The sequence below is a fragment of the Hemicordylus capensis genome, chromosome 8 (genome assembly GCF_027244095.1).
Source record: "Hemicordylus capensis ecotype Gifberg chromosome 8, rHemCap1.1.pri, whole genome shotgun sequence".
Classification (NCBI taxonomy): Eukaryota; Metazoa; Chordata; class Lepidosauria; order Squamata; family Cordylidae; genus Hemicordylus; species Hemicordylus capensis.
The window spans coordinates 27,123,762-27,235,659 of record NC_069664.1 but is presented as its reverse complement, the minus strand read 5'-3'; the positions used below and the strand labels follow the sequence as shown (position 1 = coordinate 27,235,659).

Sequence of the window (111,898 nt, the reverse complement as noted above, 5' to 3'; positions counted from 1 at the left end):
TCAAATTTTGGCAGCCACCCTATTCAAAGTTAAATGCAGTGAAATCAGTTATAATTACACATCCGCTAGCTGGTGCAGGTAAGGCTGGCATCCTCCAACTGCAATTCTGAGAGAACTTCAAGCAACAGACAGCTTCCATTCTGAAGGCACATGGCGCGAGACAGGTGATGCAGTAGACTTGATGAAGCTAAGGTCTGGGGATTCAACATAAATTTTTCACCATCCCTTTTGCAAGCAGTGAAAATGGGTCGGGGGGCATTTGGGTTAATTTGGGGAAGAGTGAAAGGCAGTTTTTGAAGGTCTGCAGACCACACACACACCCCAACAGCATGCCCCTAGGAATTATGCATCACAATGATGGAGCATCATATTCTAGGGGAAAATGGTGGCTGCCTCTGGGTAACCACTGTCTCTGCTGTCATGGAGCATCCCATCCTCATTGCCAAGATATAGAATATGTGTGAACAGCAGCACACACTGGACGTCTTCTAACAACCACCACTTATGGCTTAGAACCATTGGAAAAGCCACATTTACAAAACTTAGTTTAGTGAAATAACTATAAATCATCTGAGGACTGCCCCTGGTTACTGGTCCATCTGGGCTTAGGATTGTTCGGGACCCCCAAGGACTTCATATGTGTGAACTCAATCACTCATACAGATCACTGCTGCAACAGTCAACTGTTTTCTCAAGTTCCTCATAGAGCCCACATCTCACTCCAAAGCCTTCTACGCTTGGCCTAGACATAGCACACAACAGCGTGGGCCTTTTTTCTTATTCAGGGTTCCAGGCAAAGAATAAATCAGTGGATCTTCCTCTACCCAGTTCTCTACCAGCTTTGCATGTAGCTACCAGCTCCATTGCCAGCATACAAAAGCCATCCTAAACAGACTTAAGATGATCTACTCCACAAATAAACCGCAACACAAAGGAGCATTTCTATGGTAATTGTGTGGGTTCTGGTTCAGGAGCTTCAAATCCCGTTTTACAAGAAACAAACAAACAAAACAAAAAAACAAAAAAAACCTTCCTAGCCAAATCATCTCTTTACCAAAAAAGAAGTGGACATTTTGCAAATGGATTTCAACAAAATAACCAAATCAAGCATCTCAGTACCTCTTTATCATAATGAGAAAACAAAAAACCATGTCACCCTGTGAAAAATTGATGGAAAGCATGGATTCAAGAAAGTAAAAAACCTATCATCAACTCTGTTCCAATCCTGACAAATTCTACAAGAAACACCTGCAGACTTGAACAGCACAAAGAAATCATCACAAGACAATCCACTGAATAACAGTGAAGATTTGGGTTCTTGGAGGCCTCATATGTCTTCAGCCAAGTTTTGAAGGCAGAATCTCTCTTACACCTAAGGGAGGAAAAGACCCAAATCCAATAGACAAAGGTGTTTAAAGTGGTGTACATTCTGAAGTGCCATAGAAGTCACAGAACGGGGTAACGACCACAAAAACCAGCATCCTGATAACCTCATCAGCTTCCACATCAAAGAAAAAACAAACTCCTGTCTCTCATGGCTGCAAAATGAGATTTCAACAGTATATGGGGGTCTGGTAAGATTGCCAGTGGTCAGTGGATTCAAGGCCTTCATTCAAGGCCTCACATTGTCTGTTGGTCCTCCCCGAAATGAGCAGGACTATTATGCAAACTAAGGAAATATGCACAAAGATATGTCAAGTGCTCCATGCATTCAGGCTGCCAAACTCAGAATTTTGATATTATGTGCTTGGGTTGTGTGTTCCTGATGATGTAGGAGGCCATTCCCAACAGGTGGCCAGCTGAGCCTCCCCAGTCATTCTGGTGGTGTTCTGCTTCCTCTCTCAGTGCTACTGCCCCACATCTCTTCTCCTCCCCACACTCTGTTGCCTGTCTTGGCCTCTGCATTTTTGTTGACAATATATCTATGTACCTATGTTTGCCTATGTATACTATCAACAGAAACCTAGGAGGCAGGACAGACAACAGAAAGTGGGGAGAGAGATGTGGGGCAGCAGCGTTGAGAGAGGAAGTGAGTAGAAGCAGGGTTCTAGGAAGCACCACCACAGAATTCCCAGCACTTTCAACAAACTACAGTTCCCAGGATGCTTCGGGGGTGGGGGGGGCAGGGGGGCGGGACTCTTACAGTTAAACTGGCATAAATCCAATATAGATTTGTGATGTTTGCAATCCTCTAGGTTTAAGATCCAGGGTCTTAAATTTGAGAGGCATCTGATTATTAGATTTCTGAAAACCTCAGAGAAGAGCATGATGGAGAGGCCAACGGAAGGATTTGTTCGCCAAAAGAAACACATCCTTTTCTTTGCTGTACTGAAAAGTAATGTAGGATGCCCCCAAATATCACATTACTCACCTTGCAATTTACTTTCTTTCGATTAATGTGAAAGAAGTTCATCTTATTACCTTTGGGCCCCTGCATGAGGCATGACCAGAAGAACATTTTAATAATAACCAATGCTGAAAACTGATATAATTGCACAATGAGATTTGTAGCACTAATTTTAATACCGCTGTGCAGGAGGGAGGGGGAAGAAAGGAAGGGAAGTGAGATGCTAACGGCAAATCTGGTTATTGCCATGTTTAAAGCATTATTTATCCACATTTTTGTGCATGGGCCAAGCAGACACACACCTATAGATACAAGCTTGTGTAGGATAGGAGCACAAGTTCGGATCTACGGGTTTGTGGCAACCAGCATGAAGATCTTCTTTTAAAATAAAACCAAAAAATCAATTTCTGGAAGCGAAACACAGACCTGTAAGAAGTAGCAGAGTTCATTCTTCACACTTTCAAGCAGGAAGTCAAACCACTGAAATGTGGAGTCCATTTTGGTTCAGGTTCAAGAATGATTTTTAACTCTGCAATTCAGTTCCAGTTCCGGCATTAACTTTAAAAAGTGGTTCAGTAACCAGATATATGGAACCAATCTAGATATATTTCATACAAAATAATATAAAACTCTTACTTGCAAGGTAGCCCTATTACATGAATATGAGAGCTCTTGATTAAAAAATATGTTTAATTTTTTTATATATACACAGTAGGACAAAATATAGAAAACAAAAAAAAATTGACAATTGCAAGCTGAGTGCCTGATTACTGAACCATTTATTTTGACCAGTTACCATGTTTTCTGTTGGAGAGTTCAGCTCTGGTTTGCATTCAAGGCAACCAACAGATTGCAGGTTTGGATTCCATTTCAGTTTACTGGGGGGCGGACCCCTCTCTAAACCAATTTTGGGACTTAGGATTAGGTTGGGTTCAACTCCCCTCTTTCAAGGCACTTGAGGTGGGGTGGGAGAGAACCAGTTGTTTTTTGTTCTGATATCTATGCTTGGTAGTATAGATTTCTCCCACTCAAAAAAAGCATGTTGGCACAAACCAAAATGTATCATTAAATCAGTGCCCACAAAACACAGACAGAGGTCTACTCCAGTCCCAGGAATGTTGCCTTCACTTACACATGACCGGACATCACTGCATTACTTTTTCCTCCACGGCTTGCAAATGAAAGTGCAAACTGAAACAGCACTGCCTTGGAGGTCAAGAAGAGTGAAAGTTCAGTATGAAAGTTCAGTATGTGGAATTCTGTCTGCAGTGGCCCATTCCCACTTGCAAGTCATCACGTGATGATGCATCTGTGATGAGTGTGCACATGTGAGCCAGTTCTAAGATGCGGGCTATGCTGTCTCAGATGTGCTTTCACCTGCCCAGGGAGGAAATAACCCTGCTTCCAGATAAGCTACAGCCAGCACCAGAACCTCTCACAAGCACCCTCAGAAGTGAACCAGTCTCTAACTGTACTCCTGGCAACAGGGTTTATAGTAAGCGCCTCCACCCCCAGCTACACAAATGGGCTGCCACAGCCCCCTCCCATTCCTGCCTGACCACCACCATTCATGAGCATCTGTACACTTCAGAATTTTTCAAACCGGAAGAAAAAGGAAGAAAAATGGAAGGGAAAATGTTCTTGTTTTATGGATTCGTTTTTAGTTTTTACTTGATAAGCCACCCTGGGACTTTTTGTGAAGGTGTGAGATATAAATATTTAAATTAAAATAAAATAATATAAATGAGAGAGAGAGGCCAACGGAAAGGAATGTGGGTGGGGAGGGGATGACGACAGGGAAAGCAAGCAGGAAAGCAAGGTGCCTTGCAAAGAGTGGAAAATAAGGGAAGGCTCTAACATACTTTTTCTGTGGAGCTATGAACATTAAAAGGGGACAGGATTCATCTAATTATTTTTATCTTCTCTCTCCATTCCCACTGCACCTTTCTTCTCACCCACCCAGCCCTTGGCACTGCACAAAATGCCTTAACTCAGCCTGGCAGCTGAGATGCTTCCCTCCAGAGAGGGAGGGACCACAGCTCAGTGGCAGAGCGCATGGTTTGCCTGTGGTCTGTCCCAGATTCAGTTCCTGGCATCTCCTGGAGCACTTCCAGACAGCAGGCTTTACCATGGCTTTACTGGGAGTTCAGATTTGCCCCCCAAAATCAACACAAAAAGTAGATTAATTTTTTTTTACACCAGACATAAATTGGGCTACATTCTAATGCGCAATGACCAACCTGAATTGTGTCTGGTGTGCTCCCTGATAGCTTGCAGGGACTTTGGAGGGAACCTGACCAATATGCGAACACACACCCTCCATTCTGGAGGAGAAGAGAAATGAGCTGAAAAACCTCATATGGACATGCTCCTGCTCAGAGGATCAGGTGGCATGAGATGGGAATGACTTCAATAGACCCTAGGAAGGAGCTGGACCATAAAGAATGACAACTCTTAAAACAAAATTTTAATAGGGCATCCCCAAAAGGCAAAATCAGAGAAAGGGAAGCAAAGAGCGAGAAAGTCCCTGGTAAACAGGAATTGTTAGAATGTAGGAAATAGCAGCTTCAGTGCCTATGTGTGATTTTAATCAGGAAATAGGAGGAGTTGGATACCAATCCAAATTGGGCCTCTATGGCTGCTATAAATACTTTTTTAAAAGCATGGGGGAGCCATAACCCCTGCTAACTTGGCAAAGAAGCACCTTTTAAAGTGGTGATTCTCTTTACTTAGCAGGGGGAGAGGAACTGGCCCTATCCATCCCCAGCACAGCATCCCTCCAGTGACTGTGGCTGGTGTCTGTCTTATGTTTCTTTTTAGATTGTGAGCCCTTTGGGTACAGGGGTCCATCTTATTTATTTGTTATTTCTCTGTGTAAACCACCCTGAGCCATTTTTGGAAAGGCGGTAGAGAAATCGAATAAACAAACAAACAAATAAATAGCTCAGTGGTAGAGCACCTGCTTTACATTCAGAAGGACCCAGATTCAATCCCTGGCATCTCCAGGTAAGGCTGCAAAAGAACCTTGCCTGGAACTTTGAAGAGCTGCTGCCAGTCAGTGTAGACAATAATGAGCTAGGTCAGCCATGGTCTGTCTCAGCAAAAGGCAGCTTCCTGTGTTCCATGTCATGTCTAGTTTAGTCTTCTGTTACCGGACACAGCACAGTGTCAGCACTCAGATGTTACTTCATACATTGTATATGTTTTTAACTGGTGTTATGCTATTGTTAACCGGCCAGAGACAAAAGTTTGGGGCGGTGTACAAATTTGACAAACAAACAAACAAACAAACAAACAAAGTTGCGAAGTGCCAAATCCCACACTTAGTGCATTCTTGGCCTTATTTGCCTCCTAGGCAGGGAATTATCTGTAGCAGCCCCTTCTCCTGACATCATAGCTCCTGAGGTTTTTCAAAGGAGTTGTTTCTAAGAAACACCTCATGTGAAGTCTGACCATTATTTTGCTGTCAAACACAGTTATATACAAATACCAGAGGAAGTTTGGGATACAGTATCTACCAGTGATTCTGTGACATTTACACAAGGGAAAATACAGTATGTGGTGGCTACTAGGCCCACTCTAAGTGACGGAGCCAAGCATTTTATACAAAGACAGCAGGGGCATCATTTTAGAAGAAGTGAGGAAATAGATCGGCAGGGGAGGAGGGAGAGAGGGAGATACAGAAGAGAATGATTGGGAAGCCATATTATTGGAACAGATCACATGGTCCTTTTCACAGCAAATCATAAACCAAGTTAACCTTCCCTTTGTCTTTGTCACAGCTATACCGAGTCACAAACACTTAAAATAAATCTTAAAAAAAAGAAAACCAGCCTGCAATTTCTAAGATTCTTCTTTTTTCTTGAGTAGGGCTTCGACAGACTCTAGGATGAATGCAGCTATCAACCCCCCACCTCCACCCCACAAAGCTAACAATGCCCTTGAAGGGCACATTAAAACATCTGCACAAATCACTCAAACAGATGTGGAGAAGATAAAGTTTGCACACACTGCAGCCATAACAGGTACCCAGCGAAAATTGGGGTCATGGAACCAGTGCCCACTATCACTAAATGATACCTTATATAATTACAATTACCAGTGCAGTTTCTGCAGGAGAGTACCGAAACAATGATTGAAAATGTATGAAAGAGGAAACTAAATAAACTGATAACACTATACTTTGGAACATAGCCTCCATGAAAGAAGTAGCCTTTCATTGGAGTTTTTATAAACTATATTACTTGACTTTAGGTTTCCCCTGAGTGTTTACCATTGTACCATGAATGATCACCATTGCAAAACTAGAAAGCTAGCTTCTACAAATTTTGGGAGGTCAAGCTTAACCAGGAGTGTACAGAAAAGAAAACAGGGACTGAAGAGGAAATCTCTCTCTCTCTCTCTCCATATTGTATCCAAACATTCAACATCAGTTTTGGTCTATATGCAGTTTTCAAGCCGACCTTGTCAGTCTTTCCAGGAAAATTGTCAAACAACAGAGAATGCGTTATGAGTCTGAATACAAGCTGTCTGTAACAATTCTGTGTTTCAGCTGTAATAGTTCTCATCTAGATGAAGATACACAGGGCCTTTGGAAGCATCAACTGGAATATTATTTTCCCATACATTCATTCCTATATTTCATAAAGCCAACTTACTAAAAATGAAATACCGATAAAGTATAATAGTTTGGGGGGAAATTGAAACAACAGTACTTTACCAATGTGTCGACATATCAGGAAAATTCTTACCAAATGCAAACCACCATCTTGATAGGCCCAAACCTGTAGTGAATTTATTCAAGGGAGAGAAAACGTGTTTATTTATATCAAGTTCATTAAAAGGAATAATCCAGGTTTTTAAAATGATCTAACTGTAGGACAACATTGTTTGAACTAGTAGCAATAACAATTGCAAAGGTAAGACACATTTTAAACTTGAAGGCAGTGTCTTTACCCACACACACACACACCTCAGCTGGATTCACTTCCAGAATAAGGTGTTAAGTCTTAGAAAATACACAATGAGACTCATTATCTTGCAGGCTGGGGAGACATTGAAAAATTGTGCTAATCTGCATACCACCCAAATAGGCACAGGGAGGGGCATAGCTACAACAAATACGTTACACATTAGTTGGCTACTTAGCTACTGACATCAAACTCTCAGAAAACCAGGGATGGTGAAGATTAGGATGCAGATACAGTTGAGAAATAGGAATAGAAGAGAGATGTTACCTGTCTCCATATAGGCTCATCAAACCCCTACTGTAACTTTTTGACTCTCAAATTGATGGAAGAATAATTGTTCCGGCTGCTGAAATTGTTTTTTAAAAAAAGAAAAAAGGAAGAAATCCTCAGTTGAGGTGCTTTTGCAAATGCTATTCTCTCTGCGCCCCAGCAGGATTCTTGGCTGCCAGTCCAAGCTTCTTTCTCTTGCCAAGTTTTCAAAATGCCGGTTTTGCCTTTCATTTTATTGTTCCTTTCGCAACCACTTAAAACCACGCAGCTGCTGACAGGGAGGGGGGGAGAATTTTTAAAATTCAATTTTTAGATCGAAGACCACCCCCGGACTGAAATTGAGTGACACCTACAAAGATGTCAGGGAGGTGGGGGTACTCATACCCGAGACCCTGGAATTTTCATACAAAATGACCAGGCATGCCAATCAAGGAACAGGAGAAACTAAAATGTTCAAATTTGTTAGCCACCATAGTTACATAAAGGATGCTGCGGGGGAGGCGGCTTGCATATGCCCATTTTCACTTTCTCATTTCCCATTTTGTCTCCTTAAGCTTTGTTCTTTAAACCCAAATCTGGGGGGGGGGTGTCTCTGTTTCTGCTTCTAACACAGCTTATGAGCCTTAGACTTAGCCCACTGTGACTGGTACACCACCAGAATAAACTAGGGGCTTGTGGTATCAAAGTCTTTCTCAGAATCCCATTTCAAAATGGAAAGTCATTCAAATGCAATTGGTGATTGTAAGTGAAATAACACCCTGTTTTCTACAACAACAAAAGCAAAAATTTATATTAAAAAAAATTAAATTGAGCATCCAAACCGAAAAAGAAGGGGGAGGCGGATTATTTAGGATCAAGCAAGTAATTTGTTTTATTTGACCATACTTAGTAGTACAGTGAACAGCCATGGAAGGATTAAGGCAATGGACAATACTGGATGAGAAACCTACCTTTCCTACAAACTTTGACCACAAATGTATATTAGGCTACAGAAAATAAGTAGGTTGGTACTACCTATATGTATACTGTATATCATAATAAAAGAACAGATGTGATGCTCTTTTAACATATAGGTGTATATTTATAGCAAATCATACTGTTTATATGCAGATAGACTGATGCTGATGTGTGTGGGTGTGTAGACAGATAGATAGTATGAAAGCATCAAGCAACATTTATCTTACCTAATTTTAAGCCTACGTGAGTATATTGTCTTTAGGCATAAAATTATAACAAAGGAAAAAAGGAAATTTGTTGTAAAAAATAAATTGTTTGACTCCTCTACAGATTTGGGAAGCTGACCAATGAAAGTCCTATGTTTAACAGAAAATGGAGAATTCTGTTTTTGGTTTTTTTTTAAGGCAGGGAAGCTGAAAAAAACAGGATGACTTTACTGACACTATAAGCATTCCAATTTAAACTGATAAAAGTTAAAATAAGTGACATGGATTAGCCAGAAGGAAGAAAAGCAGACATTTAGCATAGAAGAATGAAATGTGAAATTTGAAAATAAGATGGCAGGATCTGCGATTCCCTTCCTCAAAATAAATTGATCTGCTGCTAAACTGCAGCCTTTGTGCTAACCCTAACCCGTTCACAACTTTTCACTTTTGTGGGCTCAGGGGGGAGAAACACATACACACTTCTTTATTTTGGAGCCGTATTACTCCAAATAGTTAGATGGTTAGATCTGAGAGCGGAAAGAGCATACATACATATATTTATATAGCAAAAAGGCTGGGGAGGATTAATCCAGTGAACACATGCGATAGACAAAAGAGTTAGAAAACTGGGAGTATCCACATTTCATCTGAACTTCTACTGTATAAAGAACACGATTCTTGCGCTTACAATGTCGCATGAAACCTGGAAAGGTGACAAAAGGGCCTTCAAGCCTTCACAATCCTACTTACAAGAGAAGGGACTCTGTGGAGAACCCATCAGAAGAGGGTTTTCGGCAGACAACAAAATTAATAATAATAAAAAGAAAGTGACAGATTCCCTGACCTGATCCGAACATCCACTTACCATGAATGTCTTAAAGCATTCTGAACAGAACCCCCCAGAGCTAAAATAGTTTCATCAACTTTCTTTTTTAAACAAAAGAAGCAAAGAAAACATGGTTGACATTTCCCCCTTAATTATTTTTGTTTAAAAAATTAAAATAAGGTACGTTTTTCACAAAAGAGATTCCAAGTATAAAATATCTATAGGGTTGCAAAGCAAGTATTACGACATAAATATATATCGATATATTTCTATCTAGAGCCCTCACCCACCTTTCTAAACTCGGCTCCAGTTCCCCTTAAAACTGCTGCCTGCTCCAACGTGGAGCCCTGCTTAACTACAGAATGACAAGTAACATCTGTTTGTATAGAAGCCAACATCGTCCTCGGCAAAAAAATTTTTTGGCTTGGTTTCTTTATATTTTTCCCCTTCGCGCGCTCTCTATGGAGAGCTTTTCCTTTTTACTTTTTAAATGCAGAGTAAGTTTTTGAAAGTCTCTTCAGTGAAGCAGTAACTGTTTCCCTTGAGTCATTTCAAGATATAGCATTTCTAGAGTACTGCATTTCCTACACCCAATTCAGATTTATCCCCTACAGTATTAATACAGTAATATGGAACATTTTTTTTCTTCACACACACACACACACAAACCACCACGCAACATACCTTCATCACTATCAGGCCACTCCCTCCTAGAGAGGTTTATTCTTCAGTTGTCAAGTTTAAAAAAATGTGGGAAGGGGGAGAGGAGAAAAAAATGGGAGGGGTTTGGGAGAGACAATCTTGCCCCCAAACGATTCTCTTTTGTTGTACAAGTTCTGTTCTAAAAATAATAATTTTAAAAATCAGACAAGCCCAAATACATGCCCAATTGCTTAACTGACGACAGGCTGTTGCTGATTCTATAGCACTCCGAGAAAGAGAGAAAGAAAAGGGGGGGAAATATTCCAAATGCCAAGATGGAAACAACTGGAAACAACCCAACTCTGTAGTGGTTTCTTTGAATGAAAAAGTACTGAATGCGCGCCCCCCATTTTCCCAGGGAAAAAATCTCTCCAACAACTAATTTAATCCAGTAATTGAACAAAAGAACATGGGAGTAGGTGGAAAATGAAGCTGTTGCAAAACTAAAGGAATGTTTTATTAAATGGGTGGTTTAAGGGAGACTCACATACACACAGACACATACACACCTCCCCAAGAACATTTTTAAAAAGATGTCAGACAAGTTGCTAAGGAGACTTGTACAAACTCTCAACACCAGCACATTTCTTTGCCCTTTCCCCCCTATATTCCATCTTGTATTCTGATCACGCTCCACTGCGACACCGCAGCACCAATCCATTGCATTAATCTTGGCCTTTAACGTGCTGACTGGCAAAGCAAACTGTGAGTATATATCATCTTTCAAACTTAACAAGTTAAGAGAGAGACATGTACAAAAAGGGAGAAGTATGGGGGGGAAGGTGGAAGAAGGGGAGGAGACTGCTTAATTTTGAATATTAGAAAATTTAAGAAGCCAACTTAATAAGGGAATAACAAGGAAGTGTTACACCGGCATATGCTGAAATCTTCCCTAAGCTTCTCTCTGTCTCCCTCTCTGTCTCCCTCCTTATAACAAGATCCCACATTCCCTGGCAGATGTTTAAAGCAATAGAATCGCTGCCAGTTCTAACAATGTAGAACCCAGCCTATACCTCTAGCATTTCTGTACCGTGAAATGCATCTCCTCCTCCAAGTACAGTAAGGGTGAATGTTATAGTTTGTGTGTGTGTGTACACACACACACACACACACACACATACACACACACTACAAGAACCGAACGGCTTTTCCTTTTCTAGCGTTAAGAGGCATAAGTTGCTCTGTACAACAGAGGGAGGGAGGGAGGGGAGGGGAGAGGATTTACCGTAAAAATCAAAGAGTACAGAGTCCAAAAAAATGCAGCTATGGATATTTCAGTGGCAGGGCATTGATGCTTTGTCAGACAAACCTTTCCTCTCCTTGTTAAACACCTTCAGCAATAGGAATATCAATGCCAGAAAAAGGATAAACAGTTGGATTTCTTTTTTCTTTTTAATATGAACGTCCGGGGCTGAAATTAACATTTTCTTTCAGTCCACACTCACAGCCAGCTTCTCCTTTCTTTCAGCTCCCCCTCCCCTTCTTTCTTAACCATGTTGTGTGTCAGGAATTCTTAATTTCCCCTTTCAGCTGTATCGAATGGGAAAGTGGCACCGTATGTGATCCAGGAGTAACTACATAGCCAAAGGTTCGCTGTAAAAAATAAAATAAAATGCTTCCCCCTCCTCCCAGCAATTCTTTTCACCTTCCAAGAAGTTAGTGTTTCAAACTCAATCAATGAAGATCTATTTCAGCATGATTGTCCTGTGTTTTTATAATACTGTATGCTCAAAAGTTTGACTGAACAGAATCCCTCATATCTTCCAAATACAAAACAACACTTAATCACATATTCCTTTTTGGCTGAACATCTTACCAGATCAAGCAACACAAAAAGAGGCTGTATAAGGTCAACAGTCCACTTCCCATAGTGGCCAACCCCATATGTCCACTAAGCCTTCACGTAAGGCTTAAAGACAAGAACCCTCTTCCATGGTTGCTTCCCATTATCTGGTATTCAGAGGTATACTGCCTTTGAACATGAAGGTTCACAGGAAATTGCCTGTGATCAGGGGCGTAGCTACTATTGGGCGACTGGGTTCAAAGAACCCGGGCCGCCGCCCCTCAGGGGCAGCACCTCGCGGCCCTGACACACACACCCCACGTCTGATGTCAGATGCTGGGGGGCTAATTTAGCTCTCGAACGGGGCTGCACAGCCCCATTCAGGAGTTAAATGGCCCGCAGCCAGCAGCCGATCTTCCCTGCCTTAAAGGCAGGGAGAGCTGCTTCTGCCTGCACTGCGAATGCAGCACTGGCCCTGATCTAGCTTCTGAATGGGACCGCACGGCCCCATTCAGGAGTTAGATGGCCAGCGGCCAAGACAGGCTTTCCTTGCCTTTAAGGCAGGGAAGAGCCACTCCTGGCTGCACTGCAAATGCATGGCCCCGTTCAGGATCCAGACCATGCCCCCCGCATCTGATATCTGATGTGGGGTGTGGCTAACCCCCGCGTCTGATGTCAGAAGCAGGGGGCGCTGTGAGTGGGGCCACTGTCATGGCTGGACACGGGCTGTTGCTGGTCTGGTTCCGCTACTGCCTGTTACCATTCCATTGGTCCATGTAGCTCAGTATCATCTACACTGACTAGCAATGACTCTTAGCATTCCAGACTTGGAAATGCAGGAGGCTGAACCTGCAATTTCTGATTGCAAAGGCAGGCACCCTACCACTGAACCACCCTTTATTATGGCCATCTTGGCTAACAGTCACTGTCCTTTCTGCCACCATGACCAAGTTCTAGCTTTCCACCATCCTTTAAAGCAATAGAAGAAAAAGGCTCTCAATAAGCATTAGGGAGCGTCCAGACCAGCACCCTTATCACATTTCATACCAAGTTTTGTCCCTCACAACTCCACTACTAATCTGCATAGAATTCACATTCATATCTAGATCTTTCTGTTGCCATTGCAGGTTTTGTTGTAGTTATCTGACATGCCAGAAAATAAATGGGATGGCAAAGAAATACATTCCCAGGGCATGATCCATAGCAATTATATGCATCTACAAGTGTTATATTCATGATAATCTTACACAAGGATGTTATGTTACATTGAGGTACTTTCCAGGCACAAATTTTGCAGTATTTAAGGAGTATCTTCAAGGGAGCAGAATCCTTTTCCCACAGCTCTATTAGAGGGTCTCCCATCCTTCCACTTTTGGAAACGTATTTCCTGCACAGAATTAATCTCCATAGAGAAAAATAGCAAAATATGAAGGAAAGTATGTCATGGTCCAGAACCTGGAGGGCCCGTGAGATATTCTCTTTAGATTGTCCTGGGAATCAGCCCCTACTGTACCAAATCCCTACTAATGATAGAGAGACTTCTCTGGGGATTAAAACCCCTTTGTCACTACCCCCTGGGAATATCTCTCTTCTGATATTCTCAGATACCACCACCTCCTCTGCAGAGACTTCCTCAGCTCCTGACATTGACCTTTGGTAGCAGGCATGTCAGGAAACTCATCCGAATTGCTATAGAGCAGGGGGTTCCTGGCCTTTTTAAACAAGTATACCACTTCTGCTGCAGACCTTCAGCCAAATTTCCCATGGAGATTTTGTGTGTGTGTGTGTGTGTGTGTGTGTGCGCGCGCGCGCGCGCACGCGCACACACACACACACACACACACACACACACACACACACACACACACTTAAATATTACAGTTAGGGTGACAGCCACTCTCCCACTTCCATCCAAAGAACAGAACACAGCCACAATCAATATAGTTATCTGCTTGTAACAAGGGAGTTATTAAAGGTTCCCACAACCACAATTACGCTTCATCTACCCACAACCAAAGATGAATATTTACATACCACTTTCGAACAAAGGCAGAGGCAAAGGAAACAAGGAGGAAGTTGGTAGAGGAGGGCACAGAGAGCACTCTGGAGCAGATATGAGGGCAGTGGACGACTGGAGGAGATATAGGGTAGCGGACAGGAGCAGGGAGCTCGATCCATCTTTTAGCTGAGTCCCTACTGAGTACTAGGGATGTGCATGGAACCGAGCAGGGGTTGCTCAAGGGGTTGGGGGGGTGCCACTTTAAGGGCAGGGGAGGGTCACTTACCCCTCCCCCCAGCTCCTCCCCCACCGGCACTCATTTTCCATAAAAGCCTTTGGGGCGGCAGTGTAACTCCCTGTCGCCCCTTCCCCCTCTTCAGACAGAAGTGGCTGGAAGTTCCGGGTGCATGTGCGCACCCAGTACTTCCGTACTGGTACTGTCCCATTCTTGGACAGATCTTGACCCACTGCCTTAACTCTCCATTGCATGGCAACCCCTCAAGCTCCATAGCCTTTTATAGGAGCGAGTGAAACACTGAAGAATAGAATTGTTCCTACAAGCCCAGACTTCCTGTCCAGGCTAAACAAGAACACCACCTGGAAGCAGCTAGTCAAGGAAAGAAAGCAGAATCAGTCTTCACCATATTTGATCTCCCAGAGTCTCAGCATTATAATAGAGTCCCGCCTACTTCCAACACCACATGTACTAACAGAATCAGGAAATGGTCTGAAGTCATTCAATAAACCCTCTGAAGCTCCTACACATATATGCACGTTAGTAAAAACTGAATGTGAAATTGAGGATGTGCCCAGAGAATGGTTGGAAGGTATGTCAAACAGTTCTATTGCTGAAGCGAAGCAGATCTGGCCATATAAGTTGCTTCAAGGAGAGGCCACCTGGGAACCAGATGTAAGCTGCTCTAAATACCTTAGAGGAAAAGCAGGGTAAATACATCCCCCGCCCCTCGTGTATTCAATTTTTTGGGCGGGGCTGCTTTTGTAGAGAAATACTATATGAATTTAATTTGTAATGCATGAATGAAGAACGCATATGTGTTCCAGTGTGCTGTTGTCCACATCATAATGAGAAGTGGCTAGAAAGCTTGAAGTCATAAGAACAGCTCTGCTGGATCAGGCCCAAGGCCTATCTAGTCCAGCACCCTGTTTCACACAGTCCCAACAGATGCCTCTGGGGAGCCCACCAGCAAGAGAAGAGGGCATCCCCCTCTCCTGCTGTTGCTCCCCTGAAACTGTCGTTCAAAAGCATCTTGTCTGTGAGGCTAGAGGTGAAATGCCTTGTGTTACTAGTAGCATTCTGATTACTATTCCACCAAGAAAGCACTTCTCAACCATCTCTGGATTGATTCTCAGATTTCCTAAGAAAATTAAAAGAAAGAATAATAGGGAAGAATTGAAGGCAATTGGAGGGAGTATTTCTAGTGAATGTGCTGGGGTGTGTCCAACTGCAATTAATGTCAAAAGCAGGCTTGTCTGAAAAAAACCAATTAATATTCATTTGTGTTATGTGCATAAATACTGAGAAGCTAGTAAGGAGTCACTGGCCACAAAGACTCACATCAGCCCTTCTCATGTTTGGCATCTTATTGGATAAAATGTTTTGTAACTGTTGAAGATGGGCAGTAAATTTTAAACATGCAAAAATACAGCATTTAAGAACCCATCTTCCCTCAGGGTATGTAAAGAAACTTTGCTTTTATTGTAACTCTCCAGCCTCTTTCAAAATTTTGCAGAAATTTCACCTGAGGAGAAATTATCAAATTCACTTCAAATTCCAATATAGGCAAAATGTAATGGTAATTTAGGGGTACGCAGAACACACACACACACACACCTTGAGAAGTTTTGTTAATCTTTCAGAATTATGAATCTTTCATTAATTATGGTCAGCAGGAGTACAGCTCAGGTGAGGGTGGAGAGATCTCTGAGGTGAGGAGGCTGTGGTGGGTCTGTCAGCGGCTGGAGGGGAATGAGCGGCCATGACTGTGGCGGCAGCAAGGAAGGGCCCGGTCTACTGCTGCTGCTGCTGTTCCTGTGGGGAGGAGCAAGAGTGAGGCTTGGGTGAAGGTGGGGAGGTCTCTGGGGAGAGGGGGCTGTAGCTTGGCCGACAGGTGCCAGTAACGCTGCAGCTCTACGACCAAGAGTGGTGAGGGGGATGGAGTAAAGAGATGGAGCAGTGACCAAGAGGGGTGAGGGAGATGGAAGCAATGGGATGAAGGAGCAGCAGGAGTGCAGCTCAGGTGAGGGTGGAGAGATCTCTGAGGTGAGGAGGCTGTGGTGGGGGGTGAGGGGAGCCATCCAGTACTAGCGTGCAGATGCTCTGCACGGGTTAAGTTAGTTTATTAATATTCCACCTTTCTTCCATTACATTCAAGGTATCATACATTGGGTTCCCAGGTAGTCAGTCATCCAGGTTGACCACACCCATTGGGTTCCCAGGTGACCAGACCTAAATACGCCTATTTTCAGCAATGTTGCTGAATCATCAGGCCTTGTTCTCAGTTTGCCTTTTTAAAAATCCTGTTTTGCCTCAGCAATGTAATCTATAACATTTTATCCAAGCTTGGGAATCTGGCATGTCCTCTACCAAACTTACCACTTGGTAGATCCTTCCAGATTGTGGTGTTCCCATTGCTAAAAAGTGAGTCTGGCAGGTACCTAACAGTGTTCTCCTTACCCTTCTTCCAGAAATCTGCTTCTTGGACCCATGCACCTGAAACAAACCACATGTACTGTGTTAATGAAACCCACTTAGTCTACAAGATAATTTTAGGCAAGAGAGAGTGATAAAGAGGAAGAGTTCATTCAAAAGGCATTGCTCATTTTCCAAACCTGATATTGCACAAGAGTACTTACAAGAGTTGCAGATGGTAGGCACCATTCCAGAAAAGGTTTTCCACCTTCTGACACACAAAAAGGAATGCCTCTCCCAAGAAGATGCTTCCTCTGACATAAGCATGCATCATCTGAAAACAAAAACAGCATCCATTGGGCTTCGGAACTGTTGGTTTTATTCATGTTATTACTCACATTTATATCCTGCCCTGGCTCCAGTCCCAGACAACGTTCATTGGGTTACCCCTTTTAATTCTCACAATAACCTTATGAGATATGTTTGAGAGCTCGTGGCTAATCCAGTTTTATGGCTGAGTGGGGATTCAGACCAGAATCTTCCCTAATCCAAGTCTCCACACCACATAGATTCTCTGCAAATGTATGCAAATTTAATCAATTAGTTCATGCAGACTCATATGATCAGTTGACTAAGACTTCTTTAACTGAGTGATCGTACTAGTGACAAATTTGGCTGGTTTTAAATCAACTTGATGTGTGCATTTTAAAAAAAAAAATACTGGAGCTAGTGTTAAGCCACAAACTTATAACTACAAGCATTTAAATGATTAAGCATATGCAAATAAGCAATGCACAAGAATTCCCCCTCCCTCTCTGTCTCTAGAGCAGCGTCAAGGAGTCCAGCGGTGGCAGCAGGGATCAACCTGAGAAGTTGGGGGAAAACAGAGCTCCTCTCGCTTCCCTCCTTCAGCTTCTCTGCTCAAACGAGACAGCAGGGGCCTCACCGCAGTGTAGCTTTTGGCTTCATGTCCCTCTGTAGCAGACAGTGCCTCAGCTCAGCTTGCAAAATCTAGGTCACCTGAATGTGTGCCTGCCTGCGCTTCATAAATGATACCTCCCAGCGGCTTCTCGTGCACCAGCATTGGGTTGGGAATGACTCAGGGGGGGAAAAAACCTTGCAAAAGCTTGTAGTCTGGGGCTAGCCTGGCACAGTCTATGGAAGTGTGTGTGTGTGTGTGTGTGTGTGTGTGTGTGTGTGTGTCTGTGGAGGAAGAGAGGTGGTTGTATGCTGTTGGCAAGGTAGTTCATGCTTCTCTCTGCAGAGTCGAAAGAAAGGAACAGATCATCCATTATTGGCAATCAGGGAATCGCTCCATGGAGAATACACTTTAAGTTTGTAATCAGAAGGGAAGAATATTGATTCCTCTGTCGGCTGCCAGAAGCAGAGATTGGAAGCCCATAAGTAGGGCTGTTTGTGCTTGCTCTGATTCTTCACAAGTGCAGAAAAGCTACAGAAAGCCACAGTGTGCCAAATTATCTTGAAGGGCTGCACACAGGGGCGTAACTATAACAGGGCAAAGGGAGACAGTTGTCTGGGGGCCCACGGCCTTGGGCCCCCCCCGAGGCAAGTCACATGACTGACTCCCCCAGCTGCGCACCCGCCCGGGCTACCTTCAGTTGTATTCATCCTCCGAAATTGATGTGTGTGTTAAGACCTGGAGCTACCAGAACAGCATGTCTTTCTCTAGTACTATTAAATGACTTGCATTGTCCACAATTTACAAAATTATAATTTAGGATGATGTTCTATTGTGGCACATAGGGGAGATATAAAAGTTGTACTATGCTTTTTGTTACCACTATTCAGCCTCATTTAAGATTTCTTTACTTCATACACTGAGCTTCAGTGGGGGGGGGGGGTTTAAAATCTTGTCTCTGGGCCCACACCAACCTTGCTATGCCCCTGGCTGCACACATCTGAATATGGCCCACTCCAGCCTCTGCAGCACTCAGGGGTGTGTCTGCACCACCAGATAGTCGCATAATATGTACCAGCAGCAGCCTTTGTAGCCTGAAACAGTCAGTGCTGCTCCCCCAAGGCCTCACCGAGAGCTCCACATGTTCAGCAGGACCTCCTTTGTTGTGTCTCCACAACTGTTCAGCTAGCTTCCAAAAGAGGCAAACCTGGCCACTTCCCCTAGTCATTAATTATTATTTTTCTGTTCTGCAAAACTTTAGAGAGGGGAATTGTTAGCTGATCCTGACTTTTGGAAGATTACTTAAAATCCTGTTTATATGTGATCATATTGCTTTTATTTCTGTCTCTTTATGGTTTGTAGTTTTCTAATATATTGTTCTGCGTGCTAAGTATATTAAAGGGAGATTATACTTTTTAACAATAAAAACACTTCTACATAAATGATTACCTTTTATCCCTGCAGGACTTTTGAGGTGGGCACCTGAGAGATTCCCTACTTCCACGTCCACCTGGATGGACACTGAGATCACATTCAGAAGCTCTTCTTGGGGTTCTATCAGAGGTGAAGTGCGTAGCAACCAGGGAGAGGGCCTTCTCTGTGGTGGCTCCCCTTCTGATGAACATTGCTCCCTGAAAAGTAGACCTAGCCATCTGCTTTCATATCATTCTGGTGCCAGGTGAAGACCTTTTTATTCTTCCAGGCTTTTAAAACTGCTCTTACAATGGTTTTCTGTTGCATTCTTATCTGATTGTTCTGTGTTTATGATTGGTTTATACAATTTTTAGTCTTAACCTTGTGAGCTGCCCTGGAAGCACTGTTGTGCTGAATACAAATTCATCCATTCATCCCATAAACAAATACTGAAATGCCCTCATGTATTTTATACAACCTAGCAAAGTTATCAGCATTTATGAGTGCACATAGTTTTCTGAGTGCCAACTTCAGGGAAGGGTTGTAGCTCAGTGGTAGAGTACCTGTTCTGCAAGCAGAAAATCCCAGTACAATCTCTGGCAGCACCTCTGCGTCATGACACCGCAGTCCCTACGTGGACAACAGGGTGCTGTTCACATTTCCAATGCCTTGTATTGAATTTAATTGCTGCAATATAGAGCTAGGACGTCGTATATCCGGCATGACAAAGTTGCTGTTTTTTCGGGTCGTTAGTTGCTGCGAGACTGATCCCCCTGCTGTTCACGTTTTGAATGTGACTTGCCCGAACGGAGGCATTTTGCTGCTGCTGAGCAGCCAGTCTCCCAGCAGAAGCACCCAGCAGAAGGCTCCAGATTCAATCCCTGGTCTCTCTAGGGTACATGTCAGATATGTTTATTTTTTAAAAACCCAAAACCACTTCTCAAGAGATCAAATTATCCAATGATATCAGTGAATAGTTTAAAGTTTCAGGAATACAAGAGGGACAGAATCTCTCAATTTTTAGGGTTTTTTTCTCCATGTAACTGATCTCTCCTGCTGACTGACATCTGTGGAGACCTTTGCTCATATTGATGTGATATTCTGTTTCGTAAACATGGATTTCTAGACTTGGGTAAATGCCAAACTAGACAAAATGTGGAAAACTGCACCCACATCTCATCCAGTTTGGCCCTAAGAGTTTGGCAGCAAAGGCCCAGCTCCAGTTATTGACTCACTGTTTTGAGAAGCCAAAAATATGAGACACTTTCGGCATGAGATACTCATCATGTGCGTGCTGAAGGCATCAAGACAGCAACTCTGTCCTTGTCTTACACAGCTTTGGCAAAGCTGGCTTATAGCTTTTGGAAAGGTATCTCACTTAGCTTTCCCAAAGGCAAAATCTCTACCCTTCCAGTGTGGCTACCATATCTAGCCAATTAATTGGTTGGACTCATCGATTAAAAATGATTTGATTAATCAAAAAGTTGCATCCTCGATTAATCAGGCAAGTACTTGCCAAAGTACTTGCAAAACAGATGGCTGGCATCTTAGAAGATGCTGTAGCTCAGTGGTAGAGCAACTGCTTTGCAGAAGGTCCCAGGTTCAATTCCTGGTATCTCAAGGTAAGGCTGGGAAAGACTCTTTCCCGAAACTGTGGAGAGCTGCTGCCAGTGTAGACAATACTAAGCTAGACAAACCAATGGTCCACCATAAGGCAGCTTTATGTATGCCTTCTCTCTCATATAAGAGGGAGTGCTTCTAAGATGCCCCCAGCTAGAACACAGGAATGCATCTCGAATCACATAATATTCAATCCAATGGTACCTTGGAGGTCTTCCAGTCCAACCTGCTCCATATAGGAAACTGCTGTAGCATCCCTAACAGGTGGCTGTCCAGCCTCTGTACGCAAACCTTCAATGAAGGGGAAACTGCCACGGCATGAGGCAGACAGTTCCACTGTGAAACAGTTCTTACCGTTAGGATAACCCCGCAGTCTAGCCTGAGTCTGCTTCCTTGTAATTTCAGCCCACTGGGTCTAGTCCTGCCTTCAGGAGCAACAAAGAACAAGTCTGCTCCTCCTTCTAGGTGGCAGACCTTCAGAGAGCTAAAGAGAACTACCATCTCTCTCCTTAGTCTTCTGCTCCTGAGGCTAAACATACCCGGTTCCTTAAACCACTTCTTTTAGGACTTAGGTTTCCTGAAAATGTGGAATGGTTTGCTACAGAATCAGTTTTAGTCTAGGGTGATAACATTTAATCAATCTAACCCATTGGTTTTTTAAAGAACTTTTAAAAAAGGTGCCCTGTTAATTGAGCAACAGAATTTTTTAAAGAACATATTTTTAATACATGTACTTCTAAAATTGCAGATATCAAGTACCATCTCAGAACAGCCATTCCCTTTTCTCTCACTCACAGGAGAGAATGCTTCTTCTAAGATGATTCCTGATATTATGTCACCTAAAAACAAAACTATGCTCTTTACTTCAGACCAATTATTTTCACAGATACATTAATCAAGTACAACCTAGATAATCCATCAGTTAAGATTGCTTTAAATGGGCATTAGTCCTCCCCTGTGACATATTCTGCTTGTGTCAGGTAGCTTTTCTTTCTGTCTGCAGCAAACCACATTGGTGGCAAAGAGGTCACCACAATGTACCACATGCCCACAACGTGCAATTGTGCATACAAGGATATTGTGAAACTGGACTTCCTCTGTGGAACTGATAGAGCATCATCTGGAGGACCCCCTTTAAGAGGCTACCTCCTGCCATACCCCATAAGAAGTAATGGGTCCTTTAGAGATTAACGGTGGCTGTTATGACCTCAGAACCTCACCAAAATAATAGCAGCAAAGTCAGGAAGCAAGGTTATCATGCACATTTTCTGCAAAACCTGGGGGAAATTAAAGGCTCAATTGCTCTCAGACCTACTATTGCTGGAAATGTCTCCACAGAATAAATTGACTCAGTATCCTGAGAAATTCAGACAAGCAAAATTTAGGATCTTGCTACTGCTCTCATCTTGGTTTGAAACTCCCATGGGTATTGCTTTTTCCCAGTTTCAAACTCAACTTGGTATTCATGAGGGCTAGGGACTTTAAAGGATTCTCAGGATCCTAATGATGAGCAGTGCAAGATCTGCACACTGTGCATTCTGCCCACTGCAATCCAGCCTATTCAAATGCCATCATAGCCTTTCCCCCAAGATATGAATGAAACTGAAGAATATGACATGCTGAAAATTCACCAAGACCTCACTTCTGTTGCATCAAATTTGTTCCAGGATAGGGTGCGGTTGTACTTCCTCCCACATTCGCTGACAGTGGTGACTCACAGATCCACAGCAAAGGCAGGGAGGAACTTTCCTGAAACTTTAAAGGAACAGCGGAAGCAAGGCCTCCTTACCCCAATAGCTTTCACTTTCAGGGAATATGGTTCTAATCAATTTCCGTCTCCGAGAGCGCTGCTGGATTTTTGTGAATCTCTGCTCATTTGACAAGTGAGCATTATATTTGCAAGTTGATCGGCAAGCCAAAACATGCTCTCGCTCATTCATAACACTGAACTCTTCTGCGTTAAACAGCCGATTAGTGTGAATGGAGTGGGTGTGGAACTTCCTTGAAATCTTCCAGAGACCTGTCAAAGCAAAGCTACCGCCACACAGTTCTCGCCGTGAAGCACAGAGATCACAGGTGTAACTGAAATGTGCTCTTTCATGCAGAAATTGGAGCAGGATCTGCTTGTAATATGCAAAGAGTTGTTTTGGTTTAAGAAGTGAGTATGCAGTGATCTAACCCTTTGTCTTTCCGGTTATCCAAATTCCTCTTATGGCATATTGAATATGCAAGAACGGCAGTGCACAAGAGACTTCTTCTAATAACTCAACTATTTATTGCTCATACTTCATTGGAAAGGTCTTCCGAAAACTGCATTTGGTGTAATGGCAACTAGTGTAATGGCAACTGCTACTAGTCCATCTGAGCCTCAGGAGTGTACAGACTCCTGTGGAGATGATAAAGGCTCACGCAGACCTCTGCTGCATAAGTGAAACTGTTTCATTCAATCTTCCACATAGCATGAGTTAGGGGGGAAATTTAATTGGGGGAAAGACATGAGGGGAAGGATTAAAGACCCCTTTCCCCAAGTGCCGCTGCTCTGATCAAAGTGGAAGCCCCCCATGGCTGCTTTGAAGTTAAAAATAAAAGGTTGGGAGACCCAATCATGGATCAGCTACATCACATCTGTTCAGGCCCTTAAAGTAGAACTAGAAGAGGTGTTCTCCAGGGCAAACATCTGTCCAAATTTCACGGGATCTATGATGAAAGCAGAGGTCAATGTCCGAATTTCTTTGGCACCACTGCCTTTGTTACATGGCAGCGATGGCCGCCATTTTCTCCCAGGATGTGGCAATGCTAAATGATCACCTAGCATCACTTGGAGAGGCACTCAGGGGGCAAATGGTGGCCACCAAGTGGTTGCTGCTTAAGATGCACTGCATCAGGAAGTTCACCCCCTATTCCTAAAATTCACCCCATCTCTGAAAAATTGCCAAAATGATCTTCACCTTTCACCATCTGTGAATGAGGCTGCAAAAAGTGGAGGGATATTTTGCTCTGGCCCTAGAAAGGGCATGGGTTCTGTCTGTCTGAATTCCTGGCACCTAGGAGTTAACACCTGAACACACACCAGGCATCTCGTGCTGCTTCCAGTGCCCCCCACCAAGATCCTGGGCCCCCCTAAATCAAAGCCCACTGCTCATAACATGGACAGTATAGTAGGGCAAGTTGCAGTGAGAACTCAGGCTATAATAGGAGAGAGTCTGATGAACTCCTCACTTCAGCTCCCTTTTTAACTCTGGAGGAATTCAGATCTTGGCAGGCGGAGCTACAGCTAAGTAACGACACACACACTGTTTCCATTCTCATTACCCCGACGGGCACGAACATTCATTTCTCTATTTGTCTCTGGCTGGCACTCACCGCTGCATTTGGAATGGGCTTCTGCGGTTGCATTGCTGCGAAGTGATCGTGGCTTATGACTCAGGCCGCAAAAGACGCATTTGTAAAACCAAACCCATTGGCGGAGAGGGAAAAACCTCCTGCCTTCTTCACTGGCAAGGGGTGGGGTGAGGGGAGTGAGATGAGGCACAGGTTCCTCTTGTCTGATTCATTTCCTGAAGAAATAAATGCCACACAGAGCAAGTGAGTGATTAATATACAAGCCATGCCTGACGCATACTGGAAGAACAACGCGAGTGATTTTTTTAAAAAATCCAGCATGCAATTAGCTGCTTAGAAAAATAACCTGTTGCCAAAATGTGGGGGCTATTTTAAAGCCAAGATAGTATTTCTTATGAGCAGAGGAATGATTAAAGGCAGCAGTAGATTAAGAAGCAAATCAAGGAGAATTAGAAGGGTCCCGCACCAGCATCTGCCAAAGGGGTGGGATGGTGGGGGGGAGGTTTTCCCTGGATTCACTGCAACTCATCAGGAACACAAGACATATTCAATTCTATTTTCAGATTGTTGCAGTGGAGTAAGGCAATGTAGAGAAAGTGCTCACTGAAATCCAGTGCACTAATTTCCCTGGAATGGGCACACATATAATTTGGCAAAAGAAAATGACTTACAGTAGAAGCTTACTTACTGAAATGGCTTAATGGGAGATCAGAGGCAGGAATGGGCCATAGCTCAGTGGTAAAACACATGCTTTGCATGCAGAAAGGCCCAGGCTCAATTCCCGGCATCTCCAGTTAAACGGATTACAATAGATTACATAGGAAACTACCCTCGACTGAATCAGAGCATTGGATCATCTGGCTCATTATTGTCTGCTCTGACTGGCAGTGGCTCTCTGGGGTTTCAGGCAGGAGATCTCAGCAGGGCAGAGAAAGATCATTGTTGCCTGAGACCTTGAAAAACTGCTGTTAGTTAAGAGACCTGGTTTACACAATTGTTTGAATCAAGGTTTAATGTCGGTTACTGATGTTAGCATGATGGTGTGATCCCATGCCAAGGTGGTTTATAGCTCGAGATGAATCTGAGATTTCTGCCTTGGTGTGGGTTCACACAATCATGCTAATGTCAGTAAGCAACATTAAGCCTAGATTAGAACAATTGTGTGAACCAGGCCAGCATAGACAATGCTCATATAAAGGCAAATGGTCAGTCTGGGTGAGTTTATCTGTTTAGGCGTTTAAATAAGCAGGATGCTGGGCAGGCAGTAGGTCTTAAAACCACATGTCCTTGGTATGATTGGTTGCTTTTAGCCGGGGGAAAAACACCTGGAAAATGTCTGCCATGAAAGCAATGTAAATAAGCATGTGAACATTCTCACAAGAAGCACCCACAAAAAAATTGTCCAAAAAAACTCCAACTTCTTTTGGCAGTACCAGAAATGTTCACAAAATATAGTGAGTTATTTTGGCTTCATCCCAGTGTTGAAAAATGAAGCTCTTTAAGGGAAACCATCCCACAAGCCTTGTGATAGGCCACCTTTCCATTAATGTGTCTAATCCTTTCTCAAAACTATCTTTTCTAGAGATCATCACCAATTCTTCTGGTAATGAGCTCTACAAACTTATGATATACTAGTATTTTTAAGCCCGTTATGATAACGGGCGCTAGCTTTCTATCCCGTCTTTTCTGTCTCTCTCTCTCTCTTTCTGTCTCTTTTTTTCCCCCTTGTCCCCTCTCTCTCTCTCTCTCTTTTTTTTTTTTTGTTGTCTCTGTTTTTGTTCTTCCTTATTTTGCTTATACTTTGGGGGGGGTAGATGAATAACGGCCAAAATGGCCCATGAGAAGGTGGCCGCCCCCGCCTATCGCCCTCCCGCGCACCCAGCTGCCGGAGCCCACCTTACCCGCTCCAGCCCGAAGGAGAAGAGAGGAATTCGGGAACAGAGCTACTCTCTGTGTTAAGCTGCTGCCCATACTGTCGCAATGGACGCAATAGGCGTCCTTTGCGTCCATAGCGACAGTTTGAGCAGTGACTTAGCACAGAGAGGAGCTCTGCTCGTGAGCTCCTCTCTTTTTCCTCGGGCTGGAGCGGGTAAGGTGGTCTTCCGCAGCTGGGTGGGCGGGAGGGCGATAGGCGGGGGCGGCGACCTTCTCATGGGCCATTTTGGCCCTTAATCTTTTTTGGGGGGGAGCGGGGAAGGTGATTTTGGGCAGCTGGGAGGGCGGGTGAGCAGGCGGGGGCGACGGCTGTGAGCGGGCGGGGGCCTCGTTGGCGGCTTCGCCGCCACCTCGCCCAGCTTCCCTGTCCCCCGTCTCGGTCTTCCCCCGCCGCCATTGTCCTCGCCTTTTTCAGGGCAGCCGCTTCTGGTTGCCTCTGCCTCCTCTCGCCGTGCCGCAGCTCATGGCCGAGGCGGTGGCTGTGCCGCCGCCTCGGCCACTTTCCCCCGCCGCCACACACCGGCTAATGGCCGCCCGTGGCTGTGGGACACTGGTGTCTGCAGTCCTGTGTCCCTTGGGCTCTTCTGGGCCTGCGCTTCGCGCAGGCCCAGAACAGCCCAGGGAGGCAGGGACGCAGATCCCCAACATTCCAAAGCCATGGCCACTCACTTAGCCTTTTATTATATAGGATTGTTTGAAGAAGAGTTTCCTTTTGATTGTCCCGAACCTGCTATCCATCAATATCACTGGACAACTCCAAGTTCTAATACGATGGGAGAAAAACTTATTTCTCCATGTTGGGCACCACTTTATAAACCTCTACCATTGGCCTCCTTTGTAATCTTTTCTCTAAAAGAAACGAGGGATACAATAGAGGTTTATAAAATCTGATCATATGCAGGGATGGCTGGAAAGGAGAAAAGGTTGCCAGCAGTCTCTTCTTATCTCCATGTGCTTCTTGCAAGCTTTGCAAGGAAAGGGCACTCCTTGAAAAGCTTGCAAGGGCCAGATCGGTCCTGAAGAGCTACTCTGAGGGGGGCATCTTGCCACCCTGCTGGCACCCCATTAATCTGCCACCCGAGGTGTCTGCCTCACCTCACCTCATGAAAGGACTGCCCCATATTATGTAGTAAATCTGATCACATGATTTAAATGGAACCATCACTGTGCAACAACAAAGGACAAAAGTTTTATTTACCACTTCAGGGATTAATGAGAAAATCCAGACATAGTCTTGCTAACATCAGCCGCCATCTCCTGCTTCCTCTATTTAACTTCATATACTGGAATTCCACCAGAAGAGGCAGCCAGAACGTTGATCAGTCACATATTACAGGCCTGTCCCAAATTGGGCACCTGGTCCACCTCAGCCTGGCAAAGGGTCTCAATGCAGGCTTTCAAGTGCATTTTTCTAACTGCTCCATCTCTGGCACGGATCACAGCAAACCTATTGTTCAGCCCAGGTAAAATGACCTGCATTTACTTCACCAGCTCAATGACTTCAAGAGAATGACTGGACTTGAGATAACTTCTGGAAAAATAAGATATCACTTGGGCTGCATTCGTTCTTACTGTGCTTAGATTAAGCTAGCGATCCCAGTGAGCTCTTTGAGAGTGACCTAGTTTTCACTGAGGACGTGAACCTGTCAATGGGCTGTACCACTTCAGAATGAGAGGTGAGGGCTCATGATACAAAATAAAAAAATAAAGACCTGCACATAGCAAAATAGCTTGTCAGGACTAGAACCTCTCCCCGCAACATCTAGTTTTATGCATGGAATTTCTTTGTATGGAAGAGATGCATTCAGTCGCATGATCTTCACCTGCAGCGTGAAGTGCTACAGTTCAGACACAGGGTTGTGATCTCAGTGAGGTCAGACTAGACAAGACTTTCAATCAAAATTCAATCAAATTTCTCCTGTCTAACAAGAATGTGCACACACACCCCAAACTGCATCTGGACCACAGCACTAGAGGAGAGCGTCTAACCTGTTTTTCTAATTTAAACAGGCCCCCTTGAGTTAATGTGTTTGTTTAGAGCACATACTGTATACCCCACTTTTCTCACAGAGACCCAAAGCAGCTTACAATTAAGAACACTTTTGAAGTTTAAACTGATATCTTGTGAGTCCAGTTCTCTCTGCCAGGGCTCTATTTAGTGTTTCTGTAATTCCTGCATTCCTTTTTTAAAGATAGTATTCAAGTAGTTGGTCAAGAGGCTAGGAAGAGTCAAGACCATTGTTGAAGCCTCTGACAGAGAGACAGAGCCATGCTGATTTCCCAGCCTCCGGAAACTTGTGGGGGAGGGGGGTTCCCCCATAGGGAAAATAGAAGCTGCTGAGAGGTAGCTGTGAAACTGGGTAAAAATGTTCCCTCATTCATTGTGGAAACATTGCCCTCATTCTGATTTGGTTTCATGCTGTCCTCATGGAGCCAAAGCTGGTCGGTTACAAGGCACAGTGATGTCATTTTCCTGGTTACATGTTCCCTGATTGGCTGGCTCACATAGCTAGAAAGAAAAGTCATCTCCCCAGCCACACCCCAAATGTGCCATAGTAGATGCTGCTCTGTTATTGGACAGCAAACAAAGACAAAATGGTTCAAAAAAGATGAATGGGGGATCTTCAGAGAACATTTGTGAGGCCCTGAAACTATACTTTTCACACTGAAAAGTTCGCCCATGAAAATCTGGCTCCGGTCCAGGAGTGAAGGAGACAAATGTGGTGCAATGAACACAGTATTAGACATGCAAACCGTGATGCAGATCTTTGGACAGAGCAAAGTAATGTACTTGTGGCCTGGCCTAGCTCATAGAACTGTTGAGAGGAGAAATGAGATTTCAAAAGTACTTTGTACAGCAAAGTGTGCTGCAAAAATGATGAATGATCAACCAGAGCATGTCTTAGCAATCACGTTCCCTCTCCAGAACTCACATAGACAACAACTGCATTTGCAACTTGCAAAGCAAGTCAACCTGCATTTGATCTAAGGAAATGAAGCCAGCTTTCCCAGATCTCTTAAAAACTGTTGATCAAATCAAGAAAGTGGCTATGAAAACTGACTGATCAGGATTTGACCGAAAGACTTCAAGTTGGCATTGAGTTTGCACACAATGCGAATCTATAGGCTACTCTTTAATCTAGTTTCAAAACATATTGCTTAATGTTCCCAAGTCCTGAAAGACATGCCCTGAGGTGATTTAAGTCTGGTGAAAGTCAAGAATTTAATAAATTACCTCCAAGACAATAACACGCTAGAATCACGTCTACTCAAAGGAATGCTACTTGCAGAGTCAGATGGAAGAACACTGCTGCCATTGAATCACAGTCTGCCATATGCACCATAAGTGTTTCTTGAGGGTCTACAATTCAAGTAATATAACTCAGATTGACCTTCTTTACGTGCAGGAGCTTAGAGGGGACCATAAGTGGGGATAACCCTATTGGTTTAAACATGAAAGGCAAAATCCCCCAACCAGTGGATGTCTTAGCAACCACATTTCCTCTCCAGAACTCGGATTGTCAACAGCTGCATTTGCAATTGGCAGTTTGCAAAAGGGGCCAACTTCCATTTGATCGAAGGGCACTGGAGCAGGCTTTTCTACTCTTTCCATTCTTGCAACCAAATATTGACACGTCCATTCATCACTGTTGTGACATTTCCTCTCCTCGTTATAATCTTCTTCGCAAATAACGGCAGCTAATCCAGCCTATATATACCCCACTACCCATGTACTTCTGCACATTGCTAGTAATTCACTGCCCTACAGAGGGGTCAGCAAAAGGTCTATTGGTACAACCTAAATCCCCCACTTCAGCCTGCAAAATGCGGCTCAAGTGTTCCCGAGGTCATCCCTGGGGCTCTCAACACAGACCTGAATCAGACCTTGAATGAAATGTTTCCTAAGGCACCATTTAAAAACTGGCTAGACCCAGAAAGTGGTCTCAACGGTACATGATGTAGTCCATTGTTCAAGCTTAGCCAGTCTCAGCTTGGACAGTCCCTGGAGGGAGGACAGGACCACCTGCAACCCCCAAAGAAAGTGATTTGAGTCTCTTGAAGAAGAAAGAGACGTAAGAATCATCGGATAAAACAAAAAATGCATATAAGCCTACCTTATACCAAGTCAGGCTTATTGAACATCCATCAGTGTGAAAGTCAATTGGGACCAACCAATAGGTTCTACATTCTTGAGGGACTCTCTAGGTATGAATAAATATATAGGTTTATAATCTAAAAGAAAAATATTGTTTTAAGTACTGCTTTGTGACTTACAGAATGTTGAAGGAATAGAGATAACAAAATATGACTCATCTTATCACCTAGAGAAGAAATTCTGGATTCATACTGAATGCCAAAGACATCTGTCATTGCAGCTACCTTTTCTTTCTTTCTTTGCATGAGGAAGTGGGTGGCAGAGACATGCTGCTGTGCTGTCCAGTCACAGCTACACAAAGCTGGATTTTTCTATGGGCAGTTCTCCCTATTTCCCTATGAGAGGGGAAAGTGTCTAAATGAACTTAATGTAGTCAGATCATGCAAGTCTAGGAATTATGTCTATGAGCAAGGGCAGTTGAGTCATAAAACAATGAAGGTGTCTGTTGGAAAAAGAAGGTGGGGGGACATGCAGCGGGAAATGGAATAGGCCTGTTTGAACCCCTTAAAGTTTAAAAATAAATAAATTCTCCCCCTACATTACATTCCCCTTCAAGGCCATCTAGCAATGAAGCAGTGTGGTTCAGGTCCTATCCTGAGCCTTTCAGCACTCCATAGAGCAGTGGGGAAACATTTGGGAAGGAAGGAAAGATCACCTCTGCACGCCCCAAACAGCACCACAGGGCTCCTGTTCTAGGGTGGCTGGAGCCCTGGACAAAAGCAGGGCATATCTAGGGGTGTTCAACAGTGTCCAATGAACAGAAGCCACCACACCCCCAGGAATCCTGCCCACTTACAGCTTGCTGCTCCAGCTGGCCCCCTGCCCTGCTCCCCATCACCCCCCTCTTTGCCTCCTGCCCTTCTGTTCCTCACTGCTGCTGCTGCTGCTCCTCACTCCCACCTCTTGGTAGGCGGTTTGCACAGCGCTGAGGAGGCAGGGGTGTCCCATGGCTTCTCCCCTTGCTGCAACAAGGAGAGAAGACATAGAAACCTTCAGTGCTGTGTGAGTCAGCTAAGCAATGGAAGGCACGCCTGGGCCCCGATGCCTAATCTGGGTGCATGCACGTCCTCTGCTTTGCAGGCGGCTGCACAGTGGTAAGGGGCTCTATGGCTTCTCTTTGTTTGAGTGAGGAGAGAAGCAATGGAAAGCCTTGTGGTGGTGGTTCATGCACCACCACTGCATGAACCAGCTGGTGGGGGTGCGGAGTGGCAGGGACAGGAGAAAGAGATGGAGGAGTAATGGCAGTAGGTAAAAAAAAACAGTTTAAAAATTAAGTATTTTGTTTTTTAAAAAAGATTTACCTCTGGCATTGCAAAAAAATTAAATGGGGACCCCAATGTCCATTTATTGAACACAGCCCCCACCCCGCAGACCTTGATATGCCCCTGGACAGGCAAGACTCCTGTTTGGTGCTGAGGAGAGATTGAAACGTTTTATTGCAGGTCCCACTCATGTGTATTGACTTAGAAACTGGCATTTGTATTTTGTTTGCATAAAAAAGTTTTGTTTTTGTTTTAAGTATCTATATCTTATGGCCTAAATTTATGGGCAAAAATTTCATAAATAGGCCTCGGTGTAGCATCGGAAATGTGCATGATTATAACTTTCATGTGGCCAGATGAGGCATCGGGGGTGGAGGAAAAGGAATTCCATTGAATCCCAAATGGCTAGCATTGTGTCCCAAATTTCTACAAGGTGTGGTTGTATTCCTCCTCCCCCTACCCGAACACCACAGAGCATGCAAGTCAGTGCCATTAGATCGCCACCTAGTGGTGAGAAGGGGAAATGGGGAGAAGCATTTAAATAAACATGGAAGGCCGAACAAAAGTGTCCTCAACCATCACAGTATTCAGACAACCAAGCGTTAGGGTTCCCAGATATGCACTTTTACCCCGGATTTGCAACTATTTAACCACCCCCTTGTAACTATTTCTGTGCTGGAGGGGGTTTCTGGAGTTCCAGTGATCCTGCTGCTGCTGAGTGGCTGAAATCACTCAACAGCCGTTATCCACAAGTAGGCCCACTAGAAACAATGGGCTTACTCATGTGTAATCTTTGCTGTGTGGTGGCAGGGGGAGCTCATTTGTAGGCTGCTGCTGTGCTGGCAATTCCCATCCCATTTCTCCAGCCAAGTGGTGCTGGTGGTTGTTGTTTGCAGCAGCCTGCCTTCTCCTTTTCTTAGTGACTCACTGTGCCCCAAGGAGGGACTTCTCCCGATTGTGTCATGTGTCTCTGTTGCTTTACAGCAAGCAAGCAGTGCGTAGCCAGCAAGCTCCCTGCAGATTAGGACACTTAAGCTTCCTTCTCCTATATGCACCACTGTGGAGGGGAGGCTAGTGTTGAACTGTGGAGAAGGGGTTTCCCTCCCCCCAACCCCCCAAATGAAATTAAAATGCCCCGTTTGCATAGGATTCCATGGGATTCTGTGATTCAGAGGTTATTGGTGTTTGAACTGTGTGGAAAGGATTCTGTGGTAGTTTCCTCCCCCATTGAAAATGAAAAGAAAATGCACCAGTCCCATAGGAGTCTGTGATCCAGTCTGTGTGGGGAAAGGGGTGTGTGAGTTCTCTTTGTTCTCAAATTATCCTGTTTTTAGCAAAGCATGCATATTGTATATCAATCCACATATGTAAATGTTATGCAATTTTTAAATGCAAAATGGTGACTTTTTTGGTGAACAGCACTATTTCAACTTTTTTGGTGACAGATTCCTACTATTTCCAACCACTTGGACCTGGCAACTCTACCAAGCAGACATACATGCCATGAATGCCTATGTGTGGCGGGAGGCATGGGCCCTGGCGGCAAGCCTTGCCCCATCAATCGACTTGGGTTCAACAGACTGTGTGCCTAGGCTTTGTATCCCCAACAGGAAACACAGACTCCACATGTGCACACTTTGTATGCATGGAGGGACCTTGCAGATGGTCTCATGTGCAGGTCATGGGAGGGACTTATCGTTGCAATTCCTGCCATGTCTATTCACTATAACTCATGAAGGTTGTCTGACCAAAGAGTAGTGTTCCAACTTGTGGGGTCTACACTGTTTGTTTTAATTACATCTCAAGGTCTACCAACTGGAGCCAGATGTAAAATGGTGGATCAGAGCAGGCAGAAATGTTGTGAGCTGCCTAAAGGCCAACTGCTATGAGACAGCTATATACATAAAGTTCTTATGTTGTGGGCAATTGACTGAGTCCAGGAATTTGTTTTCAGTGCCAGAGCCGAGCTTTAACACACAAACCAACTCCTGATTTTCCTCCCAAGCTTTCTTAATCCCAGCAGCCTAATTTAAGGAGCGGGGGGGGGGGTGCCTTTTAGTTGTTAGTTGTTGCTATGGGAGTCAGAAACATTTGCTGATCTACTGCAAATCCCCTAGAGATCTAACAGTAGATCCAGATTTCCCTTCTGCCCACCCTGGTCTGAATAAGATAGCAAGATCAATATTTCCAAAATAGAGGCCATTTTTAACAGCTAACAACAGTTTCAGAAAAATGGGTCAAAGTAATAAGGATGAGAAGATTGTACAAGGAGGGGATGGGGACAGGTAAGCAAAGTGCTGCCAGTCTTTCAGCTGATTCTTCACATTGTGCCTATATCCGCAGAGAACAGCCAACCATTATACTTATCACCATTACACGAATGGCTGAGCCGGCTGCTTTTTGCACTTCAGACTATGGTTAAAGGCACATGGGCAGGTCAGACTGTTTCTTTTCCTAGTCAGTTGGCAATTCTAGACTGCCCCCATCCCACTGTGAACTAGAGGGAAAGTAAGCAGATGATGAACTTCTTCTCTTCCACAGAAAGTAATTTGTATTGACTCCTGTTCCTGACTTTCAAGGGGGGGGGGCAAAGAATACTAAAACACTTTGGTCTTAAGGCTGTCAGGGCAATGAACACGTGTTTTAGATTGTGAGCCCTTTGGGGAAGGGGGAGGGGGGTCATTTTATTTATTTATTTATATCTATGTAAACTTTGGGAACTTTTGTTAAAAAGCGGTATATAAAAATATTTGTTGTATTTGTATGTGTGTCAATATCTCCGTACTGATACCCACATTCAGACTGGGACAGACCAGCCCAGGGTCTTTGAGGTCCGTTGCTACTGCTGTACAGGAAACCGATAGGACCGCTGCTCTCAAGGCAAACAGTGAGGCTCCTCATGTTTATGCCAGGCCTGGCCAATCCAAAGACTTCATCCTGCCTACAAATCACAGGAGTCAATATTGCACACCCAGTTCCCTTCTTAGTTTAGACAGCTAGCTTTCAGGGCTCCACACACAAGGTTCAAACCAGCAAGTCTTTGACCAATGCACTTGTATGGCAGTCTGAAAAACACCTAAATTTAAAACTAGTTTCTACCTAGTCATTGGGCTGAAGGTCACAGGATTAGACCTGGGTGAAGTAACAAACAGTTGCAAGAATACGATGTGGGAAGGGGGAGAGAGAAAAATCTGGTGAGCTCTTAATTTTTTTGCTACTGCCTCCTCCTTTCCTGACTTTCAACCGAGGCCGGAAATAGCAACATTTCCTGGAAAAGGTTGTTCCCAGGGGAATTCCAGGTTAGTCTGACTGAAACAAGGAACTACTGCTAAAAAGCTGGCTGGATTATTTCAGCCCAAGAACCTTATTCCCAGGGCTGTTTCACAATTCACATCTTGCAGCGATGAACAAATGAGGCTGAGAGAAGAGAAGGAAATGTCTGGATGTGGGTGGATTCAGATGGACAGATGTCCCCCTCCATTGTCAGGTGACTTCTTCAAATTGCCAAGGGGTGGGATTTTGAAGGAACAGAGTGTCTTGAAGCAGAGTCGGCAGCAGGGACAGTTTCAGGAGTCAGCCAAGCCAGACAACAGCCAAGGGCCTATCAGAGGGCCCACCTGGCCAACCCTGAGCCTCCAGTACCTGGCAGCAGCAGCTGTGCAAGTAAGCTGGCAGACTCATGCTCCGACTGCCTTCACCTGGCAGCCCCCATCAGCCAATGGGAGTGCCACCCAGAGGCCCCTGATCCATTGTGGGGCCCTCCAAGGGATGCTTAGAGGGAGCAGTTCCTCCTTCGCTCATCTTTCCTAGGCCCCGTCAGCCAATTGTGGGGGACAGATAAAATGACAGCTCTTCTTCCTCCTAACCCCTGAGGGTAGGAGAGTGAGGAGCTGCCGCCTGCCAACACCCCTCCCCAGTCTTCGGTAAGCTGCGAGGTGGGATGCCCAACATGGCATGGGGGGGGTGCGCAGTGCAAGGCTTTGCCCCAGCCCCCACTCAACCTGGCAGTGCCTCTGGCCCTCGGTATTGTGACATGGGAATAAAATACGTGAAGGGTATGAGGAGAAGGAAAGGCCTGAAAGTCACAAAGAAGGGTCATCGGGGACTATGAAGGTCATGGAAATACCGGCATACTTTTCAACTGCTCGCATATTGTCCCAATTGCACATTCACAACCAGGAAGACAGAAATCTTGGCCTTAAGAAAATGTTTTGAGGCCCAGATTCAGACACAATTGGTCACACGCAAGTCCCATTGAAATCAATGGGACAAATTTGTCATGACCCATTTAAGTCCCAGGGATTTCAATAGGTCTTAAGTGCCAGCCAACTTACTTTGGATAGGGGCCAAAGCCTGGAGCTCAGAAATGTATATTTTGCACCACAAATTAATTTCCATGTAGAAATCTGTGCACTTAGATTGCCAAGAGGAAAACATTCCAGGTGATAGGAAAAAATTCATTCAGACTAACCTCTGAATCTTCTTGACTGACCGTCTGTCTTTGGGTTGATCCAGACTTTAGCAATTATCAATCATTCTTTGGTGAAATTTGCCTCTAGTTTGCTTTGAAGCAGCCAATCCTTTGATTAAAAGGTGAGTTTTAAAGGCTCCCATTATTAACCTGAAAGGTTTACTTAGGCAGAGAATGAATAGCACAAATGTGTTAATTATTGCTATTATTTATAATTGTCTAATGAAGGGGGAGAATAATATCTTAAATGTCAAAGTTCCTTTTTTAATTGCTTCAAAATGATGCTCAGGAATCATTATGTTGCTCCAAAAATTTTTATACAAATCTAATTTTAAATGCCCTGGGAAATCTTGGATTTATATTTAGAAAATGCACAGCATTTATGTTCATTACTGTGTGGATGGTTCAAAAGACAGAAAAATTTATCAAGAGTTTATTTTAAATGAGCTTTTTATGTTTGTTTTCTTTACAGAAGTCATTAGGGAGGTATAGTTCGGTAGAAGAATTAATTAACAATGACAGTGGGTTGACTGAGAAAACCCAGCAAGAAAGAGGAAGTTTTGTCTCACATTGTATGTAGGTTGTATGTGTTATATCAAGATGGTATAAGTCCATGGCAAATGCAGAAATTGAGAGAGAGGGCGGGAGGGGCATGTGTTCTCTGAGTTCTTTATGGACATTTATTTATTTATTCGATTTCTATACCACCCTTCCAAAAATGGCTCAGGGCAGCTTACACAGAGAAATAAATAAATAAAATAAAATGGACCCTTGTCCCTAAAGGGCTCACAATCTAAAAAGAAACATAAGATAGACACCAGCAACAGCCGCTGGAGGTGGATAGGGCCAGTTACTCTCCCCCTGCTCAATAAAGAGAGTCACCACATTAAAAGGTGCCTCTTTGCCAAGTTAGCAGGACTTGAACAGCCATCTGTACTCAGTCAATAATATTGAATATGGTTTTCCATCTCTCATAGTGGTTGCCAATCCTTTTAGGGTTGCCATATTTTGATTTCAAAAGTATGGGTCCCAAAATAGTGCCAAGGCACTACTACAGCGGATATTTATATATCACTTTTCAACAAAAGTTCTCATAGGGGTTTACACACCAAAAAATGAATAATAATATAAAATGGTTCCCTGTCCCCTCACAATCTAAAAAGAAACACATGACAGACATCAGCAACAACCACTGGAGAGATGCTGTGCTGAGGTTGGAGGGGAAGAGTTGCTCTCCGCCTGCTAAATATAAGGGAATTACCACTTTCAAAAGGTGCCTCTTTTGCTCAGTTAGCAGGGCAGGAAGAGTCAGGCAGAAAATTGAGGGTCTGATAGGTCAGGGGTGTTGGCAGGACATAATCTGGCTTATTTGAGGCTAAACCAGAGCAAAGGCTGCTGTGCTTTTAGTGGAGGCATTTGGTGGATCATGAGTAGGTCCTGGAAGAATCTGTAGCCCACTGGCTTTTCAGACCCCAGTAACATAAAATAAGACTGAGTTTACTAGCTGGTTGCCAACTTTATACCATATCCCAAGGAGATGATGCTGTGAGTACTTGAGAGGCTATGGAAGTAAATATCCACTCAAACCTGCATCATTTGGTTGTCGAATCCTGAAACCGAGCATCCTGAGGAGGGCCTTGAGAAATGAACAAGTAAATGGCAGACTATGAACTGCTGATGATAGCAGAGGTATTACCAAATGTGGGGAACAAACAGGAAGTGTAGTTCATGCCCTCCATGCTTCCTTGTAGTGTCTGGAGTGGAATTTGTGCACCTCCCCTTGCAGTGAAATGTCCGCCATGGCTCCACACTTAAAGCACAGAGAGAGGGGGGGAGAAGACATGCACGCATTTCATTTCAGATATTACAAAGAAGCAAGACCAAGAAACTTCCTGAGGTCCTTGTTTTCGTATATAGCTGAGAAATGAATTAGTAAAGATTATGGACTGCTGATAACAGAATTCACAACTCCAGTTTCCTCCTCATTGGGTCATGTCCAAATGCCCTCTCATGCACACAACACATGATCAGCAGCATCCCATGATAAACATGATGCTGGGTGATACCATTTCAGATGGCAGGAAGGGGGTTGAATATTTGAACATTTCCTCGTGTTAAAAAAACCTTCCCTGCAAATTGAAAAAATTGTAATCCACAAGACGTTTAGGCTAGACATTTCTCCCTGACCTGCTAGCTTTCTCTGTGCAGGTTGGTTTGTTTTTTAAATCTGTGGAAGCATTCAAACGGTCTATCCTACCAGCTCTCATGGAGCGGATAAATATACTGCAATTCTTAGATGTCTGTAACATTGTCCCAGAATTAATGCTTTTAAAGATGGTTGATTTGGCTTTGCTAAGTGCCTAAAGTTCTTTTGAAAGAAACAAAAAGTTTCAACACAGTAAACCTCAGATTTATCACATTGGCTTAAGAATCTCTCTATATTTAGAATTATGAGATTTAAATAACACACCACACATGCCCAGACACTGACAAAGTGGTTATTATAGATGAGCCATATATGAAAACACAGACATGGGAAAACACTCAGTTATAGGCTCTACCGGTTATGGAGTGGTTTCTGTTTACTATTGGAACACAGGTGATATCAGGGCTCCAGACAATACTGCACAAAAAGATAGAGCACAGGTGGGATGACAGGTACTATACTAGCTTTGGAACTATAAGCCCTGAGTTCAGAGCCACAGTTAATCTCCATTTTAGTCTCACCCCAGTACCTTTCTGAAAAATAAAAATAATGCTGATCTACTTCATACGGGCATGGTTAACCTGGATGAGATCCAAACCATCACTAGGTAAGGAGAAGTTCTGAACAGTTGCCATATGTTAACAAAAAAGAGAAAGGTAGCGTTAAGGTTTCCTGATGTAGTGAAGATGGTCAAACTGCAGCTTTTCTCATCAATTCCTCCCATGTCCTTTCATCCAACCCTTCCCTCACTTGTTGAGGACTGCAAGTGTGCTATATACAGTAGCTGGTGGGGAAGAGGCTGACAACAGGACTGGGGGAAGAAATAGCAGGAGAAGCCATGGCTCCTTGCCTCCCTGATGCGTTTGCACATTTTCAGCAGGTACAGTATGGATCTCTGGGTTGCAAACTAGCAACCCTCAGTAACATCAATAGAAAGGAAGGAGGGCCTTTTGCTGTTGTATAAATCCGAACTAAACATATTTGAGAATGACACTCTTCCAGAAGGCCTGTTCAATTAGAGAGAGCTACCAAGCCAAAAACATTCCATCAAAGAGCCATGTTTAGTGGCCCACCAGGGAACAATAAACCTCCTGCCTTTTGCTGCCTGCTGAAGAATGCAGAAACAGCCATGGGTGTGGGTTGTCAAGCTGCTGGCATGCCACAATGCTTGGCTACTTGACTGCCTTTGGATTGGTGAGTCACAAACCATGCAGGCATGTCTTGGAGGAAAATCATAGCATTCTAGAGTTGGAAGGTACCTTAGAGATCTTATAATCCAACCCCCTTGCTCAGTGCAGGAAACTGCTACAGCATCCCGGACAGATGGCCATCCAGCCTCCGCTTACAAAAAGTCCAGCAAAAGAGAGCCTACCACTGTGTGAGGCAGACTCTTCCACTGTCAAGCAGCTCTTGCAGTCTGGAAATCAATGCTTGGACTAAAACTACTTCAACTCATTAGTTCTGGTCCTGCTACTATTGGATAGTGGGTGGGGATGTCCCACTGGCTGGTGACAGCTTGTTCTTTGCTCTCCCCCTTGCACTCCTCTGAAGACGGCAGTCGTTGTGGGGAAGGGACCCATCTTTACTTTTTGTTCCAGGGTCCACTCCAACCTTGCTATGCCCTGAGCCCTGAGTCTGCTGCTTAACATACTGCCAGGTACAAGCAGCCCTGGGAAATGTAGTTTTCCTAGCAATACTGACAGTGTCAGCACAGGTTTTATGGCAGTCACTGGCTGGGAGGGAGGGGGCTTGGAGGCATCTCGGGTGGGGAGTGATAGGATGCTGTTCAGCTCCCAGTGACATCATCAGGGGCACAAAAGAGTCAGGATTAGGCTCAGAAGTACACAGAATGGTTTTTGAACTATGCAAAATAGTTCTCTCCCACCACCCCCGAGCCCGGTTGCAGGAGTTCTTCCTATTACAACCTGTTACTGGGCAAATGAGAGGCACAGATTTTACAAAAAAATAAAATAACATCTCTGTTGTAAATGTTTTGTGCCAGGAGAAGTTGAATAGGTTGCTGAGGAAAAACAGCAAATCGGCATTTGCTGCAATTCAGCTCCATCTACACTATTTCCAAGAGTCCTCCTCCAACCAATTGTTTTGAGGTTCCTTAAACCTGATTTTCCTCACCTCCCATTGTGTGTCCAAGCTTCCATGTCCTGCTCCTGTTCTGAAAATCAGGACTCAGTGAACCTAAGTGTAGCATTTTTATTGGCACAGGTACAGCATCCAGAATGCTTTCAGGGCAGGCCAATTAAAATAGGGCAAAAACTGCTGAGCAAAGCGCTTTTGGGCCAAGATCTGCTTACATTCCCTTGCTGAAAAGGGCTAGGAGGCCCCTCTCCTTCTCTTTTTCTCGCTGCAGAGAGCCGACTTTTCTTGTTTTTTAAGGTGGAATAGATTTTGCCGCATTTACTCCACAAAAAGCTGAAGTGACTGGTTCTTCAAAGAAAATAGAGAGGAAACTGATCAGAAGGTCTGAATTATCAAAACCTGTTCCTTTTAAAAAGTAGAAATACTTCACTGGTGATCTGTAAAAATTATAGATTACATTTCTTCTGCCCAGGATAGATAAAAACTATACTCACTAAGTGTCCCAAAATGCTACTTTTGGCCTTTACAGTCTGATGCAGCCTAGGAATAGATTCCTTGCATAGGATTACACAGGAAGCTGCCGTATACTGAGTCAGACTGGCTCAGTATGGTCTACCCTGACTAGCAGCAGCCCTCCAAGTTTTCAGACAGCTATCTCCCAGTCCTACCTGGAGATGCTGCCAGGGATTGAACCTGGGACCTTCTGCATGCAAAATACATGCTCTCCCACTGATCTGTGAGCCTTTCCCCATTCCTTACCTACAGAACCACCCCCTCCCAAATAAACCTGCCCAGTTATTAATACAAGGGTTCTCAACCTTGGATCCCCAGACACTGTTAGATGACAACAATGCCCAAAGGGCACTGTTGCTGAGGATTATAGGAGTTGTAGTCCAAGAACATCTGGGGACTCAAGGGTGAGAACCCCTGTATTCAGAGGCCTGCCTTGTACCCCATCAGGATCTGAAGCCTGGTTGGTTGATATGTGAGATAATGCCCTCCCTTTAGCTGTTCCCCACTTGTGGAACCTCTTCCTTGGGGAGGTCTTGTCTTTTTGTTGTTGGCCTTTTGTCACCATGTGAAGATAAATCTTGCAAGCAGGAGTGCTATTTAGGTAGGACAGGTGTGTTTTGGGGCTACCTCCTTATTTCAGATCACATGTGATCATCCCTCAGGAACACCAACAGTTCTGGTCATTATGAGATAGAAAATATAGCCACAACAAATGAATACAAATCACCTTTTTCCTCTTGCAGTTTTACTTTGACTCAAGAACAAGCATTTAAACACTTGGCGTACATTGTCTCTGCCACCACTGCTACCAAAACCTGAAACAGCATCTCTGTCAACAAGAAATACCCAAGTTCTACATACTGACCCCAGAAATAGTACATCCAAAACTTCCACTCAAGTCCAGCTATGAGAGAAAGATCACCGAGATGAACCAGTGGTCTTATCCAGAGCAAATCACTGTCTCCAAGCCTAGGCTACCCACAAGTTTGTTGTAAGACTAGTTCACCAATATAATAAATCATAATATCTATTGATATCAAGTAGCAGTATTCAAAGTCCTTATTTAAGTCAGTGCTCCCTTAATGCACTTCTTGTTTGGTGGAAACCTTGCAGTATCTGCCAAAGCATATCTTGATAAATCAGAAATCATCAACAATTAAGTTTTCCCCATCTGTAGAAGCGCCTTCTACATGATCCCCACTGCATGTCAAGGTCATCTTAGCACCCTTAGCATGTTAGCACCCCTGCTAACTTGGTAAAGAGGCACATTTTAATGTGGTGATTCTCTTTTATTTAGCAGGGGGAGAGTAACTGTCCCTATCCACCCCCAGCACAGTACCTCCAGTGACTGTTGCTGGAGTCTATCTTATGTTTCTTTTTAGATTGTGAGCCCTTTGGGGACAGGGGTCCATCTTATTTATTTATTATTTCTCTGTGTAAACCGCCCTGAACCATTTTTGGAAAGGTGGTATAGAAACCGAATAAATAAATAAATAAATAAATAATCTGAGGAGGTCCGTTGCAAGTTACCACTGGTACGTCTGGTGGCGACTCAGAGGTGGGCCTTCTCTGTAGCTTCTCCTGGGCTGTGGAATGCACTCCCGGCAGAAATCAGTAATCTGAATTCCTTATTGGCCTTCAGGAGAGCCCTTCAAACCTGTTTGGCCTGGCCTTCCGGGGTTTTAAAACTGCTTTTAAACTGTAAGTGTTTGGCCTGGTTTTCCAGGGTTTTAAAACTGTTTAAAATGTTTTAATTGTTAATTGGTTTTACATTGTTTTTATAGGTTTTTTTTTAATTTTAACTGTTAATTTATTTTAATTGTTTTTGTTTTAATGTAAACTACCTTCAGCCATTTTTAGAAGGGCAGTTTAGAAATCAAATCAAATCAATCAATAAATCTATTGATAGGACACTGGCAACAACAGTACTTCAAGAGTACAAGCAAAGCATTTCTAGTCCTGAATATAATCCTCACCCCCTAACCCGGAACACAGCCAGCCTCTTTCACTGGCTGGACTGCCATATTTCCAAATAGGGCTTCAAAGAAACGAATTGAAAAATCACCAATGTCCTCATAACAGCCTATATTTTGTTTTTGTTGTTGCAAGCCCCAAGTGTTATGAATTGTTAGTGCCATAAATATTTAATTTGGGCAACAAAAGGGATGTTTACATGCAGACGCTTTTGCCCATTGTCTATGAACACCAACCTCATGCAAATAACTTGCTTAACTTAGATTGTACCCCTTTCAAGATAGGAACGTACAACACACACACACACACACACACACACACACACACACACACACACACTTTCAGTTATCACAGAAACTTGTTGGGCTTCCCTTGACAATTTGCAATTTGCTTTGAATTTAATTTAAGAAAAAAAGGTGCCAAGCATACTTATTTATTTATTATTCAATTTTTATGCTGCCTTTCATAAAGCACCCCAAGGCAGTTTACAAAAGTTAACATACAATACCATTCCATAAAAATCATTTAAAACCTTAAAATCAGTTCAACAGTACACACCATACAACACCAAAAAATGGAAGCACTTTGTCATGCTCACTCCCATACTAGCTAAAAAGGAACTGGTGAAAGATGCATTTTGAGTAGAAATTTTCCTGTTCTAAAAATAAGCTTTTGTGGAGTGAACCAGTTATCCAGGCAAGAGAGTCCACCTATTGGCCTTATCTTGGCTACAGCCTAGTTCCCAACCACCAGCCCCTCCACCTCTAAGCACCTCCTCATTCTCCATCTTCTCAGTCAGCTCACTGCTACATTCCCGAAAGCAACTCTCTTTCTTAAAATATCTGGCAACCCAGTTTAAAGGATATCCCCTCCAATATTATCAACCCATTCAAATCTTGTTTACACCATCAGTTATCTTAATAATATAAGACGGTGTAAACAAGATTTGAATCTTGTTTGTATAGCTTTAAATATATTTATTTATTTCTACACAGTGAAGGGGTTCACCTGGGTCTGACATGACAACAAAAAAAGCATCCTTGAATAATTATGGGGCTCCTTCCATGCCAACCCTTTTCCATGTTAACGCTAGAACTCTTGGTGAACATGAATGTTCACCAAGCAACTATACAAGTTATCTGAGTTATAAGTTATCTGAGTGACCCACAATAGTGAGCAGTGTGTGTACAAATATTTTAAATAATAATAACTAGCTTAAACCATGCAGCGCATCTGGACGCTAGTACTTGATGGCTCCCCTCACCCCCTGCAACAGCCCCCCTCACCTCAGAGATCTCTCCACCCTCACCTGAGCTGTACTCCTGCTGCTCCTCCTCCATCCCGTTGCTTCCATCCCCCTCACCCCTCTTGGTCACTCCTTCATCCCTTTACTCCATCCACCTCACCACTCTTGGTCATAGAGCTGCAGTGTTGCTGGTGCCTATTGGCCAAGCTACAGCCCCCTGTCCCCAGAGATTTCCCCACCTTCACACGAGCCCCACTCTTGCTCCTCCCCACAGAAACAGCAGCAGCAGTTGACTGGGACCTTCCTCACTGCCATCACAGCCAAGGCCACTCATTCCCCTCAGGCCACTGACAGACCTGGGCCCGTCCCTTGCCTGCCTGCCTCCCTCCGCCAATGGCCTCGGTAGCCCCAAACAGCAGCTATGGTTGACTGGGCCCTTCCTTGCTGCCAATAGGCACCACCATGGCTGCTTGTTCCCCTCAGGCCACTGACAGGCTTGGGCCTGTGCCTCACCCTTCCTTCTTTCTCTCTTCTCCTCCCTTATTTTTCTCTCTTTCTCTCTCCTCCACACGCTTTCCCCCTCTGTCTTTCTCCCACTCCATTCTCTCTCTCTCTCTCTCTCTCTCTCCCTACTTCCTGAGTTAACAGATCTTGTTCATCTTGTTTCCTCATCTAATTCACACAACGGCAGCCTCCTTTTCCTGAAGGGGCTCTTTCCTCCCTCACGACTGCAGACTCCTGCCCACTATCCTTTTATATCTATAGATTCCTCTCCTCTATAATCAAGAACTTCTTCCAACCAGTGCAGTTGCATTCCAACTGTCCTTAACCATAACAGGCTCCCCCCCACATCTGCATATGGAATCCCCATTGCCCAATCACCATGGTGCCACAGGTTCCACCTCCTTATCTACATATGGAATCCCCACTGCCCAATCACCATGGTGCTTCTGCTCTCACAGGCTCCTCCTTCCTATCTGCATATGGAATCTCCATTGCCCAATCACCACAGTGCTTCTGCACACGATCTCTTGTGAGAGCTGCCACACATGGGATTAGCCACGGGTATGCCTTAGAGAATTATATAGAAGAAGAAGAAGAAGAAGAAGAAGAAGAAGAAGAAGAAGAAGAAGAAGAAGAAGAAGATAATAATAATAATAATAATAATAATATGCCATATAAACAAATTCAAAAAATGTAAGGACACAAACTATCAACAATTGTGTTTTCTTCATCTATTGGAAGGATCTTAACAAAGATAGCACCTCAAACTGCTATGTTGTCTACAAGCGCTTGTTGTCTACAAGTGCTTGCTGTTGGACATAACCTTCATAATTAAGTTTCTTTTAATTTCAGTTTAAAATTGCTGCTCAGTACTCCCCAGTATGAACTCTAACATACATTGGTTTCAAATGGACATGTCACCTTGTGCAGAGACAGACATTCTGGCTCAGGCTTATCTCTTCTTCTACGCATCTATAACCAGAATGTCCAAAAGCTGAAGCTGAAGCTTCCCTTATGTGCATACACTTCACTTATTGTACAATAAACACAAGCAGCCTCCCTCAGCTGGCCCCATTTGCACAGCAATAAAGAGAGGCACACCATTTCAGTGCCCACTTGGCACATCCCTTTCCCCCACTGACTTGCCATCAATATTACAACTGTTAGACAAAGCATGGGCTTTATTGGAGCATCTGGAGCTGAGCTTGGCAGCTCAGACCTTGGCCTCCAAAGGAGACGAAACCACGACGTCACACAACAGTAGCTGCGGCTGCCTTTCTTTTGTATTCTGCACTTTCATTGAACCCATACTTTTATTGAGGTGGATAGATAAATGTTGGGGACAATAATCTTGAGATTCCATACCATCTCCAGAGAAGAGAAGCCCATTGCCATGACGACACAATTAAAAGGAGGGCCAGGGTGCAAATATTACCCTGGCAGAGAAAAATGTACTAAAGGCCGGGAGGTGTGTGTGTGTGGTTGTGGGTGTGTGTGTGTGTGTCTGATTATTGCATTGATGTATGCCCAAAAGGAACTTCTTTTGACTTTCAGGCAGAGTTTTGAGCTTATAGTGGCGTAACTGAGATGGGGGATATGGCTGATAGCCCTCAAAAGACAACTTCATCGTGGCAGATGGTCTTTGCATTCTGATTTGGAGGCCAAAACTGTAGGAGCCAAATGACTTTCTAAACCTTTGATTACTGACCTATGCGTTCGCTTTGGGAGCCACAAAGGTACAAAAACTCAGCATGGGACGACTCTTGTAGTTTCTCATCTTTCTCTTCTGGGCAATTTTATCCTTCTGGCTGTTGGCCAACACCTCTACCCTTGTTAACTTTTGTGTCTCCAGTAAAACACCTGCAGCTCTTTGTGAGTGAGAGAGAGAAGGGGGAGGAAAAATCTTCCATGGGTTGGGACAATGATTCCCTGTTCATTCTTTTGTTGCATTTTCAACACACAGATAGGACAATGAAGCACAGTTTGCGGTAACTGCTGGCCAATCACAGATATCAGGTTAGATACATAGCTCATCAAATCTGGCACAGCTCCATGAAGCACGATGACAATGTGACAATTGCTGAGTGTCTAGCCCCTTCTCAGGAAGCATACCCTATTGCTTTTGTGTCTGCTCTTAAATTCTACTTTTTCCCCAGCCACCAGAGGAGTCTTCTTTCTGAGAATGCAATCGTACATCAGGGAGTCCACAGTTTGAGTTGGAAACCTTTCGGCCTGAGGCTTGGACCTAGGCCTAGCCAACACAGACTGCAGCCTCGAAACCCTCTGCAGGCATAGAAGGGTAGGGAATTGGGGTGTACAACATCAAACCCTGTCATTAGCAGGCAGTATGAAACTCTGATTGGCTAGACCTGGTCTAAATACTAGAAACTTGGCTTTCTGCTTGGTCTGTTTAACAATACCTTCTCCCTGTTGCACTTTAGGCTTCAGTTTCAAGTTCAAGGCCCCAGTTCTAGCTATTGATGTTTAGAAGGGTAGGCTGGAGTTCCCACCCTCCAGGACTAGAGATGAGTGCACTCAGCCTGGCTCCGAACCACTGGTGATATTCCATGTGTAAACAAATTCTCTTTACCTTGATGAGACAGAGGTCAACAGAATAGCACGGGCATGTGTTCAGAGCTGCCCTGGATCAAATAAAGCTCATTATCTAGACTTAATGTTGATCTCATGATCAAAAGTAAGAGTGGAAAAGGTTTAGGAATATCAGTGGCTAATAGGTAGGATGCAGCACTGGACACTCACTGTGACCCATAGGGTGTGTGCCCCAAAACCTCAGAAATAGTGGAAGCTTAGGACAGCTGGATCTGTCAGGGACAAGATACTTGTCTGGATTAGACCTTGAGCTGCACCAGCATATTGCTTAAGTGAGAGTCAAAGCTAATTAGGCACAGGATGGACACTCCTTCAGACAAAACAGCTAAGGAATTTTGAGGGAAACTAGAAAAGTGCAGATGCAGGCTAGAAAATGGGATCACACATGTCCCAAATTTGGAACAATTCAAAAACTGTCCCATTTTCTTATACAACATATCTGATTTCTCAATATGGCTAGACAGAAGCCTGATTCTCATGTTTATTCTTGAAGTGACAAAGCTCACAACCAACTTAACATGCCCATATATATTTGTTTTAATCAGATGTAATTTTCTAAGTATAAGAAAAGTATAAGAGACATCTCCCCCCAGAAGCTGACTTTTGCTCTCTGTTATGAAGAAAAGATTTAGTGGGGGTGGGTGGGTGGTAATTAAACAAAAAGACTGTAGCCTGCACTAGAGACTCTACCAAAATCCCCTTTTCTGTCCTGAAGCATGAAAACCGAGGCCTGATGTAGAATGGGGACCCGGCGATTTTGCATTTTTAATAATTCAAGCGTTTAATTAATATCATGGCCTTAATCAGGAATGGCAAATATAACTGAAGTCATCAGAGCTTAATTAGGCTGGAAAACATAGTTTTCTCCAGTCTTGAAACGACGGGCGCATGCGCGCTCGCAACTTTCGGCCACTTCCAGCTGATGGGGGGAATGGGGCGGCAGGGAGGAACGCTGCTGCCCCCAGGGGCTTGGACTTTGAAGAGCGCTGGCAGGGGAAACGCGGCGGGGTGTGTGTGAGTACACTCTCCCCCGCCCTTAAAGTGCTACCCCCGCCAGTGCCGAAGAGTCTTCGGGCACATCCCTACTGGAGAGTTGTGGCCAGCCAGAGAAGGCAATCCTGGGCTAGATGAGCCTGACACAGTAGAGGGCAGCTTCTACTCTCTCAATCAGCTTCTACTCTATCTACATCTATAAATGGCTACTAGCCTGGTGGCTGTGGGCCATCTCCAGCCTCAGAGGCATGATGCCTCTCACTACCAGATGCAAGGGAGTAACAGCAGGAGAGGAGGCATGCTCTAATCTCTTGCCTGTGAGCTCCTCAGAAGCATCTGGTGGGCCACTGTGTGAAACAGGATGCTGGACTAGACGGGCCTGATCCAGCATCCTGATCCTGTTCTTATGTATATCCATATGCAGAGTACACCAGCTTTATTGCTGGGCTAGCATTTGAATTCGAGTCTCCCTAGCCCAAGCCTAAACAGTCTATTTCAATTGCTGGAAGGGAATACTTAGCTCTTGTTGGTGGGGAAAAGTTCCTAGATTTCCTGTCACATTCCAACTTCAATCAAAAGCTTACATGATGAAAAATAACAACATGGAAGAAGTTCAAAGGCAAGCTAAAATTCAAAGAGAATGTCAGGGTTTCTCCAAGGAGAAATTTTGGGGAATGTTCTCCGATGGTTTTCCATATCTCCAGGAGAAACAAAACAAGTCGATAACAAGCAACCTTAGGTAGGCTCAAATACCACAAGCAAATCCAGTCATTTTCTGGGCCCATTCTGGAAAGCTCTTCTCACCTGCTGCCTGGTCCCAGACTCAAAAGCATTCACATTTCTCTGCCTTGTTATTTGCATGCTGATAACAGGCATAGATTTTGTCTGCCCTGCCTCTGTCTAGACAGAGGGTACAACAGCAACACCATCGGGACCAATATATATCGGTCTTAGGACTATGTCCAATAATGTTGAGGTCAGAAAGCCCTTAACTGCAGACTCGGGGAATTAAGTCAGCTGTCATCACTTCTTAATTAAAAATAGCAGGGACTCACTTGCATTCCAGTGCTGCAGTTAAGCCTATTTGTCATCTGTCCTCTCCATGCCAACAAACAAGCCTGATCACCTCTGGGGAAGAAAAATATAAATAAATAAATAAACAAATAAATAAATAAATAAAAGGCCCTGTACACATGTTTAGAGCAAAAGAATGAGGCCCATATTATATAATGAAGCCTGGGACTCACTGTCTGATTGACTCACAGCAGAGCACTTCTGCATGACTGAGAAAGCTGAAATGCAGTAGACACATAGGCCAAGACACCCCAGTTACTAGAAGCATGGGACATCTGCACATCTTCCTATCAGAACATCAGTGGGCATGGAGTATATTCCAGACTCGTTAAAGGTACTTACACATTCAGAAAGCTGTAATCTGATACAGATATGACTGGAAGCACCAGCCCCCGTCAGCCATTGCAGAAGAGGACCGAATGCGCACAGGTACAGGAGGAATGGAAGCATACTGGTTAGCCATGCTCCTGATGACCCCACATTTCTTGGTCAAACCTGCTGCTGTCTGTGGGTTCAGCACATGTCTGCAGAGGCAAGCACTGAACCCTGGCAGAATTTGTTCCCATGATTTGGAACACTGAGGGGCCAATGTTCCAGATCACAGAGAGAAGCTTTTCCCAGATCCAGCGTTTGTCTCTGCAGAGAAGCATTGACCTTGGGGACAGAAGGGAGCATTGCCATGGAGAGCTGTGGTTCTAGTGGTCTGATAGTTCCCTGGCAACCCCATTCAAACTCCATTCCTTAATCCTTTGGAACCCATGAATACACAACCACTATGCGGTCTCCTGTGAGAAGAACACTAGAATGAACAGGAGCTGTGCAAAAGCTGACAATGCTACAAGGATAGACTACAACTGACTGGGAAGGAAAGCAGGAGCCTAAGATAAAGGCACAAATATAAGGCAGGAGATGGAGAGAATGGTAGAACAATGCCTTCTGGGAAAGGACACTACCAGTTACTACCATCTGTTTTAATGCATTCCCACAGTTTGGCAAACATTCCCTGCTGGCAAATAAATATTACCTGATGCAATGAACCTATATAAGTGTCAGGAGCATGTTTCAGTACTTTTATCTGCCATGGGAACTTGTTAAAGGCAGTAATAAATAAAGGTGAGATTCATTCTCAGTCAGTGTTGCCCATGGGGATTGGTTACGACTTAAAACCAAGAACCATCTATTCTACCTGGAGACAAATTATTTGAGAAGGAGGAAAAATCCTCACACACTTTGAAAAGCCAATAGGGAGATGTTCACGCAACCTGGTCTTCATTGCAAGCCATTCCGTTTGAGATCCAGTCCAACTTAAAATACTGAGAAATATAAATAGGAACCTTCCGGTGTACCTGAACTGGCTGGGGACACAGACAGCTTGGCCAGGGAAGGGAGGAACAGTTGTTTTCTGCTGTTGCTAAGCCAGAGCTCCCCTTCCTTTCTTCATTTTCATCTTGGGCAATCGTGCAGCTTCTCCTCTCCATTGGCTCTCTGGTTGCATCGAATGATTGTGACAGGTTTTCATTCCTCTCATCTTATTGGCTTATTCTTATGGCCTATTATCAGGGGGAAGCAAATCAGATACCTAATCAATAGTTGGCAAAAGCTGCAAGATGGTACATTTGCATTCAACCTCTCACTGCTGAGGCTTCTGCATTCAAGATAAGCATCACATTTAGCCCACAACAAGACAGAGCACCTCTCGGAAACTGTTCAGCCACGCAAGTGTGGGAAGAGATGGAAAGCTTTGATACCCCAGCAACAGAGGGGAACAGCGTAGCGTTCGACACACACAATCGCTGCTAGGGGTCAGCTTGGTACATTCCAACCTAAACAAGTCACAAACCCTTTTTGCTTCCTTCACAATGACTCAGGTGCTTAGGTCAAGAAGATTATTCACCTTAGAAAGTTACCTTAGATTGACCTTGGTGGCAATGTAGGGATGTTTCGGACAATCACCCTGAGAAAGTTAACTACACCTATCGGAACTGGGCTTCAATATTCTTCTAATATGCCTCTAATGTTAGGGCTACCAAACTGCTGGAGGACAGCCCAGCAGCTGCCAAGAGAGTTGTAGCCATGGTTTCTTCCACTGAGCCTTTTCCAGTCTAGTCACCCATCCTCTCCTCTTGGCTGTGCTGTCACAAGTAAGTGGGGCTCATTTCACCCAAGCAAGTGGGAGTCAGAGGATGCTAAACAGGACTGGGGGAGATGCAGAACAGGACAAGTCATGGCTACAGCCTTCTTTGCTGTAGGACAGGAGCATTCTCCAGGTCTACCCTTAAAAGACCTTGCTTTAGTATAAAATGTGTGTTCACAAGGAGATAACCACCCATTCTTGTACAGCACCTAGCATTTTTAGCTGCCTTATTATTGTACTTTGGGGGGGCCTCTTCTTCCAACAGGCCTCCAAGAAATGAAACAGCCCACAATAACCCTTCTAAAGAACAAATCAATTTCCTCATACTAACTTCGCTAAAGACCCAGACAGATAAAACCATTTTAATTTGCTGTCTAAAGGACAGAAGATATGATACCAAATGACCATCTCTGCACTAGGTATTCCAAAAGTGGAGAGTCAGTATGGAGAAAGCTCTTCCCCTGGTCACCACCCACCTAATTTCCAATCAGGGGCTGGAACAGAATGAAGATTTCAGAAAATTTGCCAGTTTTGCAAGCAAATCTGCTCTTCACCAGCTACATTAGTTACCCAATGACATTTAAAGTCCTATAGGGCCAGGGACCCACACACCTATCTAATTGTCTCTCCCTATGTAATCCCACATGTCAGCTTAGATCAAGTCAACAGGCACTGCAAGAAGGTGACTTGCAGGCCCTTTCCTATGAAGGAGACATAGGAAGAAGGCAGGCCCTTTCCTATGCTGGCTCCTAAACTCTGGAATACCATGACTGAGGAGGTTAGGAAGTCAATATCCTCAATAGTCCTCATCACTCCCCACAATAGGAGATTTGTCTCCTGTTAATGCTTTGAAACCACTCTTTTTATCCAGGCTTTTGGTCAGTGAGGAGTGTCACTGACTAGTCTCCCCTTCATTTTTTTTTTAATGGCTGCTGTTCTGCTTTAATATATTGTTTTAGTCTGTTTTTATGGATAATGTGATATTTATAATTTTTGATTTCTCATACACTACCATGGAGTTCTAGGACAAAAGCTGCTAGAAAAGTGTAATGCATAAATACATTAGGATTGGAAGAGGTTGTAACACCTTTTTAAAAGTATTTAGATTATTTCCTAACTTTTGTACTCATTCTGGTTTTGATTGAATATTTAAAAAGTTAGTTGCTATGATGATTGCTTAGCACTTTGATTTGCTGTGAACTGCTTTGACCTATTGGGAAAGCAGGCTGACATCCAGACTAACTTTCCATATGCAAAAAATGTTCCCCACACACAACAGGGAAACGGCAATTTTTGCCAGTCTCTCCTTTCCTCTGCAGTCTGCCAAAAATATTTCCCTAAGGGTCACAGGATCCCCAGGGACATATTTTTGGGAGGCATATTGGGCTGCAGAGGGAAGGGGAGATTGACGAAAATGGCCCCTTCTCCATTGCATGTATAACTTTTTTCAGCTCATGCACAATATTTGTCCAGGTGTCAGCTGCAGCCTATAAATAGTTTTAAGCCTTACTTCCCATAATTCAAACTAGCTGCTGCCCTAATAGAAAATAGTGCTTTCGTACCTGGAATGGCACACACAATACTAACTAGTGCAGAAGAGCAACGTGCCGTTGGTGTTTCAGAAGCAGTCATGAGTTGGTGCTTCCTCACAGCCAGTTTCCAGCAGCAATGGCCTGTGTGAACAAGAACAGAGTTGCTGTCAACATTTGTCCTCTGCTTAGCACCCTCCTCATGCAGCCGACTTGTGCACTAGCTCTCAAAAGGAAGCCCAGTGTGGAGTACTTCCACCAAAGTTATGCAGTTCTAACACAGAGATGACCAACCACATTTTCCCCTTCAAAGAGAAATGTTAAAAAGAAACCCATCTGGTGGGAAGTATTTCAGTCCAGTCAATGCAGCACTGTAGGCTCTATGTAGTATATCATTTTAACCAGCAGATGTCACCGTGTACTTCACTCCATGACTTCAGAAGAGAGTCCCTGGCTCCCTTATAATATGAAGCCTCAAAGGGGTGTTTTCACAAGTAACACTAAGGGTAAATGTACATGCAATGAGAAACACAAGCTACTGTTGAAAGCAGGATCCCCTTGTTAAATCTTCCCCCTTCTGTAATGTATGCTCGGTTGGAAAAGACCCCTTTCTGAAACCCTCTTACATGGAGAAAGACATGCATATGCCATGTATGCTCAGTGGCAATGCACCAGCTTTGCATGTAGAAGGTCCCAGGTTCAATCCCAGGCACCAGCAGGTAGGGTTGAAAAGAAGTAATTTTTAAACCCTGGAGAGCCACTGCCTGTCACTGTTGACAATACTGAGCTTGATGTTCCAATAGTGAAGCACTGTATAAGCCGTTTCATAGATCTTTGACAACAATTTGGAATGGCGGAAAGGGAAGGAGAGCTGGTCTGGTGGTAGCAAGCATGACTTGTCCTCTTAGCTAAGCAGGATCTGTCCTGGTTGCATATGAATGGGAGACCACATGTGTGAGCACTGTTAGATATTCCCCTTAGGGGATGGAGCCGCTCTGGGGAGAGCAGAAGGTTCTAAGTTCCCTCCCTGGCAGCATCTCCAAGATAGGGCTGAGAGAGATTCCTGCCTGCAGCCTTGGAGAGTTGCTGCCAGTCTGTGAAGACAATACTGAGCTAGATAGACCAATGGTCTGACTCAGCATATGGCAGCGTCCTATGTCCTAGTATATGACAGCGTCTGGTATATGGCAATGTCCACACAGAGCAATGACATCAGAACCTGGGGCAAGTTTGGCAATATGTTGAAGAAGACAACCTAATGTGGGGATGAAGTTTTCTGCAACAGTTGCATGTTTTCCATACTAAAAACATCTGGTAGGCTTTCTCTCCTACCATTTCCATGTGAATGTGAACTGACTTTTAAAAATCAAGTTTATTTTAATTCTTCAAAAACCGGGGGGAGGGGGGAGATGATATCCAAAGCTAGCCAAAAAGGAAAATACAAGATCCATCAGCACACAAAGTACCAATAGTAAAACAAAGGACATAGGTTGCCACTTATAACTTTCAGTTTATCATTTCAAAAAGTTCTGAAGCACTTCCAATCCCTTCAAATCTGTTAACTTTACATAGATCTTTGTTAATCCAGATAGCCAGTATTAATATTCAGCACAGTCAAATCCCACAAGAATGTACCATTCTATTAACCATGGAATGTTAGCAGTTTTCCAATATTTGTCAAACAGGATTCTAGCTGCTAAAACAGCATGAAATAATGTGTCTTTATTCTTTGAAACTTTCCTTTTCAAATATGTCAATAGATTAAGTTTAGGGTCCAAAGGCAAATTCTCTTTCAGTATGTTGTTGGTCATATTGAGAACCTGCCTCCAATCCTTCTCAGCTTCAACCAAAGTTTACTGACAGTGGACGAAGTCTTTTCTTCCCACCATAACGCAATTTTAAAATAAATTTGAGGGCCCTGCAGAAAGGGAGGTTTACATGAGAATTGTCTCTCGCTACAACAAGATCTTCAGGATGCAATTCTAGACTAGGATACAAATACTGATTTCCCCAGTTGGTTTCATCAGTTCATTCTGCTTCGGTCTGCCCTACACAAGATGAGGCCAGGAAATGAACCAGATACAAAGTAGTAGCCAGCCACAATAAATTACTTGACCAAATTTTGCATTGCATTTTGTTGAGTGTTACATGAAGCTGAGCAAAAACACTGATTGATTAAGTGCCGTCAAGTTGGTGTCGACTTCTCTAAATAAAAAATTAGTTTTTGAGAGTGCTGAAAAGTACCCTATTTCAGCACTTTTCTGCACTCTTTGCAAATGTTGCTTTGATGCTGTTCTTCCTGGCACCATTTTCTTTCTCCTCACTTGTCCACACTGATCTTTAATTCGACTGGTTGTGGAGGCCCATGTGATTTTCGTCATATCATATGAGCAACCAGAGCTGATAACATTAAAATGCAGTTTGAGTAAATGAGGATGAGAAGAGTGAGGAGAAAGGAGGAGGAGGAGGAGGAAAACGCCACTGAGAAGCAGTAGTAGCTAAGGGAACAAATAGGCACTGAACACAAGTGCAACAATGAAAATATTCAGTGACTCACAGATGGTGAGATATTTTGTGTGCAACTGTGTCGAATATGTTACTTTGGAAGTATGACGAATCACTGCAGCCCTTGTGTTAAGTGCTACTAGAGTGCGAACGTCCTCGGTTTCTCACATACTTCATCCAAAGAGCCCCCTCCAAGGGCAGACTAGTTGCCCTCTCTCAGTCCATGTTTCTCCTTCCATGTGCTGTTTGTTTCCTTGAGGTTTAACCCCGCTTCTCCAAACATGCATCTCTCATTGACACAGATCAATGTCCCCCACAAGCTCTGAAGCATTTTTCGCAATTAACAGGCCAGACATGTCTAAATAAACTGGGGCGCAATGACTTTATGGCTAAGGTTGCAATGCCGAGGCTGTGATGAATGCGGACTCTTAAAGGAAACCAAACAAAAATAAGCCCAGCTAACAAGTCTCTAGACTGGTTCCTTCAGGATGATAGATTGACAAAACATAGGCTTTTTATAACTCCCAAACCAAAATAAGCCATTGACCCAGCTGTGGTGCCATGCTAAACAATCCTGACTCTATACAGGCCTCACCAAAGGGGAGTATTTTGTGGGAAAGTAGGACAGAATTATTTTAGGCCTTGCAAACACTTTTGGGGAGGGTGGAGTGCCTGACTGTGAGGATTGACTATGGCCTAAGAAACACGATACCATAGTTATTTGGTTTTATTTTATTTTATTTTATTTATTTCTATAAAGAAAACAGAACTCAGGTTGAAGGCTGATGTCAAATGACTTTCTTGTTGGGGGTGGGCAGAAGCTGTTTATATCTGCATAAAATATCTCTCTCCTTGGCCCCACAGCATCATCTAGGAGCACAAGATGCACCCAGCTTGCTAAAGGTAAGCAGATCTATGTCTGTTCCGTGCCTGAATGGTCAGTATTGTCTATACTGATTCATTTTTTCAGGGGTTTCAAACAGAGGTCTTTCCCAGCCCTACCTGGAGATGCCAGGGATTGAAGCTGGACCTTCTGCATGCAAAGCTTGTGGTCTACCCATGAGTTATGTCTGTCTGTCTGTCTGTATGTATGTATTTTTATTCAATTTCTATACTACCCTTCCAAAAATGGCTCAGGGCGGTACAGAATGGGTATTATGGCCCCACCCCAGTGTTTCACAGATGGAAACAGGGACATCCTTGTATACTTCTAAAAACCAAAGGTGCCTCTTCTACTCCCCCCATATTATTATTATTTTAATGGATACCCCGCCTTTCCGACAAATAACAGTACAAAGCAGTTTATAGCACTAAAATAAAACATATTGCAAAAATAAAGTGAAACAGAAAAATAAAACCAGAACAAGATAAATACAACAATAAAGCCAAACAAAGCAGGACTAATGGCATCCAGCAACAACCATCACCCCAGACAAAATGCTTTGCAACAACAACAACAACAACAACAAAAGCCAAATCATTGGAAGGAGGACCAGGCAAGGACCAAATGGACTTCCAGTGGGAAAGGTTTCACAGTGCTGGGACCAACACTAAAAAGGCTCTGGTCTTAGTGGATGCCTGCCTCATGGCATCAGCCAGAAGCACCCGGGGAGGGACTCAAATGTCAAATGGAGCATGTGAGGAGTTTATAACTGGAGAAGGCGGTACTTAATGTAAACAAATCCAAAGGTGTTTAGGGTTTGGAAGGTAAGAACCAGTACTTTGAACTGGGCTGAAACATACCAGTAGCCAACGAAACTCACATCATGTTGGGAGAATGTGCTCCCAATGAGCAGTCTAGAGCAAAAGCTGAGTTGCAACATTGCACCAATTGAAGCTCCTGAAAACTTTTCAAGGGCAGCCTCACCTGGAGATGACCAGGGCATGGACAATTGTGGCTAAGACAATATTATTCATTGCTTAAGGCTCTTCTCCACCTGCTGGGCATTCAATTGATAATGTTCACAACAATGGTTGAATGGGGAGGCAGTATTGTTCTGGGATTATTATTTTTTAAAAAAACAACACCTGACCATTGCCATGAAAAAATAGCCAGGGACAGCATTTTTTAATGCTATATAATTTTTATATTTTTTATTTTTTTATTTTTTATTTTTATATTTTTAATAATTTTATATAATTTTTTAATTCTCACCTGAATGAGAGCCCCCCAAATAGACCCTAATGTTACCTATCTCCCCCACTCATACCCCTGCCTATTCATTCTCAGAAAAGATGGCACCAAGATGAACGGACTACATGCAACCCAGATTCATCCCAAGAATACATCGAACTCTTTCATTTTGCATCAAGCCTGAAACATCAGCCTAAGTTCAACAACATCCTTGCTGCATAGTGTCAGCATTTGATTCAACCAAAGGGACTAAAACTCTGGATGCAATGCCATTTGGATGCGCTTCACTGGGGACCTTGTTATTTCAACACTCATGTCTTGACACACATACTGTGCCTTAAATATGCTCAGTGCTTCAGATGGCGCACTGCCTGATGAAACTTGCCCTGGGCATGCTAATGCCATGTCAGGATAAAGCGGATAACAACAGAAACGTTATACACTCTGCACGAAACCTTGGCACGACCTCTTGCTTATGCTCTCTATGACACTGGCACACATGCCAGACAGAAACTGAAACACTCTTCAAATCAAAGGGAGGATTGGGGCTTGCCAAAATGCTGCAGGGTGGCAGTGAGCACCTTGTCAATCCCCAAAGGCCATCTAATTGTGCACAATAATAGGAAACGTGAATATTACTTGGATGTATGTAGACTCCTGATCTGGCTGGGCTTATAGAAGATTGATTGATTGATTAAGTGCCGTCACGTCGGTGTCGACTCTTAGTGACCACATAGACGACCACATAGATTATCATAGAAAATAATGAACCATAAAAGAAGAAGCCTGCCATATTTCAAGGCACTGGATGCTTAGTTGCCCAGAAAAACATGGCGGCCATCCAAAACATAAAGTGTTGTTTGCCGAAGAAATGCAGGGCTGGAATCTAAAGGTGCTGCATGTACACTTTATTGTTTAGGTTTATGTGAAAAACTCAGGAGGAACTGTGTGTTGATATCTCTTTTCCTCGCCTTGACAGCAAAATCCATAGAACAACTGGCTGTTTATTCAAATTCTGGTTAGTTCTGTTTGTATGACAGCTGTTCATGCCAATTTAAATATTAAATAAATACAGATTTCATAAATAATAAATATAATATACATGTAATAAATAATAAAAGTATGCAATGATAACAGATTTCTCTCTCAATATTTTAATCAGTCCTCACTTACTAAGCAGTATGTCTGTGTGTAAGATGACCTCTGGGAGACACATGCTCCAAAAAATAATTACATTTTGTAGTTCTGAAACTACCTCAACAACCTATATAACAGTGACCATGGAACAAAGAATCAGTTGGCTGAATTTTAAAATCGGAATGCTCAATCTTTTAATCTTTGTCCCACATGCTCTAATAAAGACAATAAATTGCACACCACACACTTTCTGGCACACTAAGCATTCTAAGCAATGTGCTGCTAACATACACACTGGGCTGATGCATTGTTTCTCTGCCTACTGTGGTATCCAAGATCCTTGTTAATTATGAAGGTTAAGGTGAGCAAGTAGGACCTGAAAAGCACCCAAGGTTGGGAATCCCTGTTCTACTGCATGGCTCTAGCAAATCACTGTCCCTGTTTTACCTCTGTTTTGCCTTTGGAAAAAACCTCCTTAAAATTTTGTGAGTGCAGATACATAGCATCATTTTTAAAAAACAACTGTATTTCTGTAAAAAAGAAAAGCATGTCCATACAATTGCTATAAGAAAAAATATCACTAGATATATAAAAAACATAAGCATGCTCCATAAGTGTGCACAGATAGATAGATAGATAGATAGATATAGATATAGATATAGATATAGATATAGATATAGATATAGATATAGATATAGATATAGATACAGATATAGATATAGATATAGGATAGTAGAAAAGATATAGAGTCAGTATATCACTAAATGGACCTTAGTTCGAAAATCATTCATATTAACATTCAATACTACATTGTAAGCATGTCTGAGACTGACAGATGTCCCAAAGGAAGCCAATTAACAAATTAGTCATTATTTGTCATCCTTCAGGGTATTTATAGTTCATCAAGGCATCTACAAGTTAAATCTCTCAGTGGATGGGTGTTTAAGTAATGGTAGGGAGAGAGGAGAAAAACCACTGAACTTCTCCAAGCTCAGATTCAGAGAAAAATGGGGGAGCTTTATAGATCCATGGCTAATTTGTTGAGAGCTTTTTCAAGCCCCCCCGTCTCCTCATCAAATAATCATTGTAGATGTGCTATATCTCCCTCCCCAACCTCTTCTGAATTACAATGGCTGACAATTCAGGACAGGGTCTTCTCTGTGGTGGCACTGAGATTGTTGAACTCCCTCTACTTTGCCTTGTTCCTTCTTTGGCAGTTTTGAGACACCAGGCTGAGAATACCCTTTTCTAGAGGACTTGTGGGATGCCCTGGCAGGTTTTGCTTTGATATTTTTTGTTTTATTTATAAAAACTGAGTGTGACAACTTGCTAGTGGGATCTTCTATTAATTAGACTGTTTTAATGCTATGTGTTAAGGTGCATTATTCTGAATATGTTTTGTAAAAAGCCTTGGAGATTTTAAATTGAAAGACAAGCTACCAACACTTTAACAAGTATAACTATGAATATCATCAGCTGGACAATTTGGATGTTCCCAGGATTAGTAGTTCAATAACATTAACAAGTGACATGAACCTTGTAGCCTATTAAGATCATCTGGAGAAGTCCAGTTATGGTTGCTACCGCCTCATTTGATGGTGACTCGGGTCTTTGACTTCTCTGTAGCTACCCTGGGGCTTTAGAATATGCTGCCTGTTGAAACAAGAGCATCTCCTTCTCTGTTTGCTTTTAGGAAGACCCTCAAAATGCACCTGTTTTCTCAGGCTTTTAACTGAAATTAATTTTAAACAATTTAATTTATTTTTATTTTATGAGAGTTATCTTGTGAAATTATAACTGTTTTACTCTGTTTTAACTGTACACTGCCTAGTGAAATGCACATATCAGGCAGTATTAATATGATAGATAGATAGATAGATAGATAGATAGATAGATAGATAGATAGATAATCAATCAGTAGAAATGGACCAGCCTTTAAGTGGCACAGTGGGGAAATGCTTGACTAACAAGCAGAAGGTTGCCAGTTCAAATCCCCGCTGGTACTGTATCAGGCAGCAGTGATATAGGAAGATGCTGAAAGGCATCATTTCATACTGTGCAGGAGGAGGCAATGGTAACCCCCTCCTGTATTCTACCAAAGAAAACCACAGGGCTCTGTGGGCGCCAGGAGTCGAAATCAACTTGAAGGCACACTTTACCTAAAAATGGACCATTTGAATTTTGCATCCAACAGCTTACATCCAGCAGAGGGCAGTAGCACACCTACACACAAATGTGTCACCATCCATCACACCACTCTCCACCAACTCATGCTGGCATTGTTTACTTTTTGCAACATGTACTTTGGCAGTTTCCTCTTGTGCGTCCACTAACCCGTGCTCCAAACCAGTCCATACTGCCATCAAGGACCTCATAGACGCAGGGGAAACAACTGAAATATCCTTTGTAGCATCTCTGCAATGAGTCAAGCCATTGGTCCAGCTAATGCCATCTTATCTGTTCCAACTGGCAGCAGCTCTCCAAGGCTTCAGGCAGAGAGAAGGTTTTACCAGTCCTTGGAGCTGCCAAGGAGTGAAGCGGAGAGCTTCTGCCTGCAAAGCACATGTTCTACCACTGAGCTATGCCCTTTCTGTTAGTGTCTGTAGTGGTTGTGAGAACAATGGCGTAAAGACCCTGTTAAACAAAGTCCTATCCACTTCCTGCCTAAGGAAACCCAAAGACTTTCTTCCTAGTCAACCTCTGTGCACCTGATAGAGCGCGCTTTTAATATTTCAGAATTAAAAGAATCTCCATTTTCTTTTTTCATAGTAAGTTTCTAGCATGGAAGGTTGCAAAAGCAGCCTTGAAAGGAAGATCCAAATTCAAATCTCCACACAGTCATTAAGTTTGCTGGTTGGCGCCTTTGGGCCAATCACAGTTTTGCAGTCTACGTGGCCTCACAGGGTTGTTGCAAGGATAAAGACAAGGGAGCCATGAACACTGTCCTTGGAGGAAGAGCAGGATAAAAGATGCAAATCAATAAATGAGTAGAGATTAAATTTCAAGTGCACAGCCATCATATCTAACATCACTACATAAAATCACCCTATTTGTTATGCAGCATCTAATACGGTATATGGACCATGTGATTTTATTTCTGGATATCTTAACTGAACATGCTCTCAAAGGATGTTCATTGAAAACTGAGAGTATGATGAGAAATACAATATTACAGAAAAAATGCTGCATGGCCATTTTCTTAAAATCAGTTTGTTTGCTTTTAAATGTATCTACTTTTTCAATGGGGGGTGGGGTGGGAGATCATTTCAAAAATGAAAATTTTGATGCAGAAATCAAAAGCTGCAAAAAGTCCCAGTAGCCCTCGTTAACGCCTCTACTAGTTCATATTCTCTACTTTGCTACAAGGTTTATTCTATGCATTGGGCTTAAACCCAGTTATTCTCCCTTCATGATCTATATTTGCAGAAAAGAACTGGATGGCAATGCTGCTATTTCACTCCTCCTTTTATTGTCCACAAGCTCAAATGAATTTAGCATTGCTTTGTTGCTCTAATAGGAATTCATTGACTTCCTGCCTTTTGCAAATTGATCATAAAAATGTGTTAAAAGTCAGTCAAAATGCAAATCCAAAAATACATGGCCTCCTTACAGTTGCTATGGCAACCAAAAATCTTTCCCTGGATGAAGATTTTGTGTGCGTGCACACGCGCAGTTGGTGGCATCTAAAAAGGACATTTGCACTTCCTGGGTTATGGAGCATTCCATTCTCTCTCTCCCAAAATGATTGTTTGATGGCGCTCCCCATTTTAGCTCAGCCCTATTATATGACACATTTCAGCTCACACACACATACACACAAATCCTGCTCAAAGGGGTCCTTGTTTTTGTTTTCTTTTGGGGGACACAGGGACATGAACAAAAATGTTTCCTGCCCTCTCAGTGGGGAATCAAACCAAACTCAACCCCAAACACTTGGTCGAATTGATTTTTTGGTGAACTGGATCCGAATCAATTATCTCTTTCCGCCATTTTGACTCTGAGCTGAACCGAACTCCTAAAGACTAAACCTGGTAACCAGTAAGTGGCTCAAGAATCAGGCAGAGCTTTCATATTTTATTTTCCTGGTTGTTGTTTTTTTAAATCCCTGCTGCATGTATATTATTTGTAAACATCTTTTTTAAAGTTCAAACAGTTTTTAAAAATAGTCTGTTTTTCTCAAGTTACAGGACTCATTTTGTGGAGTTACCCTAAGAGCAAAACAGTTTGATGTTGTTTTGATTAAAATGTATCAAGACCTGTCCAAGGTGTCTGAACTGGTTAACAAGCCACTTCTGAAATTTAGTGTCAGACTGATGAACCAGAACTCAAATTCTGAATGGTTTGATTCTCTGCTTTTAAATGAAAAATGCTCCTTTAAGGGGAGGCCATCCATAAGGCTATTTTTAAAAAGGGGTCATGTATCAGAGAGCAGGTGCACCAAAGATGACTACAGAGCAAATTCCTTCAGACAACCCAAGCTAGTGAAGTACGGTTGATCTCAGCCGCCTTCCCTTTTCTCTGTCCCATTATTAGACAGTGAAAATGGGGTGCCAAATTTGGCAACTTGAGGTGGGGTGAGAAATTCTTCAGCCCATTAGGAGTTGCCATTCATGGTAGACAGTGGGGGCCAGCTGCAAAGAAGAGGTCCACACCACCACCGCTGTTGCTGCCTCAGGGATGGGAGAGGGGAGAATTTCAAGAACAGGACAGCTGCCTGCTGCCAACTAGCTGTAAGCTGTCCCCAAAACTTTCTCAAGGCAAGGAGAGGATTTAGGGAGATCTGTTACTTCAGTGGCATTAAAACAGTGTATGTTTTGAATTGCTTGAAGGTCTTTATTTTTAATCTGTTTTATGTTGTTGTAAATCACCCAGAGATGGAAGTTTGTGGTGGTATGCAAATTTGGAAAACAAATAAATAAAATAACTCCTCAGAAATTGATGCAGCTGTAGAAATCCAAGAATCTAATCATTCAACTAACAAGAAGCTGCACATCCCAGACCTGTAGCAATGCCATATTTGTTGCTATGAACACCGAAAGAGTTATTTTTACGATCAGATCAATTACCTGCCTGATCTCATTCTCTGGAATATTTATCATCGGCATACATGTATAGAATCTGTTGCAAGTCATGCTGGAATGCTATGCAAAGAGAGTCTCTCCTCTTCAGGTGTTGCTAGGGCTTGCTTGGGAACTGTTACATGATGGGCAGTGGGCTGCTTCTAGCGTCTGAAGTGTGGTGGGGGCTGCACCCAGTTTTGCCAAGGTCTGAACCATGTGCATAAGGAGAACAGAAGAGCAGCAATTCGGTTGCAGCTGACTGAACCCCAGTCTAAATATCTCTTACGGACACGACTGGGGCTAGCACACTTCCTTTTCTTTAGTCATGTTTTGTGTATTTATATGCCATCTTTAACAAATCTCTCAAGCTGTTTACTCGTGAAAGCATTTTTTTTTAAAAAAAAAAGGTTAAAACAGCAGCACACTATTTTTACTGTGGAGTTAATAGCAACCAGGCCAGGCCACCCCAAGGAGTGGGACTATGGTTTTACCCTTCGCTCCCACTATGGTGCCGATCTGGACTGGAGCAGGGCCTGTGGCTGATATTTCTCTGGGATAAAAGCTGCCACAGGAGGTGGCGATCTGGATTAGGACCATGGCGGTGAGGCAGAGCTAACCCCCACCCGCCACTCAGAGTCTCAGTCAGTAGGCAGTGGATCTGGCCGCTGTTTACGTAAGAAAACAACAAGAATGCTGAGCTGAGTCATGTGCTTAAAGTAATGTTTCGTTTGATCCGTAGATTCAAAGTGGCACATGCTGCTTTGCTTCTCTGGGTACTTGCTTCTGTGCCCCTGCAGTAATGCCTGTTAAAACATGGGAGGAGAAGTGTAGGGTTGGGAATGAGAGGGGCTGGTGTGAGATGATGGCTGCCTGGAAGCCCTCTTGCTCTCCCTTCCTTCCTGAAAACAAATCTCCTATGCCCCCATGACTTAGTTAAAATAATGAGTGAGTCCATTTAGGCATGTACAGAATAATTTTCCGTTGCCTCCGAGTAACTGCCACAAGCGCCACACATACAGAATTAGGAGAAAGACCTCCTGATACATAAGGCTCGTGGGCCCCTTTTATTGTGGAATTTATACACCCTTAAAATATCCATGTCTCAAAAGGCATGTTCAGCACCTCACGCTCTCACTCTCCCATCAATATCTGGACACTTAAAACAAAAACAACCCTCCCAAATATTGTCATTTCTCCACAAGTGCAAATGGAGTCTGCCAATGGCAGCATTCAGCTCTGCTCGGAGTCTCCCTTTCTCCTTGAAATGGGCCTCTCATCAGGCTCAGTGACATCTCTTAGCTGCCTGACAAGAACGCACTGGAATAATAATCAAAAGGAACCTATTTTCCGCCACAGTGTAATCCCTGTTCTATTGCCATGGTACCAGACGGCGGTCTTTTCCTTTCACTGACCAGGCGAGATCCTCCTCAACTCCTCCTGACGGCATGCTCTATTCTTCCTACATTGCGCAAGAGGCTGGGATTGTCTCTCCTTGGTAGGAAAGGTGGCCGTTAAAGGATGTGTTTAGGTCAATTTATTCTCCAGGGGCCAAAGCGGGTTCCGGGGCTTTGAAATCCCCCAACTAGAAGTTCAAACAAGAGGCCTTTGATGGGACATTATACTGAAATGACAACGGGGAAATATGCCTCCCCCACCCTCAGTGCTCAGTCTCTCTCTCTAGCAAATGCAAACAGCCTGCTTGCAAGGAATTCCCCATTCCCAATACCTGCCGATGTTAGGACCCTCTCTTTAGAGTATAGTGAATAATGGTGATAAAGTAGCGGGGAACACTTATAGTTCAGTGTATTATGATCATTGATGAAATATACAGTAAAAACCCCAAAGGGGGAAACACTCTTTTTGAAAGTGGGACACTTGATACTTATAGTTAATAGTCATGTTTTATGGTGACACCCCGTTTAGTAGGAAAAGAGAGTGCCACCCTCCCTCTGCCACAGGGATGAAAATTAAAGCTGAGTCAAAAGCTCTTTGTTGAGAACTTGAAATCTGGGGGAGGGGGCCTGGGGGAAGGTGTCCTAAAACCACCCCTGGCTCTGCTACTGGCACTATCTAGCCTATAGCAGCTGGAGTGGTCCTTCCAGGGTCTAGTGCTTGCCGTTTCCTTTACCCAGACGTCCCGCAGAAAGATGGCGGATGATGGCACACTGTTCCAAGAGAACTTCTGGCTGGTGTGGCTGTCAACTCAGGTGCAAAGAGGGGCAGAGGGGGCAACCACTGCCTGACCACAGGTGGCACCCCCATGAGCCTCCTGCTGTTCCACCCCTCCTCACCCCATGGGGGCACACCTTTTCCCTCTTCCCTCCCCAATGTGAGCTACGAATGGCCCAGCCACCACTTCATGGCTTGATGATACAGTCTGAGTGTTCACATGCCAGTGCCTCAGCAGCATGGCTTGAAAATGCTGAGCACCCACCCACAGATGGGAGGGAGTCATATTGTTCTCCACCTCAGGCATAAAAATGCCTTGGACTGCTCCTGACTTCTGGGTAGGATCAGGTGATTTGGAGAGCCAAGAATGCCCCACCCAGCTTTATAACTGCTGCTGGCCTGGCTTCTCAGGCAGAACCTACAGAACTACTGGCCTGTTGACTAGACTGTATACCACTTGCTGGCCCTAACATGTGACCTAGGTCAAATTCAGGCTCCTTTAAAAGGAGGCAGGCAGCTCCCACCTGCTCCTTCGGCCACCCTATCGCGGTGCTGTCGTGCTTAAAACCTAACTTCAGAGCAGCAGCCTGACTGCCATCCTCCGGGCTGTGCTGCGCCAGCCCAATAGGGTGCGGTTCCCAGCAGCCCTCGCACAGCACTGGCATGTCAATGGCATCAACACATGCACCGACGCCATTTGCATGCCGATGCTGTGCCAGGGCTTCTGGGAGCAGCATCCCATCGGCACGGCACGGCGTTTTAACGAGGACAGCAGTGCAGCTGCTGCTTTTGAGCTTAATTTTAAGCACGACAGCACCATGATGGGGTGGCAGGGGATCACCCAGGGGCGTAGCTATAATTGAGCAAAAGGGTCCAAAGAACACAGGCCCCCAGCTCCTGAGGGCCCTCCAGCTCCATCCCTCCCTATTTTCTTCATTATCTCCCTCACTCTGGGGGGCTGCCAGAAAGAGGGATGGACACGGGCCCCCTCTCCCCTAGCTACGCCCCTGGGATCATCGGAGGAGTAGGTAGGACCTGCCTGCCTCTTTTTAACAGTATCCCTCGCCCCATGCCAAAACCTTCCAGCTGCAGGAGCCCAAATCATTTTGGCGCCTCTCCAAAGATTTGGGCACATCCCTAGTTGAATGTACCCTCATAGAAAACAACACCCTACCTGTAGAAAACTAGCATGGCAGGGAGAACAGGACTGGCATAGCCTTCCTTCCAATATTGTTCTACGCACAGGGAGGTGGGACAGTTAATATAGAGCCTGGCACATGTGATTATGAAGGGAATGCAGCAAAAGCAAGTTTAGAAATGGCATTGCCCAATGGCATCCAGGGCTTATGAAGCATACATGCACCAAGCGCTGGCCAGAAAAGAAGTGACAGGAGAGACAGACCTCCTTTTCCTGCTCTCACTGTAGTTGGAATACTGCTGCCATCTCTGATGTTGGCCAATAGGTTCAGTTTAAAGAGATGCAAGAGTGGGTTTGGAGGGAATGGAGAAATGGCAAGGGGAAATTTCTAAATTGGGATTTGACTGGAAAATAAGATGAGCTACCCTCCTCCTCCTCCTCCTCCTGCTGGCTTATTATATGTGCCAATCTGACAGGGGAAGTCACCTACCTCTAGTTCTGACTGTTCTATTCATCAGCATCACTGGATGACACCCAGTTTATTGATTAATTTTTTCTCCTAGCCTTCTTCCAGGGAACTCAGGGAAGCAAACACCCCCACCCCCATTTTATCCTTACAACAATCCTGTAAGGTAGATTGGGAAAGACTAGCCCAAAGCCACCCAGTGAGTTTCACAGCTGAGTGAGGATTTGACCCTGGGTCTCCCCAGTAATATTCTTACAGTCTCTAACCACTCCATTACACTAATATTATGAGTTCTAACATTATGAAAGAAAAAGAAAAGGGTCTCTCTATCACCTATTTAAACCATGTACAATATTGCACAACTCTATCAGGTCCTTCTCTTACTTGTCTTTTTTCTTAAACTAAAAAGCCCCAAAGATTTTAGCCTCTCTTCAAAGGGAAGGTAGGTCAACCCCCTGATTGTTTTGGTTGCCCATTACTCTACAATAGCATCCTGAAGTGGTACAGTAAATCAAGAGCTGCACCAGATGATTTTTCAGATTTTGTGTCACTTGGCTCATTCAGTTCCAGTTCCGGTTACTACCAGCAGGAGGAGCCTGAACAAAAAGACCCACTGTACAGTCCTCTCTCTCTCTCGTAAATTTTATTTTTCCCAAACTCCCACTCGCAATAACAAACACTTGCCAGCATTTCCCAGTTCATATAATAGAGTCATTGTTATTGGCTTAAATGAGATTATAGGAAATGATGTTACTGAGCAAAAGCAATAACAGGACAGAAAAGGAGAAGGTTGCCACCAACTCTAGACACAAAGTTTGGGAGATACTTTATTCATTCGAATGACGTTAAGCTACATATATCAAAGAAGATTCTGGTTTTGTTAGGATTTCCCCCCCACATTCCTCTATTAATTATAATAAACAAAAAAGATGTGAAATCTGAGGTTTCCCAATCTTGTAACCTCTGAAGACTAGAAAAAATACACTCTCTTAATATATATAATGATGACTTGCTTTAAAAAAGAATTCTAAATACTTTTCATTAATATAGCCCTTCTGAGTATTCAGACCACCTGCAAATATTATTGCTGTCCTTACAACAAACTTGTAAGGAGGGCCAATATTATCAACTCCATATTGCAAATGGGGAACAGAGACTATTGGCTTATTAAGGCCAGCTAGATAGTTCATGGCAGAGGGAAGATCTGAAACACGGACTTCCTGATGTGTTAAATACTGCATACTAAAGATGTGCGAACAGGTTCAATTTAGAACCTGTTCGACACTGAACCAGTCTGGTTTGATGACCCCCCCAAACAAATCCTGCCTGTTTGAGGGGGTTCTAAGGTGTTTTTAAAAAAGAAAAAAGAAAAAGAAAAACTCACCCCCCGCCACTCTGGGGGCATTCTCTGAGGCTGCGGGAGGTCTCTGGAGGTTCCCCCTCCCCAGGCCCATTCCAGGCCTGCCCTCCATGGCAGTGGCCATTTTGGAGGCCACCACACATGCCCAATGGGCCTCTGCATGGTCGGGATCATGACTCAGGCCACACAGAGGCCCATTGGGCATGCGTGGTAGCCTCCAAAATGACCGCCGCCACGGAGGGCAGGCCTGGGATGGGCCAAAGACCACCCAAACTGGGCAATTTGGGCAGTAACAGAGGCCAGCTAGGGGAGAGGGAACCCGTGTTCCCTTTAACAGGGATTCCCAGATGTTGTTGACTACAACTCTCATAATTCCCAGCCAAAGGCCATTGCAGATGGAGATGGTGGGAGTTGTAGTGAACAACATCTGGAAATCCCTGTTAGAGGGAACCTCTGGCGATCCCCCCCTGTGACCTTGGAGAAGCCCCCAAAGCAGCAGCAGTGAGTTATTTTTCTTTACTTAAAAAAAAAATCATTAAAAAACACCCTGAACCTGAAACGAACCCGGGGGGAGGGGTTTGGGGTACACAAAACCAAACATTCCCAGTCTGGTTCGAGTCCAGTCCCGAACCGAACAGGGCAATCTGGTTTTGTGCACATCCCTACTGCATACCACAGGAACATAATGCTGGATGCAATAGTGTAGTCACAGTGGTTTTGAAACTGAGTACTCACATTCACTTCTCTGCAGAGAAATCCTTACATGTGACAAAGGCTTCTAAACATGCTACAAGATACACTTAGTTCATGTCAGTGGATACCAGCTCCAAAAGTAGATAAAGAGAAATTCTTCTCTCTCACACATAACACTAGAACCAGGGGTCATCCCATGAAATTGATTGCCAGGAAATTTAGGACCAACAAATGTAGGTACTTTTTCACACAATGCATAATCAACTTGTGGAATTATCTGCCACAAGATGTGGTGACAGCCAACAACCTGGATGGCTTTAAGAGGGGTTTGGATAACTTCATGGAGGAGAGGTCTATCAACAGCTACTAGTCAGAGGGCTATAGGACACCTCTAGCCTCAAAGGCAGGATGCCTCTGAGTACCAACTGCAGGGGAGTAACAGCAGGAGAGAGGGCATGCCCTCAAATCCTGTCTGTAGGCTCCCAGAAGCATCTGGTGGGCATGCCCTCAACTCTTGCCTGTAGGCGCCCAAAAGCATCCATTTCCCAGAAGAAACAGGATGCTGGACTAGATGGGTCTTGGGTCTGATCAAGCAGGGCTGCTCTTATGTTCTTGTGTAGGGTACTCTCCAGGCCTTTTTTTGGCCTTGCCCCATGTGAATTGAAGATACACAGTGCACTCACCTTGTTGAATTTAAGCAAGTCTAGTTCTGGTCATTATCTGTGGGGGAGATGATCTAGGAACTCTATGCACACCACCTTGAGTTCAATCATGGAAGAAAGATGGGATACAAATGTTGTCAAATGAGTCTAGAATGCATCCAGCATCCTATTCTACAGAAAGAACAGAGCAAGTTGCAGCACCACAGACAGCTCCATGGGACAAGTTGTTCCAACAGTCAGAGGCGGACTGAGCTCAGGCTGCCCCTCTTGGGCTATGCCTCTGTGCCTGAAGAATGAAAGCCTTAAAGAAGCCGCCTTCTGACCTGGAATCTGGCGCTACTTCTCTGCTCTGGCTGAACCTGCCTGGTGTGTAGCTGGTACTGGCATGCAGATATCAGGAAGTACAGCAGTATAGGAAAGACCGGTTTTCACGGGATTCAGGCTCTGAGGTTGCTAGGTTGCTGTTGGGGCGGGGGTTCCAACTCTGAGGCTTTCTCAGGCTCTGGCTCAGTGTCAGGGCTCTGGACAACAGATAACATTCATTTTTCTTTTTAAGCATTGCTGGCCAAATTATAATTTTGGTAGAAGCTGGTTTTGCAGCACCAGATCAAAATCTACCATACAACCCATAACTCACACAATTGCAAAAATTGTTCTTTCCGCTCTTATTTAAAAAGAAGAATCATGGTCCTTGCATTCATCAGTCTAAATTCCAACCAGCACTATGTCCATGTGAGAAATGCATCAGACAAACTTCAGGGTGGGGGAGGTGGAGAGTTGGAAGGGAGCAGATCTGTGTCTGATTTAGTGCAGAGTGGGGGAGCTGGAAACAGTCTGTCTTGAAGGGAACCCATAATGAAGACGATGAGACTGAGCGTGCAAGACAGACTGGGATATGCCTAATCAAATCTCAGAGGCATTGGATGAGCAATCGTTGGGAAGAACAGGTCTGCCAAAGGGGAACAGACATCAGGCAAGGACATCGCAGGAGAACCCAGCTGTTCCAAAGCATGCCAGGGTCAACAGCACTGAATGAAGCTGATAAGTCAAGAAGAATCAATAATGCTAAACAACCTACGTCTCCAAGAAGCAAATCAGTGCAAATGCAGTTAAAAACCCGCCCGCTGCTCTGCGGCTATAAATCCTTATTGAAGTCTGGCATGTGATGCTCTGACTTTGACAAATGCAAGTTCTCTCTCTGATTCCCTGGGCTCTGTGTTTCTTTGCTGAATGTATATGTTTGCACATGTGTACAAGCCAGTCTCACATTAGGTTTAAAGAACCCACTGTATGTCTGCATGTGAAGCAGCCTTATATTGAATCCATCTAGCACAGGACTGTCTACTCTGACTGGCAGCAGCTCTCCAGACTTGAAGGCACAGGTTGTCTTCTAGCCCCGTTACTGGAGACGCCTGCTAGAGATGCTGGGAACTGACCCTGAAAGAATTTGCATGCAGAAATAAATGCACTTATCACAACCCATTCCCACACTTATCTTCTCTTCCTTCCATACAAACAAGATTTCTAATAACCCCTGATTTCCTCTCTGCATAGAATCACGACCCACCTGCATAGCATTTCTCGCCTGACTCGAAGCTTTTGGAAATAAGGCTGCATCAAAATGCCCCCCTCCTTTTTGCTGACAATTCACATGGCAAAATGGGGGGGAGGGCAGCATTTTGGAAGTATTTGGGGATTAGGTGGGGTCCAAAACCAAGGGCAGAAGCATTCCATGCAGCAGCTGCCCTTTTCTCCTCCAGAATCCTCCCCAACTGGATCTATGCCATGATGTTGTACCCCTCAGAGAGGATTTGAGTCCTTCCGTCCCAAGCGGAGACAGGAAAAGGGACAAGGAAGTGTTGGAGGCAGATGGAGGGACTTTCAGATGTACTTAAGGGGAGTCCCTGAGGCATCCATTTCCTTCTGCCTCGTGGAGAGAGAAGAGGGGAAAACTGCTGCTGTCTGCTGCCACTGGAGGAGTGAGGTGGACTGCTGTGCTGAGTGATTTTGTATTCTTCTGCCATAGGGGATAATGGGGATTTGAAGTGGCCACATTATTTTATTTTATTTTATTTATTTATTTTTACATTTTATATCCCGCTCTTCCTCCAAGGAGCCCAGAGCGGTGTACTACATACCTAAGTTTCTCCTCACAACAACGTTGAGAAATAGGTTAGGCTGAGAGAGGAGTGACTGGCCCAGAGACACTCAGCAAGTCTCATGGCTGAATGGGGATTTGAACTCGGGTCTCCCCGGTCCCACTCTAGCACTCTAACCACTACACCACGCTGGCTCTCCACTACCCCACGCTGGCTCTTTCCTTTGGGTAGCACCTAGGTACTCAAGGCTCCATGAGTGCCACGTACCACTCAACCTGCAAGGCAATGGGGCATGGGTGATTTTTATGGATTTTTTTTTAGTTTTAAGTGATTTTTTGTGTTTCTGCCATAGGGGATAATGGGTATTCCAAGCAGCCCCATTATTCCTGTGAGTAGTGCCTAGGTACTCCAGAGCAGGTTTTGGGGTAGAGTGGTATGGGTGCCAACTACCACCCAATCCGCAAGGCAGTGACATACTCTGGTAATTTTTTAGGATTTTTAATGTATTTTAGATCCTTTGGTAACTAACTTTTTCTCATAATGAATCCCTATGTAGAAGTAATATAACATCTGAGAATCCTAAACACATTAGATTCTCAAATGTTACATTGCTTTTTCATACGAATTCATTATGAGAAAAAGTTAACTAACACCAGAGAATCTAAAATACATAAAATCCCCCCCCCCAATTACCCAAGTACCCCACTGCCTTGCAGGTTGGGTGGTAGTTGGAACCCATGGTGCTCTACCCCCAACCTGCCTTCAAGCATCTAGGCACTACCCATGAGAAATACCAGGGCCACTTTGAATCCCTATGACAGAAAAATACAAAATCATTTTAGAAATTCCTAAAAAATCAAACATTTGCTAGATCGCTTTGCAGTTTGGGTGGTAGGCAACACCCATGTGCCCTGCCACACAACCCAATTGCTGTCCCCTAGCCCATTAAAATCAAATCTGAATCAAACCCGAATCGAATCTACCCTGATTTAAGGGCAGCAGATTTGAGTTTGAATTGAATCAGGCTGATTCAATTCAAACTCGAATCAAATTGCAAAAAGCATTTCATGTACATCCCTAGAGAGAAGAATAGAATACACGACTCATTGACTTGATGAGGAAAAATAAATGAGTCATCACGTTCTTGATCCAAGTCAGCAAAGGAGCTAGAACTCATTCTTGCTGGGAACCCAGGCTAACTAGTCAAAAGATCTAGAACTAGTCACATGGTCTAATTTCAAGCATGCCAAGGGAACTATGCATGGCCCCTACACCCTTAATTATTACTGATCAGTTGCAAGCCTTATGCACGCCAAGCATGTACTTTACCATCTCTCTCTCTACAATGGTATGCTGCTCAGAGGTTCCTCAAATATTCTCTCAGCTTCCCTGAAAAGTCGTGGACCAGTTCTTTATACTCCCAGCTATGTTCAATACTTGAGAGCACATTTTCAGGTGCACTCAGTTTGTCTGCATTCTCATGACAAGTAGCACGGTTAAAGAGTTAATTGGGATTGTCGAGCCCTGCACTCTCCCATGGAGCGTGACGTGAGAACTTGGAATTTCCAAGCAATCCTGGTCGAACCACTGAAGTCAAGCAGCATTTAGCCAGGATCAATAACCCTGGTAGGGGAACAAATTTTGACAATCTCCCCTTCACTCAGAAGCACTCTGTGTCACTTGAAAATATGTCCCTAGGGGCTGAATTCGCCTCAGGGACATATTTTTGGGGGGGCACAGAGAACTTCTGAGAGAAGGGGATAGAAAAAATTCAGGGACCTCTCCGGCCAGTGTGGCATTATCTGAAATGATAAGCAGCACCAGTGCTTCCCACGTAGTACTCATGCTTTATTAGTCTGAATGTCAACCAGTAATTCTGTAGCAAATGGAAAATTTCCCTGTAAGAAGACAGAAGTTTGAAAACCACTGATCTACTACCATAAGAGTATGGCACAAGCCGAAAGGGGTAGATAAGACGCCGCTCAGCGGGAGGCATATAAAGCACAGGGTTTCAGATGGCTTAAGCAAGTGAGCCAAGCCACTTGTTAAACAGAAAGCATTCAAAAGAAAAAGAAAAGAAAAAGGTAGTAGATTTATATCTATGGTACTATGAAAAATGGAATCACAAAAGGATGAGGAGCACAATTTCTCTTTGAAGTCCAAACATCTTAGGTACATAACTGGCAATTGTGGTTTGGGGAAATTGTCAGTAATTGCATCTTTGTTCATGTGTTCTTGAATTATGATTAACTCTGCCTTGTTCCTGTTTTCCAGCTCCCCCACTCAGCCCTATATAGTGGTTCGTCTGTGCTCATATATACACATTGCTGGAGTGACTAAGTATCTATTATAGCTCGCTGTTTCTCTCACTTTCACATACTTATCCCATTATGTTATAATGCTTGTTGCAGGGTGCTGTGTATATTTTCCACTTTTATGCCACAATATTGAAGTCTCGTTTCACCAACACTGTAATGCACCATAATCTCAAGCGCAAAGCACACCAAAATGGATGGAATGGATGACTCTTTCTTTTTATCTGCTTTGGTCCAATCTCTAGACAGGAGATCAGGGCTTCTAATGGGATTTACCACCACAACACAGTCAGCACATCAAGGACATCATCTTCTCACCCCAGCTGCTTCAGGTACTTCATTTGATCTTAGCCAATAGGCAATTAATATGTTAATAAATTAAGATCATTGCCTCCCCGCAGCCCCAGTATTATTCTGCTAGCTGTATGAGTTTGTTCTAAAACAGACTGTCCTGCACTGATTTAAAAGCCAAGAGGATTTCATTATTTGTACACTTAAACACAGTGGTTCCACAATCAGTTATCAACAGTTCAAAACGTACCACAACTGCTGGAGGGGGGGCTGAAATGGCAGGCTGAGCACTACATGGCACCTTAGTGCTCATGTGCATACGTTTTAATGAATGTGTACGAAAGAAGAGGCGAATCTGTTTTCTATAGCTTATATAACCCCAGCCTTGAATGGCAACACACTAGCAACTCACTAACAAGTTTTCACAAGGCATTGTTCTGTTATTTTTCCAATGGACAGCTTCAGCACTCTGTGGCTGAACTGCCTTTGACTTTCCATAGGCTAGAGGTTACTGAGCACAGGTCCTTGTTGGGCTGTGGGAGGAGGGTGTTAAATTTTAATTTACAAATGAATACAGCTCTGCATTTCTGGGTTGGTTTTTAAGTATACAAAAAACTATCCTCTTGTTTTTGGTTGGTGATGTTTTGCTTCCAAAGGCATAGGGCCACCCAAGTTTGATATTAGGGGGGATGATGAACCTATTGTATATCTTGTCCTATGTAGGGGTAAAGAGGTTTTTTTTTTAAAAAAATCCAGCAAGTCTAGTTGAGAAGGCTATTCCCACGAGCAGCCTAAACTAGGCTAGGGCAACCCAGCCTGGGTTAGGCTGCTCATGTGCAGTGCCGGGATCGTTTCCAGTCCTGGCGCTGCCACCTCACCTAACCCTACTTTTTACCCCAGCCTTTAGCCAGCATTAAGGGTGCAAGCACACCCTTAACCCCGGTGCTGGGGTGGTGTGTATGCTCAGGCTGCACACAGCTCGAGGTGGCAAGAGCACCCAGCTGAGGGAGGATCCCTCAATGCACCGCACTCCTGGCACCACACTGAGAGATGCCCGATGACTTCTCCTCCGGCTCCCTGCTCTGCCACATGTGTGCCATGGCGAGCAGCAGAGCTGTACCATCCAATTGTGTGTGGGGAGGCAAGCAGGAGCCTGCCTCCCCTCCAGCCCTCCCACTGCCGGCATTTTTTAGTCGTGTGCACAACCTTGATCTCTTTTATCAGATTCTTCATCCAACACTGCAGAGCTCAATTTTTCAAATTTGACTAAGGAATAACTATGCTTTACAACACATCACAGAACACAACAATACAACAGGCATTGTTTAAGAAGTTAAGCTTTTCCAAACAGAAGGAAAATCAGAAGTAGAGAGTCCTCCACAAGAGACTGATGGTCTTGCTTCAGTGCTGTTCGCTCTTGCAAGTCTCTCTCTGATCTGCCTTCTTACAATGTTGAAGGGCACTGAGACAACAGAGGGCAGCTCATTTGAGTTCAGCCTCCACCATTTAAAGAAAGAGGAAACAGCTGGTTCAAAGGAAAGCAAGTAGGCCTTGAACAAACTCAAATGAAGTGAAGGGAGAGCCTTTGCAACAGTGGAGAGTACTGTGGCATAGGGGCTAGAGTGCTGGACTTTGGGACCTGGGTTTGAATCCCTGCTCATTCAGGTAACTCACCCATTGACTTTGGGACAACCAAAGCAAGAGGCCATCACTACGATGTGTACAGTGGCCAGGTCCAGTTTGCATCACCAAGAACAATAATGAAAGAGGATGAAAAGTGGATACTAATTTGCATATAAAGTTTTATTTATAGAATAAGTTGATATGTTGGGGACACAATGTGCATATTATTTGTGCTCATTTGCTTAATTGATGATGGCGTGTACACTGAAACGTTTTTATTTTATGTATACCATCTTTATTCTTGCAGAATAAAGGGTCTTTTTAGAGAGTTTATAGATATGTATTTAGAAATAATGCAAATATCCCTCATCTTTCCTTTTTCTTGTTGTCTCTCTTGCCTTTGACTGCACCAACATCTTTCCATGTATCTTCACAACTCTTTCTCTCCATTTTCCCCCGCAGATCATCCTTCCCTTTTCCCTATCTCTCTCTCTCCAGACTTTTAGTTGTATGTATGTACAGTATGTATTCTTTATTTCGGCCCAAGGCCAGCATAGACTTTTAGTTTCATGCTGCACCTACATATTCCGTGTTTCGCCAAACCCCAATCTTTCTCTCCTCCATTTCTCCCAAAATATATTTCCTTACCATCTTAAAGTGTTCCCCACCCCCAATGCCCACCTCTCCGCTCTCCATTCCACCCAGTGCATCCCTACAGTTCCATTCCCATCAAGCACACGGTCTCTCCTCCTTGGCTGTGTGTGCCTTTGACTGAGAAAGAGAGAAGCCAACCCCTATAGCCCCAGGCTGGCTTGGCTGCTGCAGTCCCCCAATCCCTTGCCACTGACTCAGTTGAACTGGGCAGCAGCAACTTTGCCTCAGGCCAGGGCCAGCGAGCTCAACCCACCTGAATGACTGAGAGGGATGGGAGCAAGGTGGCATGGTACGGTTGTCCTCTCATTGGACTGGCTGCTGCTACTGCCACATCCCACACGTGCCACCCTTGCCTGCCTTATTTCCTGTTAGCTGCTGCTGTTTCCCTATCTGATGCTGTGATGCAGCCATCATCACCATCAGCTCCATCAGTGCTGCAGAGCTTCCCTCCTGTTTTCCCTGGCTACTAGAAAGAGCACTATTTAAAACCAAATAAAAACCAATGTAACAATTCCAAAATTAAAAGGACCCAGGACTCATCAGACTGTGGGTCAGTTTTCAACCAGCACCCGCTACTTCCCATAAATGATGCTTGCAGAGGAAAGAAGGTGAAATAACACCTTCTTGATTTTCCTTCTTAAGAGAGAAGGAAGCAAGGGAGAGAGATTTGAAACGAAGAATGGAAGGAATTGCGATGAGATTTTAATAGAAAGAGAAGAGAAAGCACCATTTGGTGCTCTGTTTTGGGGACGGGGATGTAATTCAATGGTATAGCATCTGCTTTGCATGCAGAAAGTCCCAAGTTCAATCTCTGGCATCTACAGATAAGACAGGGAAAGTCCCCTGCCTGAAATCCCAGAGAACTGCTGTCAGTCAATGAGGACAATACTGAGCAAGATGGACCAATGGTCTGACTCATTATATGGCAGACTCCTATGTTCAGACAACAAAATTTCACGAGTCAGCACTGAAAAGGCCTGAGGAAAAGGTCATCTCCTGATGTCTACTCTGATGACATTGCAGTGCCAAGTGAACTTCCCTGAGTAGAACAAATGGGGTGCCAATTCTGAGAAAGACTTTCCCTTGTTGCCACCTGCCCCATCTGAGATGATGGGGGCACCCAGAGGAGGCTTCTGAAGAAGATCTCCATGCACAAGGAGACTGATGCGGGATAAGACAAACTTTCAGGTGTCCAGGTCTCAAGTCACATAGACCTGTTTTCTATAGACAACTAGGATGCCTAGGTTGTGCATTCCATCTGTGCATCTCTTGTCCAAGATTTGGTCTGTAGGAGAAGCATTAGAAATTTACACCTTTCAAACTGTCTACTGCCCCACTGCCACTGTGAATCACAGTTTGACTGACACAGTACAGTGCACCCAATTGGCAACAACAAACATTATGGAAAGCATTATGGTTGATCTTGAAGGAAGAAGAGACAACAAGCTTGTATTTATCTCCTAAAGAAGATATAAAGCAAGGAAAACACAGCAAGGAAATATCAGTCAATCAATCAATCAATCAATCAATCTATCTATCTATCAATCACCAGGAAAACAAAAGGGAAAGGAGAAGCTAAGGTTGTTAGGGCTGATAATTTTCTAGGGTTTGGTTTCTGGCTGCCTGGAAGGGTTTGTAAGAGGAGCCTGAGTGGGGGATTCATTCGAGGTGAGTGACATTCCAGCTTGCGGGAGGGGTCACATTCCTGAGGAGAGTCAGTTTGCCTGCTGATCCTGAATACAAGGCTCAGACCAGAGGAACATTGCTCCCAGGACCTTTGCAAACAGATATCAAAGGTGTTTTGCAGGAGTTTAGCAGAAGATTGGCAGGGAACTCTGTGTGGAGGCACACGTCCATCGCAGAGGATACACCCAGCACTAGAATAAGGCGAGTACTACCCGAATTCTGTAATTTTCTTGGAGAACAAGCTTAAAACCTTTAATTAGCTGACAACTGCACCCAGTTCACACCTTCAAGTGAACAAGCACTATATACTCTAAATAGCAAATCAAACCAGTTATGAAGGTAGAATGCCAGCAGGGAGGGGGATGCTTCCCAGTATATTGCACATAGTGTTGCATGTATGACTATCTGTCCGAGGGGCAGACGTCCTGGGTGTGAGCTCAGTGCAAAGAGCTCCTTGCTCTCAGGGAACAAGTTTGTTCCCTTGAAACCAAGGTGGCTGACCAGAAGAAGCTCAAGGAGGCAAAGATGTGAGTGGACAAGACCCTCCGGGATGTGATAGAGGCATCCCACTCCCAGGCTGACAGAGCTTCTGCTGTCAGGGAGAGTGAAAGTCTCAGGAAAGGAGGACATTGGTCTGAGGAAGAGGGAAACACTCCCTTAGCAGGGACCCCTTAGGAACATAGGAAGCTGCCATATACTACCATATACCCCTGCTAACTTGGCAAAGAGGCACCTTTTAACATGGTGATTCTCTTTTATTTAGCAGGGAGAGAGTAACTGGCCCTATCCAGCCCCAGCACAGTACCTCCCGTGACTGTTGCTGGTGTTTATCTTATGTTTCTTTTTAGATTGTGAGCCCTTTGGGGACAGGGGTACATCTTATTTTTTTATTTCTCTGTGTAAACCACCCTGAGCCATTTTTAGAAGGGTGGTATAGAAATCAAATAAATAAAGAAAGAAAATATACTGAGTCAGACCACAGGTCCATCTAGCTCAGTATTGTCTACACAGACTGGCAGCGGCTTCTCCAAAGTTGCAGGCAGGAGTCTCTCTCAGCCCTATTTTGAATATGCTGGTGCGGGGGGGTGGGGGGGCTTGGAACCTAGATGCTCTTCTCAGAGTGGCTCCATCCCCTAAGGGAAATATCTTACAGTGCTCACACATTGTCTCCCATTCATATGCAACCAGGGCAGACTCTGCTTAGCTAAGGGGACAGGTCATGCTTGCTACCACAAGGCCAGCTCTCCTCTCTTCACCCTTCCTCACCCTTCCTTGGGTGATGCACCCATTTCCTCTTGCACAGAGGATACTCTTCTAGGGGGTGGGGGCATCCTAGCAGTAGATGATTCAATCATTAGGGGCATAAAGAGATGGGTCTGTGACCCACGTGTAGACCGCACAATGACTTGCCTGCCTGGTGTCAAGGTTGCGGATGTCACGCTGCATCTAAATTGGCTGTTAGGCAGTACTGAGGAGGCGTCAGCTGTCATGGTGCATATTGGCACCAACAACATTGGGAAATGCAGTCCAGAGGTCCTGGAAGCCAAATTTAGGCTGCTAGGTAGCATATTGAAGTCCAGGACTCCCCAGGTAGTGTTCTCTGAAGTGCTACCTGTTCCACACGCAGGGACAGCGAGACAGGCAGAGCTGAGGGGTCTCGATGCATGGATGAGATGATGGTGCCGGGAGGAGGGCTTTAGATTTGTTAGGCACTGGGGTATATTTTGGGGCAAGTGAATTCTGGACAAAAGGGACAGACTCAAAATTGAACCAAGAAGACCGACTGCTGCCACTTAAAATAAAAAAGGGCACAGAGCATCTTTAAAATGGTGCCTGGGGAACTGCCGACAGGAACTGGGAGGTATCCATTTCGGCCATCAAATCTCCTAAGGTGCAAGGGTGCACATATTTTGGATAAAACAGAAGGGGACAGAGTAGAGCCAGGAGTTGAGCAGAAGGAAACACATGACAGCTTGCCAAAAAGGTCAAAGGCTGGTAAGGGGGATAGCACACACCAACACCAGGTGAGGGACTTGGTGTATAGGTGTCTATATACCAACGCCAGAAGCTTCCAAGCAAAGATTGGTGAGCTGGAGTGCTTGGTTTCTAATGAAAACATAGATATAGTGGGTGTAACAGAAAACCTGGTGGATGGTGAAAATCAGTGGGACACAGTTATTCCTGGATATAAACTCTGCAGAAGGGACAGGGAGGGGAGGACTGGATGAGGAGTGGCACTGTATATCAAAGAAGGAATAGATTCCAATAAGCTAGAAAACCTAGGTGGCCCGGAGTCCTCCACAGAATCATTATGGGTAACATTAAGAGGACTGAAAGGAAATGTTTTATTAGGGACATGCTATTGCCCTCCAGCTCACAACGCTGAGTGTGACCTGGAGTTGGAGAACATAAGAACAGCCCTGCTGGATCAGACCCAAGACCCATCTAGTCCAGCATCCTGTTTCACACAGTGGCCCACCAGATGCTGCTGCGAGCCTACAGGCAGGAGTTGAGGGCATGCCCTCTCTCCTGCTGTTACTCCCCTGCAATTGGTACTCAGAGGCATCCTGCCTTTGAGGCTAGAGGTGGCCTATAGCCCTCTGACTAGTAGCCGTTGATAGACCTCTCCTCCATGAAGTTATCCAAACCCCTCTTAAAGCCATCCAGGTTGTTGGCTGTCACCACATCTTGTGGCAGATAATTCCACAAGTTGATTATGCATTGTGTGAAAAAATACTTCTGTCTGTTGGTCCTAAATTTCCTGGCAATCAATTTCATGGGATGACCCCTGATTCTAGTGTTATGGGAGAGGGAGAAGAATTTCTCTTTATCCACTTTCTCCACACCATGCATGATTTTATAGACCTCTATCATGTCTCCCCGCAGTCGTCTTTTTTCTAAACTAAATAGCCCCAGGTGTTGTAGCCTTGTCTCAAAAGAAAGGTGCTCTAGGCCCCTGATCATCTTGGTTGTCCTCTTCTGCACCTTTTCCAGTTCTACAATGTCCTTTTTTTAGATGTGGTGACCAGAATTGAACACACTACTCCAGGTGTGTCCACACCATCATTTTGTATAAGGGCATTATAATTTATTTTCAATCCCCTTCCTAATGATCCCTAGCATGGAATTGGCCTTTTTCACAGCTGCTGCACATCCCTCTGGTTGGTTCTGCAACTAACTGTTCTAAGGCACAATCATTTAACATGTCTAGAATTTTGGCCTCTATTTCATTACCTGAATGTAAATGTATCCAGTCTATGTGTGGGTAGTTGAAATCACCCATTATTACTGCCCTGTCCCTCTTTGATACCTCTCATATTTGTTTCTCACTAAGTCCAGGAGGATGACAGCATGGCTAACAGGTAATGTCAAGAAAGCCACAAAAGGGAAGAAGACTTCCTTCCAAAACTGGAAGGCCTCTCAATACCAGTTGCCAGGGAGCAACAGCAGGAGAAAGAACATGCCCTCACCTCTTGCCTGTGGGCTCCCTAGAGGCATCTGGTGGGCCACTGTGTGAAACAGGATGCTGGTTAGATAGGTCTTGGGCCTGATCCAGCAGGGCTGTTCTTATGTTCTCATGAAAATCAACACTGCTGTTTTTCTGCCACACCAAATTTATTTTAAACATCGGCACAATGAAGGTCTGTAGCCGAAGTTCTCAGACGATCCACCCAGCTGAATGCTGTTTTTCAAACAAGTAAGAACCAGATGGCCCACAAGATCATTTTTATGAATGTTTGGTTTTCAAATTGACTGTTATAAGGGAGGGGGAGGTATCCAAATGAACAATCTACATTGAAAATCCAGGCTCAGCCTGGCCTTGGACTCAGACACACTTTTGCAGGACTGGGAAGACAAGTTTAGCTGTGTACACAGCCTTACTATTTCACCATCAATTCATGTCCAAGCAACAATGATAGAGGGTACGTAGCATGCAATTTCAGAATGATCATCAGTTTTCTTCTTGTTAGAGCAAGCCGAAATTGCACAGAGAAAAGTATGGACTTTCCTTATTCATTCGCAGCTTCTTCAAAAGTCGCACAAGTTTTCAAAATCCTATCTGTATCCTGACTGCTGAATATGCTTCATATAGGGTACCTATCCAGTACAGGGCTGGGCAGAAGATAGACCATGGTACACTTATCAGCAGGGATGTGTATTCTGCTCAGAACTAAACAAAACTGCTATGGAAAAAATCCCTTTTGGTGCAGTGTTAGTTTGTTCTGGGCCATCAGCCTGAGAAACAAACAAAATGCATATGTCCAAAAGGACGTCCGGTTTGGGGTGTTTCATTCATACTCCTCCTTTTGTAAAATACACTTTTAAAAATGCTTAATTAAAACTGCTGCCAACACAAGTGGCAGTGAGATAGAAACTTAAGTATGATTTTTTTTAAGTGGGGAGGGTAAATGGAGGAGAACAAACAGGAGCCCAAACGGTTTCAGAAACAGATAGCTCCTGGACCAAATAGGTCCAATGATGACCTATGTGCTCCCTACTGAAATACTCTGACAATTCTCTGACAATTTTTTAAAAGCACTTGAAAACCCACCTCTCCAGCCAGCTTTTTCAGCTTTTTAAATTTTTAAGTTTTAATCTGTGTTTAATTTTTAGATTGCCTGAACTGTTTTAAGATTTGTGTATGTTTTTACTTGTTTTATGTTGTTAAGCACCCAGAGATGAGTTGGGGCAGTGTACACATTTGACTAACAAACAAACAAACAAAATTGGTATTCTGCAAATGCAGGGGACTCGCAAAGGTAACATTTTTCCTTGCAAACCTATTCTGATCAGTTTTCCAGAGATTACCCAACTCCAGTTGATTGCTGGGGTTCTTGCAATGAATCCTGAAGTAGGTGAGCCTTAATCTGATCCAGAAAGGTACTTCATATGCTCTTAAGACATCTTTTACTTATTTATTTTTATTTATCTATGTAAACCGCTTTGGGAACCTTTGTTGAAAAGTGGTATATAAATAGTAGTAGTAGTAGTAGTTGTTGTTGTTGTTAAGCCAGAGTGCAAATACAGAATCATTTAAGACAGATCTGCCACTGCCATCCCCTAGCCATTAAGATATCCTGAGTAGTCTTGAGTTATAAAATTGAGCCATATCAGTGGACCATGAGAATTCTAGTAACAGAAAAAAGTAGACCATGAAAACTGACGTTAACAAAATCTTGATCTATACAATTCTAGTTGAGGGCCTATAAAGTGTTCCAAGATGTAAAGTGTGAATCCAGAAGTATCCTCTACCACAAGCTGCACTGACTCTTGCGTTTATCATGTACAGGAAATAAAACTGAACCACTTTGGCTGAAGTAGTTCACTGGTGATGTATGTTCTAGCCAATGTGTGTTCCAACAGGCAAGACTTTGGAGGGTTCTCCAAAAATCATTACTTGAGAGGTTCATTGTACATGTTACAAAAATCTAGCTTTAGCCAACAAGCATTGGCTGTAAATATACGGTGTGCTAAACCCTAGTGAAAACTAGCTCTAGGTAATTCTCTGCCAGGATCAGGCCAGGGCTGTGGATGGCTGTGCCAAGATGGCTGTGTACTCCAATCTACTCTAGGGTCCTTGGTGCCTGACAGGCAACAGGCAGAAGGCCAGCATCTCGGTATTTATACCAGGCTGGGACAATCTCAAGGTGTTGTACTGCTTGCCAGTCAAAGAAGTTGCAGTTACACACTGCTATTCCTCTCTGTGCCAAAAGAAGGCTTGAACATATAATGTTGGGAGTAGCTCATTGGATTAGGGTATCATCCCCAGAGCAGAAGGTTCCTGTTTCAAGCTCCCAGATGCTCCAACACGACACTCCAAAAGTCAGTGCCTAATGGAGGAAACCATTCCAGGAGAGAAAATGCCGAGGAATTACTGTCCACATTAGAAAAGAGAGAAACTGTGCAAAGCCAATATAAGAAGTAGGTAACATCTTTGAAAATTCAATTTAAATAGAGGCTGTCCTAATAAAGCCCAGTTTCTGCATTCAAGAAGTACTCCTCCATATTTTAATCTCATTTTGTGCATTCACATACCCTCCTGCTGAATCCAGTAGTAATAATCAACTAGGCACTTCCCTACAAATGCTCATAACAGAATGTACAGTATCTATTAATCTTTAAGATGCCACAGGATTTTGCATGGGTGTGTGAGAGAAATTAGGTTCATCTGAATCAACCCCATATTTTCTACATGCTTTCTGGAAGAAGTCTCAAACTGTGGTTCCCAAGAATCAGGGGCAGGTACCTTACGTTCTGCACTGCTAGTGCTCCATTTCCACTGCAAGCCTAACATGTGGCGCTCTGGATCTCCAAGGCATCATTTGGACTGCAGTACCAGCATGCCTGAGTTTTGGCCTGAAAGTCAGCTGATGCCCCTGCCAAGTCTTAGTTGTCTTCCAGATCCTACAAAGCCCTAGCCTCTGTGCTTGTTCTTCTGTTTAAAAGATTTCTCTGGTGTGAGGACACTGCCTGAGCTCCTGTTCCATTTCCCTGACTGCTGTCCTGAATTCTACCCTCTGGAACTTGACCCCTGCCTGTTTTGGACCATGCACCCACTTCTGACCTGCCTCAGCTGACAGTCAGCTTCCCCAAGTCCCAGACCAGGCTGCCTGGAGTTTGATCCTTGCTGAGGCCTGGCAGTATCTTTACTGTACCTGAGATGGCTATGCATCTGTGCAAGGCCATGTGCTATTGCCCCACAGGATCACAGCTTGAAGTGCACACCTCTTCCCTCCTGAATTCATAGCCTTCTTTGATGAGGCTGGTGGGATTCTGCCCCAAAGCTAAACCCAAATCCATCCACATAAACTGAATTCTCAAGAGTATCCAAGAGTCATTACAGAATGACATCCCAGGAACACCAGGCAAAGAAAGCTAAGACCAGAATTCCAAGCAGCCTGCTGGATGCAGTTCCAGCTCTCCAGGACAGACAGACAGACAATTAGGCCCAATGGATCCAGCAGGAGAGCCACGGCCAGAGATGCTTGGACATCTGATATAAAGTTTGCTTGAACTTTATAGAAGGCATAAGAGCCTTGCTGGATCAGAATATCAGCCCATCTTGTCCAACATCCAATTTTCCACAATGGCCAGGCAGATGCTTCCAGGAAGCTCACATGAATGCAAAAACCCTCCTCCACTTTTTGCCCACAGAAACTGGGATTTTAGAATTAGACTGCCTCTGAACATGGAAGTCCATGTAGCCTTCTTGTCTAATAGCCAGAGAAGACCATTGTCTTCCATCCCTGCTCGTGGACTTTATGGGGACAGAGGACTAGATGGACGGGGTTCATCTAATCCCACAGGGTGCTTCTTACATTCATTTGTTGCCTCATCCTGAATGTTTCTTCCCTTTTGAAAAATACTTGCAGGTGGCTGAGAATTTTGTAACATTTTTCCACCTCTTGTATCTATGTAAAATGTCAAACTCTCATTAATTAAAACTGTTGAAAATACCTCAATTCCCCTGAATTTGCTGTTTCCCTAAGTTGCTGGAATCCCTTGAAAATAGCCATCTTATTATTCCAAATTTTATTCAAATAATTTAAAGACAGAGGGTCCAAAGCACAGGATCGCCTCCTCCCATATGAACCCCTCCAGTCAGTTAAGGTCCTTAGAGGCCAATCTCTGGGTAGTGCTGCTGCTTTCTGAAGTCAGGCAGGGACTCCTGAAGAGAAGTCATTCTCAGTGGTGGTGCTCAAATTGGGGAAGTCTCACCCTAGACATGTTTATCTAGAGGCTCTCTTACCCCTGAACTTCCATGCCCAAGTCCAGGGCCTCCACAAACCCTGGGAGCCCCCAAATCCTCTTTAGACTGTCCCGGGTAGTGTGGTCACCCAGGTGAGCATGATGATGCTTAATTTGCAGGGGAGGGGAGTCTCCAAAGGCCTTTAGGTCCAGGCTCCAAAATTACTTAGGTGCACCTCTATATTCATCTAGCGCCATCTTTTGTTATTTTTTAGGAACCAGGCAAGTGCTGTCATTTCTTGCCAGACCTTAAGTACTATCTTAGACCGTTTTAATCACTTTTTATCTGCTGGTTTTATGCGTTATATTTTAATTTGCTGGTTTGCTATGTTATCTTACCAATTTAACCATATTTATTTATTTATTCTGTTATTTTGATTGTGTTTTGCTATTGTAAGCTGCTTTGGGGCTGTTTTGCAGCTAATGGCAGGACAGAAATTTGTATAAATAAAATCTAAAATGAAACAGTTTGTTGCTTGAAGTAGGAAGTCCAAAGAATGCCCCCCGTGGGGGTAAAAATATAACAATAAATGAAATTGCTGCTAATTTGTATCTTAAAACTTGTATGAATAGTGGGGTTGGCCCTGGCTTCAAAAACTATATGTCAACCCCCTGCTAACTTGGCAAAGAGGCACCTTTTACCGTGGTGATTCTCTTTATTTAGCAGGGGGAGAGTAACTGGCCCTATCCACCCCCAGCACAGTACCTCCATTGACTGTTGCTGGTGTCTATCTTATGTTTCTTTTAGATTGTGAGCCCTTTGGGGACAGGGAGCCATCTTATTTATTTATTATTTCTCTATGTAAACTGCCCTGAGCCATTTTTGGAAGGGCGGTATAGAAATCCTATTATTTATTTATTTATTTATTTATTTGAATATGCAATATTTTACAGTTTACCCCAATCAATGACCCAATCTGAAATGCCAGGATAGAACTGACTCTAAATCCAGTCCCCCTATACTGTTCTGGACCACAAAAATAATTTTTAAAAAGATGATTTGGACATTGGATCCAAACCCTCCACATACATAGGCAATGCTCTGGCAATGCTCCTATTTATACATTCTTTGGGCAAAACTCAGAAACATCTTGACATTGGCCCAATTTCAAGTCAATAGGAAAACTCCCAAAGGAGTTTAAGTAACAGCAAAGTCAGACCAGCTTGAGATCTCATAAAAACCTCACCCTTGTTTTTGAGTCTAAGAAGATATTTTTCTAACTATAATTGACTAAACAAAACATACACAGCCTTTCAAATGGTTATCCATGGAAACAGGAAAGTGGAGACTTTTTCTTCCTGTTTCAACTGCTACGCAAGTGGAACAACTCTACAAAAACCGTAGCCTTAAGCTCAACAAGACTGTCAGAAACAGCCCCACATTACCACCATTATAAAAGTTAAAGTGAAGAGTTGGTCAAGAAAAGGAGAGAGGGAGATTCGGCCTAAGTTATTAAATGGCAAGAAGAAATAATATCAAAAGGAGCTTAATTTGGATCTAATTGATGCTTGTTTCATTTCTGCAAAACACCACGGATGTTAACAAAATAATTCTCTGTTTACCCAAGGATCAGAACTGAGTCCAAGATGCCTCAGGAACGAGCAAGTATGACATTTTCCAGCACACATTTTGGATCTTGCTCTGCTGTCAATTTTCTCTCGAAATTGTCAAGAGTTCAAGTAGCCAATTCCAACTACAGGAGGACCTTATAAAATATCTAGTTTGCAACAAAGAAAAAATGCAACTTCTGCCAAAAAACAAAAAAAGCACTGAACCTTATTGCTTATCAACAAAAATGGCTGGCTGAAATGATAGATATAAGGCAGATGTAGAATGAAAATGCACACTGAGGTTCTAGGGTGGCTTTGACTGCATTCAGAGTTTGTTTTGAGAGAAGGCCAGGGCTCCTTCATCATTGCTTCAGAAAGTTTCGTTTCAAAATACACTCCAAGAGAAGACAATGCATATTTTTAAAACACTTCTTACTGCTTAGAACAAATATGGTAAGGTGTTCTGTAACACATAATTTAAAACAATCTGTTTAGTCCATAAACTGACTAATCTGTAACTTTTTAGGCAACAGAAGCAAATCAGCTTTCTCCCATAAATTCCCAAACATTTATTTGAGAAATCTAAATGTCTTCTCCAATGGAATCAAATGTAGTATATAAACTTCAGGGCACATAAAATGATCCAGCTCCATGAGGCAGGGTTTGTTTGTTTTTCGTGGAGGGGGGAGATTCCCCCTGGCAAATCCCTTTAAGAAGACTTAAATTTCTTGTATTGCAAGGAAAGCATTAGGCCACTAAAATTAGATTATGTTAAAAACGGTGCTAGACACTCGTAACCACGCAGACATTCAGGGTTTGAGGAGTAAACACTCAACCAATTTGAAATGTTTCTCCAGATAATTACAGAGATCAAAATACTTTTGTCAACGGTAACATAACAAGAAAGCCTTCTAAAAATAGAATTCTACAAAGGGTGTATTTTTAATCCAAGGCACATGCTTTTTAAGTGAGAGTAGGCTCAATCAATGCTGATTTTTAATCAAGCAATTTTAAGTAGTACAGAGATGGTTCTCCCATCTTTCGTTCTAATCACACTGGATTTTTAAAATCCTCGTCCTTCCTCCTCACTGGATCTATAATATATCAGAAGTTTTGTAGCTTTCTTTTATGAAAAGTGCATTTTAGAAATACTGTAAAGAATATCTGGCTGCTGTTAAACAAAGTTCTAAGGCCAGGAGTTTGTATGCTCTATAAAGTTTTGGATACTGGCCTGTATGTGAATGAGATGTACATGCCTGAGAGTCATGCATAAGGAGTCAACTGGAGAGCTGAGAATATTTTCTGCAGATGGATGTATAATCCCTATGAAATAGATTGTACTTGCAGATGACCTGACAATCCAGCATCTTGTGAAAGAGAGAGATACACTTCCCCTTAACTTGCTGGTGCAATATCGAATGGTCTGAAACACAAAAGCACATTTGCGAATATTCAAGCAAAGCACAAGTTGCAAACTGCCTTTGGCCTCTTTAGAAGCTACGGGTTTGATAATTTGGTTGGGGGGGGAGACATAAAGATGGACAGATGGATAGCTAAAGAAATGCCTTCAGATTTGCCTTTTCTGTCACTTAAGACTGGAAAACACCAAATCCAACCCAGTAATTTTTTTAACCTTGCAGCTGAACCGATCACTGTTCACTTTGCAGCTGCATCTTATTTTTGTATTTTCCAGTGAGCAGTAAAAACTAACACACATTCTGCCCCCCCCCCACATCACCAAGACACAAAAAAAGTCTCTTCAGATACCACGGCATTTGACATATGGGCAACGAGCGACAGACCGGCAAAAGGTACAAAGAATCTACCACCACCCACCCCGTCGTTATAATTCCTAATTTTGCAGAATGTATTGCGGAGCTGTTTATCATAACAGTATACAATTTTGTTAAAGGGCAACTAATTCGCAGATTTCTTCAACCTCCTCCTCCACCCCTTGACAGGGGCCACTGATAGGGAAAGAGGCTCAGAAAAGCGGCAAAGTGAAAGGCTAAGAAACAATAAGCAACCATGGCATTGACAATGCCGTCCCGAACCCTTTTTTTCACTCCTGCTGTGACACTTCCATTCAAGAGCAAAGGAGGCTGCCATCATAAGAATGGACAATGGCATGAGGAATACAAGGGGAGAAGGGGGGGGGGAGAGAAAGAAATCAGATGAATTCAGAGCTAAGATGGCAGAGTTCTCACCTTTTCCACTTTTTTCGGGCAATCTGGATGAAGACGTCCCGCCAAGAGGAGATTAAAAGGGTGTTCGGAACTGTTGGACAGTTCTGAAGACTTCGGCATTTGCAAACACAATTTTTGAACTATTTGTAGGGGCATATACGCTGGATGCCATCGTGTGTGTGTGTGTGTGTGTGTGTGTGTGTGTGTGTGTGTGTGTGTGAGCGAGTGTCTCTCTCTCTCCTGTTTTATGTCCTGCAATCTGCATCACACACCTCTATTAGTATGAAGACTTTCTGTCCATGTAAGTAAGTGAGAGCCTGTGTTCCTTAAAATGTTTGAATTGAGATAACACAACTGCATGCATTTTAAGCGGAGAGCCTATAGCAGTTACTACAAGTATCAATTAGTCAGCAATAGCATGAGATCCCCATGTGTCTGGGGGTACAAAAGGTGGGAAATATGCAAATTGGGCTCGAGCACCTGGGTCACGTACAGTAATATCGCTTGCAACAAATAATGCCTCTCTTTTTAAAATGCATCTTTTGTTCCCCTTCCCTATTTTCTGTAGAAATAGGTTATTTACAATAATATTTACATCCTTAAGTTTTGCTTCCCATCCCCCTTGGGATACTGTGCTATATATGTGTATATATGGATCTGTAAACGGAATGAATGAAATGATTACCTTTAAAAGCCTCCAGGAGTAACCCATTATTGTTTTAAGAACAATTGCTTTCCAGAGAGTGAAAGATTGATATCAAATGCATGTACCTTGTTATTTCCAATACAGATCTAGTTGAGGGCACCGGGCGGGGGGGGAGAGAAATGAACAGTGCAATCCTAAACATGCTTTCTCAGAAGTAAGTTCCATTCAGATCAATGTGGCTTACCCTCTTGTAATTGCGCTTAGGACTGCACTGCACAGATCAAAATTCCAAAACAGAATAGAAGACAATGGGGGACTGTCATAAACAAAAACATAAATTCAGTTTGCCTATTTTGCTTTCTTAAAAATATATCTTCCATTTTTAAAAAGGCATCTCTTCACTTTTGGGGTTATTTTAAAGAGATTTTTAGACAGTTGGTCCACAATCAGCTTTATGTTTTATCAGATTTATCCTGAAAGACCAAAAGAATCCTGGGGGGTGGTTGTTTTTTGTTAATTTGGCAACCATGAGACAACAGAAACAAAATCCAACAGTTCTAAAACACAACGTTAAGTAAAATATTGTTTTCATAATTAGATCGGGGAGGAAGGGGAGAAAAAAATACTAAAAATTAAGCATGGAATGCTGTAAAAAGACCCAACATAAAGCCCTTTCTTGCTTGTTCTATGCATGCTATACCACACATCTAAATTTTATTTCCTAGGAACATTTGCCCACCTTTTGAAGCATTTCAGAATCATTCAAATGTTTCGCAGTCCTTGGATGCAAATAAATGATATTTCTGCTAAAAAGCAGATTTGTGTACTCAAAGAGAGCTCCTTATAGTGGCATAAGATTGCTTGCTGGCAGAACACCAGCTGTTTCTTCCTATAGCACAACCATGAAGAGGCTGAAGAGCAAAATCAAAGGGAGGTTTCTTTCTCACCTTCAGCAACCCTGATATCCATCAGATTCAGAAGGTTTAAAAATCCTGAACAACATATTGCCCCAAACAGTAGCACAGGACCAACAAAGGCTAGTGAACCTATTCCTGGATTTTAAAAAAAGATACCATAAGAGAATTGCATAACTAAAAGAGCCCTGGGTATGAGGAGAGGGTCATATATTGCTTTTTTAAAAAAGTATGTCATATTAAAAGACATTGCTATTGTTTAACACTGTTAAATAGGTGTGTCACCATTTCAAATACTGTTCGAACCTTAGCAGTTAGGAACTGCACTAGCCACCATGACAATACAGCATTGCATTTAACTTTCATCATAAGATTCTTTGCACACACACACCCCAAGATAGGATTATATTAAAAAGAAAAAGGAAGTCTCTGCATGATTTTTGGTCTTCTATCTATGTGAAAAAGGATGTCATTGTCCCCAGCCCTGTTCTGATATCCTTTGCCCAAACCTCCTGCCAGCACCAGCTACCAGTGCCACAAAAAGCACTGTCTGAATGAGAAACTCATCTAGACCTTCACCAAACAAAGACATGTTTTATATATATATATATATATATATATATATATATATATATATATATATATACACACACACACACACACACACACACAGAGAGAGAGAGAGAGAGAGAGGGGGGGGGGCTAGCTGCATGAAGAACAGGGAGTCGACACACAGGTCCCTGCTGTAAAACGAATTATAGTTCTTTCCAAGTTTGTCATCCGCTAACTCCACATCTCACAAGGAAGGTCTGCATTCGAAGGTGCTTATTCTTTCAGGTGCATTTTTTTTTTAAATGATGGATATTTGAGGTTGTACAGGATTCCAAAATGGAACTGGCTTTTCAGTAAGCTAGCCCACTGGTTTCAGGAAGCGTGTTTTACAATCAGGGCCCTACACCTTGTCTGAGGAGGAAATAAAATGAGTCAGTTGTTGTACAACATTCATACCACTGAGATGAATATACTGCAACAACCCCAACATGAAGAAAAATAGACTGAGAGAGCTTGAGTTTATAACTCCATTTTTCTGAGGGTCCACCTTATTTGTATATATTCCAATATCTTCTGTCCAAATACAGCAATACAAAATTGCCCTTTTATGGGTTGATTGGTTTTAGACAAAGGCAAGTTGTAGCTCAGTCTCATCAACTTTAGCAAGCTAGCTACACCTGCAGTCTTTATGTACATACATGGGAGTAAGTCTTGTTAAACTCAGTGGGACTTACTTCAGAGTAGACATAGAGGTTTGCTTAATGTCTTAATTCTGCCTATTTGTGCTAATGAAATTACCCAGATTACTTGTGCATATTAAAACGGATAAGCCAGTATTCTACCCATTTTGCTCTGAAGCATGTTGACAGTGGCTCATAGCTCAAACATTTTAGTATATAGTAGACTTCCTTGTCACCACAAACGGCGGCGACAGGCAAGTCTGTTCTACCATATTATTGTTCTATTCAGTAAAGGCCTATATGTATGTTCTAACTTTTAAAAAAAGATTCAGTTGACAATTAAGCATGACAGATCTAGCCTTAGAATCTACTGTACTCCTCTTTTACTTCTGGCATCAGCAGGGAGATATTGAATATGCTCAGGAAAAAAGAATTCAAAGCAAATCCCAGTTATCTGGGTTTTTAAAAAATATATATAATTTCATACCCTGCTCTTTAACCTATTGACAGGGATCTTGGATATGTGCAAATATATTTTCAGAAACCCACAACTGGGGGATCATTTTTAGAATTATTTCTTTGAAGCCACTGGTTCTAAGCTTGCTCAGTTAACAAAAAACAAAACCCCATTTCTAATTTCATTGGACAAACAGCTATGTAAAATTTCTAGCAGCTAAAAAGATGAACATGGCTGTTCCAATTTTACAAATCATTTCTGTATTCCAAGTATAACAGGAATGGAACAAATGCTCCTTGATTGACAAAATTGTCTTAATCTTAGGCCTCCACTGAAACTACTTGGAATCAAGCAAAAAAGGATCAGAACTTTGATTTTTTTTTATTTTTAATCAAAACAAAATTTATAAAAATAAGTGTGTGTGTGGGTGTGGGTGTGCGTGCATGTACACACACACGCGCGTTAGAGCAGCTATCTTCAGCATTCCAAGGCTGCATTTGTTTGTTTTTTTAAAATACGAAAAACATTTAAAACAGTCTGCCATTTAGGATTTCACATTGTAAATCTCCCAGTGTCTGAATGCAGTTACAAGGTCTGACAATGACAGAATAATTCATGTCAGACACAAAAAAGGGTCCTTCAATCAGTTTCATGCCGCTTTTCTCCTGCAGGGCTACACCAAGACAAAAAAAGTAGAATCCAGCTCCGCACCATCCATCACATTTCCCAAGTCTTTCAATTAATGACACTGCAATCAGATCGATGGCGTGTAATAAGAAAAGAGCTTTGCATTTCTGTACCTATTAATTCGCTGAGTAGCTCCAAAGGTAAAACGTGACCAGAAAAAGGATAACAACAAATATCATCCCTTTAAGCAATAGGGGAGGCAGGGGGCAGAGGTCTGGTCCAGAAGCAGCTATTCCTCCCCCAGCCCAACTCATCTCTATCCAACTGTTCAGCGTGCAATGCGGTAGCGGAGGGGGGTGGGGTGGGGTGGGGTGGGGTGGGGTGGGGGGAGTCAGTCAAGCCCAGGGCTACATGCAAGCCACAATTCTCCTGAAACACAGCAAAGGTGTGGGATGTGGTGGAGGCACAAATTGGGGAAATTTGCAGCGTTTCTCATATTTTGCATTAGTTCTAAAAACTAGAACTTATCAAAATGCCAAACATGGGGCAACAAGCCATGCAAGGCCCTACCCAATGACTACAAGTCTCGTTCTCATCTTGAAGTGCTTAATATATAGTTCAGGCACATACAAGATGACAAGGAAAATCTATTTTTCCCCATCTGGAACCAGTCAACCCCCATTAGACATAGAAACATCTTACCATTTGAGCTTTGAGTAACTGGCAGGACTCTGCAAATCCCTTCTCTAGGGCTTGTGAGGAAAGGGGCATATATTTAGTACATTTTTATTCCACTCTTCTTCCAAGTAGCCCAGGGTATTTCACACTATTCTCTTCCTCTTGCTCCAATTCTATCCCAATTTTACTACCATGTGAAGTAGTACAGGTTGAAAAATAGTGATTTGCCCAAGGCCACCCAATAAGTTTGATGAATGGGGATGAGACCTGGGTCTTCCTAATCCTAATCCAACACTCTAACCACTATACCACTCTGGCTTTAGCTGCTAAACATTTCTAACTCACAGCTGATGCCAAGGCAAAGCTGCACATCATAAAGTACCTAGGAAAAGATTACCAGAGCTGAGAATAACAAAAACCATATTCACAAGCACAGGAACATCTGCATGACAATAAGCAAGAGGGTGGAATTGCAGAGCCCTTTCACTGAACATAAAGTAGCATGGGCTCACCTGGTCAACACTGAAAGATATATTGAAGCTTCTCAAGGTTCCTAGGAACAGGAACCATTTATGTTTTGAAAGAGGCAAAAGAAGAAGAATGAAGACCTCTTTCCCATCCCTGCTCCAAGATCTTTTAACTGGAGATGCCAGGAACTGAACCTAAGATCAACCTCATGCGAGGCATATGTTCTACCACCCAAACAGCAGCCTTCCCCCTAGCAAATGTGACCGTGAAATGTCATCTATAGACAAGAAACTTAAGTTATATGCTAAGATATTAGGAGAAATGCAATGTAATTCATGAAATAGTATAGCCAAAGCAAATCAAGTTGAATGCTGGAATGAATTAAGTATAGCCCATTCCTGCCAGCTTTCAATCTACCACGGAGAACAGCAGCAAATAAAGATATAGGCACATCCCCTTGCAGTTTGCAGGCAAGAGCTGTGTTGGACTATCACGCCCAACAAATATCAGTCTATGCAAACCACTTTGGGAATGGTTGTTGAAAAATGGTATATAAATATTCGTCATATTTGTATAGTGTTGAACCATAAGCAAGAGCAATTCCTGTGTCTTTACCAAGGGCTAAAGAGCAGTGTTGGTTTCCCAGAAGCAGCAACATAGAGCAGGTGATATCTAATGTAGCTTAACAATACTCTCTTATGATTCCATGAGCTCCAGCACTGGCATATATGCATTTATGATGAGGCTATAAACACCATCAAACCCACATGGCGATCTGTGGCATTATCTCAGCAGTGCAAGAGCTGATCTGACAGTGGAACAGCAGCATGGCTTGGGGTTGCTAGGATGCTAGAGGCTGCAGCCTAGCAGCATCATGTAAAATTGGGATGCACCAAAGAAATGAGTGGAGAGGAACAGAGCAAACGTTCTCATCATGTAAGACACCAGGGGGAGGCCATCAAACAAGGCTCCCAATGGTATAGATCTGGGACTTTACCTACTGCACCTTAGGCACCCTGCTTCCATTGCAAACCCAGCAACTAAGCCTTCAGGAGCAAGGGCACTACCTAGACTGAAGTGATTGAATAGCTACCAGCTGACTCCACAGGTCATTCTCTGCTCACCAAGTCCTCCTAAAAGCCTGCTAATCAGTCTGAGTTACTCCTTGCTACAGACTCCTCGTGTCATGTCGCACCTTGCCCTGCCATCTTCTTAGGAACTTGACCTTTGGCCCAGCTCTAGCTTTACCCTTGCCTCTGGTCTCTGACATTCTGACCTGCTTCTCCACAACTCAACTTTGCCTGCTTTGTATTGTGCCCTTGTCTCTGCTTGGACTGAAAATTAGTTTCCTTGAGTCTCAACCCACAGCTAATAGGGTTGGAACTGAAATTTCTCTGAACTTAAATGTGAAAGAGAATTCCAGGGTTCCCCCCAAGGAAAAATTGGCAGGTAATTTTCTCATATGATTTCTTTGCATTCCAAAACCTGAAGATGGTCCTGGCCGAGGCCTGATGCAGTGACAGTTCTTACCTCACCTCAGAAGCCAGGGAGGTGAAGAATGCAGATCCACAAAAGCAGACAATATGAATCCAATAAATTGTACAGACCTAGATGCCAATTTAAGAGGTACACATTGGGATCAGAAATAGAAGCATCACTTCTAGTGGATGTAGTAGAGAGGTGGTTTCCATGAATACTGAAGCTATATGGATGTCCCATGATACGAAAAAGGGAAAAAATGGAATTTGTACCTGGAAAATGACTGAAGAGAGAGAGGAGTGGATCTAGCAAGCTACCGCCACATAATTAAGCTAGAACTAGGGATATACAGAAACCTCTGAGAAATTTTAGTTATCTTCCAGAAGTTCAGAATTGTCTTACATTTAAATAAACTGTAAACGTCTTACAAAAATGTTGGCTTCATGAAGATTCTCAGCTGTCTCACCTTGAACAGAACCATGCAATATGCTTCAAACTTCACTTCCTGTGAAATTTCGGTGCCAAAGTATCTAGGACTGTGAGCAGTTGACATACACCAAGTGAATGTTGGCATACACCACATTTTGAATATATACAGTATGTTGGTATTAATCAGATGAAAGACATTTTTACCTAGTTAACAGCCCTCGGGTTACGATGATGATTTCTCATGGGAAAGGGTGCTTAAAATTAGGGTTGCACTAAATACTGTCTAATTTTTACTTTTGAGACAGTTAATCTCTGTGTGTGGAGAGGAGAGATTAGCAATATTTCTCCATTAACAATCTGATTATAAGAATATTCATTGTTTTCTTAATGCTGCACCATTTTCCTCCCAATTACTGCTTCTTTCTTCTTCCTAGATTAGTCATATGGGTGATGCTGACCAATTAGGGATCACATAATGAAGAGGACGGCATCACAATGTGACGTAGCCAATCAGATGTGGCTATGTGACAACATCACTTAAAGCAACTTAAGTCAGCTGACAGACAGAGGAGGGGCAATGTAAATGAATTGGCAAACATTTTGTTGCAGGCACAGTTGAAAAATCTTTGTAAGAAAAAGGAAGTTTTCCACACTGCAAAGAAAAATAGCACATACTTCTGAATCAGCCCTACTTCAAATGGACAGATTGGCTCTTTACCAGCCCTGCTAATGCCATGAAGCATTATCCGTCTCACACAGACACCTGTTCTCAGACTTCTATGAAAAGGCCAATGTGCTCTACTTAATGCCTTTTTTTGAATCACTTGGGAATAATGATCTGTAGTTTATTTTGGCTACAGTGATCTTCCTTTGCGATTCCCTTAATCCTGCTCTGAAGACTTCAAGGTACTTTTAAGCTAGATAATGTGTCTCATTCTCTAGCGGCTCAACAGTTTAATCTGCTCAACACATCGCCCCTTTCTTCCCCCAAATTACCATCTGCTCCACCTTGCATTTGTTTCACTGCCGGACTCTCTCAGCTTTCGCTTGGACCCTTCTGGTGCATTCAGTGCTTTTAAATTTCTCCTCTGGCCTTATGTCTAGCTGCTTATGTTTGGGGGCAGACAATAGAGGTGATATGGGCCATTATTCATGAGGAGCTTCATGTGTAACGTGAGAAACTTCTCATCTCCTGACCCCTGTTAGCATAAGAATTGCTGATAAAATTCGGAACTCAAAAGGAGAAAAAGAAGAATCTTCTGGGAAAATATAGGCAAGAGGAAGAGAGAGTGAGATTCACGTCAGAGATGCAGTTTGGATGAAGGATCCCAAACAATCTGCCACTTAAGAAGTTCAGTTTAAAGCATCCCCAAAATTTACAAAATTCCTTATCTAATAACCATTGTACAAAGAGGGCATCCCAGTTAGATAGGAAAAGAATGGCAACAAACACATCCCCCATGCGGCATCCTCTGCCATAATATAGCCAATGTCTGAATGACCGTGAAGTATGAGGATTTGTTTCTTTAGCTTTCTTTGCCCAAAAACTTGGATAAACAACAACAAATTAGAAGAATTTCTGAAGAGCATTCCACTGTATCATTCTATCTCTAGACTCCTTAGTTGTTCAAAGGAGGGCTTGAAGTTTGCTCCTGACATATGTATCAATGAAGTATTGGATTTGAGAAAGCATTCAAACATGACCCCCACCTAGAATATGAAATGGCACAGCACACCAACCCTTTGGAGACTTCAATTTCCTATTCTCAATATCTCTGTCTGGGATTTGCAGAAAGGCCCTGAGAAATTACACATTTTATAAAACCTCAACATTCGCTTCGAATGTTACTTTCTGTGAAATTTTGTTACCAACTTTAGCAATATGCAGAACCGCCTTGAGATTTGTCACTTGTTCTATAGAGACTCATTTGGCTTCCTTTGAACATTCCAGATGTTTCTCCCTGAGAGGAACCATGTATTTGCTTTGAGTTACGCTTTTTCAAATTCCAGCTGCAACCTTAGTCTCAACATTCTCAGCCTTGTCATCTGAACTCTCTAATGTGGTGTACAGCTGATCTAATGAAATAGCCTTAAAAAAATTAATTTAGGAAGAAAGACACCTCACTGTCCCAATCAGCCAAAGATTACTCAAAACTAAAGAGGCTAATTGTTCACTAAAATGTCTTCAAGGCAAAAACCACCCCCAAAGATCTTAAATAAAAAAAATTAATTTATGAATTCACTACCATAAGATGGCAAAGAGGATTTTTAAAAAGGATTCAACAAATTAAAGGAAGAGGATAGTGGTATTGACCATGATGTGATATATGTCACTTCCACATTCAGTAGCACCTCTGAGCACCAGATACTGGGGACAAACAATTGGGTAGGGCTGCTGCCTTCATGCCTTACTTGTGAATTTCAGGGAGACATTTGATAGATTGTTGTTGGAAACAGGATGCTGGACAGAATAGATCCTTGGACTGATCTAGCACTGCAGTTCTTAATGAATATGGCCACAAGTCTCTGGAAAAGCTACAATCCCAGAGGCATCCATGTCAGTTAGGGGCCTAGAAAAAAAGGTAAAGACAAAAAGTCCCTTTAAATGCAGATGGCAAAGCAGCTGCATTTATTGCTGCCTCCAGAATGAAGAGGAAGTGATGCAGCCTGTCCTCAGTCCCCACCTGGTCACAGGTAAAGGAGGGGGTGGAGGATGCAGAAGAGGTCAGATAATAAGGAGCAGAGTCCAACAGACATATCAGAGTTCCGATGAAGTCCCACAACAACAGGGAGCCTCCTAACAGTTCCAACTGTCAGGAAGCTCCCTGCTGTCATTGTGAAATTCCCTCTGAAAGGGCATGTTGTGTCCAACATATGCCAGACCAGACATCACACACAGCCCTGGTTGGTACTGTCTACAATGACCAGCAGCAGCTCTCTACCTGAAGATGTCAAGGATTGCACCTGGGATCTTCTGCATGTAAAGCAGGTGCTTTATCACTGAGCAACCACTCTCTCCCTCTTTCACAACGCTGAAACCAGGGGTCATCCCATGAAACTCAAGTTCGGGAAATTTAGGACCGACAAGATGAAGTGCTTTTTCATACAGGGCATAATTAATCTATGAAATTATTTGCCATGGGATGTGGTGATGGCCACTAGCTTGGATGGCTTTAAAAGGGGCTTAGACAAATTCATGGAGTGTAGGTCTATCAATATTATTTATTATTTATTCAATTTCTATACCACCCTTCCAAAAATGGCTCAGGGCAGTTTACACAGATAATAAATAAATAAATAAGATGGATCCCTCTCCCCAAAGGACTCACAATCTAAAAGAAACATAAAATAGACACCAGCAACAGTCACTGGAGGTACTGTGCTGGGGCTGAATAAATACTAGTCTGGTGGCTGTGGGCCACCTCCAGCCTAAGCGGTAAGATGCCTCTGAATACCAGTTGCAGGGGAGCAACAGCAGGAGAGAGGGCATGCCCTCACCTCTAAGTCTGTAGGCTCCCCAGAGGCATCTGGTGGGCCACTGTGTGAGACAGAATACTGGACTAGATAGGCCTTGGGCTTGATCCAGCAATACTGCTCTTATGTTCTAATAGTCATCAGATCACATTATTTGACTGCAGCAATTCCATTCATTTATCTTTTTTAAAGCCAGGCCACAGAAGATCCAAGTCAGTACATGCCTACTTTGGAGTGTTTAGCTGCAAAGTTGAATGTGTGGATTGTCATCTATCCCCGCTGCCCAACTCCTCCATACCCTTTGCAATACAAACTGCTTTTACACAACTTTAGAGAAAGCAAAATTAAATACACCTCAGAGTAAACTGGGAATGACTATTCTTGAACTGGGTAGAGAAACCTGTTTGCAGATATTTAAATAAATGCAAGGCAACATTTAAATGCAGTGAGAAATATTTATAGATGCACCAACTGCTAAATGGCTTGCAGGAGGCTTTGAAATATAATAATATAATATCACAGGTCAAAGCAAAAGAAAACATGAATTGTCAAATATTCCTTGCTTGGCTGATCCATCAATGTGATATCTAATGCACACTTAAACTCTTCAGTGTACTGCCTGGAATTAAAACCATCGAAGAAAGGAGAAGAGGTTTAAATAAACCATTATCAGGGGATCAGAGGAAAAAACCAAGACATAATTAAAATGAAAATAAAAGAGAGAGAGAGAACATCAACACAATAAAATGCAATAGATTTGGAAATTAGTCATAAAAGTGGGAGTTGATGATCAATTAGGTTTGCTGGCATTAAAATGGAGAAAGTTGAGCAGCTCAGAATCTTCATGGTTTTTTGTTTTAAAGCAACAGACTGGAGTGGCTTGTATGTTAAAGATACCTTAGGAACATAGGAAGCTGCCATATACTGAGTCAGACCATAGGTCCATCTAGCTCAGTACTGTCTACACAGACTGGCAGCGGCTTCTCCAAGGTTGCAGGCAGGAATTTCTCTCAGCCCTATCTTGGAGATGCCAGGGAGGGAACTTGGAATCTTCTGCTCTTCCCAGAGTGGCTCCATCCCCTGAGGGGAAAATCTAACAGTGCTCACACATCAAGTCTCCCATTCATATGCAACCAGGGCAGACCCTGCTTAGCTAAGGGGATACGTCATGCTTGCTACCACAAGACCAGCTCTCCTCTCTAAAAAGCTGGCTTAATGTTACATAAAGGTAGCACTGTTGCATCTCACAGATGATCAACAAAGGAGTGATACAAATGACCATGGTATGGGTGGAATCAATTAAATTAGGGTGGAGCCAGACATGAAAGGAACTGGGCTTTACTTCTAGTGTCTGAATCAAATAAACTATACCATTCTGAAAGACCCAGTGTCTTCCACTAGATGCCCAGGGCATTCATTTCTGCTGAAAACAGATTGGAAGCATTTGGGGTACCTTTACTAATGAAAATTAGCAAATCCAAATTCAGATCAACTGTAAACTATGCCAAATCATGTCCCCAAAATTCTAGAAGCCACACCAAAATTGCCATACTATCACCTTGTGTCAGCGGGTTTTAATTGCCACAATGATCAGCGAGAATTATGTACTTCAATGATATAAGAAAGGACTCATAAATCTCATTATTTTCCCTCTTTTGTACCAGACCATCGAGTCTAGAGGAATCCCACCAAATCATATATTATCACCTACAGCAAAGCAGCATGAACATATATATTATTGTTTAGAGTGTTAAGATTGCAAAACCCATTGTGCAATGAAACTTGAAGTGAAATACTCATGCTTGGGAGAATCCACAATGCAATATGACTAGGAGCAAAAAGGAACATACAGCAATGCCTGATATATAACCATAAATCCAATGATACATTACTGTGAGCAAACACACACACACGGGCCAAGGTCTTAAATTATAACGGACAACTAAAAATGCAGAAAGAATAGAAACAACCAGAACTGTCCAAACATCAACTCAACTCAAGGATTTCCTGCACAGGAAGATCCTGCTACAGCTTGTCAAACTTGGATAAAGAGTTGCTCGCAAGACATACCTTTAAGAGCTGTCTAGCAAATATGGTTAGCAAAGTATCTGTCTTAATTAACCCCAAATGTGCTCTTGCATGCAACCTCTCCAGAAGATGACAACATTTAAAATGTGCAAACAGAACATTATACCACCTACATCCACTGTTAAAACATGGCACCATGATGCAGCCTAAACATATGAATATGATCTGAATGGGTGCAAATACTGACTCATCCAGGGGCAGAGCCACAATTGCACGAATGGGTTCAAAGAACCCGGAGCCCCATGCTCAGGGGCTGTGCTTCGTGTCCCAGCCACGCCCCCTGCATCTGACACCAGACACAAGGGGTGTGGTTTTACTCATGCAGCTCCATTTTTGAGAAACTTAGCCAGCGCCGGCTTCCCAGCCTGGCTGGGAATGCATCTCGCTGCCTTTTAAAGCCTGGCAGCAGGCTGAACTGGGGCTGCCACTGGCTTCCCTGTGCCACTGGACTAATCTGTACAGGTCTTCTTGAATTTACTTTCAAAAAGTGCCAAGTAGAGAGGTCAGGGGGAGAGGTTTATTCTCTCCCTTTAGATTCTGCAAGTGTTTGCACATACGCTAGTGAGATGGTGAATTAATGCAGGCCCACATTATTTCAGTGACACCATTTAAAGAGGGCAGAAAGTCTACCACACCTGTGTTTTAGACCATACACAATTATCTTTCATGAGCACCTAGGTTGCCAAATATCTTAAGGCTCAGACCTGGGAGTCAGGGGGTAGAATCTCAGAGCTCAAAGATGGCACCTGGCAGAGCAGAGGGTGGAACCTAGGGGCACAGGGATTTCTGACAGAGATCCCAAATGTTCTAAACCTAGAGCCATGGCTCAATATCAGCAGGACACGTTTGGCCTTCATAAAGGACCTGAAAATATACCTTTTTAGTCAGGCTTTTAATTTATAGTTTTGAAGTTTTAAATTTTATAGTTTTTATCTGTATTTTAAACTTTTAATTGTGTTGATGTTTTACGATTGTTGTTGTGGTTTTAGATTGTGAACCACCCAGGGACCCGTGTATGGGGCAGTACATGTTAAAATGAATGAATGTTGAATCCCTGGCATCTCCAGCTAAAAAGACTTTCAGGTAGCAAGACCGGGAAAGACTTTTAAGAGCCACTGCTAGTCAAAATAGGGGAATATTGCACTAGACAGACCAGTGGTCAATATAACTTATGTTCTTTTAGCTATTCTTCAGTGTTGGATTATCATTCTCTTTCCCCACAGGTTTCCAAAATATATGTGCTCTGACTTCATTTGTGTCCAGCTCCCTGTCACTCTCTGCCACAGAAAACAAAAGATGCTGAGATCCACTTACAGGTGGCATAATGTATTTTGATGGATTTTCAGGGAAGTAAAATTGGGGGCCACAAAGTTTACCAGTAGTGGCAACAAGTGGCATTCTTCTCTTATTTCAACAGGATTTGATCCCTGCTGTTTTCATCATGTTATACTTCTGATCATTTCTACAGTTATATTTTTAGATTGACTTCTGTTGCTTTATATAGTAATTGTATCATGTTATATTTGCACTCAGCCTTGGTTTAATTTGTACAAAGTCAGATAAAAATAAACTGAACAACAAAAACAATATTGTTGCCATCACTACTACTACTATGTTTGGGACAAAGGTAAGATTTGAACCAGGGATATCCCTGCCCACAAATTAGGGTATACCAGTCCTCAATGCTCTGATGAATCCACCTGTACTAAGAAAAAACAATTAGGAACAGAACTACAGTATCAATAAATTAATTTAATCCATAGTCTGCAGAACAAGGCCAATCCACTGTAAATACTCATCCCCTCTCCACCTCCCCACCCATTAAATTGACCATTTGAGAAAACGATATGAGTTTATCAGACTGATTTAGGGGAGGCCCAAAAACCTCTGTGTTTTTGTTCCTATGGAAACAAATTCCCTCGACACCCTCAACACACACTCAGTATTCCTGTCTTACACTCTGTTTGCTTCTCACATCACACACACAATCTTCTCAAACCTTGCTTAATATACATTCTGGAAGGTTTCCGTTGTGCAATCAGAGCCAGTGTATTTAATTAATAATTGTTAATTAGGGCAAAGGAAAGGTGCCAGACTGATAGCGTTTGAGACTAGAGGCATCTGTCTAGTCCCAGAACTGGGACAGTTGGCCCCCCACAGTCCCAACCACCTGAAAGAAGCTGCATACGAGGTGAAGAACGATTCCCAGTTATTTATTTGTTATTTATTTATTTGTTCGATTTTTAGACCGCCCTTACAAAATAGCTCAGGGCGGTTCACAAACATCAAAGACCCTTTAAAACAATTTAAGAGTACTGGAAGGCCAGGGCGAACAGGTAGGTCTTTAGGGCTCTCCTAAAATCCAATAAAGAATTCAAATTACGGATGTTAACTGACTTGAGAGGTGGGTTTGGGTTGTGGTTGTTTTGCCAAAGTAGACCAAGTTTGTAATATTTTTGCCAAAGTAGACCAAGCTTAGAAGTCCCTACAAGGTCCATACCCTCCAACTTTTTACAGCTAAAAACAGGGGCACACTGCCAGGACTTTCCCAGATTTCTACTCAGATGAGATTCTCTCAGAAGAGGAAAACACCCTGTCTGAGACCCCAAGCCCAGATGAAAGCCCTGTAGGTCCATCAGAGCCTGAGTAGCCAGAGCTCGTCTCACTCAGCTCTCTTGGAGTTTTGGGACACAGTGCCCCACAGAGGGGACTCCAGCCCTAATCTGGAAACCTACTCCATAACTTCCAGGACCCCTGTATCTGCTGCTCAGGGCCTCCCTCTAAATGGGTCTACTCAGGAGAAGCAGAGACCAGCTCAGGTGCTGGCTTTGGATAAGGGCCAGCATGAGATCCAAGAAGGGGTTCCAAGAAGGGAGTTCATGGCTACTATACAACTCCTCTATTTGGCGCTAGCCTTTGCTGGGTCAATAGCTTTCACTGAGCTACTGCATTGCTGGACCTGGGCATGGACACACAATTGTAACATCACTACATTCACTCCAAGATTTTTGGCAAAGACTTTTCCCTTCCCACCACAATTGGACGTTGCTAAAGTTTCTGCTTGTTCAGCTGCATGACAAATAAATTTGCTCTGCAATAACACATCCTCTACTCATTTTCAAGCCTTGAAGATGTCCAGGGCTGGCACAACACACACACACCCTTCAATTTAATGGCCTGTTTGAAGACTGTAAAGGTAGGAGGGGACTTTCAGAGATTTTCAGAGGGCGAGTTTGAAATCTGGGAGATGGGGTGTAGCTCATCACTACAATCAGACCTACCCTTAGAAACCACCATCTGATGGCCACCATTTCCCGCCAGAAGCCTCTAGAAGAGTGATGCTACATCACTCCAGAGGACTTTGCCTGTTGGGTTAAAAGGTGTATCAACATACAATAAGTTATCATGCCTCAGCAGCTGCAGTTTATGGGAAGTGGAAAGCTATGAACTGCATAGTGTCTTAGAGTTCATGCAAATGCCTTTGGATGCATGAGCACTAGAGACAAGATTCGGCCTTCTACACACAGAGAAAACTTCTAAAGACCCTAAGGAGGGAGCCGGACTATGAAGAATGGCAAATCTAGCAACTCACTTTAACATTTTAATAAGGCATTGTCTAAAGGGCAGAAATAGGGACAGTGGCTCACCAGGGACAGGGAGCAGAAAATATAGACTATCCCTAAAAAATAGTCTCTTGGAGCATATGAAGGTGTACCATAGCATCTCTCTGAAACCTAACACCACAAACTAGATTACAAATCTTAAACTCCTTTATTAGGCAAAACTGTAGCTTGCTTAACATCAGTTGTCACTGAATCACACCTAACACTTATCCTTCTGTGTAAGTCAGTCCCTTGTGTGTGCCTGATTGTGCTACATAAAAGGGAACCGGTGTGTGTGTGGGTATGTGTGTGTGTCAAACTTTGGTGCAGGAGTCTTCATTTTTAAGATGTGATACATTCATTTCTCAGGAGTGTTGAACACACAAGGCCATGAATTAAATATATGTGCCTCATCTATCTGGATAATTTGAACGTATTTTCTGTGAATAAATCTACTTATTGCTTGCTTGATCTCCACAGTCTTTCTGCTATGGGGCATACTATATCTAGAGAAAACTTCAAATGCTTTAAGATATTCCCGCAAGAAGAAAACTTCAAATTTCAAAAGCTAAAAGATACAAATCCGATTTTAAGTGATTGGAAGGCATTCCCCAACATCTATTTAAAACTATAAGTGGCTGGTGATAGACAATATTTTTTGCAGAGATTTGAAAGTGGTACGATGGACACATCAGTGTCTATAATGTGGAACCTTCTCTCAGTGTCATAATTAACCAAATAGGATTTGTAGGTATCTGAATCACTTCCAAAACTTGCCAGATCTATTCGACAACATTGATAAGTGAGACAAAAGAAACAGTGCCTCTTCCATATTACCTCCAACTCTCTTAAAGAACTACTGTCTCTTTCCAGCCAATGAATCATCACAACAAATTTGGGTCTGGACTCAAAGGGTCCAGCAAAGGAGGTCAAGTTGTCACAACTGGGCAGAGTTCATATTAAAAAGTGAAGGGGTGGTTTGGTGGGGGGCGGGCAGGGTGAATTTGGCTTTACTTTGAAATAAGCCAAACTTGTTTTCCGTTTTTTTTTTTTTAAGTAGCTCAACTCTCAGGCAGAGTTCAGTAAGTACAGCACTACCACTGAAAGAGTCTGTCCCTATCCCTACTTGTCAAGTTTGTGATTACAATGGACTAGAAAACAGAACCCGAACTGAGTTTCTTAAGCTACATAATGGCAAAGATAGTCCTTGAGGTAACTCGAGCCGGGACCATATAGGGCAGGGGTGGCCAAGCTGAGGCTCTTCAGGTGTTGTTAGATTACAACTTCCGTCATCTCCAACCACAACAAATTGTGGCTGGGGGTGATAGGAGTTGTAGTACAACAGCAGCCGAAGAGCCTCAGTTTGGTCATTCCTGACATAGGGCTTTAAAGGTCAGAACTAGCATCTTGAATTGGGCCCAGAAATGCACTGGCAACTAACGTAAGAGCACTTTTGAGCATTTATTAAACAACACATAAACTTTTTTTTTCAGGGGGAAACAAACAAATGAACTGAAAACTGTGGCAAACTGTACATGCTCTAATTCTGGAGTAAATTTTACAAATTCACACATTCTCTGAACTGGAATTCAGGAGCAGGGAAATGTGAGGCAAATCAGAACAATTATGGAAGAGAATAGGCTCTTATTCCTATCTTTGCCTCTGCAGGCAAATATGGCCAAGAGTAGATGTGCCAATACAGTGGCTACACTTGAGAGTAGATGATCATAGGTAAGTGGGTAGCACTGGACAAAGACCAGAGGAAAGCTGTGAGTTTTTCTTTTCAAACCTGATGGCAGAAACAAAGAGCACACCAACCACAAATTATCTCCCTCTCCTTTTCTGTTGAGAGACTACAGTGCAATTTTTTCCATGCCCAGAGTAATAAATTTCTGCTTTTTCTACACAGCCCCACAGTACAGGCATAAGGGATTTATACATCTGTGAAGCATATGAGAGGTATTTTCTCATATAGAAGAAATATTGTCACACTGCATCTCTTGGGCCAAGTCTGAAGGCTGCACAAGACTGCGAGAGAGACTTCTATTGCCATGCTCTAGACAAATAAATCTGCTGAAATTAAAATTTCAAGGTTAATAAAATATTAAATAATTGGCTTTTGCATATCCAAGAGTGCCTTTCATCACCAGCCTTCCTCTTTTTGCGTTCTTGTCTGTAGCAGTTGTTCCTGGGACTGGAGGCAGTGTATATTCATACTCACTCAGAAAGCTCAAGAGGAAACTAGGCTCCATTAAAGGGTTAAAATTATAAGCCACCCAATAGCTGAAATCAGAAGTGTAGACACATTGGCCCCCGATCATGTGACATGAACATGTGATAAATGCTCTCATGGCACTCAGCATATAGGTATGATGTTCTGTTTGGTTAGTCAGGTGCATTTGCCACCCAGCAAACAACAGTAAACCCATAGTGACACCACACTTAAGACCTATTCACATGTTACATTGCATGTGCAATCTGTACTGTGCACATACATACATATTGCAGAGATTCATGTTACGTTCAACACGCTTAGAGCAATACCCTTCCTATTTGTATCCTGCATTTGATGAGGCCTGTACCTAGGTTCACTTTGAAACTGAACACACTTACAGCCAATCACTCAAAAACATGTACATATGCACAGACACCTGAGTGCACGCACAACATAATGCCCAAACAGGACTTCAGATTGCTTCTACAGTAAGGCCCTTTAGTGCAGAGTTGAAGTATTACTCAGCTGACAGTGGAATTAAAATGACAGCTCCACATGACCCCAATTATAGTGTAATATGGTCTAGTAATGACCACCCCCATGACCAAAGTTTTCATAATGTTTGCTCAGAAGTAAGTAATTGCTAAAGTAAGTAAGAAGTAAGTAATTGCTAAACCTTCTGAAGAAAATAGGAGCTATGGCAAAAGCCTGATTCAGATAAGGATAACAGCAGGGGCAACATGTTAATGCACCCCCCTTTAAAATGTCACTTATCGTTTGGCCCCAAAGCATCCAAATAATTGCTTGTGCATTTTTCCTTAGGCAAGGAGTTCCATAGATGGAGCAGCACTCAATAAAGGCATAGGCATTGAGATGACTCACAAAATACCTGGCAATTTCTTTTTTTATGTTATTCAAATTCAACAAACCTAAACAACTTCAAAAACATCAGACTTCTTGAACTGAGAAATATTATTCTTTGCTTGGTTCCCTGTTGCTCACTGACTTACAACAGGCTCTTCTCCACACAAATTCTGGCTACAGATCAGATTCTAGCAGATCAGAACGAAAGGTTTGGTCACAGCTGGCCAGGTTAGTTTTGTTTTTGTTTTTAAATGCTTTGAATTCAAAACTCAAACTCAAGTCAACATTTGTCCAAATTTAGCTGCAATACGGCATTGGCTAAATATTTATAGAAGTGTTACATATGCTTGCACAAAGACTCAGAGAGAGGGAGGATGGGGTCCTCCCGGTCCTGGAATGTCTAGAGAGGCTTAAGACTTATTCTCCACATCTTGAACTCGTTGGCCTCTCCTCCCCTGCTTTGCTGCCACCTTCCTCTCCAAACCATACCACCATGACAGAAATAAATTAGTCAGAGGTACAGGTCACACCTTTGAGGGCAGTAAACTTTCAGTGCAGAATCAATAGACAAGACGGGAGACAAATATAGCTGAAGCAGAAGGAATGCTGCAGCCCCAATGGCTTGACGTAAGCCCAGACAAAAGGATAGTTGGCTCAGCCTTACAGGCTCTCTAGACAGCTTATCGTATAGAAAAACTTTCTCTGGACTGTACCACTTCAGACTGCCGAGAGGTGGGCGGCTTGCAAGATTGACTGCTCCTCCATCCACCTAGAAAATGACCATGTCACAAAGAAAGCTTGGCTAGAAGCCTGCTTATTTAAAGAAATTTATCTTGTTACTTCCGCCTGAAGAGCTCTCAGAGTATCTTGTGAGAACGTTAAAACAATAAGATATACAAATCAATATAAAATGCAGCAGAGCAGTGCAATTGAAGACAGAAGGGTTTTGTTTTGTAAGGATTTTTTAAAATATCAAATGCCTGGGTGACTAAAACATTCTTCGGCCAGGAAAACACTGAAGTTGGTGCCAAGAGAGCCTCCCTGCAAAGGGCATTCCAGAATCAGGGTGCCATAGCCAAGAAGGCCCTCTCCCCAGTCACCATTTGCATCACCTCAAAAGGCAAGGGGACCCAAAGAAGGGCCTCCAAAGATGGCCTTAATGTGGGGCCGGCAACCCTCAAGGTACCAGAGTGTCAGGCCATTTAGAGCTTCAAAGGCTAAGAGCAGCACCTTGAATTGTGCTCAACAACTAACTGGGAGCTAGTACAGTTGTTTGTGGTCTTGTGAGTTGAGTTCTTTATGCAGGAGTGGTCTGTATGGGAAGGGCAAGGGTGGACAACGTTGCAGGTGTGGCTCATTCCCACTCTCCTCTCACACCCTGGCTGCCTTGCTCTGCCTCCCCTCCCCTGCTGTCATGTTAACCCCAGGCATATGGGCTGTCAGTTGCCCGGGTTAGGGACCCAGCTTACATAATGCCTGGAGTTAATACAGCAATGGGTAAGGAGAGAAGTGTTTTACACCCCTTCTACCCCTCGCATGCAGACTGCTACTGTCTGTATGGCCAGCCCCAGCAGTCTGGCTGATGTATTTTGAATCAGTGGGTGCTTCCAAACAGCCTTCAGGGGCATCCCCATTCATTAGAGTCGTCCAAGTGGGATGTTACAAGGGAATGGATAAGCATGGCCAGGCTATTTTCCGACATGCAAGTTTTCTGTGTGGAGGGATTTCTTTTTTCTTCTTCTTTTTAATGGAGGAGTCATGCAAGTCCCCACCTATAGTCTGAAGTCCAGACATATAGCCCACATCCCAATGAAAGCTAGCCCCATCTCATGTCTCCAGTTTACTTCTTCCAAGGTTAAGCCTTTGCAAGGCCCACCTGCGCTCCAATGCAGCTACATGGATTCCAATGGATTCCTAGCCTGTCTTGTTAATTACAACAGAATGAGCTAATATGCATTCACAAAAAGGAAAGAGAAGACAAATCTGCTTCCTCCATTCAACTCTACAGGACAGCCCTTCCAGGAACGCGAACAAATCGTACACACTGGAACACCCACACTCATTCAAAATGGCAAAAATACTTTCCCATGATGGGGACAGAATCATAGTGAGGTTTTGGCTGTTAAACAGCTGTGGGTTTGGAATCACAGTCAGCTGGATGTGTGAACACTGCACTCTTCCAGCTGTTGCACATCTGCATAGATGTCTGAAGGGGGACTCCCAAAGGGAAAAGTCACAAGCTTCAGGCGCACATCAAGCATGCAAATCTTTTCTGCACACCTGTGCACCATGTACCACAGAAGTAGCACGAGAGCAGTGAGATATATTTGTGCATGTGAGTGCTGTAATGTTTGGAGCCATTCTTCATGGCTCTAAAGGGTTTCTGCCCTGAGAATACCTGGCACTCAGAAGCAGAGGTTCTGAAGAAGTCCCATGGCTGGCATACATCAGGCAAAGCTGTACTGCCATTGGTCATCCCTGTAAATCTACAGATGAGTCTGTGAGAGGAGTTTATGATCACACTGGGAAAGTTGCATGG

At 43.4% G+C, this 111,898-nt stretch overlaps 3 long non-coding RNA genes across 5 annotated transcripts; 2 read left to right on the top strand and 1 right to left on the bottom strand.

Annotated features, from left to right (window-relative positions):
- Positions 1–10,874: 10,874 nt before the first annotated feature.
- LOC128333720 (uncharacterized) lies at positions 10,875–23,018 on the top strand. 2 transcript variants are annotated; one of them, XR_008311046.1, is made up of 3 exons: positions 10,875–10,983; positions 19,094–19,307; positions 22,330–23,018. It is a non-coding gene; the product is annotated as an uncharacterized LOC128333720 (long non-coding RNA). The 2 variants fall into 2 exon arrangements; XR_008311045.1 differs by lacking the exon at positions 22,330–23,018 and having other exon boundaries at positions 19,094–19,357.
- LOC128333717 (uncharacterized) lies at positions 16,672–90,321 on the bottom strand. The gene is made up of 7 exons (XR_008311041.1): positions 90,208–90,321; positions 52,742–52,852; positions 50,392–50,595; positions 49,027–49,099; positions 24,026–24,219; positions 16,935–17,044; positions 16,672–16,791 (listed from the first exon to the last, which is right to left on the bottom strand). It is a non-coding gene; the product is annotated as an uncharacterized LOC128333717 (long non-coding RNA).
- Positions 90,322–90,399: 78 nt separating this feature from the next.
- LOC128333718 (uncharacterized) lies at positions 90,400–104,265 on the top strand. Of its 2 annotated transcripts, none has more exons than XR_008311043.1 (2): positions 90,400–90,487; positions 103,902–104,265. It is a non-coding gene; the product is annotated as an uncharacterized LOC128333718 (long non-coding RNA). The 2 variants fall into 2 exon arrangements; XR_008311042.1 differs by lacking the exon at positions 90,400–90,487 and adding an exon at positions 99,059–100,105.
- Positions 104,266–111,898: the final 7,633 nt, after the last annotated feature.